The 140,291-nt window shown below is 42.6% G+C and overlaps 1 protein-coding gene across 1 annotated transcript; it reads left to right on the top strand.

Annotated features, from left to right (window-relative positions):
* The first annotated feature begins 33,812 nt into the window (after positions 1 to 33,812).
* LOC131237210 (probable nucleoredoxin 2) lies at positions 33,813 to 104,166 on the top strand. Its single transcript, XM_058234887.1, has 3 exons — positions 33,813 to 34,109; positions 76,676 to 77,167; positions 103,285 to 104,166. The coding sequence occupies exons 1-3, from the start codon at positions 33,957 to 33,959 to the stop codon at positions 103,906 to 103,908; spliced, it is 1,269 nt and encodes a 422-aa protein (XP_058090870.1). The 5' UTR covers positions 33,813 to 33,956; the 3' UTR covers positions 103,909 to 104,166.
* Positions 104,167 to 140,291: the final 36,125 nt, after the last annotated feature.

The raw sequence follows: 140,291 nt of genomic DNA on the forward strand, positions 1-140,291 counted from the left end.
AGATGATGCTATTGATACAGCAGCAGTAGATTCAGCAGTAGCAGCACCAGTAGCAGTTTCTGTCTTCCATGGCTGGCATCTTTGCTCAGTCAGTGGGGGTGACTCCACCTGCTTCACCTATGCACCCATTCGGGAGCGCTAGTGCGAGCGGCACATTTGAGCGATTACAGCGCTTATGACCTCCCACATTTGCGGGTTCTCATAAATCCGAGGAGGCCGAATACTAGATTGATCGCATCTCTAAGATGCTGAGACTACTGTACTGTTTAAAGGTTGAGCAGGTCGAGCTTGCCTCCTTAATGTTTGAGAAGGAGGCCAGTTTATGGTGGGACAGTGTTCTTCGCACTGTTGAGGAAGGATATGAGTGGTCGTGGCAGGCGTTTGAGGCACGCTTCCACGAGAAGTATTTCCCAGTTACGTACCGACATGAGAAGGAGAGTGAGTTCCTTCGCCTCTGCCAGGGAGGGATGTCAGTGATAGAGTATGAGAACCGGTTCACTGAGCTAGATCGCTATGCTCCCTTGATTCTGAGCGATCAACCAATGAGGATGCGGCATTTTTCTGAGGGATTGAGGTCTGAGATCCGATCGAAGATGTGCTGTGCTAGCATTTCTTCCTATGCGGAGTTGGTGAGCATGTCCTTGCGAGCAGAGCAGGACGGGGACAGGTTGTCCCGTATGCGAGCACCTATGGTTCCTAGGCCGCGACCTAACTTTCAGAGTGTACCTTTTCTCAGCAAGAGGCTGTGGGCAGATTCTCTTCCGAGGCGTTCAGCGCCGCCCGCTCAGCTGGTGCGAGCTGATTTTCGTTATTCGTACTATGGGAAGATGGGGCATTTAGATCGTTCTTGCTTTTCACGTATGTGGGACAGTGGTTTTACTCCACCGCAAAGGATCAGTCGTCCGATGCCTCAGGTTATATCACCTCCACCTCTTCGTTCAGCGCCAGCTCATCCATCCTTCAGACCTTCTGTACCTAGCTTCAGGCCACCTCAACGGCCCATGGTTCCTCCGCCGAATCATTAGCAGCAGGTTCGAGTTCATGCGCTCTCAGCTGAAGCGCTTATGTCTGACTTGGTGCCGAGATCCTTCGAGGTTACAGCGCACATTGAAGGTAGTCCCGTTTCTATGTTAGTGGATACAGGGTCCACTACCTCTCTTATATCATATGCGACAGTTAGGCGTCTGAGTTTGAGCATTGTTTCTATGAAAAGAGTGACGCTCACTACCGCTAAGGGGATCTCCTCTGCTATGAACAAGCGTTGTATGGATCGTTTGGTTGATATAGGAAGTGGATCGATTCGTGTTGGGTTTTTTGTCGCACCTCTTTTTCATTACAATGTTAATGTGGGTATGGATTGGCTCACGAGGATGCGAGCAGAGATTGATTGTGAAGCAAGGTCGGTGACAATCCATGGACCTGAGGGTGAGACAGTTACTTTCCCAGTTCAGGTCAGTTACCCTTTTCATCTTGATTATTATACTTCTCTGTTAGAGAGTATGGTTGAATCGACGTTTGAAAGCACGCCTGTAGTTCGAGAGTTTGAAGATGTGTTTGAGTCGATTCCTAGATTACCTCCTCAGCACGAGATTGATTTTACTATCAATCGCATGCCTGGTGCGGCGCTCATTTCTTTGCCCACATATCGTATGCCTCCAAGTGAAATGGAGGAATTGAGGAAGTAGATAGATGGTTTGTTGAATTTAGGCTTTATTCGGCCTAGTGTGTCTCCTTGGGGAGTACCTATCTTGTTTATAAAGAAGAAAGATGGTTCCTTGCGATTATGTATTGATTATCGCAGGTTGAATCTGGTGACTGTAAAGAATAAGTACCCTTTGCCTAGGATTAACGATCTGTTTGATCAGTTGAAGGGGGCACGGTACTTTTTGAAGGTTGATCTGTAGTCAAGGTATCACCAGTTGTGCGTCAAGAATGAGGACATATAGAAGACCGCTTTCAGGACTAGCTTTGGTCACTATGAGTTCCTTGTGATATCGTTCGGTCTTACGAATGCATCGACCGTGTTCATGGATCTGATGAATAGGGTGTTTCGGCCATTCTTGTTCCGATTCGTCATTGTCTTTATCGATGACATTTTGATTTATTCTGCGAGTCGAGAAGAGCACGAGGAGCACTTAAGAGCGGTCTTCGATACTCTTAGGAAGAATCAGCTTTTTGCGCAGTTCAAGAAATGTGATTTCTGGAAAGAGAAAGTCAAGTTCCTGGGACATGTGGTGTCTAAGGAAGGGATAGCTGTCGATCTTGCTAAGGTAGCTGCAGTTCAGGACTGGAAGCAGCCTGGTTCAGTTACTGAGGTGAGGAACTTTCTGGGTCTAGCAGGCTATTATCGACACTTCATACGAGACTTCTCGAAGATAGCCAGATCGTTGTCGTAGTTGACACGGAAAGATTTACAGTTTGCTTGGAATGAGAAGGCGGAGGTAGCTTTTCAAGAGCTGAAGGAGAAGTTGACGTTTGCCCCTGTGTTAGTATTGCCAGATCAAAGGGTTAAGTATATGATATATACTAACGCCTCTCGCGTTGGCCTGGGTTGTGTCCTTATGCAGAAGGACAGGGTGATTGCTTATGCTTCGAGACAATTCAGGAAACACGAAGAGAAATACCCTACACACGACCTGGAATTGGCAGCTGTCATTTTTGCATTAAAGCTCTGGAGACATTACCTCTACGGAAAGGAGTTTGAGCTCTTTTACGACCACAAGAGCCTTAAGTATATTTTCACGCAGCGTGACTTGAATACGAGGCAGCGCCGATGGATGGAAACATTGAAAGACTTTAAGTTCGATGTTTCTTACCATCCGGGCAAGGTGAACCTTGTGGCAGATGCGTTGATTCGCAAGAAGGCTATAGAGTTTGCGGCTTCGTTAATGATAGCAGAATGAGACATGTTGGAGTTTGTGCGAGACTTTGAGCAGAAGCTTACAATGGAAGAACCATATGAGGTTATCACACACATTCGTGTACAGCCCCTCATTGACAAGAAGATCGTTGCAGCTCAGGCAGATGATGAGCTTTTGGTGAAGATGAGAAAGCGGGCTGGTACAGATGAGAAGTCCGAGTGGAGTGTTGGTTCTAATGGGGGCCTACATTTTCGTGGCCGATTATGTGTCCCAGACATTCCTGACTTGAGACGGGAGGTTCTCGAGTCAGCCCATACTTCTAAGCTTGCGATGCATCCAGGTAGCACGAAGATGTATCAAGATATGAGAAGATCTTATTGGTGGGACAACATAAAGGTTCACATTGCTGAATTTGTATCTCGTTGTCTCACGTGCCAGCAGGTCAAGGCAGAGCATCGCCGACCTCCTGGGTTGCTTCAGCACATGCCCATAGCAGAATAGAAGTGGGACTTTATCTCTATGGACTTTATTTCTGGGTTGTCGAGATCGAAGAAGGGACATGACTCTATTTGGGTGATCGTCGAACGATTGACGAAGTCGGCTCATTTCTTACCCATCAGAGTCACAAACTCTGCAGACGAGTTGGCTAGATTATATATCAAGGAGATTGTATGTCTGCATGGAGTTCCCTTGGAGATTGTGTCTGACAGAGAGATGCATTTCACATCTATCTTCTGGACTCGTATCCAGGAAGCGATGGGTGTGAAATTGAAGTTTAGCACCGTGTTTTATCCGCAAACAGATGGGCAGACGGAACATGTGAATCAGGTCCTAGAAGACATGTTGCGAGCTTGTGTTTTGGATTTCAAGGACAGTTGGGATGATTGTCTTTCTTATACAGAGTTCGCATATAATAACAGTTTCCAGGCAAGTATTGGCATGGCACCCTATGAGGCGTTGTATGGTCGCTCGTGCAGAGCACCACATTGCTGGGCAGAACTTGGCGAGCGTAGTTTGATTGGCCCGGAGTTGGTGCAGGCGACTTCAGAGACGTCGACTTCTGACAGCCCAGAGTAGGCAGAAGAGTCACGCTGATACGAGGCGGAGACCGCTTGAGTTTGAGGTTGGAGACCATGTATTTCTTAAGGTTTCCCCTATGAAGGGAGTTCTGCGGTTCGGTAATAAGGGAAAGCTTACGCCCAGATTTATTGGTCCATTTCAAATTCTGGATCGAGTGGGAGCGGTAGCATACCGCCTTGCTTTGCCCACACCTCTTGAAGGGTGTGTATAACGTATTTCATGTTTCTATGTTGAAGAAGTACGTTCCTGATCCTTCGCATATTATCAGTTAGGAGCAGGTGCAGTTGAGCGAGGATGTCACATATGTACTGCGACCGACACGTATTCTAAACAGGAAGGAGCAGGTGTTGCGTAGCAAGGTCATCCCTCTTGTGAAAGTTCTATGGACGCATCATAGTGAAGAAGAAGCTACTTGGGAAACTGAAGCTGAGGTCAGAAACAGCTACCCTCAGATCCTTGAGGAATATGAGAAGGTATGAATTTTGAGGATGAAATTTTTCTTTGAGGGGGGTAGATTGTAATGACCCGAAAAATTTTATGCCAAGACCTGAGTACTACCTCTATTTTTCCTTAGAAGTTATTTGTGGGTTATTTAGCGCTTAACTCGATTGCTTGTGAAATTAGCATCAATCACTTTAAATTTGATCTGCATGACTCAAAACCTGTAGAATAGTTAGCGTTATGTTACTCTGAAATATGGGATTCATCGCTAAATCAGTTGCTCTTGGAAATTTTTAGAAGCTTTGGATCAGACCTGGACCGCGCGTCGAAAGTCCGATAGCGATGATTTTAGGCTGTTTTGGTCACCATGTTGGACTTGGCCATCACCTTAAAAATCTAGTTCAGATGATGTTCTGGGTCGATTTGATTGAGTCAAGAGTGAAGAGTGTGAGAATGGTGAGAAATTAAATGTGATTTTATGAAATCTGAGTCGTGTCGCTTGCGCGATGATTTTAAGCAATCTGACCGTTAGATTCTGACCCAATTTCACCCTCGGATCAGGGAAGATGACCCAGGTAGGTCATAGTGCTTGTGGTCCTGATCGAGTTTCGGTGACCGTTGAATTGAGTGTGGTCCGCCACGGTTGATCCGTAAAGCCGATCGGTACGAAAACTCAGTCTAACCTAGATCCATGGTCAGTGAGCTTAAGTCCGACCGCATGTGGAAATGGGCCCACCGGAAGTGTTCCGTTGGATCGAGAGAGGCCTGTTTTGGTTATAACCTAAGTATACCTTGGCCCTGGGGCTATTTTCATCAATGTTAGGCCTATATATAGACCTTAAAACCCTAACTCTCTTTTCCATACGAATTTTCCTAACCCTATCTAAGAAAGAGAGGGGAAAAGAGAGAGAGAGTGAGAGAGAAGTTGGTGAATAATCTTAGATTCTTTCTTGTTATTCTTCATCCTTAAGCCATCACTTTTGAATCGTTATTCCGGTGATTCTAAGTTCATCCTTGGGTAAGTTAACCTAACCCTAATCTGTTGTAGAGCTTAGAATGGTTTATGTGTGTTGTATCTCATTTCTATTCTTGCCTTAGGTTGTCTAGTTGCCGTTGACGAAGACATATCGTTTGAATCGGCTTGGTGTTCTTTTCTGGTTTAAGGTGCGGACTTTAATTGTATAGGTTATGGTTTTCAAGGCTTTCAATGCCAGTGAATGGTTTATTCTTGTTATGGATGAAATTTCACATGCCAAATGCTATGTTTATTTTGCATTCCTGCTATGTATGTGTTATATTGAGATTTGTGTATTTTATGTGTATGTAGGAAGTACAGTATACATATAAAATATGAATATGTACTTGCCATGATTAACTGTCGTGTGCTTATGCTAATCGTATGTGTGACAACTCCTTGGTAAAAGGAATTGTCTAAACGCGTGTATTTCAACATGCGTCATGTATGTTGAACTATGTATTCTAAGTGTTTGTAGGAATGTCTGAATGATCTAAAGTGTAATATACTATCCTATTTACGGGCATTGAGAAGCGATTCTCAACTCTCTTCTTGGTGTGTATGATTTCCTACATGCAGGTCACATCCTTTGTTGTTTAACTTCAAGCATTACTTATATGTAAATCCATGTTGAGTTGATATTCTGCAAATGCTCATATACAACATGATTTAAATTATTGTTCCATTACTGTTCTAAATTCTATATGAATATCTGTTGTAGTAGAATGTGTTTGGGACTATGAAATAGTCCAAGAAATCGGTAATCGGCCTTGAGTTCGTGGCTGAGGTTGCTTTCACCACGTAGGACGTGATTTGACGAACCCGAGTCGTATTAGAGTTGTCGGCAGTGGTTTGGCCACACGGAGTGTTTGCGCATCTATATCGTTCAACCCAACGTGCGCTCGTGCTAGTCAAGTTCGTCAAGTAACCCGATTGTCTGATGTATGTTCACCATGTATGGACACTATTGTATGAATCTAGGGTACCAAACTTACCGATGAAATCCTGTTAACTGTTGTACTTGGATCCTTTAAGACTCATGAGCCGGACATGGTGGTATGGGACACCGTGGTCGAGCTGTCGGCCTACGCTGGGGTGACGAGCCTCCCCGTAGTGACCAGTGAGCAACCAGACTCGTGAACCGATTATGGTGGTGTGGGACACTATATTCGTACTGTCGGCCTACATTGATTGGTGATGAGCCCTTTGTAGTGACCTCGAGCATACCTAGATACTGCATTGAGGTGACGAGCCTTATTGTAGTAACGAAGGTATGATAGGCGTGCATTGATTGGTGACGAGCCCTTTGCAGTGACCTAAAACCATATGATCGTATGAGATTGTCTAGAACTGACGACCCTAGAATGGATCACTATTTGGAGATTGACATGAGGAAGGTACCTTAGCTTCCCAATCCTACTGTATGAAAATGACTAATAACAACTTGGTAATCATGTTCATGCACCGCATTGCATGTGCCTGGAAGAGGTGGAGCACTTGAGGTGATGCCATGCATAACGTAAGATGAAGACGCTAATGGTGTATAAGCAAGGGTACGCATCATTCTACATACATCCTTGCACTAATAAGAGTACTTAGGACATGTTTGATTGTTCTGCTTTATTATTACTGCTTGATTGAATTGATAACATGTTAACCTTTGCTATATTGTTCTACTGAGTTGATCACTCACTCCCACGTTCTGGGGCGGTGTTAAACACCCACTAGACTTGATGTGACCCCTGAGGCAAAGCAGGAGTTCGAGGATGGTGAGGCTGCATTTTCTTTCATGCAGTTTTCGGGCGGGTTCTAGTGAGCCATGTCCTGATGTGCAGGGATTCTGGATTTTCTTCTGGGAATAGATAATGTCATTTAATACTTGTAATATTTTGATAGCAACACTTGTAAGATGACCTGGTATGTATACTGACTTCAGGGATTTACACATGTACACATATGTTTCTATAAGTCTTCCGCTTGCGTTTCTCGCTTATTCCTGAATTATGTTTGCAGTTTGGCTTAATCTATTTCATGTTTTATGTACTCATACAGACAACATACATCCATCATTAATATGTTGCATAAGTGATGTTTTGAAACTCGGGAGCTGAGTTATGCTTGACCCCCGAATTTCAGGGCGTTACACATGTGCACCATGGTGGTTCCACCGTCCATGGTGGACGGTGTGAATAAAACAAATACATCACTGTGGGTCTCATGTGGGGCCCACCATAATGCTTATATGCCATCCATTCTGTCCATAAGGTCATGCAGACCTAGATGAAGAGTAAAAACAAATTTCAGCTTGATCCAAAACTTCTGTGGACCCAAAAAAAAGGGTTTCAATGGTAGAGTTCAATTCACACTGTTTCCTATAATGTGGGCCACCTGAGTCTTGGATGGACCTGAATTTTAGAGGGTGGCCCACTACCCTGAGGGCCCACTATATGAATGGTTTGGATGACAAATAAACATCAAGGTGGGACCCACGACTAGGGCCGTGGGTGCTGTCCGCCAGCTCGTCCCTGTGCGCATTGCCTTGACTATATACATATATATATATATATATATATATATATATATATATATATATATATATATATATATATATATATTAAATTTCAAGCCTTTTTTTGTGGTTTTCACAGGTGGGGTCCACATCTAGAGAATCTACTCCGTCCAATGGCCCTCCATGGCTCCAAACAAGCAAAACAAGCCCAATATTAGGCTTATTTCGGCGTATAAAAATATTAGGGAAGGTTTCAATGGTGAAAACCACCATTTGCTACGGTATGGCCCGCCAGGACCTTGAGTTGACACCATTTTTCGGTTCAACGCCTAAAATGAGGTTGGGAAAGGAATGGACCGGGTGGATTGAAGACATACATCAAGGTGGGGCCAAAATAAGTGGGCCACCCCCATTGGCTTGGAACCAAGCTAATATTTATGTTTTCCATGCACGTCCAGCATCCCTGGACGCTGGACGGTCTGGGCCTCACACGCACAAGGTGGGCCCTGTTTAGGTGGGCCACCAAAGGGTAGGTGGTGTGGGTGCAATACATATAAGGTGGGCTCCACTTGAAGATGGTTTGGATAAAATACATGTTTCAGGGTGAGGTCCATCCAAGTGGGCCATACAACCCTGTTATGATCACATAAAAAAATGAAATAGAGAGGGAAAGAGAGAGAGAGAGAGTGGGACACGCGTAATGGAGGGACCCCGGCACTATGGGCCCTCCCTTGCACTAAATCATACATCAAGTGGGTCCCATTACACATGAGCCCATTAAATCAAAATCCAACGGTGGAGATCCCTTCTCCACTAAATTAGACGGTCTAGATGACCCTAAGTATGCAAGGAAAATAAACATCATGATGGGGTTCATAGAGAATGGCCCCATCATGGAATGATCATGATGATCCAAGTGGGCCATCGGCCACATCTTAGGGTTCATAGTGAGATCCAAACCATTGATCGGTTGGCCTCACTTGGCCCATCTTAAAAACATTAAAACTACCCTATCAAAGCACCCACCGCTTGATCTTTTTGCTCCCTTGGCTTCCTTAGCTCCTTGTGCTTTTCTTTGATGGAGGAAGATGAGAAATGGATGGCTAGGATGGGGGATCTACGGATGGAAAGGTGGGCCTCACACATGCATTTTTCTCTCTATGGGAGGGCTTAGACGTGTGGAGTTCTTCCTTGCTTACTTGGGAAGTGAGTTGAGAAAAGAGAGAGAGAGTTGTAAAGAGAGATGGGTGATGTGTGATGGAGTGATGGATGGGAAGAGAGGGATGGGTGAGTAAGGCTTCTTTTGACTTTTGTGGTTGCTTGGTGTCAGAAAGGCATTGGTGAGTAAGAGACTTTTTGACTTTGGGGTTGCTTGGGGATGGGTGAAAGGTGATGTGTACTTGACATGTACTTGACATGATGGGATGGATTGATTGAGATGACATCTCATAGAGATTCTCTCTCAATTCGCACGCGCGGCTTTTTTCTCTACCGAACGCTGGTCCACATCTCCTAACCAGGGTATCGCCTCGGCGCGCGAGTCGCGGCATCGAAACCGCGGTGACGGCGCAGTCGTTATGGTAAAGGTCTTGGGTTGAGTCGACTCGGATTGACGGCATGTGAATCAGAGTCGCGCGCAAATACCGGTTAAGGGTTGAAGGTTACTAGAATTCGACCCGGAAGACCGCGGAAGTCTATGGAACAGTATGGTCTAGGATACGGGGCTTACACCTGTAATCTATGAGAGATCCCAGATCATATTGAATTTCCATAATAGTCGAAGAGAGCCCCTGTACGGTGGAACTCTCTTTCCCTATAAGTATGGGGGGCATATTTCACCAGAGGAGGTACGTTCACCAAAAAACCCTAATCACCACGTTGATCCCTTTTCTAAAGATCCTTCTTAGACCATGAGCCTAACTTAGGCATCGGAGAATCCATTGAACGAACCAGGGCCTCCTTTGTCTCTCCCCTCTACTTGTGCAGGTTTAAAGGAAAGACGCATAGAAGGTCTGCTAGAAAACTGCATCAACAGTTTGCGCCGTCTATAGGAACGAGGACATTTAAGTCGTTCTAGTTCTACCAGTGAACGTCTGATATTCAAGAGTGGCGAAAGGAAAGAAGAAAGCCCAATCTCCCCCCGTAGCTATCCCGATCGCGACTCTGCCCACTTCCATCGTATAAGCCCCGAATCCCGTTAAACATCCTAAGTGGCAGGAGAGTCATCGTGGCTCCCTACAATGCCAGGCTACTTCGGGTTTGAGCTGACGTGGTCAGCAGAAGCACGGCAGAGGCGGTCGGCGAGATGCTCTCGAAAGAGAGGTCGAAGATATTAGGGCCGACCTAGGCTATCTGAAGTAGATGATGGAGAATATGCAGCCTTCATATGCACGTCATCCCAATCGACAGGGAGAAGAATAGTCGAGCCATATCTAACCATGCGTCAATCCCCCTCAACCCTCCGTCGTGCAAGTCCCGTCACAATCGAACCGGCAATCTGCCCCTACCGAGCCCGTTCCATCTCACGTATTGGGAACAGCACCGCTGCCTGCTCCGACCTGTGACATGATATAGATCGACGGCGATGCAGCAGAGCTCCGGTTGAAGCCACCACCGACAGTGAGGATCCTTGGAGGAACGAGTTACAGCGCCTACAGCGACAAATTGCCGATATGAAACAGAGCTACCAAGGTATTGTGATCGCTCCTAAAGAAATAGAATCTCCATTCATAGTCGATATTATGTGGGCACGGTTGCCGAATAGGTTTCGAATGCCTCAAATAACCCCTTACACAGGGACCACTGACCCAACGGAGTACATGGAGTCATTCCGAACATACATGGAGCTCCATGATGCCACTGATGTAGTTATGTGCCGAGCCTTTTCGTTAACCTTGACCGACGCATCGCAGCTTTGGTTTAAGCAGCAGAAATCGAGATCCATCTGATCTTTCGCCGAGCTTAATGAGGCCTTCATCACCAACTTTATTGAAGGAAAGAAAAGATTAAAGGCGCCCGCCCACCTGATGAACATAGTCCAGAGAGAAAGTGAGCTCTTAAAGGACTATATCAAGCATTTTAACCTGGAGTCACTTCAAGTGAGGAAACACTCAAACGAGACCGCACTGAATGCCATCATGATCGGGGTGAGGGACAAACCATTCCTCTTTTCATTGGACAAAAACCCCCTGCCACACTAGCCGAGTTCCTGAACCGATCACAGAATTACGCTAACGACGAAGAGTCTCGGATCCTGCAAGAAGCAGTCTACAACAAAGGATCCGCAACTAAGGAGCATATGAAAAAAGAGCCAGACTCGACCAATACGAGTAAAAAATAGAAAGAGGATTGGTCTCGCGATGATTGTAGGTCAAACAAACATCCTAACAGCAAGTTCACCACTTACACCCCACTAAACAAACCTCAAGAGCATGTACTAATGGAGATAAAGGATGAGCGTTATATCCAGTCATCGAATAAGCTACGAAGTAATCCTGACCGAAGGAGTAAGAACAAGTATTGCCATTTTCATCACGATCATGGGCACAATACGAGCGATTGTTATCACCTCAAATAGGAGATTGAGAGGCTCATCTGGGAAGGCCACCTCGGTCAGCATATAGATCAAAGGGGAAACCGAGCCCTGGCGATCGAGGAACAACCGATCGATAACCAGCCAATTGGAGAAATCCGAACGATCTTTGGGGGCCACAAGGGCGAGGGTGACTCAAACAATGCTCGAAAGGTTTACATAAGAAGCATCAGACGCCCAGAAGCAGAAATGATGATCCTCGCCCGACCCTTCAAAGAAAGATAGAGGGATATAGCATAATTTTCACCGATGAGGACGCCCGAGGCCTTCACCACCCTCACAACAGCGTATTGGTGGTCACACTTACCATAGGTAATCAGTAAGTTTTCTGAATTTTGGTCAACACAGGGTCATCGGCAGATGTACTCTTCCTCTCGGCCTTCGATAAGATGGGAGTTGGTCGAAATTCCCTTCATTCTGTCAAAACTCCCCTCATCGGATTCTCCGGGGGTAAAGTTATGCTAGAGGGAGCTATTCAGCTCCCACTCACAGCCGGTGACTACCCAAATCATATCACTGTGATGGTCGACTTCCTTGTGGTCGACTAACCATCTGTCTACAACGTCATCTTAGGTCGACCGTCGTTGTACCTCCTCCGAGCAGTATTGTCAACCTACCACCTTGCTATGAAGTTCTCGACCGAGCATGGTGTAGGATTCGTTAAGGGCGATCAATAGGAGGATCGGCAGTGCTACGCTACAGCCTTGAGGGTTCCCCATGAAGCAATGACGATTGAATCTCTGGACCCATGGGAAGAATCCCAAGTGCGTGGTCGACCCATGGAAGACCTGTTCTAATCCTTCTGGACAAGTCTGACCCTTCCAAAGCAGTACAGATCGGATCGTCCCTGATACCTCCAATGCGTGACAGGTTGGTAGCTCTCCTTCGACGCTTCGCCAACATTTTTGCATGGTCCCATGAGGACATGCCTGGCATAGACCCCGCTATCATGATGCATCGACTGAACATCGATCCATCCTACCGTCCGATTCGACAGAAGCAAGGCACTCTCGGCCCAGAAAGATACGCAATAATCGGAGAAGAGGTCAGCAAGCTCCTTAAGGCCAAGTTCATCGAAGAAATATACTACCCATAGTGGGTGGCCAACGTCATGTTGGTAAAGAAAGCCAATGGCAAGTGACGCGTCTGTGTAAACACACCGACCTAAACAAAGCCTACCCAAAGGACAGCTTTCCTCTTTCTAGGATTGACCAATTGGTCAACAGCACCGCGAGGCACGAGTTACTTAGTTTTATGGATGCGTATTTGGAATATAACCAGATTGTAATGCACCCAACAGATAAATCTAAATTGCCTTTGTCACAGACAAAGGCCTTTATTGTTACTGAATGATGCCTTTTGGTTTAAAAAATACAAGCGCGACCTACCAGAGGTTGGTCAACAAGATGTTCGTGTAACAGATAGGTCAGACTATGGAGGTCTATATCGATGATATGCTCATCAAGAGCGTAAAAGCCATCGAGCATGTGGCCGACCTAAAGGAGATGTTCCTTATCCTCCAAAAATATCATATGAAACTAAACCCGAGCACATGCGCCTTCGGCATAGGCTCGGGGTAGTTCCTCAGATTCTTGATCAGCCAGCGAGGAATAGAGGCCAATCCTGAGAAGATAAAGGCCCTTCTCGACATGTAATCTTCGAGGATGATCAAAGACATTCAGAGATTAACTGGAAGAGTGGCTGCCCTCAATCATTTTGTATCCAGAGCCACTAATAAGTGCTTCCCTTTCTCCAAACAATTAAAGGGAATGCAAATTATTGAATGGACTGAAGAGTGCAAGGCCACCTTCTAAAAGCTCAAGAAATACCTAGGATCGCCCCCTTACTCTCCAAACCTGAGCCTGGGGAAACACTACTACTTTATCTAGTCATGTCCGATGTAGCAGTAAGCTCGGCATTAGTAAGGGAAAGCGAGGGAAGGCAATTACCAGTCTATTACGTTAGTAAAGCATTAATTCCAGTTGAGACGAGGATACAACCCTGGAAAAATTGGCCCTAGCCTTGGTTACATATTCTCGGCAACTGCGGCCATATTTCTACGCACATTCGATTAAGGTCTTGACTGATCATCCACTTCGCCAAGTCTTGCAAAAACCCGAAGCTTCAGGCCGACTAACTAAATGGGCGATCGAGTTAAGTGAGTTTGATATCAAGTACCAGCCATGCACGGTGATAAAAGGCCAAGCAGTAGCCAACTTCATCATCGAACTAATGCATTCACCAAATCAAGGATCGACTAAAAGCCGACCCTTGGTCGACCTAAATGAACCTGAACTTCTCCCTGACCAATCTGCCGCAGAATCTGCAGAAACCTAAGTGTTTCCTAACCCTCCACTCTAGACACTTTACATCGACGGATCATCCAACTTCAAGGCAAGCGGGGTTAGGTTAGTCCTGGAGACCCCTAACCACACATGCATGCAGTATGCCTTGAGATTTGAATTCTAAACCTTAAATAATACAGCGGAATATGAAGCCTTGATCGTCGCCTTAAGTTAACAATGAACATGAGGGCTCAGAACCTTAGGGTTTACAGTGACTCACAATTGATCGTCAACCAAATAGCTGACATCTACCAGGCTAAGAAAGATCGCCTGAAAGACTATCTCCAGCAAGCCAAAGAACTGATCGGGACCTTCCAGAAGTGTAACGTTGCCCTAATCCCACGAGCAGAAAATACTAAGGCCGACATAATGACGAAGCTCACTATGGAAGACAAGGATGTGATTCCAAGGTCTATCCCGATCGAGTTCCTGGCTAAACCGAGTATCCAAGATGCTGACCCTAATCCTATTTTTCGGTCAGCTCGGAACCAATGTGGATGGATCTGATCATCTGATACCTCGAGAATGGCGAACTCCCTGAAGATTGGTCAGAACCGCGACGAATGAAGGTCAAGGTAACCCGATACACCATACTTAACAGTTTACTCTACAAAAAAGGGTTCTACCTCCCCTGTCTAAGGTGCGTCTAACCAAAAGAGGCAGAGTACATCCTAAAGGAAATCCACGAAAGAATTTGTGGAAATCACTTAGGAGGGTTTTCTCTGGCACATAAAGTCAGCTGGCAGGGATATTACTAGCTAACCATCCAACAGGACACCCGAAAGCTCGTCCAAACATTTGACAAATGCCAGAGATTCGCAAGCGTCCCTCGACAACCCCAAAGGAGCTCACACCAATGGCCGGGCCCTGGCCCGTTGCCCAATGGGGGATTGACATCATTAGTCCTCTCCCTATGGCCAAGGTCAGATTAAGTTCACCGTTGTCGTGGTCGACTACTTCACTAAGTGGGTAGAAGTCGATCCATTAGCGAAGATCACCGAGCAAAAAGTCACAAATTTCTTTTGGAGAAATATCATATGCCGCTTCAGAATTCCTCACACTATCGTCTATGACAATTGTAAGTAGTTCAACAATAAACAATACCAGGGGATGTGCAAGAACCTCAGGATTCACAACGTCTATTCATCACCTCGACACCCTCAGGCAAACGGGCAAGTAGAGGTGGTCAACAAAGTCATCAAACATCATCTTCGGATAAAGCTCGAGAAGACTAAGGGAGCCTGGGCCGAGGAACTTCCCGAGGTTCTGTGGGCTTACCGAACCACAGCTCGGACCGCCACCAGAGAAACCCCATTTTCTCTTGCATACAGGGCTGAAGCGGTCGCCCCCGTAGAGATCTGATTACCGTCGACTCGGATAAGTTTGTTCGATGAACCAGCTAACGACGAGCTCATGTCCCTTAGCCTTGACCTCCTCGAAGAACAGAGGGAGCTGGCTCGACTTCAGACCATTATTCGCCAACAGTAAGTGTCACGGTTCTATAACACTTGTGTCAAGATCAGGATGTTCTAGGTCGGGGACTTAGTTCTTCAAAAAGTGTTTCAAAATACCAAAGATAAGGGAGCAGGAGCCCTAAGTTCGACATGGGAAGGACCTTATGTGGTGTCGCATACAAGCTGACACGGATCATATCGATTAGAGGAGCTTAATGGCCAGTTACTCCGCACCCTTGGAACACCGAGCATCTGAAGATCTATTATTCATAAGAAGATTGAAATGATATTTGTTCTCCCTTGTATTAATAAAAAAAATAAATGATAAGAACTCATCAGATCTATTGTAACATCCCAAAAATCAGGGGTCGAGCAAAGCTCAACTCCCGAGATCCAACACATCACTTATGCAACATATATAATGATATTTAAATATTGTCCATATTAGTGCATTAAATATGAGTGGAATTATACCAAATCAGCTTATCATACTCCAGATTTAATGTACTTAAGCAAGTGGAAGACTAAGATAAATATATAGAGTACATACGTGTTTCATAACCTCCAGAGTATGAATGTGCTACCGAGCTGAATATATACAAAATTTGTTTCAAAATATACAAAATGACAAAATGTGAATGTATGATTAATCCAAATAATCCCTATAATCCTGGCGACACAGCTCTAGGTCTACCCAGACCCACCTGAGAGCTGAACGTAGGATAACTGCTCTTCCTCGTCTAAGAAATCTGGCTCCGTCGCGTAAGCCTCATCAAAACCTGCATCTAAATTAGAGTCTGTTTGGTGTTTTAAAACACCGTCCCAAAGTGGTAGTGAGTGATCAACTCAGTGGTACTAAAAGGCAAAGGTTAACATGTTATCAATTCAATCAAGCAGTAATGATAAAACAATACAGCAATCACTTCCTAATTACTCTTGTTAATGTAAGAATGATATGCAGTAATGATGCATGCCCTCGCCTGCACTCCCTCAGTGACTTCATCTAATGATCGCGCATGGTAAACTTCCTAAACGTGCACTTCCTCGCCAAAGCATATGCAATGTGGTGCATAGTCATATTAGCTAAGTAATTGATTAGGCTTATTCATACAGTAGATTTGGGAAACTAAGGTACCTCCCTTTATATCATTAACCCAAGCAGGGATCTATCCAGGGTCGTCAATCCTAGTTAATCACATACGATAGGCAAGTTATAGGGCATCACCCCTAATGAAAACAATGGATAGGTAAATTCAAGTGTTTATACTCGAGGTCACTACGGAAGGCTCGTCACCTTAATATAGGCCGACAGCTCGAATACGGTGTCCCATACACCACCATATTTGGCTCACGAGTTTGGGTTGCTCACTGGTCAGTACGGGGAGGCTGTCACCCTAGCGTAGGCCGACAGCTCGACCACGATGTCCCAGACACTACCATGCCCGGCTCATGAGTCTTAGCAGATCTTAGTACCATGGTTGAAACAGGTTTTACATTGGTAAGTGGTACTTCAGATTCAAGCAGTAGTGTCCATACATGGTAAACACACAATAGGCCAATTGGGTTATTTGACAAGTACGATTGGTACAAGCACATGCTGAATTAATCGACATGGAGTGCATAGCACTCCACATGCCTAACCACTGTCGACAATCACCGTATGGTTTGGATTCATCGAACGTATCCAATGTGGCGAAACTAGTTCGGCCATTCAATCGGGAACTGTTACCGATTGCCTGGACTATGTAGTAGTTCCAATCATACTCAAATGCAATACATAGTCACATATGTTAATCATAGTAGCATTTAACAAATAATTTAAACATAATACTCATTTAAGCATTTTATTAAACACCTTGAACAAGTTGTTATACATATGCATTTCATTCATAAATCACGTAATAGTAATTTACATTACATGAAAGAAATTATAGATATGGATAAGGTAATTGAGAATCCTATCTCATCACCCTTAATAAAAGTGATTCATCAAACAATTTCTCATACAGGCATTTTATCAAACACTTAGACTACACATTACTACATACATGAACTAAAATAGTTATAGCATATATTATGGCAAATCCTTTCACAAAGGAGTTATCATTCATACAACAAACATGTATTCTAAATTAATAGTCATAGTAAGCACAAATCATAATTTCAATTTCATTTAAACATTTCAACAAATACATGGAATGCATTATATATTCACATAGTTCACACACATGTATAATTTATCAAATACATCGTAACTAAGATTGTATGGCAGTAATCAAGTCAGACATAAATCATTGCTGACATTGAAAGCCTTGAAAACTATAACTTAAGCATTTATAATCCATAACTTTCAGCGGATAACTCTCTTCGAATTCGGTTCGAATCCTACGCTCCCGTCTACAGAACAATAGTTACCTAAATCATGAAATAGGTTAGCTATTTTGTCGATTCCTCTATTTAGATTCTTAAAACAAGATTAAGGTTAGGATTTCTTACCCAAATCGAAGTTGGAATGGCTCTTGTGGCGATGGTGGGGAGACGATTCAGTACGTGGTTTAGTGGGAGTGAATCCCACCAACGATCTCCCGAACTCTCACTCTACTCACTCTTTTCTCCTCTTTTCTCTCTTCTCTCACCTAGGGTTTGACAAATTCGTATGGAATGAGAGAGGGGTGGTTTAAGGGCCTTATATAGGCTCAAAAGTGATGTAAATGGCCCCAGGGCCATGGTGTACTTAGGTTATAGACAAAGGGTGCCTGTTTTTTACAAACAAGGCCCTTAGGAAGGTCCATTTCTCACCTAAGTCATGAAGCAAGTTCCCTAACAATGGATCTACGGTAGGACTGTGTTTATGGTGCGATCTAACAAACTGATCGGCTGTGAAGGACCCGTATCAGATCAACGGTCGTCGTCCCTCGATTAGGGCCACAAGTATACCGATTGGTGTAAGGAAATTTTCCTGATCAATGGGTGTAGTCGGGTCAAAAACTGACGGTCTGAAGTCTTCAATTTTGCCTGCAAGCGAATGGTCCAATTCACTTAAGTTTGGGTCCATTTTCTAAAGATATTCGCATTTCTCACACACTTTGCTCAATGCTCAAGTTATGTGTTTCTGGATACTATTTGAGCTCGATTCCCGCGATGGTTGTCAAGCCCAATATGAAGATCGTAACCCTATAGTTTCGCGGTCATCGGACTTTTGACACGCGGTCCAGATCCAATATGGAGTTTCAATGTGCTCCCGAGAGCAATTGGGTTTTGGGATTTCCCCAAGGTTTTCAAGTAATGTTGAGCTAGTGATTTTAATGGTTTTAGGTCTTGCAGTTTGTATATATAGTGGTTCTACCGATTAATTTAGTTTAATACTTAATTAATTTTCATATAATTTCCACAGTATACGGTCTTTAAGGATTTCTGCCTGAGGTGGTACTTGAGTTTTTGTACGGATTTTTCTGAAACGTTACATCTATATTCGATCAATATCTGATCTACACTCTACCTATATTTGAGTAAAGTCTGTCCCAAGACCGACCAAGGATCGGCCGGCAATACCAACCTTAGCATGCTCCAGATCGGTGCCCAAGTGGTAATTCGGCATTAACTCAATAATGACAGCAAAATTTGAAAATGCTATTCTACTAGGTTAGCTCAAACACATGGAAGTTGACATGTAAAAGTTAAAGGAACACTTTTCATTGATAAAGACCCAAGGGCCTGTTTACATCGGCTTTACATCGGCCTTTCATTGGTTTTACATCGACTACAAAATCGAAGGCTGTACATTAGAGGATGACCAAAAGCTTAAAGAGGAAGAAGATGCTCGATGTACTTGAAGCTCGGCCTCCCAGTATGCTGGAAGTGCCTGAAGCTAAAAATCTCTTCAAAATTAACTTCAAGACTCAGCCGCCACTTTAGAGGCCGTCTGGGAAGCCACTTCAGTAGCTGCCTTAGGAGCCCCTTCATCACCCGACCTATCGGAGCCCGACTCGGACTCGTCAAAGGCTAAGAGATCAAGCTCAGGGAAGTTCTCCCTCATCACCCTCACGCATTTAGCGTAACCTTGGCGAAAGAGAGTATCCCTTTTATCAAAGAATGCTTGGGACGATTGGAAGTCCTTCACAGCATCCCTTCGTGCAATGGCGAGGGAAGCCTTGGTATCTGTCTTCAGCCGATCTAGCTTGGCGTTGTTGTCGACGAGCTGCACGCAGAAATTGTCATACACTACTTTAGACTCTTGCAATCGCGAGGCCATCCCAGCTTTCCCGGCAGAAACCACTTCGAGAGCAAGCTTCTTTGCCTTTAGCCCAGCCTCCGCAGTCGATGCTCAAGCTTCTGCCTCCTCCGCCTGCCTATAAGCCTGAGCAAGCTCGGCACGGGCCTTCAATGTGCATGGAGTGAACTACGATAAGAAAAGGAAAATTAGAGCAAGTTATCTGAAGACAAAGAAGGCGAGGAATAACATCGGCCGAAGCTCTTATCTCGAGGAGCATGGTCGTCATGCTAGCTAACATCTGATCCATGGAGGACTCGAACAAGCCGATGAATTCTTCTTCGTCGCCTTGACGATCCGCCCATGGGAGGATGTCCTCCACTGTCCGATGGAAGCTCCCCTTTTCCTCTTTGGCCTCTTCCCTTCTCGAGGGCTGCACCTCGAAAGGGGGCTCGGCTGACTCCTGTGGCTCGAAGGGAGCCGCATCTGCACCCTCGTCCACAACCTCTATGACGGTCGGGCAAGAGGGAGCGACTCTCCCCTTGCTCTTGGAGGATGTCTTCTGCTTCTTCTTCTTCGAAGCATGAGTGTCATCCCAAAGAGGAGCTCACACCTTAGAAGGGGGCCGAAGGATAAGCCGAGCCTCAGACATCTCTGCATCAGAGTAAAATGCAACATGTCAGGAATGTCTACTCGACTTAGAAGCCAGAAGTCTAATAACTCAGCTGAAGGCCTTACCAAAAGTCGTACCTGTCAGAGCTATATCCAAGCCTGACCGAAGAAGACACTCTGGTTGGAGGAGCACCCTCTAAGATCTCCTCTCCCGGCTCAAGGCCCGTAAGTCCCTGATCCGAGCTAAGGACCCACTATTGAGCAAGGACTGGCTCTTCAAGACGACTAAAAATATAAAAGAAAAATATAAGATCAGCAAACAGTATGAGCCGACCAACGAAGGATGACCCATTATTGAAATACGAACATGGTGTAGAAAAATCTTGGGGAATGAGGGAATGTGTCGACTCTGGGTCGATCGTCTCCCAACTTCAGGAGACCTAGAAGCACTTGTCCCTCCAGTGCTTGTTGGAAGACGGAGAGTCAGTTATCATGGGACCGTCGGTGTTCCGCCACGCGGAGAAGTAATACCAACCAGGCTAGAGGGTGTTCGGTCTCACCTAATATAAGTGAAAGAACTCATCCACCGACAGCTCGGGCTGCTCTTGCTCAGCCCATAGAACTACACAGCCGAACAAGTTCCTCCACCCGTTTGGAGTTGGCTACCCCGGGGCCAAGCTGAGGCAAGCTAGAAGACGCCGAACGATCCCCTTGAGAGAAAATCGCAGGCCACACTGAAGGGCAACCTAGAAGATCGCCACTGCTCCCTCAGGAGGTCAATCCGGAAGGTCCTCTGCCGAGGGAAGTCCGAAGGTTACAGACTCGGGAATGTGGTAACTGAGCCTGATCTGGACCAAACCATCAGCGGTCAGAGTCGAGGGCACAGGCCCCTTTCAGGTCCTCCTCGCCCGCTCCATCATCATCATTGGGAGGATTATCTACCTCAACAACTCAATCAATTGTCGAAGGTGCACTGGGCTCTGGCACGCCAGAGGCCCTCTCTTATCTGGATGATAAGTCCAATGCCCTAGCGGCAGATGCCCCGGCAGCAGGCACTGGTCTCCGCGCTGGAGACCTCTCCTCCTCTCTCCTAGAGGACGAATAGTGAAAAGCGACATCCGCCATTACTACCAGTGGCGAAGCGATTGCTCGGCCCACTTTCGCCACCAGAAACCCCCTTCCACGAGCTCCTAAACCCAGACATTGAAATCAAATGGAAAGAGAAAAGAAATGGAGCTCATCAGAGACAAGAATGGCAAGATGGTAGTGGATTGCGGCAGAAACGATTGCTGGAGTGTGTTTGGGGAAGAATGAGAAGGGAAAGAAGACGAATATGGTAAAGGGAAGAGCCCTAATACGCCAGGGCTCTCCTTATATAACCGCGCCATGTGGCGACGGTTTAATGGCACATCAATTCCACACCGTACGGACATCCCATCATCTACCCTGTTGTGCCACTTATAACAACTAGAAGCGCCACTTGGCCGAAAAATCATTCGTAGCGCCACGTGTTGCTACCTTATTGGCTAGTCATCGAAATGACGGCTCAACGTCCACGTGACCTCAAGCTACGCGGCGACACGTAATGAGCGATGCCTCGACTACCGTGTTGGCCACCACACCTTGCATTAATGACTATGCAGCCCAACCTGGTCCACACATAACCCGACCAAATGATGGTTAAGCTTACTTTCTAAGCCCTGTTCAAAAAGCAAGGGGGGTTCACTATTAGGGGAAAATATGTAAGTCTGAAAGTCGTCTTATGAAACAGACCAATTCTTTTAAATCGGCCTGGACCCATTATGGTCCGAGCCTGTTAAGACTCCCAAACGCAAGAGTAGACTGACCTCCCAAAAAGGGTAACACCGACATGAGCACCCTAAAAGCCCCAAAGAGGCTGAGAGACTGGTCTAATTCATGGGTCGGCGAAGGGTCGATTATGGATCGACTATAGCTCGGCCATAGATTAGTCATAGACCGACCATAGCTCGGTTATGGACTGATCAATGGTCAACTATAGACCGGCTGCAGGACGATCACAGTCCGAACATAGCTCGATTATAGATCGGCTATAGATCGGTCGAAGATCAGATATAAGACGATCATAGACCGGCCACAGCCCAGTCACAGATTTGTCGTTGTTCAGAATAATTCCTTCGGCAAGGTCAGAGCTCCTTGAAAACTAAGAAGCAAGGAGTACGAAGCCGTCTGGAGCAGCTCCCTCCCTGGATCCGACCTAAAGTCGAGCCATCATCTGAAGGATTCTTACGAATTCTGAAGATCTCTCCTAAGATCTTGAGAGATAAGATCAAATCCCAATAATCTCGAGATCTTGTAATCTCGGAGGGATCCTAGATCATATTGAATTTCCATGATAGTAGGAGAGAGCCCCCGTACGATAGAACTCTCCCTTCCCTATAAATATGGGGGGCATATTTCACCAGAGGAGGTACGTTCACCAAAAACCTTAATCACCACGTCAATCCCTTTTCTGGAGATCCTTCTTAGACCACAAGCCTGACTTAGGGATCGAAGAGTCCCCTAAACGAACCAGGGCCTCCTTTGTCTCTCCCCTCTGCTTGTGTAGATTCAAAGAAAAGATGCATAGAATGTCTGCCGAAAAACTGCATCAACAGTAACCAAACTACAAATTCATAGATTTTGGATCAATTACCATACTAACAGCAAGGAAGGTCGGCATAGCAATCAATTATAGATGAAAAAAAGTGTACCTAGCTGCATGTGGTGTCCACTGTGGTTTATATATGATATCCACTCTATTCGATAGGTCCGCCCCATCATGAAAATAGAGTGGTCCCAAAATCATATCAATTTAATCATCATGTGGGTCAACTGATAGTAATATATGGATAACTAACTCAAATTTTGGCATAAATCCTATTTTCATTATGGAAAACTATTCTGTGGAAGCCCAACACCCTCAACTAATTCCATCTACAACTAGTTGTATGTTATGCTACTTAATTTTTTGGAAGTCTTTTTAGGGATTTGGAATTGCTCCAAATCCATGATTTTATACAGTTGTGAATTTGAAAGTCCTTAGATTTGGTAAATTCATCATTAAAGAAAGAAAAAAAAAAAAAAACATAGATTTGAAATTCATGAATTACACAAATACTTGCTCTAAATTCGATGACCCCAGATGACCTATCAGTAAACTGTTGTTAACTGTAGTGTACTGGAATAGAGGACTCTGGTGATCTGTGGTGTGTAGGCTTTTAAGGTCACGTGGAAGAATGTTTAAAAAGGAGGCCGGCTATAAAGAGCGTGACTTCACTTGGAACCAGCGATGTGGGGCTCACCTCTGTGTATGAATTTGCGTATCCACAGGGTCCATCTGTTTTCCTATCTTATTATAGGCCATGGTCTCAAAATTTAAGTAGATAAAAATTTTAGGTGGACCACACTACAAGAAACAGCAGTTATTGACCATTAAAAACATTTGGACTACAAAAGTTTTAGATTAAGTTAATATTTGTTTTTTTTTTTCTTTCCTTTCATCCAATTTGAGTGACATTTTAGGGTGGACCCTAGAAAGTTTTTAATAGTGAGTGTTCAATGACAATAATTTTCTTATAATTTAGTCGACCTCAAAATTTGTATATATTTCATTTTTTGGACCAAGACCTAAAATAAAATTGCAAAACAAATAAACAAGGTCGTTATAAAATGCATATGTTGGGGTGGCTCTATGGTCAATATCTCACCCACATCGCTGGTTTGCATTGAAGTCACTGCTCGGCTATAAATAAACTTTGGACCTGTTTATTAACACGGAATTTTTGCACTTAATGCAGAATTGGGAATATATTCTGTGTTTAGTGGTGTTTGTTAATGCGTTGTTAATGCGGAAGAAAGAAAGTGCTAAGTAGTTTTTCACTGAATTCTTTCTGTGATAGGAGTCTGGCTTAATGGTAAATGCGGAATGCGCTCCATGAATTTTTCATTAAACAAAAAATTTTGCTTCCAAAATTACCCCTTTTTAAGTTACTACGACAATTTTTTCTCTTTAAATTGTTTGCGCAGTACAAAATCAACTTTTAACATGTGAAACTTCTTTATGCCCCACCATGATTTATGTGTTTGATCCACATAGTCCATCAACTTTTTGAAATCATTCTAGAGCACGAGCCCAAAAAAAGAAGTACATGTAAAACTCAAGTGGACCACACCATAGAAACCAACGAAAATTGAATAAAATTATTGTTGAAACTTTCCTAAAATCCAATGTAATGTTTATTTCTCATATAACCTCTTCATAAGGTCACACGTACCTTGATGAAAAATGAAAATTCCAAATTTCAACATGATCAAGGCCTTCTATGGCCTTGAGAAATTTTCAATGGTAGCCGCCCAATTTTCACTATTTCCTGCAATGTCGCCCACTTAAGCCTTATATCTACCTCATTTTTTATTTTATGCCACCAAATGAAATGAAAAAGCGGATAGACCATGTGGATAAATCATATACATCATCGTAGGCCCTACAAAGTCACTAACACGACCCACCTAGAATTCATTGGTAGAAAATTCCTTAGGAAGCCTTATGTTTTCTTGTGGTGTGACCCACCTGAGATTTATATCCCTCTTAATTTTGGTGTGAAACTCTAAATTGATATGTAAAAAATGGATGAACAAAATGGATGAAACACATACATCATGGTGGGGCCCATGGAGCACACACTAGTCGGTTTCCATCAATCCTCGGGAAGCAAATGGGTTGGTGTACCACACACCAGCTATATAGGACGCGGATTGCGTCCTCCCCCGCTCGGACAGTAATCTGTTCGACAGGGCTATGTGGGGCCACCATGATGGAAGCATTTTATCCACGCCGTTCATCATTTTGTTCAGATCATTTTAAGATATTATCCATAAAATTAGCCAGGTCTAAGGCTTAAGTGAACCACAAAGTGGGAATTGAATGTCCATCATTAAAAATTTCTTATGAGCTAGAGAAGTTTCGGATCAAGCTAATATTTGTGTTTTAACTTCATCCACGTTCTACATGACCTTATGAATAGGTTGTATGGTAAAAAAAAAAAAAACATCACCATGGCTGTGAGAAAGGTTTCAACAGTGGATGTCATTATCACTACAGCTTCCTTTGGTGTGGTCCACTAGAGATGTGGACCTGCCTAATTTTTAAGATTAAAAATTAAAATGATCTAAGAAAAGTAATGAATGGCGTGGATAACACACTTACATCACGGTGGGCCCCACAGAGCCCTACCCGGACGAATTACCATCTAAGCGGGGGTAGGATGCAATCCGCGTCCAGCTATATAGCTGGTGCAGATACATGTCGTGCGAAGACGCAACACCAATGCTCCTCGGGCTCCGAGTTGTATGAACGGTTCAAAGGAGATCAAAGTTACATGGCCCTACAATGATGTATTTATTATATCCACACTGTTCATCAAAATTTTGAGATTATTTTATAGCATTAGCCAAAAAATGAATCATATCCACTTGATCCAAAACTTCTATGACCCCCGAAAGGGTTTAAATGGTAGATGTTTAATGTCACACCTCAAACTCGAAAAATGGGCTCACCAAATTTCTAATTGCCGAATCCAGTGCTGACAGCCTCTATAGTGTCTCATTCTCAGCTTCTGGCACTCATATGCCAGATTCCGATCCTGGAATCCTACAAGGAGGATTTTCAGTATGATTTTTTTGTAAAGGAGCATAACTAAGTCATAAAACAACATCACCACATATCCACTATATCAAAACTTTAAGTATAATGTGGAAAGGAAAATACAAGGTGATCAAAAGGCTCCAAAATGATCTGATGTGCGCTCCTGCCTCGGCACTGCTGCGATCCAATGCCACCTGCACGCAAGGGTCGTGTATAAGCTTACAAAAGCTTAGAGGGTGGTGTAAGTATGTGCACAAGGCAAGTGCTAAGTATGCAGTATCAGAGTAATGCGGAAGTATGCTGGTAAGTCCATGAATACTATTAGTCGTACCAAGGCTATGTGATGCAAGACATGAATATTATCGGCCATACCAAGGCTATGCAATGCAAGGCTTACATAGTCAAATGTCATATGTGAGATGCAATGCAAGCATGCTAGTCCTCATCAAGTACATATATCAGTACAGTTCTCATCTGGGATATCACCGGGGTCTAGTACACTTCACATTGACTATCGCCTCCTTAGCCGTACAGCCCAGTGAGTGAAAGAGACCACACTATTCGCCCGACCAGTAGTCTGTCAATACCTACCCGGCTCGTTGATAGCGGACTCATTTGCGAGCTGGTCAAACTCAGCTTAGCTTACAACCCCCTCACTCAGGCGGATAAGGCCACACCCCCTTTCAATCGACCACGACACAGTGAGAAATGCGGCCTACTGGTATTCGGCACTCTGGTGCTCTTGTATCCACTCGGTTTAGATGTTGGAGTATCTCCTGGTACCAAAAAAGTTCTAGGACTTTCACCCAAGGACATCCTAAGTGCCCACAGTGCTAAAACCAAGTATTTTCGATATCTAATACAGTCATCCATGATGTGCCTGTGGAGGCCACGGCCCTGATTTCGCTAGGACGTACAATGGTCATGTCACATATATGCGAAATGCATAAGTCATACTATCCAGTCATGCAATAATCCTACGCGTACCATACACTCATGTGGGTAACTCCTATCAGTGACTCCCATAAATAATCTGCTCAATGACATATAATATGATCAGTCACTCCTCATATCATGCATGCATATGTTGCGAATGGGTATGAATCATGGAATTATACCAAGCATATTATATGGTGATGAACTATCCTCACAACAAAGATGGGCCTAAACGGCCTACACACAACAAGTAGGGGCCTATCAATAGGCCCTAAGGAGAGTTACAATGTAGACATTTAACCAACATTGTACTTACAATGTGGGCGTTAAACCATCATTGCTCCCACGGCATAGCCCGCCATAAATATCATTACATAAACTATGGTAGAATCACACATTGCAATGGACTTGTGTACATCCCATTGGGCCTCAACCCATGGGCCTTAGATACATCAAATGGGCCGTATCATATGGGCCTCACATATGTCGAGGTGGGCCTCAACGGACGGGCCACAAATACATTAATATGGGCCTCATCACATGGGCCTTATATATATCAAGGTGGGCCTCAATGGACGGGCCATAAATACATCAAGATGGGTCTCATAAGGCAGTCCATGATTAGGCAAAATAGATGAACAGTGGGTCAAAAAAATACATCATGGTCGGTCCCATGTGCTATGGCAGATGGCGTGGATGAAACATACATCATGAGGGGTCCACAGCCGCTGGACAGTGTGGATATGTACCACATAAATCAAGGCAAGCCCCTCAGGCATTGGTAACGTCACTACAACAGCCATATAGCTAGAGTGAGGTCCACCAACCATCACACCTCCCACACGCGGGGACAGTGTGGGTAAAACACTTACATTAGTGGGTCCCATGTGGGGCCCACCATAACGTTTATTTCCCATCCATCTGATGATAAGGTCACACAGACCAAAAAAAAAGAATAAAATAAAATTTCATTTTTCTACAAAACCTCTGGAGCCAAGGGAGTTTCAATGGCAGGCGCTCAATTCCCACTACTTTTTGCTGTGTGGTCCACTATCAGGCAAATCTGCCTCATTTTATCTCAAGCCTTAAGGCAGCTTGCCAACTGGATGGATGGTTTGGATGTAACACAGACATCAAGGGTGGGGTCCACTGGCCATCTAGCGAAAGGACAGCTGGCCAAAGGCTGGACGGCATAGATAAAACGCATGCATCATGGTTGGGACCAACGGTCCCTGCTCGTCCGTCCACAGCACAGCAGGACGCTGTTGTGTGTCCTCTAGACATTAGCAACAGCACCTGCTGCATCTTGTTTTATTTTTATTTTTTAAAATAATTTTTCCGCAGTTTTTCTCAGGTGGGGCCCTCGTCAGGGGGATCCACTCCACCTATTGAATTCTATGGCTCAAGACAGACCAATCAAGCCCAATATTCAACATGTTTCGGTGTGTAGAAACATTAAAGTGGGCCATAGCGGATTTAAACGGTAAAAATTACCATTTTCTATGTTATGGCCTGCCAGGTAATCAGATTGGCTTCATTTTTCAACCCAATGCCTAAAATGAGTTGAGGAATGGAATGGATGGCGTGGAAAAGGTTCATACATCAAGGTGGGGCTTGTATGAGTGGCCCACCCAAAAGCCTTAAAAACCAAACTGCTATATCCTTTTTTTTTTACTATGAGTAGACCTCACTGTCTGTTCACACTTCACAGTGCACGTCCAGCGTCCAGGGACGCTGGACGGACGGCGTGATCAAGGTGGGTCCCTCATGGACGTGGCCTACTTAATTGGATCAACCTGATACTTGTGTTTTCCATCACCAAAGGGTAGGGTCCACATGGCTTGGACAGTGTAGATCCAACACGTCCATCAAGTGGGTCCCACAAAGGCGGACAACATGGATACATTGCATACATCATGGGGCCAACAATCAAGGGAAGAGAGAGAGAGAGAGAGAGAGAGAGAGAGAGAGAGATGTGATGATGAGGGCTCCTCTACTATGAGCCCTCCCTTTCCATGCATTTCAATTATACATCAAGTAGGTCTCATTACATGTGGGACCCCCAATTAAAAATCAATGGTAGAGATTCCTTCTCCACCAAAATGGAAGGTCTAGATGACCCCTTTCAAACTAGAAAGTAAATATCATGATGGGGTCCATGGAAAATGACCCTATCATAAAAATGATCATGAGAATCAAGGTGGTCATCGGCCACATCTAGGGTCCAAAGTGAGATCCATACCATCAATCGGTAGGCCCCACTTGGTCCATCATCAAAATAATGAAATCTAGGCCTACAGAAACACTCACCGTTCAATCTTCTTGGTCCGATGGAACGTCAATCTTCTTGTGTCTCACTTTGATGGAAGGTAATGAGAATTGAAGGGCTAAGATGATGGATCTTGGGGTAGGAAGTGGGTCATACACAACACACTTTCTCTCTTAGAATTGCTTAGACGTCCACTCTTTTTTTGTTGCTTGGAAATTGTGAAGAGAGAGAGAGAGAGGGAGGGTGGTTGTAAGAGAGAGGTGATGGTTGTGAGTGATGGATTGATGGGGAGTGAGTGATAGGTAATGGGCATGTACTTGACATGTATGGGTATGTAAGAGAGAGAGAGGGAGAGAGTTGACTTTGGGATTGCTCTTGTACTTAACATGAGGTGATTGATTGATTGATTAATAAGACATGTTGTAGAGATTCTCTTGGGATTGCAAACGCACGGTGTTTTCCTCGAACTAAACACAGGCCCACATCTCCTGGCCTGGGTATCGGATCGGTGTGTAAGACGCGGTGTCGGAACGGCAGCGACGGTGCTGTCGCAATGGTATAAGTCTCAGATTGAGCTGATTCAAATATATGAGATCCGACTTAGGGTCACGTGTAAATGTTGATTATAGGTCGCGAATTGTCGAAATTCGACAGAAATGATCACGGAAGTTTATGGAATGGTACGGACTAGGATACGGGCCTTACATTTAATCCCCCATTGCTTTTTGCAGTGTGGTCCACTTTATCTTTGGATCTGTCTTATTTTTCGGCTCAAGACTTACGACAAGCTCAAAAAATTTATGGACGGTTTGTATATAACAAATACCTCATGATGAGACCCACAAAACTTGGTGACGTCAATACATCAGCTATAACTGGTGTGTGGTACAATAGTCAATCCGCTTCCCAATCTCGTCTACTAAAGGCTTGCTGTGCTGAAAACCTATCTAAGGCCCACCCTGACATTTGTGAGAAATTCACCCTGTCCATCCCTTTTGTGAACTCATTTTAGGACATTAGGCCAAAAATGAACCGTATCCAATATTCAAGTTGCCCTAAAAGATGATGATTGAACGTACACAGTTAAAATATTCGTGGGACCACAGAAGTTTTGAATTAGATTAATATTTGTGTTTTCAGTTCATCCCAACAAGAATAACGTTATTAACGGTATGGATGGCATGTAAACATCACCGTTAACCCCAGGGAGGTTTCAACAGTAGAAATTTCCATACCCACATCTTCCTTTAGTGGGGCCCACTTGAGTCCTGGATCCTAGTCACTTTTGGTCTAAAATCCTAAAATGGGCTGATAAAACGTAATGGACTGGGTGAATTTCTCACAGATATCATGTTGAGCCCCAGCTAGGTTTCGCAGGCACTTCATGCGAAATGCCTTCAAAGGAAATCCACGTCCATCCAGGAAGCGGGATTGGCTGGTGTATGACGAATTGCATGGTAACTAAACTTTGTAAGGTCCACCATGATTTATGTATCCGATCCGCTCCTTCCATCAATTTTACCAGATAATTTTAGGTCCTGAGCACAAAAATAAAGTTTATAGAATGTTCGAATGGACCACACCCACAATAAACAGTTGAATTGAACGTCTATAGTTGAAAATTTCTTGGGGGCCATGGAAGTTTTGGAGCAAGCTTATATTTGTGTTTTTCCTTCATCCATGTCGGTAAGATATAATGAACAGGTTGGATAACAAATAAACATCAATGTGAGGCTTAGAAAGGTTTCAACGGTGGAAATCATTATCCCCACTGTTTCCTGTGGCATGATCCACTTAATCTTTGGATATGCTTCAATTTTGGACTCAACCCCATAATTTTGATGGGAAAATAGATGTACGGTGTAGATAGACCACATACATTCAAGGTGGGCCCAACTAAGTTTAATCAATATGTAATCTAATTTCCATTACCACGCAACAACTATATAGCTGGTGTAGGTATGTGTCGTGCGAAGACTGGCGTTGATGCTTCTTGAGCTCTGAGTTGTACGAATGGTTCAATGGAGATCAACTGGAAATTTGCATCTAGGTGTAGTACCAATTCACATTTATTTTTTTTTATAAAACACAACAGGCTTCTCATTCACTTCTCCATTGCATCATTAATTATTTCTTAAGTTTCTTTATAGAATATTAGAAATATTTCTCTTCGATAGGTATTATAGATTCTCTATTTTTGAAGATTGACTTGATTTTCTTAATTTTTTTGTCTTTTCTATCTATTTTGATCTAGTTATTTAAGTATTTAATTTATTTGAATTAAATAGAATAATTTTATTTTTATTTAATAAAAAATAATTTCTTTATAATGTAAAACATTTTCAACCCGGAGATAGGGGCAAATGTATCATATTAATGTATTTCAGACATTTCGGATGTTTGTTAATTAACAGGTTGTTTCAAATTCTGTAATTAATTCTCAGACTTCAGCCATAATTACTAAACAAGTTTTCAATATCAGATTCAGCCTTCAGAGTTCAGATTCAACAAAAGGGGCCTTAGTTTGGATTTAGAGAAATCCTAGTGGAGGTGCATTCTAGCCACGTGCCAACTCATTTCATATCTATAAAAGGGCATCTATTCAAGTGATTATTCTATTGAGAAACGCGGTTATTATAGAAAGGGATTAGTGCTATTGAATTGTGAATTCTGGCCACTTGATCACTGCGTTGAGGGATCCAACGGTTGGATCACTGAAAAGAACTCAAATCCAACTAAATAAAATCTCGAATTCTCCTGTTGCAATACGTCGAATGTATTTCAGCGAATCTCAGCTTCAGAGACGTCACTCCCGTTTTCTCATACCTTGCCTTTTGAGATATACCTTCGAAATTTCGGTTGCTCTCCAGACGATAAAATGGCGAGAAACCGTCGGCAAGAGAGTAGCTATAAATCATACAACTACTTTAAGAAAGAGTAATGCTCCGGTGTATGCGAACCTCCCCATGCACCTACTTACATTTGGGCTCCTTGCCATTTACTTGACATATCTGGACCGTCCATTAGCTCCGGCCCACTTCTCATAGACGAGATTGTAAAAAGAATACAGATCGGATGATCGAAACAGTCCATCCAGTCGCATGTCAAAATGGACAGACAAGATCAATTTTACAAGAGAAGACCGATCACGTATGTTAGGACCATCTGATTGCTGTATTTTCTGTGAAGTTGCTGAACAACTACGCGCATGGGAAGTTTCGCATAAAACTATCTCTGTCGTTAGGTTTGGTAAGCCCTCACACATGTAAGAACCCTCCCCCCAGCTAAATGCAAGAACACGTACCAAAATGTCGCACGTGTGTGATATCCAAGATTTGCATCCGGTTAGCCACACTTGCTGGATCTCCTACGTGTGGACCACAGAAGAATGCGTTCTTTGCGGCGGTGTAGGTGGAAAATCCTCAAACACAACACATAAGATGTAACAGTGTGGCCCACTTGACGCAAAGGTAAGAATGTCCCACACGTTTTATTGGCACGTGCTCTTTCGTGTAGAAGGGGGAGAATCTACACGTGTCTAGGCTTAGAAAGAAACCTTACGTTGTCTTTATTTCCCCTTCTTCCGAGTCCTAATAATAACATTTCAGTTGATGTGATTGGCTGAGTTCTACAAACTACCTCATTACAGTCAAGAAATTATCCATACAGCGGTTGTATCAAGATTTATGGTACATCCACTTGTATATCGCCAATATGTGATAGATGTAAAATATCCAATCCGATAAAAAGATACGACCACATCATAAATAATATCTAATCGTAAAATCATACCTATCCATATATCGACCAGGAGAAAATGTCAAAATCAATTAACAGCCATTGGTATGACTTATGTAGAGTTGGGGCCCCACGCAGGGAGTGTCAGCCTAATTTTCGTTGTACTTGATAATAATTCTGCGGCCCACCTCTTGATCGGATTGTATATTCTATGTATATTGGCGAGAAAATAATGGCTGTATCATAACTTAAAATACAGCCGCATTATCAGGTTCTTTCCAGTTATACAGGGCACCGGTCTTGTAGTCCGCGGGCTACGCTAGTGAATTCGTAGCCCACTACTAGGTCATGCGTACAGATGATCGTTACCGTTGAAAAGGTATTTCCGAAAGTGAGTGACCCGTTGCCAAAGTATGAGCTGTCAAGCGAAAATCCTATCCATTGATTAAGTAGAGATAAAATCAGAAGAGGGCCGTCCATGTTCTATAACTGATGGTTGATCTTACTTACACTAAACCCCATGTTCCAGATGGCCGGCAAATGATTTAACTTCAGTGGTCCGAGAGTACCTGGGTCACATCCAACCGGTTGGACGGTTAATTTGTGGTCCAACCAACGGATATTTTTTATTCTATCATGTTTGTGCGAAAATCTAACCCTTGCAAAGATTGGAGACGGTATGCGGGCAATCCTGTATAAAAATAGCCAAATCCACTGATTAGGTGGACTACATCAATACTAATTTACCAACGGTTATTCATTGTTTTCTAGTGTGGCCGATATGATGTGTAATAGGATGATTTGTTTTTATTTTTATTTTTGCTTATGAGATCCTCGTGGTGGGACCAACACAATGAATGGGTTGGATTTCTCCAACACAGGTAAGGTTGATCTTATAGATTGCTGGACTGTAACTCTCATTCCACTGGTTTGGATGTTAGCATCCGTAATTTTTATATAGGCAAAACCGAATAAAGAGGCTTGAATCCCCGACTTATTTGCCGTAGGTTTTTGATGCGTATGCGGACTTCTGAACAGGAGAGGGAGAGAGAGAGAGAGAGACAGAGGGGTCATGTGAGGTCATGTCATGTGAGCATGTCATGTACATGGGCATCCATGTATGGTTACATGCATGGTGTCGGAAGGGAACATGGAATATAAGCATGAGAAGAGGTTGAAGTGGTTGGTCTTGTATACAGAGAGAGAGAGAGAGAGAGAGGGTGTTAGAAATGAGAGAGGAGGTAGCACAGTTGCCAATGAAGAAGAAGGGAGGAGATTTATGGGTTTTTAATGGTGGATCTGCTAAAGCTCCTAACCCCAAATTCTATTCTCTATTGACTTCTAGAGATAGAGATTTCCTTCTCTCCCCCACTGGAAACCAGGTTCTTCTTCTTTCTCTCTCTCTCTCTCTCAATGAATAGATGCTATAAGCATGTAACATGCGCCGGAGAGTTTCATGCACTCTCTTTGCATGGATTAAACAGACCAAGTATAGAGTTGCATGATTTGTCTCTATTTTAGCCGGAGAGATCGAGTTCGTTTTGTCTCTCTCGCGACTCAGGATGCAGAGTGCGTCGCCGCCGACTAGGGCCCACATAATGAGATGAGCCCGTGATTTTTTAACCGTCCATATTATCTTTGATAGTATAAATAACTTCCTTTTTATATTCAAGCTTGATAGATGATCCTATCCTTTGAGGAAAATTTCCTGAGGTGGGTCTAACTGATAGATTTCACAACAGGAACGGATCCGATCATCGGAAAACTCAAGAATGTTGGCCCCAGCGGCGGCGACACATGCTGGATCCTGAATCGCGACAGGCAAAACGAACTCGACTGATCGTTCTGCTTAGTATACAGCCACATCTTTCCCGCCAATGTATAACTTCTGTAGGACACCCGAGCCGTACAAAAGGTGGGCCGCATCGTGAAGATCCCCTGCCGTAAAAATCATGCGTGTCCTCACCATATGGCCCACATCATCAAAATAAATAGACGCAATCCGCGTTCGAAGCGGATGGGATGGGGACGGACGCGGATTTCCTGCACTTGGAACTTAGGTGGGACCCACTGCTGATGTTTATGAGAAATCCTACCCGTCCATATGTTTTGTGAGTTTATTTTAGGACATGATGCCACAAACATCATCAAAATAAATAGACGGTATCGATTGCATGCCACTACGAACCCAAACAGTTACAATTGTGGATACGATTCATTTTTGTATCATGCCGAAATGATCTCAAAAGATGATGGAAGGGGAGGATTTCTCATCAAAGTGGGCGAGGTGAAGGCTTCGACAGAAATCCGCGTCCCGTTGGCGGAATTGCTTTGAGGGCTCAGATTGATACAATACTTATGTGACCCTAAACAATTTTCAGTGGTAGTCATTTAATCCCCACTGCTTTCTATGGTGTGGATCAGTTGATATTTGGATGTTACTCATTTTTGAGTTGATGTCATATTAAGATATCTACAAACGGACAGACGGTTTGGATACATATACATTATGGTGGGCGCACAGAACATGGTAACGTGAACATAATAGGGTAGTCGGCGGTGTGTTTCACACCACGCAAGTCGCTTCCAAGAAATCCTATAAACATATAAATAGCTTGGTAATATTGCTTGTGAGAATACTCTTATTATTATTTTTATTAATTTTCTTCTTCTTGTTTTGATTAGCCATTGTCAGTCCACATCATCAAAATAAATAGACGGCCAACGTTACAATTGTGGTCCATCTAACGGGTGAACTGATCTAATTTTTGAGATTGATCCTAGTCATGGAGGAATCCACCTCCTGCACGTCTCAGATGTCCTGCACGTGCGACGCGTTTGCTAGAAGGCGGGGTTGCATACTACGGGTGATAAATTCTCGTCTCTTGAAAATAGTGGCTCCGCTTAAGGTATCGTCCTTCCCGGCGTATTTTAAGAGGTTTCTTGGATTAAATTCCTATAGGAGGAAAACTTTTATACTCTGACGGTGTGTATCTAACGGGTGAACTGATCTAATTTTTGAGATTGATCCTAGTCATGGAGGAATCCACCTCCTGCACGTCTCAGATGTCCTGCACGTGCGACGCGTTTGCTAGAAGGCGGGGTTGCATACTACGGGTGATAAATTCTCGTCTCTGACGGTGTGTGATAGAAGATACACAGGCACTATGAAATTACCTGCTTCATCCTCTTTTTATTAAACCGTTCAAATTATGGTACCAATGCAGATCGATCATGAACATTAAAATTAGGCACAAGTGAATATCCCACCGTCGGATTGGTGGACGTCCTGTTAGACCGTTGAAATGAAAAATCCAACGGTCCTATTCTCCGTAACAGGTGCACAATTTGTGAGTCCCTAGTCCCTACCTTGCCAAGCGTGAGTGTATACGCACCGATACGCTGCATTTACTTGTTAGGAGCTGATATTCATTCGGTGCACTGTGTTGTGTTTTACTTACCGTGCGCCCGCGCGGAAGTTGGATTGTTTGGCATGTCAGTACGCTGATGCTGACTGTTCATTTGGTGGACCCATGGCGGATATGCTATGGGAAAATCACTTGAACCATATCATTTTCAGTCATCTAGTCATTGGAAACATTGCGTTGGACGAGCACTGTTGCAAATGTAGGCCCTTAGATATCAAATCGGTTAGATGGTTTACGCCGTCTCTCACCTTCAGTATCATGAACAGTTAAGATCACCGGTCTGATACCACGTTGCATTTATTTTTGGAAGCGGTTATATAGCTGCTGTAGGTACGTGTCATGCGAAGACGAGCACTGACGCCCCGAGTTGTACGAACGCTTCAAAGGAGATCAAAGTTACATGATCCCACAGTGATGTATTTAGTATACCGTTCATCTATTTTTAGAAATCATTTTAGAGTATTATCCCAAAAAATAATTTTAAAAAAAATTGAATCGTATCCAAAGATCATCCGGATCATACCATAAATAGCAGCAGCAATAATGATTTTCAACGGTAAATAATTTATAGGCCATAACGTTTATTTTACATCCAATCTATTCATGTGGTCATAAATACCTGAATGAAGAGGAAAAACAAATTTCATATTGATCCAAAACTTCCTGACCTCAAAGGGAGTTTCAATGGTAGACGTTCAATCCCCCATTGGTTTTTGAAGTGCAGTCCGCTTGATATCTGTCTTATTTTTGGGCTCACTTGATAGTTAGATCTGTCTTATTTTTGGTCTCAATGGGCGAACGGATGGACAGTTTGGATATAACACATACTTAGTGATCGGACCCACAGAACTTGCTCATACAGCAGCTATGTAGCTGGTGTGAGTTACACCAGCCAAACCGCTTCCTTTATCAGCACTGTAGATGAGTCCGTACAAAACGTGGATTGTCCGTCCCTCTATTTCTTTCCCTCCGGTGAGAGCACGTAAGAGCTAGCATGGTGCCCGGTGCACCGAATATTTTGCGCAGCAACACATGCGACATCGTATCTATATACGGGGTGAAACCCACTGCATAGATGGTCTGACCGTAAACAATTGAATAATTAAGCATGCCAGGCGTAGAGTATGGACGGTCATGAAAAGCTTGCAATCTTTTACACCGTTCGTTATTTTCATAGTAATGTGCTGGCCTGGTTTTGTTCCTATTCACTACCTGGTGGGCCCTACGTGATATCCTACTTATAAGTCCTAGCAAATGATGGTGCGTGCGGAGAGGATCGTGGAGCCAGCAGTTGGCACGTGTAATGGCTCACGTGTGCTCGTTCCAATGCTCCTTTCAAGGGAGCCCGACTGAATTCCAGAGCGCTGGCCACCAATTTCAAGGTAGGAAGATTTTTCATATCGTTTTTAGGATGTGTGTGGTTCCTGCCATCGACAGACATAGGCGGACGCGGATTAGCGACTGAACTTGCTGCTGAAGTGATGTCACCAGGTTGTGGGCTCTGGACGCCGATTAGATACTGACAGGTTAAGAGTAGCAAGTCGGCTACTGAAGTGACGTCACAAAGTTCTATGGGCCCATTATGTGACGTCACAAAGTTCTATGGGCCCATTATGATGTATGTGTTATATCCACACCGTCCATCCATTTTTAGATATCATTTTAGGGAATGAATCAAATAATGAGGCAAAACAATCTGTAGTGGACCCCACCAAAGAAAACAGTGGGGAGAGTGATCCCACCGTTGAAACATCCTAAAGACCATCATAATGTTTATTTGAAATCCAACCTATTCAAAGGTTAAAAAAGACATGAAAGAAGGAAAAACACAAATATCATCTTGATCTAGAACTTTTGTAGCCTTTAGAAGTTTTTAATGGTGGGCGTCACTGGCCCACAGTCTTTTGTGTTGGGTCCATTGGAGCTTTGGATTTAACCCGTTCTTTGGATATTGCCTTAAAATGATCTCTCCAAATGGATGTAAGGTGTGGATACAAAACATACATCATGGTGTGGCCCACGGAACTTGCTGATGTCACTTCAGTAGCTAGTCTCGCTACTCAACCTGTGAGTAGCTTATCCCACCCCGTGGGCTCTACCCTGATGTATTTGTTATATCCACACCGGCCATGAGATCATTTTATGGCGTTATCCAAAGAATTATATAGATCCAAAGCTCAAGTGGACCCACCACATAAAATAGTGGGGATTGAACGCTTACCATTAAAAACTCAATAGGAGGACACAAGTTTTTTTTTTTATCAATTTGATATTCGTGTTTTCTCTTCTTCCATGTCTGTGTTAACTTATGAACAGGTTGGATCTGAAATAAACATCATGATAGGCCCTAGGAAGATTTCAACGGTGGTGTCATTGTCCCACTGTTTTTTGTGGTGGGGTCCACTTGATCTTTGGGTCTACCTTATTCTTTGGCTCATGCTTATATCTCCAAATGGATGGATAGTGTGGATATTACAAATACATCATGGTTATGCCCACAGAACTCGGAGACGTTACTTTAGCAGGGAGTCTGGCTACTAACTGGTTCAGTAGCTAATCTGCAGCCAACATTGGCAAATTAGTGTACGCGTAGTTATTCGATGCTCTTTAGGGCCTGTTTGGCCGGACGGATCCCATGGGATTAGGAGGGATGGGATGGATTTTAAGGTAATGATGGTGGTGTCAGTGGATTGGTTTTAAGATCCATGGGATTGCTATATCCTGGGACAAGTTCACCGAGTCTGTTTGGCACGCCCGACATATCCCAGGATTTTACCTTCCAATCCGTCCAACCAAACACGCCCCAGGCACAATTGAACGAGATTGGGCAGGATGGGATGGATTTTAAGGTAACGATGGTGATGTCAGTGGATTGGTTTAAGGTCCATGGGTTTGCTATATCCCGGGACAAGTCCATCAGGTCTGTTTGGCTCGTTTGGCATATCCCGGGATTTTACCATATCATCCCTCCTAATCCCTCTTAATCCGCCCAGCCAAACAGGCCCTTAGAGTGTGATGGTTGACATGCATTCACTTGGTACGTTTGAACTTCGGATTTCCGTACACCGTCTAAAAATCTCCTTGGAATGGTTCTCACGGGAACTTCGTGGGAGTTTTTTGTGCCGTGCACATAAATCCGGACGACTAGATGAGTCACCTCATAAAACCTAGTTGTATTTATGGTGGGCCATATATATATATATATGGCCAATTCGAGTATCAAGCAAAAAAGAGGAAGAGGAATGCTCACCCCAGTTCTCATGAGAAAATTTTGAAAACTCATCTCCTATTATATGAGCCCAAAATTTGAATCATTTATGTGATGATGGACCCCATGAAACCGTTTTGTCCAACTTTTACTCTGAGCCAAAACTTTGATGGGCCATGACGGAAGGAAATAGTTTCCTCACTTGATTTGCCTCTCTTTTGCCATGGCCCACCAAAGTTTTGGATCAAGAAAAAGATTGGGCCCCGGTGGTTTCATGGGATGTTGCATCATGTGGACCGTTCAAATTTTAGGCTCATATCACCGGATATGAGTTCTCAAAAAGTTGTCACAAGAATTCATGAGCATTCCTCTCTCTCTCTCTCTCTCTCTCTCTCTCTCTCTCTATATATATATATATATGTTTTTAGTGTACGTTTGATTGTTGAATCCACTTGGTCAATCATTCCTCCTCGTGGATTCAGAACCCCCTGGATTTGAAATCCTCCTATTGTGTTTGGCACCCTGCATTCAGAATCCCCTGAAAAGTAGGTATGCATAGTATATTTACAAAGATTTGAATTTAATTACTAAAAGTAATTATAGTGATGCAATTGATGATCTAATTGTTTTGGTATATCATCAGTGGGCCATGTGCCCAATAGATTAATAGTCTAATGACACACATGTTACACATACAACTCTTGGAAGGATTTTAGATATAATCCAAGCTTTCACCTAGGATTTCTAACCTCCTCTTTGAGGGGATTTGAAACCCCGCATTTACTTTATGGTGTCAAACATACCAGGGGACTTAAAATCCCCTCAAACCCCCCCCCACCCCCCCCCCCCCCCCCAATCCATGGTGCCAAATGACCCATAAAAGTCCACGAATCGGCCAATTAAAAAAATCAAATTGATGTATGTTTCTGTTTATGATCCATGTATATGAGGGCATCATGCCTTTAGTTTGAATTTCTTTTATGTCATGTATCCGAGAGCGGATTAGGTGAGACCCCATACTCACCCAAGACGGTGCGGCCCTTACTTTTATGCCCACCTTGATTTATGTATTATGTATCCACATCATCCATCCTTTAAAAAAAAAAAAAAAAATTTATAGATCATTTTGGGGGCATTATCCTAAAAAATGAAGGAGATCTAATTATCAAGTGGACCATACCATAATAAACGGTGGTGATTGACCGTTAATGGGTCACAAAAGTTTTGGATCAAGCTAATATTTGTTTTTTCCCTTCATCCAGGCTTATGTGACCTTATAAACAAATTGGATGGCAAATAAGCACTACAGAAACATTAAGGTGTGCCCTAAGAAGTTTTTAATGGTAGGGCGTTCAATCACATTATTTCCTATGATATGGTCCACTTGATAATTGGATATGCTTCATTTTTTGGTATAATGCCATAAAATGATCTGAAAAGAAATGGATGGATAGAGTGGATACGGAATATATATATATATATATATATATCAAAGTGGGCCTCACAGTAAGGGCCGGACCATCTTGGGTGACTCCGAGTCTCACCTAATCTGCTCCCCATGTATTTAGCGTGTGAGTTGTAGTTGTAGTATAAGGTTTTCTTAATCTTCTACGATTCTCATGTCTACGTGTGTACGAGTTAACTTCTTTCACACGTGGTGTGGCACATTTGTGCACAATTCATGTTGTTCATCATGTGGGGGCGACCTTGTACATGCTAGGGCATTCAAAATCAGGTGTCGCATGCCAGTGTACCATCAAGTGGCCGATTTAAACCTCTGGATTGCATCTTGATATGAAAAGCGGCTAAGTGGATTGTTTAGAAAAACACAGATAAATACAGTGAACAAGAACATATAAACACATAAAACATAAACCTATAGACAATAATATTGCTGCAATAAGTTCTGGCGAAGACATGGTAAGGAGGGAAGCTAATGCGGACATAAATAAACAGAGCGAGGAAATGACGTGGTAAAAATAATGTCAGTGATAAGTAAAAATCTAGAAAACTTATAAGAAAACAAGTACTTAATGCGAGAACAAAACTTAAAGCATACACGTTTACTTAAAAGCATAATAGACTAGAATTTATTACTTAAATAACTCTCACAAATATTTACAATAATTTCATTTCTCATAGCACTCTTAACTCTACACAACTTTTTTCAACTCTTGTGAAAACTTATGAAAACTTATATGAACTTGTGAAATACAACTTAGCACACTGGTATTTATAGACAGCAGAGTCCCGTTGTGGCGGATCTGGAATGAGTTTTCAATCTACAAAACTTGGAATTGATGATCGTCGGTGCTTCTTTTTACAGCTGGAAGAACACGCGTGTGATAAAGAATGGATAGAGCGGGACACCTTAAATACTGACAGTCTGTAAGAGGGACACGTTGCTGGACACTTATGTCCTAGCTACAGAAGATAGTAATAACTGGAGGGACACCTTAGCTTGGTGAAGAACACGTAATGTCTTTAAGAGGACACATTGCTACAAGATTTACAAAGAGCTTTTATGAAGAGACTATTCTGCACTATTAGGAATAGTGGTTGTCAGGATGCTTTTATGACATGCATTCATGGTTCTGGAGGTTTTGCTAGAGAAGTCTTGCAACGTGGCTTGACAACTCATCACTAGTCTGACTCTGAGCTAGATGACTCACTGGATGATGGGGCCAAGAGAATCTCCATGTTCCTTTCGATGTAGGTGACAAAGTGGTCCAAGCAAAGACCATTGTTAGCTATAGTGATTGGATTTAGCCAGATGGAATTGGGAATATCAGCAGCTTGAACATTGTTGAGTTCACACATCTGGCGTTTGAACAGATAAAATATACCATCATAAGAATGTCAATGGTTTGCTAGATTGAAACTGCGGTAGCCACGGATCACCACGTGATCATAAGCGAAGAGAACATAATAGTACGAGTCATTTGCAAGGGAAGAGACAAGATCCCTAGGGTTCTTGAATGTGATCTCAATGAACTCACTGTGATGGTGGAGCTGTGAGTGCTAGACATGGAGCGGATGGAACAGCTCAAGGAACTTACAAAGATTCTTATTGGTCTTAGTCAGCTAGTTGGCACCAGAAAATTCATTCCAATTGATTCGGGTAAGGTATGCATGGAGCGAGGCCATAGGGAAGATGAACATAATAGTCCAGCTCTATACAAGATAGTACAGGAAACAAAATGCTTCATTGGGCAGGTAATGGAGATCTCTGAAGGATATGGGGATTAGATATGGGTAGTGAGGATGAGGGATATGGCGGAAAACATGGGCATTTCTGAAGAGGTGGATTTCAAGGAAGGTTTTGAGGTTATGGGTAGGCCTATTTGCAATATACATGGAACGGATTTTATCTTGGAGTTTTGGAGGAAGGGATAAAGTTCTTTCAAGGGAAAAAACACATGGAATGGAGAGTTCATGAATGGCTGGAGAGGCTGTGGTTTTTGGAGGAGGTTTGCAAGGGAGGCGAGACAGGAAATCAGTGAGGATGTTATCTTTTCCTTTGATCTTTTTTACGGTGAAGCTCAATCGGGGAAACCAATTTGACTAACGTAATAACTGAGGTTCAGGGATCATCTTTAACTTAAAATCAAGCATTCTTGGAAATTCAGAGAGATCCATCTCGACCAAAAAGTAGTGGCCAAGAAGATGGAACTGGAACTTCGAGATGCTATCTTTAACTGCTAGAATTTCCTTGTAGGTAGAGTGGTAGTGTTGTTCTGAAGGCTTGAACTGACCACTACGATACGCACAAACATGTCTAGTACCATTAATGTCTTGGAGAAGAACAACACCCCATTGGGTGTCACTGACATCTATCTGGAGAATGCGTTCACCATGTGTACTTGAAATTTACAATGGAGGAAGATGATGAATAATCTTCTTGAGAGCACGAACTGCAGCTGTATGGGAATCATCCCAAGGAAGGGCTGCTTTCTTCAGTAAGGCAGTGAGAACATCACGATACGTGCACACATACGGGATGAAATCAGAGACATAATTGATAATGCCAACGAATTGCTGGATTTGCTTTACAGACGTGAGAACATCTGGGAACTGGAGGAGATGTTCAGCAATATGTGGCTGAGGAGAGTATTTTTCACTTCTGATTTTCATACCAAGAAAGTCAATGTTGGCTTAGGCCAACTGCATTTTTCGTTCAGAAAACATGATGCCGTATTCGACGCAAATAGCATGAAATTGCTGGAAGAGATCATTGTGACTTTTCTCATTAGGAGAGTAAAGAAGATCATCGATTTAGACCAAACAGTGGTCAAGGATGGGTTGAAAGATTCGTACCATCGCTTTTTGAAAAAGTGGCGGAGCGGTTTTCAATCCAAAAGGCATGATTGCCCAATGATAATGTGCATTTGGGACGGTAAAAGCAGTTTTGTGCTGATCAGCTGGGTTGATACCCAGTTGTCAGAATCCTACCTTTAGATCAAATTTTGAGAACAGATGGGCATCTATCAAATGTTGTAATAAAGAAGCACGATTTAACAATGGAAACTTGTCATCCTGAAGATATTTGTTTAATGGTTTGTAGTTGATGACAAGGCGAAGTTTCCCGCGAACGTGCTCAGCATGCTTGTTCACGTAAAATGCTTCGCAGGCTCATGGTGAATCTGTGGGTTCAATAAGTCCTTTATCCAGGAGGCTAGCAAGTTCATCATTTGCAAGTCTCAGATGGTCTGGATTCATTCCTGTATGACATTCCTGTATGACTTGCTTTCATGGAAGTGACTGCAACTTGCTGTTTGAATGAGAGGTTCCCAAAGAATTTTGGTCTGATCCAAAGGGGAGAAGGGTGTTTTTTGACAAACTTGGAATGGGTTGTAGCATAACATTGCTTAACCAGAAGGTTTTTGATATTGAGAATGGGTTGTGTTAGATGGAGGTTTAGAATCTGAGATCATGGGAAGAAAAAAGATTTTGTACTGGAGGCCATTGGGTAACCATTGAAGACCTGAGATTTTGTGGAGGATATCAAACCCAAGGATGAGATCTTTACCAGATAGGGAAGAACCAAGGAAGGAATGGAAAATAGTTTGGTTAGGGAAAAATTTAGGGAGGATGAGAAATTTTATCAATATGAAAAACTTTTCCGTTGGCTGTTTTGAAGAATTGAGAGTGAAGACCAAGAGGATTCAGGGAGAATGGATGGGTTTAGAATGCAGATGGTTGCACCAGTATCAGCTAGGGCAATAACATGGATTGGAGAAGAGCAGTGTCGGGGGTGAAGTTCAACTTGGACTAATGGAGTTGGACTGATGGACATTACGGATGAGAGGACAACGTCAGAAATGTTGTCAACTTCACCGAGAGAGTTGTGATCATCTTCATCAAAGGAGTCTTCAATAGAATCAGGGAAATGATCTACATGATTGGCAATATCATCATTAGAATGACGAATCACTAAGACAGCTGACGGGTCATTGTCGTCACAAAGAGAATAGAGAGGCTCGAGGTCATCATCTTTGTGGGGAAGAAGCGTAAATGCTTTTTCAATCGACTTGACATATTTTGAGCGATGACGCTTGGGACACTGTTTAGAAAAATGTCTTTTCTTATTGCAGATATAACACCGATCAGTGGACTTGTGGCGGAAAGGTTTCTTCTTGAGAAATTGTCATACACGCTTTTTCTTAAACTTTTTGCTTGGGTGTGCATCACCATCATTGAAATAGCACTTCTTGTGAAAATTATGTTTCTTTTTATTCAAAGTACAATCATAAGACTTCTCATACCAGAACAGCAAGAGAAGAGTTTTTATAGATGAAAGTCTGCTCATTTGAGAAAGCTGATTTGGATAGACATTATGGCAAGATGTCCAAACGATTCTACATCATTGGTGGGAAAAACGATGTGAATCTCAAACAAGTGTATCTCAATTCCCTTCCAGATCCTCTTGGTGATGAGACCACCAAGCTCCTTGAACAGAGAAATCTTCCTCTCCAAGCTGCTACCTTAGGCCAAATACACCAGTCGTCACTCCAAGCAATCCAGAAATTATGCAACCAGCATAAATTCCTGAAGCATGCAGAAAAGATGAATACCCGTCTAGCCGTCCTGGTTCCGCATGTGAGAAGCCCTATCTCTCCATCAAGTGCAAAGACAAGAAGTCTTGTGACCGTACTTTCAAGAAAAAGAAACATTATTTTTACAAGAAGCGTTATTTCAACGATGGTGATGCACGCCCATGCAAAAAGTTCAAGAAAAAGCGTGTAGGGCGATTTCTCAAGAAGAAACCTTTCCGCCGCAAGTCCACTAATCGGTGTTATATCTGCAATAAGAACAAGCACTTTTCTAAACAGTGTCCCAAGCGCCATTGCTCAAAATATGCCAAGTCGATTGAAAAGGCATTTGAGCTTCTTCCCCACAAAGACGATGACCTCAAGCCTCTCTGATGTAGAGCGGGTCGCGGACAGTTTCATGGCCAAGATGGATCAGAAAAGGCCCGGTCGACGACAGAAGTGATCCGGACCATCGGACCTTAGATCGGGCGTATCTCGCAATCCGGAATGAGTTAGCTGACGTAAAATATATGATTTTGGGGTAGAACGAGCTACTTTAGCCAACCAACCCCGCTATGCCGGGTTGCGCAGCCTGGAATTGACGGTCGTTTCCCTGTTTTAATTTCGTTTTTACTATAAATAGTAAGTTTTAGTTTGATTATAACTCTTCATCCGTTGGGCTTTAGGAGTTGCGCCCAACGTGAAAAGAGCTTAGAATAATTAGGGGAACGGTTTGGTGAAGCCAAATAGGACACTTACTATTTTTGGCCGAAAACCTTGCGCACTAGTAGACATCACGACCATCTATAAATAGTAAGTTTACTATTTATAGTAAGTCGCGGATTCTAGGAGTTTGAGTTGTAGTTTGATTATGATTTCTTTCCCATTGCTTGATACCCTTATTTAAAGGGTTGTAAACTCGTTTTTAAGCATTCATCAATCAATTTCGAATTTATTAGAATTTATTTCTATTTTCTGCTTTCTTTCCTCGTGGATTCGAGAAGTCTCTGTGAGGAGTCCAGAGAAGTTCCGTGGATTCGGAATAGTTACCCTCTTGAGGAAGACGGTGCTCGACCTCACGTCCTCCCCTGCGTCACTCTCTATGCTCTTTGTGACGACGATGACCCGTCAGCTGTCTTGGTGATTCGTCATTCTAATGATGATATTGCCAATCATGTAGATCATTTCTCTGATTTTACTAAAGACTCCTCTGATGAAGATGATCACAGCTCTCCCGATGAAGTTGACAGCATTTCTGATGCTGTCCTCCTCTCATTCGTCATGTCCATCAGTTCAACTCTATTAGTCCAAGTTGAACTTCACCCCCAGAACTCTTCTTCAATCCCTGTTATTGCCCTAGCTGATACTGGTGCACCCATCTTCATTCTAAACCCATCCATTCTCCTTGAATCCTCTTGGTCTTCACACTCTCAATTCTTTAAAGCAGCCAACGGAAAGGTCTTTCATGTTGATAAAATTTCTCATCCTCTCTCCCTAAAGCTTTTCCCTAACCTAACCATTACCCATTCCTTCCTTGGCTCTTCCCTATTTGGTAAAGATCTCATCCTTGGGTTTGATATCCTTCACAAAATCTCAGGTCTTCAATGGTTACCCAATGGCCTCCATTACAAATCTTTTTTCCTCTCATGGTCCTAGATTCCAAACCTCCATCTGACACAACCTATTCTCAATATTAAAAACCTTTTAGTTGAGCAATGTTGTGCTGCAACGCATTCCAAGTTTGCCAAAAAACACCCTTCTCCTCTTTGGACCAGATCAGAATTCTTTGTGAACCTCCCATTCAAACAGCAAGTTGCAGTCACTCTCATGAAAGCAAGCCATCCAGAAATGAATTCAGACTATCTGAAACTTGCAAATGATGAACTTGCTAGCCTCCTAGCTGAAAGACTTATTGAACCCACAGATTCACTATGGGCCTGCGAAGCATTTTACGTGAACAAGCATGCTGAGCAAGTTCGCGGGAAACTACGCCTTGTCATCAATTACAAACCATTAAACAAATATATTACAAGTTTCTATTGCCAAATCGTGCTTCTTTATTTCAACATTTGACAGATGCCCATCTATTCTCAAAATTTGATCTAAAGGCAAAATTCTGGCAACTAGGTATCAACCCAGCTGATCGGCACAAAACTGCTTTCATTGTCCCAAATGCACATTATCAATGGACAGTCATGCCTTTTGGATTGAAAACCGCTCTATCACTTTTTCAAAAAACGATGGTACGGATCTTTCAACCCATCCTTGACCACTGTTTGGTCTACATCGATGATTTTCTTCTCTACTCCTAATGAGAAAAGTCACAATGATCTGCTCCAGCAATTTCATGCTATCTGCGTTGAATACAGCATCATGCTCTCTGAACGAAAAATGCAGTTGGCCCAAGCCAACATTGACTTTCATGGTATGGAAATTAGAAGTGGAAAATACTCTTCTTAGTCACATATTGCTGAACATCTCCTCCAGTTCCCAGATGTCCTCACATTTACATAGCAAATCTAGCAATTCGTCGGCATTGTCAATTATGTCTCTGATTTCATCCCGCATGTGTGCACATCGTGATGTTCTCACTACCTTGCTGAAGAAAGCTGCCCCTCCTTGGGATGATTCCCATACAGCTGCTGTTCGTGCTCTCAAGAAGATTATTCATCATCTTCCTCCATTGCAAATTCCAAGTACACATGGTAAACGCATTCTCCAGATAGATGCCAGTGACACCCCATGGGGTGTTGTTCCTCTCCAAGACATTAATGGCACTGGACATGTTTGTGGGTATCGTAGTGGTAGGTTTGAAGCTTTCAGAACAACACACTACCACTCTACCTACAAGGAAATTCTGGCAGTTAAATATGACATCTTGAAGTTCCAGTTCCATCTTCTTGGCCACCACTTTTTGGTCGAGATGGATCTCTCTGCATTGCCAAGAATGCTTGATTTTAAGCAAAAGATGATTCCTGAACCTCAGTTACTACGTTGGTCAAATTGGTTTTCCCGATGGAGCTTCACGGTAAAAAAGATCAAAGTAAAGGATAACATTCTTACTGATTTCCTGTCTCGCCTCCCTTGCAAACCTTCTCTAGAAACCATAGCCTCTCCAGCCATCCATGAACTCTTCATTCCATGTGTTTTTTCTCTTGAAAGAATTTTATCCCTTCCTCCAGAACTCCAAGATAAAATTCGTTCCATGTATATTGCAAATAGGCCTACCCATAATCTCAAAACCTTCCTTGAAATCCACCTCTTCAGAAATGTCCCTGTTTTCCGCCATATCCCTCATCCTTACTGCTCATATCTTACCCCCATATCCTTCAGAGATCTCTATTACCTGCCCAATGAAGCTTTTTGTTTCCTGTACTATCTTGTACAAAGCTGAACTATTATGTTCATCTTCCCTGTGGCCTCGCTCCATTCATACCTGAATCAATTGGAATGAATTTTCTAGTGCCAACCAACTGACTGAGACCAACAAGAATCTTTGCAAGTTCTTTGAGCTGTTCCATCCGCTCCATGTCTAGCACTCACAGCTCCACCGTCATAGTGAGTTCGTTGAGATCACATTCAAGAACCCCAGGGATCTTCTCTTCCCTTGCAGATGACTCATACTATTATGTTCCCTTCGCTTATGATCGTGTGGTGATCCGTGGCCACCGCAGTTTCAATCTAGCAAATCATTGGCGTTCTTATGATGGTATATTTCATATGTTCAAATGCCAGATGTGTGAACTCAACAATGTCCAAGCTACTGATATTCCCAATTTGATCTGGTTAAATCCAATCACTACAGCTAATAGTGATCTTTGCTTGGACCACTTTGTCACCTACATCGAAAGGAACATGGAGATTCTCCTTGCCCCATCATCCAGTGAGTCATCTGACTCAGACTTAGACTAGTGATGAGTTGTCAAGCCACGTTGCAAGACTTCTCGAGGAAAACCTCCAGAACCATGAATGCATATCATAAAAGCATCCTGACAACCACTATTCCTAATAGTGTAGAATAGTCTTTTCATAAAAGCTCTTTGTAAATACTTGCAGCAACTTGTCCTCCTAAGGACATGTGTTCTTCACCAAGCTAAGGTGTCCCTCCAGTTATTACTACCTCCTGTAGGCAGGACATACGTGTCCAACAACATGTCCCTCTTACAGACTGTCAGTATGCAAGGTGTCCCGCTCTATCCATTCTCCATCACACGCATGTTCTTCCAGCTGTAAAAAGAAGCACCGACGATCATCAATTCCAAGATGCTAAAGTTTTCCAGATTGAAGATTCATTCCAGATCCGCCACAACGGGACTCTGCTGTCTATAAAATACCAGTGTGCTAAGTTGTATTTCACTGGTTCATTTAAGTTTTCATAAGTTTTCACAAGAGTTGAAAAAAGTTGTGTAGAGTTAAGAGTACTATGAGAAATGAAGTTATTGTAAATATTTGTGGGAGTTATTGAAGTAATAAATTCTAGTCTATTATGCTTTTAAGAAAACGTGTATGTTTTAAGTTTCGTCCTCACATTAAGTACTTGTTTTCTTATAAGTTTTCTAGATTTTTACTTATCACTGACATTATTTTTATCACGCCATTTCCTCGCTCTATTTATTTACGTCCGCATCAGCTTCCCTCCTTACCATGTCTTCGCCAGACCTTATTGCAGCAATATTAGTGTCTATAGGTTTATGTTTTATGTGTTTATATGTTCTTGTTAATTGTATTTATTTGTGTTTTTCTAAACGATCTTAATGTCCTTTTGTCAATATTTCAGTTGTTGGACAACCCCTGCTAGAGTACTCATGCTACAGTTATCATGCTACAGTACTAGTGCTGCAGTAACCTTGCTACAATAATCACGCTACAATACCACGGCTACAGTAACATTGCTACAGTAACACGCTGTCTTTTTACATATTACGATTCTGATTTCTGGGTTTTCTAAGGTTTTTGGTACTATTTTAGGGTTTAGTGTTTGGTTAGCCCATGTGTTTGCTCGTGTTTTTATTTGGTCGAGTCAGCAAGGAAGTCTGGATCAGTTATTAGGACAGGTGATGAGTTTAGAAGGAAGTCTTCAGAAGGTCATGTAGTGCTAAAATGGTTGTAGCAACTGTTAGAACGTGGGAAGAAACTAGATGGTCAATTTAAGGCTATAAATGACGAGGGAATTTAGTAGAAGAAATCGTCTTATACCAACCAAACCAGAACAAACCAGATCTATCTTTCAATTATCATTCTTTTACATTATTTAGTGTAATCCGTATATTTATTAGTCATTTATATTCTATAGGGTAATATTTACCTTTACCTACTATTTTAACTTATGTTGTGGTTCAATTTCAAATTTGGCTACGTGATTAGTGCAGGCGTGCCAAAATTGAACGTGGGGTTCAATTCAAACTGAACAACTACAACCCCAAGTGCCAAGATAGGCAAATATGTTGGAAATCAACCACATAGGACCGAGTTCTAATAAGATCGGTCGCCTATTTAGCCACTTGCACAGTGTTGCTTAAGATGATTAGGCGATAGTCAGAGGGAGGGGTTTGTCCTCTGAAAATGGGTCACACCTCTGCCTTACGTACGAAAGGATTTCTTCTCCTCAATACAGACAAAACAAAAAGGAAATTCTTACAATCGGTGCGAAGAACAACTGTAGAGCGCATCTTTTTGCTTGATACTCAAACTGAATCCAGCGTATGAGCGTAGACTCGGATTACAGTTAAAGTTAACGACTACTTTGATTAACGCTACAAATTATAAGAAATGTAAATAACAGATAAAAAGTAATGATTACACTAAGGAACTTAAATGACTAATAAAGATAAGGATTACACTAAGGAACACAAATGCCTAATAAAGATAAGGATTACACTAAAGAATGTAAATGACTGATAATTGAAAGATTTGGTTTAGTTTGATTTGGTTGATATGAGACGATTTCTTCTACTAACTTCCTTTGCTGTTTATAGCCTTGGCCATCTGGATACTTTCCATGTTTTGACGGTTGTTATAACCATTTCAATATTACTGACCTTTTAGATGCTTCCCAGATTCTAACAGTTGTTGTAACTGTTTTAGCACTACATGACCTTTGGAGAGTTCCTTGCCACCTATCCTAGTACCCGCTCTATGCCTCCTTGTTGATTAGACCACATTCCACTTGGTCAGTCGGTCAACCTCATAGATGACTCTCGTCCACTTGGTTTTCTTTTAAATTCTTTTCAGTTGCTTCCTATCCTGTCATCCTGTCAATTGTGATTCCGTAAAAGGCACTCCAAGCATCATTGAAGATATTTAGCATATTATATCTTTCTCTTACTATAACACGTGTCCTTACCAATTGGGTTTCCAAAGAATGGTTAGAAATAGGGTACAACATTGCCCCTACATCACTTCGCATTTGGTAAAATGTGAATGTGATGTTAATTCATTGTTTAGCTCAATAAATGTGATTGCTCGGCCAGTGTAAAAACATCAATTTCGGCCATCTTGATCGGAAAACATCATAGTCGGCCGACTTGGATGTACTTGGTCATCTTGGTCAAAAAACAACAAATTTGGCCCTCTTGGTTAAGGGACAACAAATTCGACGAATTCAGCCGTCTTGGTCGAGAGACAACAAATTTAATGAATTCAGCCGTCTTGGTTGAGAGACAACAAATTTGACCTTTTTGGTCAAACTCAGCCTTTAAAAAATGACAAAATCAGTCGTCATGGTCGAACTCGACCATCTTGATTGAAAAATAGCAAAATCGGTCATCCCGGTCGAACTTGGCCATATTGATCAAGAGACAACAAATTAGGCCATCTTGGTTGAACTCGATCGTCTTAATTGAAAAATGACAAAATCGGTCGTGACAATGGAGATTGTCGGCAAATCCATTCCGAATAGGGCTTATGTTTGACCGAGTTAGTAATACTGCCACGAACTTGGCCCGTTACTTCCTGAATCATTTGAATAATTTGGTCACAATTCAAATGACATGATTCAGCCATTGGAGGTGGTTCAAGGCCTACTTGGTTTTGTCTTCCATTAAATGGTGGATTCCCAAGGAAGGGTTGTCTTCCATTAGACGGTGGATTCCCAAGGAAGGGCTGCCCCACATGTGTATCCTGGTTTCCTTCTTATGGATAAAATTCCTGGCCTTCCGCTATGGTCACGTAGCCTAGCCATCATTATCTCAAAAAGATCTGTCAAGCATCTTGCATTCTTATTACTTTCATACTGGCCCATGTTATCAGTCCCATTGGGCATGCCAAGAGATGTTGTTATTTCAATCTCGATCATGTGATTAGTGCGGGCATGCCAAAATTGAATGTGCGGCTCAATTCAAACTGAATAACTATAACCCCAAGCGCCAAGATAGGCAGATACGTTGAAAATGGACCATATATAACTAAGTTCTAATAAGATCGGTCGCCTATTCAGCCACTTGCATAGTGTTGCTTAAGATGATCAGCTGATAGTCAAAGGGCGGGGGTCGTCCTCTGAAAATTGGTCACACCTCTACCTGATGTACGAAAGGACTTCTTCTACTCAAAATACAGATAAAACAAAAAAGAAATTCTTACAAAAAAGAAATTCTTACAGTCAGCCATAGAGAACAACTGCAGAACACCTCTCTTTGCTTGATACTCGAACTAAATTCAGCGTATGAGTGTAGACTTAAATTACAGCTAAAGTTAATAGCTAGTTTGATTAGTAATACCGATTACACCAAGGAATGTAAATAGCAGGTGAAGGTAAATATTACAATGAGGAATATAAATGACTGATAAAGACAAGGATTACACTAAGGAATGTAAATGACTAATAATTAAAAGATAGGTTTGATTTGGTTTGGTTGATATGTGACGATTCTTCTGTTGAATTCCTTTGTTATTTATAGCCTGACCATCTAGATTCTTCCCACGTTCTGACGGTTGTGTTAACCATTTTAGCACTACACAACCTTCTGGAGACTCCCTTCTAAACTCACCACCTGTCATAGTAATTGATCTAGGCTTCCTTGCTGACTCGACCACATTCCACTTAGCCGCTTGGTCGACCTCCCATATGACTCTTAATTGCTTGGTTTGCTTTTGAATTTCTTTCAACTGCTCCCCGTCTTTTCATCATCTCAGTTATGATTCCATAAAAAGCACTCTAAGCATCCTTGAAGATCTTTAGCATGTTATATTTTTCTTTTGCTATAATGTCCTTTCCAATTGGGTTTCCCAAAAATAATCAGAAATAGGGTATAACATTGCCCCCACATCGCTTCGCCTTTAGTAAAAGATAAATGCGATGTTAATTAATTGTTTGATGCAATAAATGTGATTGCTCTGCCGTGTAAAACCATTAATTTTGGCAAATCTTGGTCGAACTTGACCATCTTGATTGGAAAACATCAAAGTCGTCCGACTTGGTCGAAGTTGGCCTTCTTGGTCGAAAAACAACAAATTCGATCATCTTGGTCTAATTTGGCCATCATGATTGAGAAACAGCAAATTCGTTCATTCTGGTCAAACTTGGCCATCTTGATTAAAAATTGGCAAATTTGGTCATACTAGTCGAACCCGGCTCTCTTGTTCGAGAAATGACATATTCGGCCCTCTTGGTCAAACTTAACCATTTTGATTTATTTATTTTTTTTAAAAGGGTAAATTCGGTCGTCCTGGTCGAACTTGACCATCTTGATCGAGAAACGACAAATTCAGCCATCATGGTTGAACTTGGTCATCATGATTGAATAACGACAAATTTGGCCGTCCCTTTCAAACTCGGCTGAGAGAACAAATTCAGTCATCTTGGTCAAACTCACCCATCCTAGTCGAAAAACTGCAAAATTGGTCGTGGCAATGGAAATTGTCAGTTAATCCATTCTGAATAGGGCTTATAGTTTACCGAGGTAGTAATATAGCCGCGAACTTGGCCTGTTACTTCCTGAACCATTTGAATAATTTGGTCACGATTCAAACGACGCGATTTAGTCAAAGGAGGTGGTTTAGGGCCTATCTGGTTTTTGTCTTCCATGTACGGTGGATTCCTTTTTCAGAGATAAAATTATTGACCTCTCGCTCTGATTGCTTGAACTTGGCAGACAATGGAGCGTTTTGTATCTCCTTAATTGGAGCTGGATGAATATTTTGTTATGGGAAAGGTAATTACAATGCTGGCGGTGTTGACACTAGATTTCCGACATAACTACTATCAACACTTGGCTGAGGCACATTTTTCTTCAGCACTATAGAAGTTCTTTTAGAAAACATCATATTTAGGTTTCCCACCTGGCTGGCCATCCATCTGTTGAAGGTATCAGCCTGAATTTGTGAATGTTTGGCCTAAGCTCGCAACTGCTCTGCCATATGTTGATTCGCCATTTGCATATCACGTAGCCCAACCATCATTATCTCAAAAACATTTGCCAACCATCTTGCATTCTTATTACTTTCATACTGGCTCATGTTATCAGTCTCACCAGGCATGCCAAACTTATGTTGTGGTTCAATTTCAAAATTGGTCTTGTGATTAGTGAGGGCGTGCAAGAATTGAATGCACGGCTCAATTCAAACAGAACAACTACGACCCCAAGTGCCAAGATAGTCAGAGGGTGGGATTTGTCCTCTGAAAATGGGTCACACTTTTGCCTTCCATATGAAAGGACTTCTTCTCCTTAATAAAAATAAAACAAAAAGAAAATTTTTACAGTTAGTCACAAAGAAGAACAACTATAGAACGCCTCTCTTTGCTTGATACTCTAACTGAATCCAGCGTATGAGCGTAGACTTGGATTACATCTAAAGTTAACTACTTTGATTATCAATATAAATTACACCAAGTAATGTAAATAGCAGATAAAGGTAAAGATTACACTAAGGAATGTAAATGACTAATAAATATAAGGATTACACTAAGGAATCTAAATGACTAATTGAAAGATAGATTTGGTTTGGTTTGGTTTGGTTGGTATGTGATGATTTCTTCTACTGACTTCCTTTGTTATTTATAGCCTTAATCTAACCATTTAGATACTTCCCACGTTTTGACGGTTATTATAACCATTTCAACATTATTGACCTTCTGGATACTTCCCACGTTCTGACGGTTGCTATCCCTGTTTCAACACCACATTACCTTCTGGAGACTTCCTTACCACCTGTCCTACTAACCACTCCATGCCTCATTGCTGATCGACCCCATTCCACTCGGCTGCTTGATCGACCTCCTAGATTACTCTCGACCGATTGGTTTGCTTTTGAATTCCTTTCAACTGCTCTCTTTTTTGTTGTTGATGTCTCAAATTTGTAAACAACAAGGTCTGTTGATGTCATCGACAGATGCTCGATGTCATCGAAAAAATCTGAAGAATCCATGGTTTATCGCTGGAACATTTTGGTGTTTTCTCGATGCCATCGAAGGTGTTCAATGCCATCAACAGATCGTTGATGCCATTGAAGTCCCATCGAAGGCGCCATCGAGCACGAGCGCAGAATTGTATAAGTGCGGGATTTGTTTCCCATTCCGATCGTGATACATTGTTATGCTATATATATAGCGGGTGTAATTGAGATTTAGGTAGCAAGAGAGGTGTTCTAGATTTTCTAAATTTGTTCCTAAGGTTTTCAAGGGCATAGCTTGGCTTGTAAGGAAGATTCGAGGCTTGTTCAAATCGGTAATCTCTATGCTTTCAAGGGCATAGCCTAGCTTGTAGGAAGATTCAAGGCTTGATGATTTGTTGTATATTCACACCATCCATCCATTTTCCCAGACGTGGTCCCAAACATTATGCAGATCCAAATCTTAGGAAGACCACACCATAGGAAATGGTGGTGATTGAACGCCCATCATTAAAATATTTCCTAGGGCCCACCGCAAACCGTTATGTTTATTTACCATCCAACCCCTTGATAAGGTCAAACTGACTTCGAGGAAGGGAAAATACAAAGATCAGCTTGATCCAAAACTTTTGGAGCCTATAAAAAGCTTTTAAAAGTCAGTCAATTCACTTTTTCCAGTGGTGTAGTCCATCAGATATTTGGATCTGCTCAAGTTCTGAGATAACTCTTAAAATGAGCAGAAAAAAAAAAAAAAAAACCCAAAGGTGGGTGGTGTGGATATACAACACATTCATCAAGGTGGGCCCACACGGTAAGGCTAACACCCACTAAGGTGTTACTCGGGTAACACATTGTCCTCTCCCCTCTAATTGATGTTGTGGCTCAGTATTGCCTTGTTGGATGGTCAGATGATCACAACCGTCCATGTTTTGCAGTCCATGTTTTGCATGCTATATGCCATGCGTACCACTATAAGAAATCTACTGGCCATCATTGTATCTCGGTGAATGTAGAACACTGCAGGATTTTCAATGGCTACCATGCAAATCCAAAAATCAGAGAACGGGATTATCTTTTTATGGTAGCTTCGATGAGATGATCGGTTCCAATCACCCGACCATCTCTGCATGCGGGCCTCGTATGACGATGCATGCTGACGGATGTAACCTGCGCAGAGTACCCAAGTCAAGCAAACTAGCTCGTTGACTCGAATTAACGAAAATGCCATGCAATGCCCTTGGGGCAATGGGGTCCACAGAGCAGGGGATCGGCTTGCCGTTCACGTGTACAAGCTCACAGGCGTTTTGATGCACGATACGGAATTGCTCTGTAACTAGGAGGTTCTGCTACATACACTTGGCATATAACTCGATCTAGACCATTAAAATACACTGCATTCGCCAGGTACTCCAAATCCGATTTGATTAGACAAAGTGATTGGATTTGCATATCCTTCAATATACCAGGCTGATTGGACAAAGTTGAAGCCCACCCTTGATTTGCACAAATGATGCCTACATTATTTTTTATTTTATTTTATTTTTTTATTATTATTTTTTTAAAGGTGAGCCTGGATTCAATATACACTATATCGTGGTGTCCCTTCTCAAAATTTTCCTATGGCGTGGTTCACTTGAGATTTGGAGAGGCCTGATTTTTGGGCCTTGAAGCTAAACATGAGGTGAAACATATTATGGACGGGTTGGATGTCATGAATAAATCGTGTGGGCCTACGAAAGCACGGTACCAAAGAAGTTTTATAACATGTACAATGAGTCCTGCCAATCTGGGGGGTTTATATAAGGGAAGTCATGGATGACACGTGCACATAAGAAACCTGTGTGAGCAATTGATGGTGATGGATATTTGGTACAAAATCTTGTGTGCATATGATTCAAAATGGCCATTCATCAAAGCTTCCATAAATGAAACAATAAAAAAAATGCAATAAAAGGGACAATCCTAGCCATCTAGAAAACGCTCCATCGGATTTTTGCGATTTTTGTTCTTGTAAGGATTGCCTGGTCAATGTGATTTTTGGCATGGATGTTTGCCTGAATGCATCTGAAGTCTCTGCACCAATTTCTATGTGATACATTAGTATTTTACCTTTGAATTTGGGGTCGTATTTAGTAATCCAAACCATTTATATGATGGTCATTACCTAGTTTAAGGGTAGCAAAGGAGTAAAAGCGTCTAGATTGGAAAATTTCAATGTTCCGATTCTCTCGGCCATTGAAATGGTCCATCCAAGTTGGTCACAAGTTTTGTATAGATGAGTCTTAACAAGTTCTTTTTTAGTTTTGTTGAGCCTTGTGAGATCTTCCCAAGTTTTGTATGAGTCGAGTATAGATATCTAAAGATACTTCCGTAGTAGTAATATTATGTGATGGTAACAATTTGGGCCGTTACCCATTAAATGGGTAGCAATGTCATTGTTGAGGTCAAAATCTGGACCACCCTCCATTCAATGCTGCGAGCCTCGAACGGACCCTGGTCCTACACAGAAAGGTGAGCAAAGGAGACCCTGGCTTAAACAAGGGACCCTCCGATGCCTAAGTCAGGCTAGGGAATTGGGGTCTAAGTCGCATAATGTAGAGAGAGGGTGCAAGATCTTGCGTACTTGTTGCTATGGGGTCTCCTGGTATTTATACTTGTGGATAGAGAAGACCGCGTTCGTTAATCTCGGCACGATTTACTCAATCATGTGGATATTGTAATCGTGGAGATATTATCCGCAATCTTTGGGTCGTGTAGCGTATCGTGTCTTAAGGGCACATATCCCTGGGCAAGATCTTCGGTCACGTTCGTATTTAGGTTAGTCTCCCGGCTCAGCACTCGGAGTGTCCTCACCCGGGCTCGGCCTCATCCTATCTAGACCCGAGGCCGAGTATTAGTATTCGGAGTCAGTCGAATAATTTGCCTCGGACTTGGATGTATGCATAGCTCGGCTGTTTCGCCAACGCGAATTATTGAACTTGGATCATAGCTCGGAGTCATGATTCGCCGGTAGCGGACTTAGCTACACTGAACCTTCATAGCCTCCCGAGGTCTTCCCTCTGATCTTTGAGCTCTGTAATCAGCTTGACTTGTCGGATCAGATTTTCCTGTAACAGAAGCCCCCTACTCTCTTGGTCCAAGCTCGGACTTAGAAACTAAATGCCTGGAAAATGAAATGACGCCTCCATATCTCTGCTCATGATGTGGATTGAGATGATCGGAGTGCAATTACTGCAATGTCTGTACTTCGGGTTATGCGTGCTTGTGCGGCGGCCGCAGCCCTTCGGACTTCGACCTCTGGACGAAGGACGCATGGCGATGGTTATGATTCGCAATCGGTGGAGCGAAGGAGACGGTGCCACATGTCCATGGGGAGGCGAGAGGCTGCCTGCACCATAAATAGCATTTAATGTTGAGATGACTCCACCCTCGGAACGCGGACTCAGACGTATCGTCTTTCTCCGCATGTCCCTTGGTGTTAGTGCTGAGCCACCTCAGCTTCGAGGACAGTTGCTCGCAATGATGACGCTGAGTAATGGGGGGGTATATAAACCCCTCCCGTTCTCATTTATACACTTCTTTTGCACCTTTCGCTCTCTCGCTTTCCATTTCCCTTGCTTTTTCCTTTCAAATCGCCCTCTGCCGGAAGAAGGATTTTCGTCATCGGATAAAGAGATTTCGACGATTGGAAAAGGGATTCTACTGGGAGGAAGCCGCCGGAGCTGGGAAATTTTCTGCAGGAGGAAATCGCCTGCAGTGCTATGAATCTTCCATCACTTAAGACTTTTTCTTTACATAATGACAAGCAATTCTGATGAAGTAGAAGAGGTCTGAGGAGCTAGTTCTGACTCTGAACCAGAGACCACCGCTTCAGGGCCTAGAGACTCCGAAGGCCCTTTTGAGGCCATACGACTTGGCATCTCGGCCTAAGGAATCGCGGGTCGGAGAGCCAAAGGCCTTGGCAAGAGGCCGAAGAGGGCTCTCAGAGATCCCGCAGGGCGGTCGAAGGCAGGTGACGCAGGGGAGGACGTGAGGTCGAGCACCGTCTTCCTCAAGAGGATAACTATTCCGAATCCACGGAACTTCTCTGGACTCCTCACAGAGACTTCTCGAATCCACGAGGAAAGCAGAAAATAGAAATAAATTCTAATAAATTCGAAATTGATTGATGAATTATTAAAAACGAGTTCACAACCCTTTAAATAAGGGTATCAAGCAATGGGAAAGAAATCATAATCAAACTACAACTCAAACTCCTAGAATCCGCGGCTTACTATAAATAGTAAACTTACTATTTATAGACGGTCGTGATGTCTACTAGTGCGCAAGGTTTTCGGCCAAAAATAGTAAGTGTCCTATTTGGCTTCACCAAACCGTTCCCCTAATTATTCTAAGCTCTTTTCACGTTGGGCGCAACTCCTAAAGCCCAACGGATGAAGAGTTATAATCAAACTAAAACTTACTATTTATAGTAAAAACGAAATTAAAACAGGGAAACGACCGTCCATCCAGAGGGGGCTGCGCAACCCGGCATAGCGGGGTTGGTTGGCTAAAGTAGCTCGTTCTACCCCAAAATCATATATTTTACGTCAGCTAACTCATTCCGGATTGCGAGATACGCCCGATCTAAGGTCCGATGGTCCGAATCACTTCTGTCGTCGACCGGGCCTTTTCTGATCCATCTTGGCCATGAAACTGTCCGCGACCCGCTCTACGTCAGTCCCCTCCACTTTAAAAGAACTCGTCCTCGAGTTCTCATCCTACGCTGGTTCATGATGCTCGGTCAGGTCCGCGACGTTGAAAGTCCGTGAGATTGCCATGTCATCTGGAAGATCAACAACATAAGCGTTGTCATTGATCTTTCGGATGATTGGTACCGGTCCAATCTTTTTATTCTTCAACTTGTTGTACGTTCCGGTCGGAAATCGTTCTTTGCGCAGATGGACCATTACTTGGTCACCCACCTCGAACACTTTTTGTCGTCGATGCTTGTCGGCTTGCTCCTTGTATTTTTCGTTCGAGGCATGTAGCTTGGTTTGTACTTCAGCATGAATGCCCATGATCTTATCAGCCATATGTTCCGCTGCAATGCTCATGCCTGGGAGCTTGGGCAGAGGGACCAAGTCTAGTGTGTGGCGAGGGACTCGTCCATAAATAACCTGGAACGGGGATTTCCCTGTCGAGCGGTTCACCATGTTGTTGAATGCAAACTCCGCTTGAGACAAAGCCAAATCCCACTGCTTCGGTCTTTCTCCTGAAATACATCGAAGGAGGTTTCCCAACGTGCGATTCACAACCTCAGTTTGATCGTCAGTCTGTGGGTGGTAGGCGCTGCTGAACTGAAGTCGTGTATCGAATCAAGTCCACAAAGTCCGCCAAAAGTGGCTTATGAACTTCGTGTCACGGTCAGAAGTAATAGTCTTGGGAACCCCGTGTAGCCGCATAATTTCTCTGAAGAATAGATTCGCCACGTGTGTTGCATCGAGAGTCTTCTTGCATGGAATAAAGTGCGCCATCTTGGAGAAACGATCTACTATCATGAACACCGAATCCATGCCGCGTTGTGTTCGTGGGAGACCAAGCACGAAGTCCATAGATAAATCCTCCCAAGGGCCGTTAGGTACGGGTAATGGAGTATAAAGGCCTGTATTATGAGATTGCCCCTTAGAGGTCTGACAAATATAACAACGTTGGACTGCCTTTCCCACATCACGTACCAATTGCGGCCAGTAATACCGTTCTTCCACAAGAGCTCGCGTCTTGTCTCGCCCAAGGTGTCCACTGAGGCCACCTCCATGTAGCTCTTGGATTATCTGTTCCCTTAGCGAACTGTTTGGGATGCACAGTCGATTTCCCTTGAAAAGGAACCTGTCTTGCATATGTAAGTCGCCGGGGTGACCTTCTTGGCATCTAACCCATGCGTCCTTGAAGTCGTCGTCATCGGCATATATGTCTTTGAGGCGCTTGAACCCGACAACCTCATTGCTCATAGTGACTAACAAAGTTGCACGGCGACTCAACGCATCAGCTACTTTGTTCTGTTGCCCTGACTTATGTTTTAGTACGAATGTAAATTCCTGCAAAAACGAGATCCATCTAGCATGCACACGGTTAATGTTAGCTTGACTATTAATGAATTTAAGTGCTTGATGGTCCGTGTAAAGTATGAATTCCCTTTGAATCAAATAATGTCGCCAGTGCCGCAGTGCCTGGACCACCGCGTATAACTCGATCTCATATGTAGACCACTTCTTATGTGCATTGCTAAGTTTCTCACTGTAGAAGGCTATCGGCCTACCTTCTTGAGACAAAACTCCCCCATTTCTGACATATGAGGCATCACATTCGACTTCAAATAGTTTGTCGAAGTTGGGAAGTACAAGAACCGGGGTCGTGGATAATCTGCTCTTGATTTCGGCAAAGCTCCTGTCAGTCCACTGAAACTGCCCTTTCTTCATGCAATCTGTGATTGGTGACACAATGGTACTGAAATTTTTCACGAACCGACGATAGAATGTTGCCAGTCCATGAAAACTTCGCACTTCGTGAATATTTGTAGGAACCGGCCATTCTCTAATTGCCTTCACCTTTTCCTCATCCACCCGAATGCCCGTGGATGTGACGACAAAACCCAGAAACAATAGGCTATCAGTCATGAAGCTGCACTTTTTTAAATTGAGATACAGTTTATTTTTAGTGAGCACTTGAATGACCTTCTTGAGGTGTTCCATATGGGTGGTTTCGTCTTGACTGTATATCAAAATATCATCGAAGTAAACCACAGCGAACCGCCCAATGAAAGGTTTCAGAACTTGGTTCATTAATCTCATAAATGTGCTAGGCGCATTCGAAAGCCCGAAGGGCATGACCATCCATTCGTATAATCCTTCCTTGGTCTTAAAGGCTGTTTTTCACTCATCACCCGACCGTATTCGAATCTGATGGTAGCCGCTCCTTAGGTCCAATTTAGAGAATATTTTTGCACCCTCTAGCATGTCCAGCATATCGTCCAACCGTGGTATAGGGAACCTGTATTTTATGGTGATTTTGTTGATGGCTCGGCTGTCGACACACATGCGCCAACTCCCATCTTTCTTTGGAGTTAATAGAGCTGGTACAGCACATGGACTCATACTCTCTCGAATAAGACCCTTACGGATCAACTCCTCTACTTGTCCCTGCAGAATCTCGCACTCATTCGGACTCATTCGATAATGGGGACGATTCGGTAAACTGGACCCAGGGACAAAGTCGATATGGTGTTGGATATCCCGCATGGGGGGTAACCCATCAGGAAGGTCATCGGGCCAGATTTCTTTGAATTCATGTAGCAGGGGCCTTAGTATTTCAGGGATGTTGGTAGGCTCGAGTTCTTCCCCTTTTACAATTAATGCATAAGTCTGTCCTGTTTCCTTTGATTCTTCCACGAAGTCCCGTATGGTTAAGAGAAAACGGCCCTCCACTTTAGAAGTTTCAGGTGGTCCCTCTGGATCCATAGGGGCCAATATGGTCTTCCGGCCGTCCTTGACGAAGATATATATATTATCTCGCCCTTTATGAGTGGCATCACGGTCAGATTGTCAGGGCCGACCGAGTAGCATGTGACATGCTTCCATGTCGACCACATCGCATACTACTTCATCCTTATAATGTTTGCCAATTGAAAAAGATATGGTGCACCGTTCAGTTACCTTTGTTTCGCTGACCTTCTTGATCCAACCGATTGTATATGGAGAGGGATGACGCTCCATTTTCAATTGCAATTTTTCCACCATGACCTTGGAGACGATGTTCTCGCTGCTCCCACTATCAATGATTACGTCACAAACCTTTCGATTCACCGTATACCTAGTGCGGAAGATGTTATGCCGCTGTGGATGCACTTCTTTTCTTAGCGCATATAATAGTCGCCTCACGAGAAGCGACTCGCCGTGATCTTGCTGAATCCAACCTGAATCATCTGCCTTGTCCTCGGTGGTATGCTCCGGTTCTTCAATATCTGGATCTTCATAAGCGTTATCAGCACTACCATCATTGATGGCGAGGTTTGCCACTTTTCGCTGGGGACAAGTATTTGATAGGTGGCCCGGTTGGCCACAACGATAGCAGTTATCGGGCCTTGGCCGAGCATAGGGGTTCGGGATTCTACTTGGACCAGCAGCAGTCGATATGCCCCTTTGGGGTCTAGCTTGCCCACTTCCCTAATCTCGATTCTCAAACGTATGAGGTTGAGTGCGTGCTCCTACGGGCTCCTTCCCTTAGGCTGTGCAGTTCCCGCCTGCCGTAATAATCCTTGCGATAGGATAGGTCCGTGTGTTAGGGCGTTCAAGCACTTCTGCACGAGTAGCCAACTTGATCGCATCATTCATCGTCGAGACACTGGACCGATCCTGGATAGCCATACGCAATCCACCGTTGAATCGGGCGACTTGCTGCGATCGGTCTCGACCAAATCGTTACGCGCCACCAGGCGATAAAATTCTTCTGCGTATTCTCTCATCGACCGACTACCCTGTCGACAATTTTGGTATTGTTGGAATAATACTTGATCGTAATCGCCAGGGAGGAATCGTGCACGTAACAACTAATCCGTTGCCAGTGCGGATTGGTGCTTTCGTGGTTCGCGCGAGTTGCTTGTTCCCACCAAGTGAAGCTCCTCCTTTCAACTTGTAGGCCACAAGCTTGACCTTCCTTGCATGGATGTCCATATAGTCGAAAAATCGCTAAACTAGAAAGTCAATCGAGGAAATCCTCAATATGTAGTTGGCCATTGAAGGCTATGAATGTCAGCCCATCTTTCTGAATGTCCTGGAAGCACTCGATCTCGCCGCGTCGATATAGGGGGTGTTGGAAGAGTATGTCGTCGATTTCCTCCTCACTAGAGCCCCCTTCCTCAGGAATGACCCTTGGATGCACTGTCGGTACTATCCTGCGATCAGGGCGATTAATTGAGGGTGGAGGATTGCTACCAGGAACACGAAGTTGCCTTAGGTTTTCCGCCAAGAGATCCGATATGCGGTCGATGGAAGCCTGCAGCCCTTGCATGGCTTGCTGATTCTCTCGTTGCGCTACTTCGAAAGCTGCCGCCGTTAAAGGTAAATTCCCTGGAGCACCGCCATAGATAGGGCCCACCAAGATGTTTGTGATAAATCCCTGTGTCCATCTGTTTTGCGACGCAGGGGAGGACGTGAGGTCGAGCACCGTCTTCCTCAAGAGGATAACTATTCCGAATCCACGGAACTTCTCTGGACTCTTCACAGAGACTTCTCGAATCCACGAGGAAAGAAAGCAGAAAATAGAAATAAATTCTAATAAATTTGAAATTAATTGATGAATTATTAAAAACGAGTTCACAACCCTTTAAATAAGGGTATCAAGCAATGGGAAAGAAATCATAATCAAACTACAACTCAAACTCCTAGAATCCACGACTTACTATAAATAGCAAACTTACTATTTATAGACGGTCGTGATGTCTACTAGTGCGCAAGGTTTTCGGCCAAAAATAGTAAGTGTCTTATTTGGCTTCACCAAACCGTTCCCCTAATTATTCTAAGCTCTTTTCACGTTGGGCGCAACTCCTAAAGCCCAACGGATGAAGAGTTATAATCAAACTAAAACTTACTATTTATAGTAAAAACGAAATTAAAACAGGGAAACGACCGTCAATCAAGGGGTTTTTCGCAATTCCGGGCTGCGCAACCCGGCGTAGCGGGGTTGGTTGGCTAAAGTAGCTCGTTCTACCCCAAAATCATATATTTTACGTCAGCTAACTCATTCCGGATTGCGAGATACGCCCGATCTAAGGTCCGATGGTCCGGATCACTTCTGTCGGCGACCGGGCCTTTTCTGATCCATCTTGGCCATGAAACTGTCCGCAACCCGCTCTACATCAGCAGGCCCGGCGGGAGGCAAGCCGAAGCCCTTGGTCCCTGGGGGCTCGATCCTGGTTGAGTCCCAGATGGCCCAACTCCGCGAAGACTATCAGATTCCCAACTCAGTGCGCATCAAAGCCCCTGCCCCCACGGACCAAGCAGGCCTTCCTGTCGAGGGGGAGATCATCTTCACCAGTGCCCTCCAATGCGGGCTTCAATTCCTAATCCATCCATTCATGCGGGAGCTGACTTCACGGCTAGGAGTGGCGCCGGGCCAGCTGGTCTCGAACGCCTGAAGGACTCTTGTCTCCACCTTTATTCTCTGGCATCGGGTGAAGAGCCAGAGGCTGATGCCGGAAGAGTTCTTCTTTTTGTACATGGCCAAGTACGACAGGTCGGAGCCGACCTAGTACTACTTCTCAACTAGGCCTCCATGCATCCCGGGTCTGGTAACCCAGCTTCCTTCTTCCAACAAGGACTAGAAAGGGAAGTGGTTCTGGGCCTCGGGGGAATGGGAAGCCCTTGCCTTCGAGTTAGACGGACTGCGGGTTCGGGTCCCCACCAAGTTTGCCAACCCAGGTCGGGCACTTCTTTTCATCGCACTGTATGCTTGATTTGTCCTTCTGTGTTTTAACTTGAGCTCTATCTCTGCTTGTAGTTGAGCCGAAAGGGGCCCCAAACCTCTCCTCTCCAACAGCAGCAGGTTGCCCGAGCCAGATTGCTCGCTGAGGACCAACGCGTCTGGTTCGAACTCATCAACGGGGAGAACCTGGTGTCGTCTGGTTTCTGTAGACTCCAGCCCACTCTTTGCTTTGGGTAAGCGGGGTAAGGGTCCTTAGAGATTGTTTGCTGACATTCAGTAGATTTTACTTTCGCTGATTTCCTTCTTTTTTGGGCAGGAGTGGAGACAGGTGGCTCGAAGAGGAGGTGGCCGGTTGTACCGCGCCCTCTGATGACGTTATCCTCTCATTCAAGCCGAGGACAAAAGTGACGCCAAAGAAGAGAGACTTCCGAGGCTGAGCCTGTTCTGGCTGCAGCCACGACCTTCTCTGCTCCCAGGGCTGAACCTTTTCCGGCTACAGCCATGACCTTCTCAATCGAAGCCGTGCCTGCCACCGCGCCAGCTGAGGCCGCACCTGCCACAGTCCCGACCCCTGCTCTTGGAGTCCGAGCTCCTAAGGCCCCCGTCGGAGTCAAGCCTATCACCATCTCGACGCCAACTCCAGATGAACAAGCTCCCGAGGTTCCACCCTCGGTCCTTGCAGGTCCCCCTGGGGTAGGGAGAGAGGTGGTCGGGGAGACTCCTGATACACTGCCACTCCCAAGGCGGCTGCTCAAGCTTCTATGGCTAGTGGGGTCGGAGGAGCTTCCGAGCCCTTTCCTTCAGAGACTCGGCTTCCTGGTTATCACATGGCTTTGCTAAACCATTGGGCGACCAAGCATGTGCCAGAGTCGAAGATAGCCGACACGCTCTCACGAAGCCACGTCAAGTTCATGAACGATTACGCAGCGGTCTATTACCAGTTGCTACCGATGATGGTGGAAGTGAAGGAGAGGTTGAAGGAGATGGATCGGCTCGAGGCGAAGAAGGCCGAGCTTGAGGCGGAGAAGGCTGACCTCAGAAGGCTTCTGGAGGCTTCAGCTACTGAACGGGAGGAGCTGAAGAGGGCTATAGATGAGGGCCGAGCGAGGGAGCTGGTGCTCCAGGGTGAGGTCAACCAACTCTAAGCTCGCTTGGATGTGGCCGACCCTGAAGTCGTGCGCCTGCGGGAGGCCGTCGTGTGCCTGGAGGCTTCTGTCGAGCAAGCGGAGGGGGACATCGTGCAGCTGGCGGAAGACCTTAGAGCAACGCAAAGTCACCGATGGGTTAGCTCAGCAGCAGACCATTCTTGAGGCCACGGCTGCTGCGGAGTAGGAAAGGCTGCAAAGGGAGTTTGAGACTCAAGCGGTCTCTCAAGCTGCTGCGGCAGTGGCATCGTACAAGGAGTCGTCGGAAAGGGCTTGAGAGTTAGACAAACTGTATTTCTTCGGCTATAGCACCGGTTTTGACACTTGCCTTGTTGAGGTCCGAAAGCTCTCCACCCGAGAATCGACCTTGACATTCTTGCTGCGGATGAGGCCGAGGACGCTGAGCCTGCCGTAGTCGAGGAGCCCGAGAATGCCCCCTATCGTCGAAGCCACTCCTGATGCTCAACCCCCCAGTTTGGTGGCTGGTCCTTTTGCTTGGAGGGATTGAGATAACCCTTTTTTTAAAAGAAAAATCTTACATGGGATTCTTATGGATTATAATTTTTTAGGTTGATGATGAATTTTTTAACCCTCGGTCGAGGGCATAATTTTATGTGTTGATTGCTGCGTGATGAATTATTGATATTGAGGACCGACCCCTTTAGGGATCAACCCCCCACGAATGGCGCGCGACCTTTAGTCGTTTTTGCAGACCTTTTGACATATGATGGGCCGATCCCTTAAGGGATCGGTTCACCTATGGGTTTTTTCTGTGCACATGAGAGGACCCCTTTGTAGATTTTCGTGGATTAACGAGTCGACCCCTTCTTTAAGGGATCGGTCCGTTGAGCTCGCCTCCGCTTATGAGAGGCAACTCTTTTCGTTTGTAGATAAGACCGCACAAGTGGACCATGTAGAAAGACTTTTATTAAGAGCCTTAAAAGGCTAGTGGCTCCGAGCTATACATTTATTGGAAGTCCCCAATGGCCAATAGATTCTCATGGATAGTAGATCTTCAGGTGCTCAGCATTCTAGAGGTGGGGGAGTTGACACCCTTCGAGATCTTCCAAGTGGTAGGAGCCCGGCTTGGTTGACCTGACCACGCGATAAGGCTCTTCCTAGTTTGGTCCGAGTGTCCCAGCCCCCATCTCTACTGTATTCTGGAAGACGCGGTGGAGGACCAGGTCCTTTAACTGGAACCGCCTCGTTTTGACCCTGGAATTATAGAACCACGCTACCTGCTGATGCCGAGCGGCGACTCGGAGTCTAGTGACGTCTCTGGCTTCCTCGAGCAGGTCAAGGTTTGCTGCAATCTGCTCGGCGTTCTGATCCTCCTGGCAGTTTCTCACTAGAGCTGTCGGGAGGCCGATCTCGACTGGGACAATCGCCTCTGAGCCGTAAGATAGTGAAAATAGGGTCTCCCCAATAGACGACTGAGTCGTAGTCCTATAGGCCCAAAGGACGAATGAAAGCTCCTCTGCCCAGTTGCCTTTCGCTTTTTCTAACTTAGTCTTAAGATGGTGCTTGATGACCTTGTTTACAGCTTCAACCTGTCCATTGCACCGCGGGTGCCGAGGCGAAGAGTATGCATTTGAGATGCCGAGCCCCTTGCATATGCCTCAGAATCTGTCATTATCAAATTGCTTTCCGTTGTCAGAGACGATGGTGTGCGGGGTTCCGAATCGACAGATGATATTCTTCCAGACGAAGTCGATCACCTTCTGTTTTGTAATCTTTGCCACTAGTTCGGCCTCGGCCCACTTGGTGAAATAGTCGACCGCTACGATAGCGAACTTAACCTGTCCTTTCCCAGTGGGCAGAGGTCCAATGATGTCGAATCCCCACTGAGCAAACGGCCATGGTCCGCTCATAGGGGTCATCTCCTCCGCAGGTTGCCTCGGCATGGCAGCAAACCTCTGACACTTATCACATCTTTGGACGTAGTTTTTGGAGTCTTCCCGAATGGTCGGCTAGAAGTACCCCTGACGAAGTATCTTTAGAGCTAAGGCGCGACCGTCGAAGTGGTTTCCGCAGATTTCCTCGTAAATTTCTCAAATCACGTAGTCTGCTTCAACGGGTCTGAGGCACCTGAGGTAGGGCTGTGAATGCTTTGCCTCTTCTTGTATAGGACTCCATCCAAAACTATGTATCGTGCAGCTCTGATCTTCAGGTGTTGGGCCTCTAGCCTGTCTTAGGGGACTTCACTAGATGTGACATAGTTGTAGATTCGGTCCATCCAACTCGGACTAATTTCCACCGGATTGACCATCTCTTGATCAACCATGTTGATGCTCGGATTATCCAGAAATTCTACAGGGATGATCCTAGGAATCTTCCCTTCCCTAGCCGAGGCCAACCTTGCGAGGGTGTCGGCCCAAGAATTTTCCGTCCTCAGAACCTGATTGATGATGCAGCTCCAAAACTTCTCTATCAACTTCCTGGCCTCGGCCAGATAAGCCACCATCCTGGTTTCCTTCGCCTCGTACTCGGTGGGCATATGGTTTACAACAAGTTGAGAATCGCATTGCACCTCGAGAGACTAGACCCCCAGACTAGCTGCTAGTCCGAGTCCAGCCAACAAGGCCTCGTACTCTGCTTCATTGTCAGAGGCTTTGAAGCCAAGCCTGATAGCATACTAGATGGAGGTCGAATCGGGCGTGACCAAGACGATCCCACCCCTGCGCGCTTAGAGTTTGACGACCCGTCCACATAAAGGATCCGCCTACGCTCCCCGTCTGACGTTGCGTCCTGGATAAGCGGGGGATCTGGAGAGGTCGCGGAGACTGCCTCCGTGTTCGCGTCTGCTATTTTTGTATCCTGAGTGGTGAACTTTGCTATGAAATCGGCCATAGCCTGGCCCTTGATTGCAGTTATCGGCCGATACTAGATGTCGAACTCCCCGAGTTCTATCGCCCACTTGGTCAATCGAACTAACACCTCGGGCTTTTAAAGGACTTGCCTAAGGGGGAAGTCGGTCAAGACCATAATAGTGTGTGCCTGGAAATATGGACGCAGCCTCCGTGCCGAGAAGACTAAGCTGAGCGCCAACTTCTCCATATTTGGGTACCTGGTCTCAGCGGGTACCATCGCCTTGCTTACATAGTAGACGGGGTGCTGCTTGCCCCCAACATCTCTCATAAGTACAGAACTGACGGCTCAGACAAAGACGGCCAGATATAGGAATAGGGGCTCACCCTCTTTCGACTTGGAAAGCAGGGGAGGCGAGCCCAAGTACTGTTTTAGCTGTTGGAATGCTTGTTCGCACTCCGAGGTCCACTCGGCCTTCTTATGACCCTTCAGCTGTTGGAAGAAGGGAAGGCATTTGTTAGTGGCTTGGGATATAAATCGATCGAGTGCTGCTATCCGTCCGGTGAGGCATTAGATTTCCTTTGTCGTCCGGGGCGAGCTCATGTCAAGGAGTGCCTTGATCTTCTCGGGATTCGCCTCAATGCCCCTCTAGCTGACTTGAAACCCAAGGAATTTGCTTAAGTCGACTCCGAAGGCGCACTTGGAGGGATTTAACTTCATGCGGTACTCCTGAAGGATCGAGAAGGTCTCTCCGAGGTCCGCAATATGGTCGGATGCTCTGATGCTCTTCACCAGCACGTCGTCGACATAGACTTCCATGGTTCGACCAATCTGCTTGGCAAACATTTGGTTCACCAGCCTCTGATATGTTGCTCCAACATTCTTTAGGCCAAAGGGCATGACCCGGTAATAGTAGAGACCTTTATCTGTCACAAAGGTTGTCTTCTGCCTGTCTGGAAGGTGCATCGCAATCTGATTATACCTGGAGTAGGCGTCCAGGAAGGGGAGCTGCTCGTGTCCAGCTGTGCTGTCCACTAATTTTCGATCCGAGGCAGGGGGAAGCTGTCCTTGGCGCAAGTCTTGTTCAGGTCCGAGTAGTCTACACAAACCCACCACTTCCCGTTAGCTTTCTTCACAAGGACCACGTTTGTGATCCAGTCTGGATAATGCACTTCCTCGATGAATCTGACACTGAGGAGCTTCGACACTTCATCTGCTATAGCCGAGTGCCTTTCGATGTCAAACGCTCTCCTCTTCTGCTTTACTAGCCTGTGATCCAGGTCCACGTTAAGCCTGTGGACCATAACATCGGGGGAGATGCCCGGCATGTCTTCATGTGACCATGCGAAGACATCCTTATACTGCTGTAAGAAAGTCATCATCTGAGACCTCTGCTCAGAATTTAGTGACGATCCATGCTGAATAGTTTTGCTCAGGTCGGCTTCCTCGAGCAGGATGGTCACTAAGTCCTCCGTGGAGGAGTCTTTTGTATGAGCTTTGGGGTCGAGGACGTTCACAGTGAGGGCCTGCTTCACCGAACCCTTACTGCCACAGAATAACATCGAGCCTCGCACTGATCACCTCGGAGGTATCTGACTCCCCCCTCTGCAGGGAACTTCATCATGAGATGATAGGTGGACACGACTGCCCTCATCGCGTTAAGGGAAGGTCGGCCCAGTATCACATTGGGCACCGACGACACATTTACGACAAAGAAGTCTACTAGAAGTGTGACTTGATGCTACCCTTCCCCCGCCGTCATGGGGAGGGAGATGGCTCCCTCAGAGATCACCTTATCTCCGACAAAGCCGTTTAGGGGGGTCTTCACAGGTCGGAGGCGTGACTTGTCGATCCCCCATTCTCTCAAACGCCTCGGAGTAGATGATGTCGGCCGAGCTTTCGGTATTGACCAGGATACGATAGACCTTGTGGTTAGCTATAGTCATAGCCACCACAAGGGCATCATCATGCTGATGCTGGATTCTGCGTGCATCGTCTTCTGTGAAGGTCAGGCTGCAGGGGTTTACTCGAAGCTCTTTCCTCAGCTTTTCAGCCATGTGGACGTAATGCTCGGGATCTGAGCTCCGAGAATAGGCTTTGCGAGCCCTATTCGAGTCACCCCCTCCAAACGAACCGCCACAGATCGTACGGATTTCTACAGGCTCCTTCGCAGTCTTGCTCGGTTGCTCTTCTCTCCGAGTCAACTTCTCTTCCTTGGTGTATCGTCGCAGATGACCCTTAGGGATGAGGGTCTCGATTTCGTCCTTGAGATCTATGCAGTCGCTCGTATCATGACAGTGGTCACGATGGAATTGGCAGTACTTGTGCTTGTCTTGCTGATCTGCCTCGGCCTTTATGCAAATTGGCCAGTTCAGGAGTTTTTGGGCCCTGATATCTAGCAGGATCTGCTCCGGGGATGTGTTGAGGGGAGCATAGGAGCGGAACTTGCTTTTGGGCCTCCTGCTTGGTCGGCGATCGCGAGAGGCACGATCGTCTGGCTTCTTGCTGGATGACTGTAGCTCTTCGTTCCTTGGTCTCTTCTCCTTGGACGACTACTCGGCTACTTGGAAATTCTTGCGGGAGTTAGAGAACTCCTTGGCATTGGTGTATTTTTCGAGCTCGGCTGATGAGCTCGGCCAAAGTAGTTGGCGGATTCTTCCCAATTGAGAAGATGAACTTTCCTTCTCTGAGTTCGCTGGATATAGCAGAAAGTGTCATCTTGTCGTCGTAGTCGTCCACTAACAGCGCCTCTTCATTGAAACAGGCGATGAAGTCTTTCAATGACTCCTTGTTCCCTTGTTTGAGGGTAAACAGATGGGTAGTCGGCTTCCGACTCTTCTTACCAGAGATGAACTGGGTAAGAAACAATCTGTTGAGCTCTGCGAAGGAGCCGATTGACTTTGGCTTAAGTTGTCGATACCAACTCCGAGCAGACCCAGAGAGGGTTATCGAGAAGGCTCTGCACATCATTGCGTCCGTGGCCGACTAGATCTGCATCCACGAATGGTAGGACTCCACGTGTTCTGACGGGTCTTCAGACCCGGAGTATTGGATGACTGGAGGCATCTTGAACCTTTGTGGCATCACCTCGTCCATGATTTCTGAGGTGAAGGAAGGCTCGGTCTCTTTCATCATCGCTTGGACTGCGGCTGGGACATACACAGACTGCTGATTTTTCTGAAATGTCTTGAACTGGTTGCGGAGTTCCTTAAGTTGAGCTTGCTAAGGATTCTAATTTTCAGCTACCGTCTCTTGGGGGGCTCCGTCACCTCGGGCACTCTGCCCTGTCTTCTCCTCTCCAGCCGATGACGGAGGTCAGTGGGGCCAGAGCCGAAGTTGCGGACACATAAGATAGCTCCGCATCCCGAGCAGGTTTCAGGACTCGGGCAGACCGGTTCTGGGACACTGCATTGTGCGTAGGGTGGGGAGCTCGCGTGGACTGTGCCTGGGACCCCCTGACCCGTGAACCGACTTGCTGTGGTCGTTCCTCAGGTGCCGGGGTGGCTTCCACCATGTTAAGAGGCGGCTGCTGGTTTTGTTGCGCCCTCATTCGGCTGATTTTGTCCTTCAGCATCTGGACTTCGTTTTGTAACACCTTATACTTTCCTCCTCGGCTCCGAGTCCGTTGGGATGGCCCTATAGGAACTGATTCGGTATGTAGCAGCGAAGAAGATTGATGTTGTCCGCTAGGTTTGGGCTCCACCGCTGTCACCTTTTTCTCTCCTCTTGTCATTTTTGATAAAACTTTCTGGCTTTTTGTTTGATTTCCCACAGACGGCGCCAAAAAATGTTGAGGTCAAAATCTGGACCACCCTCTACTCAATGCTGCAAGCCTCGAATGGACCCTGGTCCTACACAGAAAGGTGAGCAAAGGAGACCCTGGCTTAAACAGGGGACCCTCCGATGCCTAAGGCTAGAGAATCTAGGTCTAAGTCGCATAACGTAGAGAGGGTGCAAGATCTTGCGTACCTGTTGCAATGTGTTCCCCTGGTATTTATACCTGTGGGTAGAGAGGATCGTGTCCGTTAATCTCGGCACGATTTACTCAATCATGCGGATATTGTAATCGTGGAGATATTATCCGCAATCTTTGGGTCGTGTAGCGTATCGTGTCTTAAGGGCACATATCCCTGGGCAAGATCTTCGGTCACGTTCGTATTTAGGTTAGTCTCCCGGCTCAGCACTCGGAGTGTCCTCACCCGGGCTCGGCCTCATCCTATCTAGACCCGAGGCCGAGTATTAGTATTCGGAGTTAGTCGAATAATTTGCCTCGGACTTGGATGTATGTATAGCTCGGCTGTTTCGCCAATGCGAATTATTGAACAAGGTCTTCCCTCTGATCTTTGAGCTCTGTAATCAGCTTGACTTGTCGGATCATATTTCCCTGTAACAGTCATAGTGCCCGTTTTGAAAAAAAAGGACTAACTGTCAACGTAATCGTTTTAACTTTTTAGTTTCTCTCTCTCTCTCTCTCTCTCTCTCTCTCTCTCTCTTCCTTCTATTCTTGCAATTGTTCGCCATTTCTCTTTTCATATATTTTTGTCTTTGATTCTTTAGACTATTTTTAATCAATTTTATCTAGATTTGTGCAAATTTTGAATATTAAATCACAAGATTTAAGCTGTTTTTGAAGAATTGTGGACCTGGGGCCCCCCTTTTTTTTCTTTGGGGGGTGGGTGGTGAATTATTTTTTTTTTTCCTTGTTACAAATTTATTGGTTTAACATCATTTTATTACTAAATCGACCAAGTTTTGTTAGATTTGTATTCTATTTGGCCATGTTTGTATAAATTTTCTTTTTTGCTTTTTATATTTGTACAAGTTCTTATATAATTTTTAGTAATTTCAAATTATTTGGAGGGTAGATTATTTAAATACACGTATAGAGTTTAGATCTATACATCATGTACGAAATTAACGTTTTTCATCCATCTCCATTTCTATTTTTTGGTAATTCGGGTCATTTTTGGAATGAGTAGTATCATTTTTATTATTTATTTTTTCTTCAAATTTCTTGAGGGGAATGATGTGAAATGCTTAGGGATATGGTTTAGTGGGATGAATCCCATGGATTGCATGAATTTTGGCCCATTTTAGGATCATTCAGGTGGTCCCAAATCAACCTGAAGCTATTAATCCATGATTTATTTATATTTTAAATCATGGATAATATTTAGAAAATTAAATATAAGAATTTTGAAATCAATTTAAGCCTCTCAGGTTAATAAAATCATTAGGCAGCTTGAGACAACGTTCTTACCAAAGAATGGTTTGTTATACCATCATAAACGTGTTTAAAATTAGAAGAGTACATATTCTGAATCTTCTCATTTTTTGAAAAAAAAAAAATTATTATTTTAGATTTACAAAAAAAAATAATAATAAATAAATCTACAATACCATAATGGCCATTATGGGCTGCAAGGTAACGGTTGAATGGCCTACTGTTACACTGACATTTAACATTACTGAATGCCTTGAGTTTTGTTTGCATCTTAATTGAGCCAATATCAAATTGATTTTTTCTTGAGTCATGAGGAAAAATATGTGTGACAAGAGTTGTCACTGAGTTTTTAAACTATGCTCTATATTTAGTTTAGTCCCACCCATTGGAAATCCTTTTGTACGTGTCACCTGCCTTATAGTCTCCCTACCCTGTACTCTTGGTGGTAGTCAAAATTCAAGATAAGGATTGTTAGTCACCTAAAAACATGGGTCCAACAAGGCCCAATTGACTGTCTTCCAAAGTAGAAGGCCTAGATGCTTACCTTAATATTTCACAACAGCATCAATTTGTATGTTAACTTTCACATACATTGATTTTATTTTCTACCAATTTGTCAAATCAATAGGATATCCTACCATGGAAAATGGTGGGCCTTATCATGAAGATCGCATGAAACAAAAATTGGAGCAATTAGTTCATTTGATGGGATGTACACATACGTTTAGTTAGACCATTAGCCGTCCATTTTTATTATTGATGTCAACTGCTTGATGAGTGGACCACCCTCATTTTTTACCCAGGCTATCTTTATGGTGCCACCCACCTTTTGGGTGGCTTTAGATGATACCCAAAATTGGTTAGTGTGAGGAGAAAAAATCGTATGTTAAAGTTTGCATATGGCATTGTATATGAACTTTTTTATTGTTGAGAACGTTTAAATATTGGCTCTTATGGTGGGACGTAAAAATGGTGGTAGGAACACAGGCTGCTTGGCACATAATGGTTACATCTGAGACCCTTTTAACTCATTTGTAATTTAGGGTTTAGGGTGTGCTTGGTTGCTCCAGGTATCTTGGAATTTCAAGATATTTCATGAAACTAGTCTGATTTGATTCTGATTTGATTTAAAATGTAATGAAATTTCATGATATTTGATTCAAACAAGTTCACCCTTATTTATTTCTTTTATTTTGATTGATTAACGTTTGTCTTGAATCTTATCATCTACCTGCAAAACAAAATATAATCAAATTCCAAACATTTGGTCCCAATTTTCATCATCCAAACTTATATTCTTCTTTGTCGATTGCTTGCAGGTGAAAGTAAGTGAATTAGAAGGCAAGGTAGTGGGCATTTACTTCTCGGCCAATTGGTACCCGCCATGTCTGAACTTCACGCCTGTCCTTTCAGGCATTTATAGTCAATTGAAGGAACGTGGGGCCCAATTTGAGATTGTCTTCGTGTCATCAGACGAAGACTATGATGCATTCAATAGCTATCGTGCATCCATGCCGTGGCTAACCATTCCATTTTCTGACTTGGAGTCGAAGAGGGCCTTGAATAATCGGTTCGATATTGAAGGCATACCATCATTGGTTGTTCTTCAACCCGATGGCAATGATGACATGGCGCTGCGTGATGGGGTCGAGCTTGTTTATAGATATGGGGTTCGAGCTTTCCCATTTACTGAGGAGAGGTTGGATGAGTTGCAAAGGGAAGAGAGAGAAAAGCATGAGAGACAAACCATAACCAACTTGCTGTCAAACACTGCTAGGGACTACCTCCTCGCTCACCCGTCACCCAAACAGGTGCGTTTGTTGATTTTTTATTTATTTATTTTCCACGAGTAAAATAAGCTTCTTACTTAGATGAAAATGGAGAAGTTGATATATGTATGAAATGAGTATGATGCCATTATTTTCTTAATTAACGACATTTTAGTCTTGCCAGGTGCCAATCTGATTGGATTAAACTGTGCAATGCTAACATTGACCAAAAGAAAGGTCAAAAATGACATGTAGGAGTTGTTTAACAGCTTGGAATTGTAATCGATTTTTTGGGGCAAATTTCCATCTATGAGGGCTTAAAATGTGAAAAAATCCTAGTTGGAATTCCATTGTAGTTGGGGTTTAAAACGCGGGTAATTTGCCCCACTTTTTCAGCAAATCCCATTACTTACCTAAATAATGGCATTATAGTCTTGCTATGCACCTATCAGATTGGATTAATCCGTGCAATGCTAACATTGACCAAAAGAAAGGTGAAAATGACATTTAGAGGTTGTTTAACACCTTGGAATTGTAATTGAATTTTCCATGTTTGGCGGTTTAAAATGTGAGAATTGAATCCTAGTTGAAATTCCATTTTCCATTCTAACAAAAGGCCCATTTTGAATATTGGGCAACGTGGCTTGTAAATTCCAAGCTTACCAATTCCATCGCAATGGTAATATTTTTAAATTGGTTACCAATTCCAAGCCCATTTCCCAGAGCAATAAACCCTAAACCCAGTGTACTGTAGCAGAAGTACCATAGTGAAATTGCTTGGGGTACCTGAAACTGATGAAACCTAGACTACTATTTTTTCATGAAACAACAAAGTAATAAACCACAGAGCATGATTATAAAATAGATGGTAAATCCTACACGGGCTATAACACATGACGGACACATTTATACGAGGGAAGTTGATGAGGACGTAAATGGATAGTGCGGTGACAAGGAGCGTAAAAGATTATATCTTTTATAAGACAAAATCGCGAAACACGAAACCCTGATAATCTTTGAATGTGAACTCTGAATTTAAACAACTTTTATTTCTTATAAACATTACAACAAACTCAAACTCAAACAAAGGGAAACTCAAACATAGACTCTTTTCAAACTCAGGTAGACTCTGCATATTACAAGAGTAGTGAGGGGTGTTTATAGATGGTTATGTTGCTTGCTTCTTTCAAAACTGCGGACTTTAATCGATCTTCAGGCATTGGAAATCTTATCATCTGGGGCTTGATGTGACATTTGCCAGGCTACCTGTTGGGACACCTGATATGAAGGGTAAATGGTCTAGTTACAACTGTTCATTTGCCAGGCCACCTGCTGGGACACCTGGTATGAAGGGTAAGTGGTCCAGTTACAACTAGTTTATATATATATATATATATATATATATATATATATATATATATATATATATATATATATATATATATATTTTAACACACCCACACACTCATGCCCGAGTTGGATTTCACCACCTATGGATACTCGAACCCCTGACCAGGTGTTGAAACTGCTGAGAGTCCACCACTGGAGCAAGAGTAGGGATCCAGCGGAGCTGTTATGGTGTAGTTACAACTGTTATATTGGGTGCGTCGGTAGCAATTACCGTTACTGATGTGATGTTGACTGATAGTGACATATCAGTACGATGTTGACTGATGGTGACATATCATCCAGCGTATCATCCAACTCGCTCTTCTTTCTTCAATTGTCTGATGAACTATCGCTTTCGCAAGAGTAGCATGTCATCAGAGCATCTATGTTTTGTTCAATGTGGTCAAAGAAGTGGTTAAGACAGATTGCCATTCATTTCCGCGATAGGATTTTTCCATACAGATGCAGGGATATCCTCAACTTGGACATTGTTCATGTCGCACATTTCTCTTTTGAAAAGATGGAATATGCCCGTGTAAACATGCCAAAAGAGGGTCATATTAAAAGTTCTCCATTACCGGATTACTACTCGATCTGGAACGAAAGGGATATAGTAGGTATCACCGCCATCCAGTTGGATGAGATCCCTTGGATTTCTAAAGCTGATTTTCACATATACATTCCAATGATCTGAGAGCAGTGATTGCCCCACATGAAATTGCTGGAACCATTCCAAAAATTGAACCACATTTTTGTTTGATTGAGTAAGCCGGTGAAGGTCATTTTCTCGTTCCCATTGGATTCGACAAATGTAGGCAACAAGTTTTGCCTAGTCAAAGATGAACATGACAGTCCATCTTTCAATGAGATATCACAAGAAACAAAGAGCTTCATTTGGACAGTAATACAAATCTCGAAAGAACATGGGAGTGAGGTATGGGTAATGAGGATTGGGTATATGGAGGAAGACAAGACCATTTCTGAATAAATGTATATCAAGGAATGTCCTAAGATTATGAGATGGTCGGTTAGCGAAATAGATTTCGGAAATATGGTTCTTGATTTTTTGGGGAAGTTCTTCAATTCTTTCTAAGGGGAAGATATTTGGGATGGAGATTCCATGGGCCAGTATGAGATGAAGGGTTTTTTATGTTGATTGAGGGAAAAGGTGAGAGGAAATCAGCCAAAATATTATCTTTACCTTTGATTTTGTTTACTGTGAAGCTCCATTGTGTGAACCAGTTGTGCCATCGTAACAGTTATGGTTGAGGAATGGGTTTTTGTTTGAATTCAAGCATGCGCGGGAATGCTGACATGTTCATTTCCACCTGAAAATGGTGTCAAACCAAATGGAATTGGAATTTGGAGATTCCATTCTTGACTGTGAGGATTTCTTTGTAGGTAGAGTGGTAATGTTGTTCAGAGGGCTTGAAAGTTTCACTTCAATACCCACATATCTGTTGGACGCCGTTGAGTTCTTGGATGAGAATTGCTTCTCATTGTGTATCACTGACATCAGTTTAAAGGATTCAAATTGCATTGGTGTTGGGGATTTGGAGTCCAGGAAGAGAAGGAATAATTTGCTTGAGTGCTCTGACTGCTTCAGTATGACTATCATTCCATGGCGCCACATTTTTCTTGAGCAAGGAGGTGAGGAGATTGCGATACTTGCTTACATGTGGAATAAAGTCGGAGACATAGTTGACAATGCCCACAAACTGTTGTAATTGTTTTGTTGTAGTTAGGACATCTGGGAACTGCAGAAGGTGGTCAGCAATATGCGGCTATGGTAAGTAGCGACCATCCTTGATTTCCATGCCGAGGAAATCAATATTTGTGTCAAATGCATCTTTCTTTCAGAGAGCATGATGCCATTTTTCACGCAAATTGCATGGAACTGCTGGAGGAGTTCACTGTGAGTCTTTTCATCTGGTGAATACAATAGGAGATCATCAATGTAAACTAAACAATGATGGAGGATGGGTTGAAATATCCGGACCATTGCTTTTTGAAAAAGTGACGGGGCGGTTTTCAATCCAAACGGCATGACTGTCCACTGATAGTGTGCATTTGGAATAGTAAAGATTGTCTTGTAACGATTTTCTGGGCTGATACCCAATTGTCAGAAACTGGCTTTGAGATCAAACTTGGAGAAAAAGTGTGCATCTGCCAAGTGTTGAAACAAAGAAGCACGGTATGGTAGCGGGAACTTTTCATCCTGGAGGTATTTATTCAACGGTTTATAGTTGATGACGAGCTGAAACTTTCCTCGCACTTGTTCGGAGTTCTTGTTAACATAGAAAGTTTCACAAGCCCATGGAGAGTCAGTGGGTTCAATGAGGCCTTCACTGAGAAGGCCAACAAGTTCATGTGCGAGCTTCAAATGATCGAGATTCATCCCTTGGTAACTTGCTTTTGTTGGAGTGAGCGCCACTTGTTGATTGAATGGAAGGTTGACATAAAATTCAAGGCGTGTCCACAAAGGAGTAGGATGCTTCTTGGCAAACTTAGAGTGAGAGTTTGCACAACATTATTTACTAAGGAGGGCTTTGATGTCTGCAATGGGTTGTGCCAAATGGAAATTTGGGATGTGGGACCATGGCAAGAAGGTGGAGTTGTACTTAAGGCCACTGGGTAACCACTGAAGACCTTTGATTTTATGGAGAATGTCAAAACCAAGGATCAAATCTTTTCCAGACAATGAGGAGCTAAGGAATGAATGGGAGATTGTGAGATCAGGAAAGATTTTTATGGATAATGGGGGTGTGATTTTGTTAACATGGAAAACTTTTCCATGGGTTGCTTGGAAGTACAGGGAATGGGAATGCCAAGAATCTTCGGGTAGTATTAATGGATTGAGGATGGAGATGGCTGCGCCTGTATCTGCAAGGGCAATGACTGGAATTGGGGGAGAGGTTGGATGGGAAAAAAGTTCAATTTGGATCAAGGGATTGAGACTGATAGAAATGGAAGGAAAGGATATGGCTTCGAAAATGCTGCCAACTTCAAGTAGTTCTTACTGCTCATATTCTGATTCAGATGAACAATCAGAATGAGTTGTTGATTCTCCTTTGGAATCATACCCAATAGCCATGACAGCCGATGGGTCATATTCATCACAGAGTGAAAAGACGGATTCAAGATCATCATCTTTCTGTGGAAGAAGGGAGAATGCTTGTTCAATCATCTTTGCATAAGTTGAGTGTCAAATATTGCATATTCTCCCCTATTTATATCTTGGTTTTATGAACATGATAATGCTTAAAGGTATATTTTATACATGTTTGTGTTGCAAGGTGAATCTGAGAGCTTGGTTTGAAAAGAATGCTTAAAGCATGGATTTAATGCTTAAGAATCACCAAGGCAAAGGAAGGATCTTAGGAGATCAAGAATGAAGAATTCACATGCCTAGGATCTAAGGAAACCACGTACAAAAGCTGAAGAAATGACTTGAAATACTTCAGAATCTGTAGCAGAAAACGGACAAGTTCGGTTCGACTGTACCCTTGTTCGGTCTACCGAAATCGCACAAAACAGTCCAGCAGCCAACGATGAAATTCAGAAGCTAATTCGTCCAACCGATGGACAAATAAGTCTGACCGAAACCCAGTTCGGTGCGACCGAAAGGAGGACTCGATGCGACCGAAAGTGCACAAAAAGCTCCAGTGAAGAACGATGAACTTTGGAGTTAATTTGGTTCGACCGAGGCTTAATTCGGTCCAACCCACAACTTAAGTATGGATCAATTGAACCCATCTCGAACTGACCGAAATCGGGCAACTGGTAAAACAGAATCCTTTCCAAATTCGGACTCAACTTCGGTTTGACCAATGGGTAATGCAGTTGCGTAAATTAAGATGCTTTCGCAATCGGATTGCAGAAATTTCAAGTCAGTGTGTAAGGTGAAGCTTCACAAGTATAAATAGGAGTCCGTAGGACGTTCCTAGGTATCTTCTAGGGTTTAAGGAGTGGAGCAAAAGGGCGAAGAGCCGCCGCCAAGAGTTTTTCTTCGTCTTCCTTAGTTTTTTTTATGCTTTCTTTAAGAGATTTTGGTTTAATCATGTTTATGGTTAACTAAACCTCTTAGCTAGGGCTAAGAGGTGAAGCTTGTAGCGTGATTGAGATGTTTACTTTACTTTGATTTTTTTTTATGTTGAACTTCGTTGATTTCTAGTTGATTTTAAGGAATATTTTCAGTTTTCTATAGTTTGTTGTGACTCGAATTACAACGTCGACTCAATCCAAATATGAAAGAAGTGGTTAAAGGAGAGGAACTTAAATTGTTGGATGTCGGTATCATATACTCTATATCCGACGATCAATGGGTGAGTCCAACTCAGGTGGTTCCTAAGAAATCTGGAATCACCATAGTAACCAATGCCGACAATGAACTCATGCCAACTAGAGTTACTACTGGTTGGAGAATGTGCATTTATTATATAAAATTGAATACCGTCACGAGGAAGGACCACTTCCCCTTACCCTTCATTGACCAAATCTTGGAAATGTTAGCTGGTTATTCCTATTACTGCTTCCTTGATGAATATTTGGGCTACAATCAAATGTAAATAGCCCTTAAAGATCAAGAGAAGACAATGTTCGCATGTCCATATGGCACCTTTGCTTACCGAAAGATGCCATTTGGACTATGTAATGCCCCTGTTACATTTCAGCGATGCATGTTGAGTATTTTTTCTGACATGGTAGGGGAATATCTAGAGGTCTTCATGGACGACTTCTCTGTTTTTGGTCTATCCTTCAACGAGTGCTTGAAAAATCTTAAATGTGTGTTGAAGCGATGTGAGGAGAAGAATTTGGTTTCGAACTAGGAGAAATGTCATTTCATGGTTCCCAAGGGAATTGTTCTTGGACATATAATTTCATCCAAGGGAATTGAGGTGGACAAGGCCAAAATCGATCTTATCTCTAACTACCACCTCCCAAAAGCATACGTGACGTGCGATCATTCTTAGGACACTGGATTCTACAGACGATTCATAAAGGACTTTAGTTAGTCACCTCTCTCGTCCTTTATGCAATTTACTTCAAAAGGATGTACTATACGTGTGTACCGAGCAATACCAGGAACATGCCTTTTGAGATCATGTGCGATGCATCCGACTATGCTATTGGGGCAGTGTTAGGCCAGAGAAAAGAGAAGAAGCCCTACGTTATTCATTATGTAAGTAGAACTCTAAACTCTACCCAGATGAACTACTCTACTATGGAGAAGGAACTCTTAGCCATAGTATTTGCTCTGGACAAATTTAGGTCCTATTTGATCGGATCCAAAATCATCATCTACACTGATCTTGCGGCACTAAAGTACCTTCTTTCCAAGAATGATGCTAAGCCCTGCTTGATAAGATGGATCCTCCTACTCCAGGAATTTGATTTAGAAATAAAAGACAAAGGGTGTAGAGAACGTAGTGGCTGACCATCTTTCACGGCTTGATCTCCCCGATCCGCTTGAGATGACACCTATAAACAACATGTTCCCTGGTGAACAATTGGTCAAACTCTCTCAATTACCATGGTTTGCTGATATTGCAAATTATCTTGCTACAGGTTTCACGTCGACACATTGGACTGCGCAAGATAAAAGAAAATTCTTCACCAAGGTATGTAAGTTCTTTTAGGACGACCCATATTTGTTTAAATACTGCCCAGACCAAATTCTAAGGAGATGCATGCCAGACAATGAACACCAAAGTGTCATCTCCTTCTGTCATTCACAGACTTGTGGTGGTTACTTTTCTGCTAAAAAGACCACGGCAAAAATCTTGTAGTGTGGCTTTTATTGGCCCACTATGTTCAAGGTGAGTTCTGCAACGCTTGTGAGCATTGTCAAAAATTGGGAGCGTTGTCCTGTCGAAATATGATGCCGCTAAATCCAATTCCGATGATTGAAGCTTCAATTGCTGGGGCATCGATTTTATGGGGCCATTCCCCCAATCCTTTGGGAATTTGTACATTTTGCTAGTAGTAGATTATGTCACTACTTGGGTCGAAGCGATCCCATGCCGGAACAATGACCATCGAACGGTCATTCGATTCTGGAAAGAAAATATCCTTTCCCGGTTCAGAATGCCGCGGGCCATCATTAGTGATGGAGGTTCATACTTCTGTAATAGGCCATTTGAGAACTTAATTAAGAAATATGGCATCTCTCATAAAGTGAATACTCCATACCACCCGCAGACAAGTGGGCAAGCTGAGATTTCCAACAGGTAGATTAAACATATTTTGAAGAAAATGGTTAACCCTGATCTCAAGGATTAGTCAATCCGTTTGACTGATGCTTTATGGGCATACCGTACAGCTTTTAAGACCCCCATTGGAATGTCTCCCTTTAGACTCGTCTATGGGAAGGCTTATCACTTGCCTGTAGAGTTGGAACATAGAGCTTACTAGCTATCAAAAATCTAAACTTCAACTTGGATAATGCTAGCTTGCTGCGCAAACTTTAGTTGAATGAACTCGAGAAAATCCGGAATGATGCATATGAGAACTCAAGAATTTACAAGGATGGGATGAAGGTGTTCCATGATAGGAACATCCTTTGGAAATCATTCTTAACCAGTTAAAAACTCCTCTTGTACAATTCTCGTTTACACCTTTTTCCAGGTAAACTCAGATCTCTTTGGACTAGCCCTTTCACTATTACTAATGTCTATCCTCATGGAACCGTCGAGATAAAAGACCCAACAAATGGCAATGTTTTCAAAGTAAATGGACATCGTTTGAAGCCATTTGTTGAAAATTTTGATTCAGAGGATATGTCCATACCTCTGACCAATCCTGTATATTAGGATTAATCTCCTAGTCTGATGGAGGTGTAGTTAAGTTTATTGCTTTCATAAGATTTGGGACGAGGATAGTTTGCATTCAATTGTTTAGTAGTTGTGCTAACCCATCTTCGCATTGAGAATTTTGGAAGAGCTACAATTCATCTTCTTAGGGACTACCATTCCTTCACATATCCATTATTTTCATAGTCTCATTTGTATTGCATGCTTATATCTTGTACATTGAGGACAATGTAGATTTTAGGTTGGGGGTGTGGATTAGGTAGACTAATCAATATTTTCTTAGTCTTGGAGCAAAAATTTTGAAAATTTTCAATTTCTCAAATTAAAAACCTGTTTGGAAGGCGATAGTTTGTGCACTTAAGAATGTTCTGAGTATGATAAGATTGAGATTGAACTTTGAATTATTGGAGTTTGATCAACCAAGTAAAATGTCACCTACGTTGTTGCACTCAATTGATTATAAGAGGAAGTTTGAATATCATGTTGATCTAAATCACAAGACACATTCAATCTACTTTCTATGAATTATACTAGAATTTTTTACTGTTAGTGTGTCTATCATAGATAGATGTTGAGAATTCAATCTGGAGAATTTTATCCACCTTAAAAGATGAAAAGAACCAGTTAAAAAAATAGTGAGATCGATAAAAAGGTTATGTATGATGAAAAGATAGGAAAAAGTTTGAAAAAGAATGAAAAATTCTGAAAAGAATAAATAAAAAAAAAAAGTGACTGCCGATATAAAATTAACAACTAGAAAAAGAAGGAGAAGGGGATAAATTTGGAATCAACACTTGAGTTTTTAATCAATCTTGAGGTGATGAGTATGGCTGACATTATGAAATAATAATATTTCTGTGGAAAATAAGTTGGAATTCACTGAGCACGTTAGAAAAACTTGATATATGAACTTGTGCTCTTGAATGTGAGCAAAGAACCTATTTGATTGATTGCTCGCTTGATTCGGCTCTAGGTTTTCAATTTTTCACTCTCGCTTCTTGGGATTATACTCATTCATACTCATTTGCACAAAATATTGTCTTCTGAAGGAAGTTTTGAACTTTGAGAATGGAAGATTATTTCATGCATGTTTTGCTCGGGACTAGCAAAATGCTGGTTGGGGAGTGTGTTGTGTGTCAAATATTGCATATTCTCCCCTATTTATATCTTGGTTTTATGAACAGGATAATGCTTAAAGGTATATTTTATACATGTTTGTGTTGCAAGGTGAATCTGAGAGCTTAGTTTGAAAAGAATGCTTAAAGCATGAATTTAATGCTTAAGAATCACCAAGGCAAATGAGGGATCTTAGGAGACCAAGAATGGAGATTTCACATGCCTAGGATCCAAGGAAACCACGTACAAAAGCTGAAGAAAGGACTTGAAAGACTTAAGATTTTGTAGCAAAAAACAGACAAGTTCGGTCCGACCGAAATCGCACAAAACAGTCCAACAACCAACGATGAAATTCAGAAGCTAATTTGGTCCAACCGATGGACAATTCGGTGCGACCGAAAGTGCATAAAAAGCTCCAACGAAGAATAATGAATTTTGGAGTTAATTCGGTTCGACCGAGGATTAATTTGGTCCGACAGACAACTTAAGTTCGTTCCGACCGAACCCATCTCAGTCCGATCGAAATTGGGCAACTGCTGAAACAGAATCATTTCCAAATTTGGTCTCGACTTCGGTTCGACCGATGCGTAATGCAGCTGCGTAAATTAAGATGCTTTCACAATCAGATTGTGGAAATTTCAAGTCAGTGCGTAAGGTGGAGCTTCACAAGTATAAATAGGAGTCCCTAGGACGTTCCTAGGTATCTTCTGGGGTTTTAGGAGTGGAGAGCGGCCGCCAAGAGTTTTTCTTCCTCTTCCTTGGTTGTTTTTATGCTTTCTTTACGAGATTTTGGTTTAATCATGTCTATGGTTAACTAAACCTCTTAGCTAGAGCTAAGAGGTGAAGCTTGTAGCGTGATTGGGATGTTTACTTTGCTTTGAGTATTGTTTATGTTGAACTTCGTTGAGATTTAGTTGATTTTTTTAATTTTTTCAGTTTTCTATGGTTTGTTATGACTCGAATTATAATAGATGCTGCGATAGCTTTGAATATCTTCTTTTCCTATTTGAGATTGTGAGATTGGTAAATCATGTTGTTTGCCATCGTCTCCTAGGCATGGTTAGGTGACAGAATCCCTTCCAATCTTCACAATTCTCCTCCATTGAGGTTGGATCAATGAGAAGTTCAAAGATTTGGTCATCTCTTTTTCTAACTAGATAAGATAACACTCTGATTTAAGTTGGATCTCTTGAATTAAGTAAGGTAGCATCTTAATAGCTACAAGTGGATCCTAGACACCCTAGTTCCCACCTTTAAATTCATCAGTTTCAATTACACTATTCACAATTACTCTCTCTATTATTGCAGATTTAGATTTAGATCTTCTTCTTCTAGTTTTAGTTATTTTCAGAAACGTACAAGTTTAGTCCCTGTAGATTCGATCTCAGTCTCATCGAGATTATTACTACATCGCGACCGTACACTTGGGGTTGTGAACAACATACTTTAGCCGGTGTCGCTTGGGGCATTGCTTGGAAAATTGCCCTTTCTTGTTACAAATGTAGCAGCGATTGGATGTTTTGCGACGGAATGATTTCTTCCTGAGAAACTTCCACTTGCTCTTCTTCTTGTATCTTCGTCATGGATGATATGAGTCATTATTTGAGTAGCGTTTTTTCTGGAAATGATGTTTTTTCTGTGAGGAACAATCACAGTTGTTCTTATCCTTGCATTTAATTGAGAGAGATGGCTTTTCATAAGCTGGACCGAGGCGAGTATTCATCTTTTCTGCTCACTTCAAGAACTTGCGCTAATTGCAAAGTTTTTGTACTGTAAGGAGTGACAACTGATGAATTTGTCCTAACGTAACTGTCTGCATGTTGAGATTTCTCAATTCAATAAGCTTGGTTGTTTCATCGCCTAGTGGATCAGGCAAAGAGTTGAGATAGACCTTGCCACAAATAACATAAATCTCTTCGTCCTTTTTGCATAGTGTCTATCTAGATTAGCTTTATCGAATGAGCAGACTTTCATTTGAAGATATTCTTCTCTGTTCGTGTTTTTATAAGATGCAACTTCATCGATGAGTCCGAGTTACATATATCCCACAAAGGCCTCAACGGTGGCTTGTAGTGCCTGAAATTTTCTATATTCACCGAGTGTTGTCCACCATTCGCGTAACGTGCCTCTGAATCTAGCAACGACCTTTTCACATGTTCGCCTAATTGTTGCATCTAGATTTTGCATATCTGCTTTCATCCATGCATATATGTTCATTAGGCATGTTTGCCATTCATGTAGAGGGATATCATCCAAGGTTAAGAGTTTTTTTGTTGTCGGTCATTTCTGGGATGACCATTCTCTGACCATTATGAGGTGGAGCTCGATCTTCATCAATATCACTGGCCGCTTCATCCACCAGTGGTCCGGGTGGTGGAGGTCGAGGCTGAGGTGCTCCTGGTGCACCTTGTGTCTGTTGCATGAAGAGTTCCGGGATTTCAAGATTGGCCTTGTCAGAGATTTCAAAAGGGATTGTTGAGGATGGTAGCAGTGCTTGTGCTTTTAGGAAGGACGTAATGAGATTCGGGGAATCTGAGGGTAGGTAATCTGCCATAGGAATGGATGATGCCATGAGGTCAAAAGTGAATGAATGTTCCTCATCAAGGCATTGCTTGCCTTTGGAGGAAGAAGGAATTGATGGGAATGGAGCCGGCTTTGAAGTATCTGATGGCGAGTAAGAATTATGGGGGCGAAAAGTTTGTTTAGGCATTTAAGCTATGGTTTGTGTGGGAGGAGTAAGCTTTGGGAGCTGGGAATGCAAGGAGGAAGATCCCCACGAAACACATGGAGAGGGACTCCATGGTAGATGTTGAAGGATGACCTACCTTGGCGGAGGGAATGTTTCGCCTGGGAAAGCATATTTCGGAGGCTGCTGCAAACGAAGTGTGCTGAGCTGGTCCTGCAGGAATTCTCTCTTTTTCTTTCTTCTATAGGAGAGCCGTATCATGAACTACTGTTGCAAGTACATACAGTTCCTATCCAATTATAGAGATTCGCGCTTCAAAGAGTGGAAGCCTGTTGCTGAATTGATTTTGTAAGCTGTCGTTGATTATGCAAAATCTTTCGAAGAGCTCAATTTTGCTGAGTTGCATTCTCAGCTTGCCAATTTAATGCCGCTTCTACTACGGAGACTCGTCTTAGAGTGCTGTAAGAATTAAGAACAGGAGGGTCTATAATTTTCCAGACATGTCTTATTCTGTCTATTGGTTATTCAAAATCTTTTGGATTAAGGAACTATGGTTCCTCAGAAGGCTCTTACAAACATACCATAGGACTGAGTAAGATGGAGAAAGGCCTTTGAGTTATGGACTGGGAACATTTGAGGTGAGACAGGGCCTTCTGGTAGTATAACATAAGAGTATTTTTTGGTGGTGAGGATTCTTTTGGAATGTATTTTTGTGGCTTGCATGGTGGGGGAATGTTTGACAAAGGCTTCTTTTTTGGGTAGAGGACATAGTAGTCGAATTTACCTGAAGGTTCGCTGAGGAGTCCTACCTTAGGATCTCCTTCTTCATACCTTCTTTTGAGTTGCGATTGGAATGACTTCTTTTTTGGTTCTTTGTCAGGAAATAGACAATCATCACATAAACACACATCCTAGTAGATGTGTAGATTGTTGCGTCAACACCATGCAGTGTAATGCACACTGCCTGGGTCTGGACCTGTCGGTGCAGGCTCAGTGGCATACTGGCCATTAATGAGTAGTCCAGATAACGAACGAGCGTCGGAGAAACAGTTTACCTCCGGAAGAGGTGTTGTAAAGACCGGTGTGGCTAGAGAAGTGGTTTTGAACCGTGTTTTAACAGTCTTATTTTTTTCACACAAAAGATGGTAGGTCATTTGTTATGACCTGGCTTGCTTCTTACTGTCGTTCATAGTTGGTGACCCAGCCTGCTGGGATTATCTCTTTGAGTTGTTTCGTAGTGAGCTGTCGTGGAACAAATGTACATTTTGGCACTTGATTTTGATCAACGGAAATTAGCAGGGCATCCTGATGAGATTTGACCCCAAGCAGTGGCAGATCAATTGAGTGATTTTAGACCCAAAATGCTACTTGGTAATGGAGAGTAGCTGCAATAGCACCATCAACTTGTTCAGTTCCAAATGTACATTTGTTCCACGGCAGTTCACTACGGAACAACTCATAGAGATACTCCCAGCTAGCTAGGTCACCAACTATGTACGACTGCGAGAAGCAAGCCAGGTCATCACAAATGACCTACCATCTTTTATGCGGAAAAAAGATAAGACTGTTGAAACACGGTTCGAAACCACTTCTTGAGCCACACCAGTCTTTACAACACCTCTTTCAGATGTAAACTGCTTATTCGACTCTCGTACGACATCTGGGCAACTCATTGATGGCAAGTATGTCACTGAGCTTGCACCGACAAGTCCAAATCCAGGCGGTGTGCGATACACTGCATGAAGTCAACGCAACAATCTACACATCTTGCTAGGATGTGTGTTCATGTGATGATTGTCTCTTTCTTGACGAAGAACAAAAAAGAAGTCATTCCAATCCCAAGCTCAAAAGAATGTATGAAGAAGGAGATCCTGAGGTAGGACTCCTCGGCGAACCTTCGGGTAAATTCTACTACTATGTCCTCTACCCAAAAAAGAAGCCTTTGCCAAACATTCCCCCACCATGTAAGCCACAAAATACATTCCAAAAGAATTCTCACCACCAAGAAATACTCTTATTCCATACTACCAGAAGGCACTGTCTCACCTTAAATGTTCGCAGTGCATAACTCAAAGGCCTTCCCCCATCTTACTCAGTCCTATGGTATATGCATACGAGCCTTCTGAGGAATCACAGTTCCCTGATGCAGAAGATTTTGAATACCCAATAGACAGAACAAGACATGTCTGGAAAATTAAAGACCCTCTCGGTCTTGATTCCGACAGCACTCCAAAACAAGTCTCCGCAGTAGAAGCGGCATTAAATTGGCAAGCTGAGAATGCAACCCAGCAAAATCGAGCTCTTCAAAAGATTTTGCATAATCAACGACAGCTTGCAGAATCAATTCAGTAACAAACTCCTGTTATTCCACTCCTTGAAACGCAAATCTCTGCAATTGAAAATGAACTGTATGAACTTGAAGCAACAGTTCGTGATATGGTTCTCCTCCAGAAGAAAGAAAAAGAGAGGAAATTCCTGTAGGACCAGCTTCGCACACTTCGTCTGCAGTAGCCTCCGATACATGCTTTCCTAGGCGAAACATTCCCTCCGCCAAGGCAGGTCATCCCTTAACATCTACCATGGAGTCCCTCTCCAGGTGTTTCGTGGGGAGCTTCCTCTTCCTTGCATTCCCAACTCCCAAAGCTTACTCCTCTCGCACAAACCACAACTTCAATGCCTGAACAAACTTTCCGCCCCCATAATTCTCACCCACCATCAGATACTTCAAAGTCGGCTCCATTCCCATCAATTCCTTCTTCCTCCAAAGGCAAACAATGCCTTGATAAGCACCATCCATTCACTTTCCATTCCCATCAATTCCTTCATCCTCCAAGGGCAAACAATGCCTTGATAAGCACCATCCATTCACTTTTGACCTCATGGCATCATCCATTCCTATGACAGATTACTTACCCTTAGAATCCCCAAATCCCATTGCGTCCTTCCCAAAAGCACAAGCATTGCTACTACCCTCAACAACCTCTTTCAAAATCTCCGACAAAGCCAATCTTGAAATGCCAGAGCTCTTCATGCAAGAAGCACAAGGTGCACTAGGAGCACCTCAGCCTCAACATCCACCACTTGGACCATAGGTGGATGAAGCGGCCAGTGATATTGACGAAGATCGAGCTCCACCTCATAATGTTCTGAGAATGGTCATTCCAGAAATGACCGACAACAAAAAACTCTTCACCTTGGCTGATATCCCTCCACATGAATGACAAACACGCCTGATGGACATATACACATGGATGAAAGCAGAAATGCAGAATCCGGATGCAATAGTTAGGCAAACATGTGAAAAGGTCGTTGCCAGATTCAGTGGCACGTTATGCGAATGGTGGACAACACTTGACGAATACAAACAATTGCAGGTACTACAAGTAGCCACGGTCGAGGCCTTTGTGGGATATATGTACCTCGAATTCATCGGTGAAGTTACATCTTATACAAACACGGCCAGAGAAGAATATCTTCAAATGAAAGGCTGCTCATTCGATAAAGCTGATCTAGATAGACACTATGCAAAAATGACGAAGAGATTTTATGTTATTGGTGACAAGGATGAGATTAATATCGAACAGGTCTATCTTAACTCTTTCCTGATCCACTAGGCGATGAAACAACCAAGCTTATCGAATTGAGAAATCTCAACATGTAGACAGTTACGTTAGGACAAATTCATCAGATGTCTCTCCTTACAGTACAGAAACTTTGCAATCAGCATAAGTTCTTGAAGCAAGTAGAAAAGATAAATACTCACCTCGGTCCAGCTTGTGAAAAGCCATATCTCTCCATTAAATGCAAGGACAAGAACAACTGCAATTATTCCTCAAAGAAAAAACATCATTTCCAGAAAAAAGCGCTATCCAAAGGATGACTCGTATTATCCACGACGAAGATACAAGAAGAAGCGCAAGTGGAAGTTTCTCAGGAAGAAACCATTCCTTCGCAAAACGTCCGATCGTTGCTACATTTGTAACAAGAAAGGGCAATTTTCCAAGCAATGCCCCAAGCGACACCGGCCAAAGTATGCAAAGATGATTGAACGGGCATTCTCCCTTCTTCCATAGAAAGATGATGATATTTAATCCGTCTTTTCACTTGGTGACGAATATGACCCATCACCTACCATGGCTATTGGGTATGATTCCGAAGGAGAATCAACAACTCGTTCTTATTGTTCATCTGAATCAGAATATGAGCAGCAAAAACTATCTGAAGTTGGCGGCATTTTCAAAGCCGTATCCTTTCCCTCCATCACTTCTGTCAATCCCACTCCCTTAATCCAAGTTGAACTTTTTCCCCATCCAACCTCTCTCCCAATTCCAGTCATTGCCTTTACAGATACAGGTGCAGCCATCTCCATCCTCAATCCATCAATACTACCCGAAGATTCTTGGCATCCCCTTTCCCAGCACTTTCGAGCAGCCAATGGAAAAGTTTTCCTTGTTAACAAAATCACACACCCGTTATCCATAAAAATATTTCCCAATCTCACAATCTCCCATTCATTCCTTGGCTCCTCATTGTCTGGAAAAGATTTGATCCTTGGTTTTGACATTCTCCATAAAATCAAGGATCTTCAGTGGTTACCCAGTGGCCTTGAGTACAACTCCACCTTCTTGCCATGGTCCCACATCCCAAATCTCCATTTGGCACAACCCATTGCAAACATCAAAGCCCTCCTTACTGAACAATGTCGTGCAAACTCTCACTCTGAGTTTGCCAAGAAACATCCTTCTCCTTTGTGGACACGCCCTAAATTTTATGTCAACCTTCCATTCAATCAACAAGTGGCGCTCATTCCAACAAAAGCAAGTCACCAAGGGATGAATCGCGATCATTTGAAGCTCGCACAAGAACTTGTTGGCCTTCTCAGTGAAGGCCTCATTGAGTCCACTGACTCTCCATGGGCTTGTGAAGCTTTCTATATTAACAAGCACTCCAAACAAGTGCGAGGAAAGCTTCGGCTTGTCATCAACTATAAACCGTTGAATAAATACCTCCAGGATGATAAGTTCCCGCTACCATACCATGCTTCTTTGTTTTAACACTTGGCAGATGCACACATTTTCTCCAAGTTTGATCTCAAAGCCAGTTTTTGACAACTGGGTATCAGCCCAGATAATCGTTACAAGACGGCCTTTACTGTTCCAAATGCACACTACCAGTGGACAGTCATGCCGTTTGGATTGAAAACCGCTCCATCACTTGTTCAAAAAGCGATGGTACAGATATTTCAACCCATCCTCCATCATTGTTTAGTTTACATTGATGATCTCCTGTTGCATTCACCAAATGAAAAGACTCAGAGTAAACTCCTCCAACAGTTCCATGTAATTTGTGTGGAAAATGGCATCATGCTCTCCGAAAGAAAGATGCATTTGGCACAAACAAATATTGATTTCCTCGGTATGGAAATCAGGGATGGTCACTACTTACCATAAACGCATATTGCTGACCACCTTCTGTAGTTCCCAGATGTCCTAACTACAACAAAACAAATACAATAGTTTGTGGGCATTGTCAATTATGTCTCCAACTTCATTCTGCATATAAGTATTGCGGTCTCCTCACCTCCTTGCTCAAGAAAAATGCGGCACCATGGAATGATAGTCATACTGAAGTAGTTAGAGCACTCAAGCAAATTATTCCTTCTCTTCCTGGACTCCAAATCCCTAGCGCCAATGCAATTCGAATACTTCAAACTGATGCCAGTGATACACAATGGGGAGCAGTTCTCATCCAAGAACTCAACGATGTCCAACAGATATGTGGGTATCGAAGTGGAACTTTCAAGCCCTCTGAATAACATTACCACTCTAACTACAAAGAAATCCTTGCAGTCAAGAACGAAATCTCCAAATTCCAATTCCATTTGGTTGGACACCATTTTCAGGTGGAAATGGACATGTCGGCATTCCCGCGCATTCTTGAATTCAAACAAAAAACCATTCCTCATCCACAATTGTTGCGATGGCACCACTGATTCACACAATAGAGTTTCACAGTAAACAAAATCAAAGGTAAAGATAATATTTTGGTCGATTTCCTTTTTTGCCTTTTCCCTCAATCACCATAAAAAACCCTTCATCCCATACTGGCCCATGGAATCTCCATCCCAAATATCTTCCCGTAAGAAAGAATTGAAGAACTTCCCCAAGAAATCAAAGATCATATTTCTGAAATCTATTTCGCTAACCGACCATCTCATAATCTGAGGACATTCCTTGATATATATTTATTCAGAAATGGTCTCGTCTTCCTCCATATACCCAATCCTCATTACCTGTACCTCACTCCCATGTTCTTCCGAGATTTGTATTACTGTCCAAATGAAGCTCTTTGTTTCTTGTGGTATCTCATTGAAATATGGATTGTCATGTTCATCTTTGACCAGGCAAAACTTGTTGCCTACCTTTGTCGAATCCAATGGGAACGAGAAAATGGCCTTCACTGGCTTACTCAATCAAACAAAAATGTGGTTCGATTTTTGGAATGGTTCCAGCCACTTCATGTGTGGCAATCACTGCTCTTGGATCATCGGAATATATATGTGGAAATTAGCTTCAGAAATCCAAGGGATCTCATCCAACTGGACGGCGGTGATACCTACTATATCCCTTTCGTTCTAGATCGAGTAGTAATCCGGCAATGGAGAACTTTTAATATGGCCCTCTTTTTGCATGTTTACACGGGCATATTCCATCTTTTCAAAAGAGAAATGTGTGACATGAACAATGTCCAAGTTGAGGATATCCTTGCATCTGTATGGGAAAATCCTATCGCGAAAATGAATGGCGATCTCAGTCTTAACCATTTCTCTGACTACACTGAACGGAACATGGATGCTCTGATGACACGCTACTCTAGCGAAAGCAATAGTTTGTCAGACAATTGAAGCAAGAAGAGCGAGTTGGATGATACGCTGGATGATATGTCACCATCAGTTAACATTGCACTAATATGTCACTATTAGTCAACATCACATCAGCAACGGTAATTGCTACTGATGAACCCAATATAACAGTTGTAACTGGACCACTTACCCTTCATACTAGGTGTCCTAGCAGGTGGTCTGGCAAATGAACAGCTGTGACTGGACCACTTATCCTTCATACTAGGTGTCCCAACAGGTGGCCTGATAAATTTCACATCAAGCCCCAGATGATTAGATTTCCAGTGTTTGAAGATCGATTAAAGTCCGTAGTTCTGAAAGAAGCAAGCAGCATAACCATCTATAAATACCCATCGCTACTCTTGTAATAGGCAGAGTCTGCCTGAGTTTGAAAAGATTCTTTGTTTGAGTTTCCCTTTGTTTGAGTTTGAGTTTGTTGTAATGTTTATAAGAAATAAAAGTTGTTTTAAATTTAGAGTTCGCATTCAAAGATTATCATGGTTTCATGTTTCGTGATTTCGTCTTATAAAAGATATAATCTTTTACGCTCCTTGTCTGCGCATTATCCATTTACATTCATATCAACTTCCCTTGTACAAATGTGTCAGTCATGTGTTATAGCCTATGTAGGATTTACCATCTGTTTTATAATCATGCTTTGTGGTTTATTACTTCGTTGTTTCACGAAAAAATAGTAGTCGAGGTTTCATCAGTTTCAAGTATCCCAAGCAATTTTTCTACGGCACTTCTAATACAACAACTTTGCTACAACACCGGGTTTACGGTTTAGGGTTTATGAATCTAAACACATTTGTTAGATTCCAGCATCTCCCAGAATCAAATTCTAAAATCAAACATGACTAAAATTTTCAGGGAATCCAATTCTTGAAATTGAATTATGAAGTAATTCCAAATCTAACCTATCAAACTATCTGTAAGGGGTTCTTTGACATGTTGAAACATGGGCATGGTTTTATTGTGAATTGCATTTGAATTTTTCATTTTGATACCTATGTAACGCTCTGGTATGTCAATGATGGAGGAAATTCCATCGTCACTTGGTTATACATGTACAACACCGTCACTTAGTCATACATGTACAACACTGTGAATCCACAATCCAATCATTCTTTTAGTATTCTTTTCAAGGGTGCATGATATGGGATTCAATAATAGGGGTTTCTTTAGCTTGTGGAAAGGGGAAAATGAAAAAGGAAATTCATTATTGTTTTTACATTTACTTTTCTGCCCTCTGTTAAAGTGATTCACTTTCTATAAACATAGAATTTGTTGGGAATCATTGCAAAATTTGGATTCCTATTAGAAAATTGAGAATGTGAGTCATAAAATTTAGGTTGGCTAAGTGCGTGGTTATCTCGTCCTCTAGAAATATTACGCTATTGTGAGCTTGTGCAGGTTGTCTACATTTTTTGCTACTAAAATGCCCAAATGGCATTACTATTATTGGATTTAGTGAATTCTGTTGACTTTCCTTTCTCAACTATCCCCTGAGTCGCATATTTTTTGGTTCTTCAGTGAATCATTGCTAAAATTCCCTTTGCAATGATGATTTATAGACCTCTCGTTGCTTTAAGTCTAATTGTACCCGCTACCTTGTTACAAGTTTGGGAGGAAAAGAAAAAACGCATCCAAAGTTTACACAATGATCAACATGGTGTGTTTTTTTTTGGGGGGATGTGAGAAGCTATGATGCCAATGTTGTGTAATTGCATATAATAAAATCAAGAAACATTAACTATGTTGATTTTCTCATCATTGTTACATCTAAACTTGGCAAAAGTTGCTGAAGGAAAGCAAATCGTGGAAGGGAGGGAGAACTGTAGTTCTAAAACTTGCTGAGCTGACCCGAAACTCAGCTTAGTCAACTTGGCAACATTTTGAGCTGAGTTCCTGGGAAAATCAGAATGGGACCTGAATTAATTGAGTTGAGACGGCTTGTGGTGACTCCACCAGAGGCACTCAGTGAGTCAGAGTGTAAACATTAATAAAGTTTGAGTGAGAGGAGAGTGAAACCGTCAACTTTTACTATGAATGAGATGCACTTAACCAGTGTGCCATCTAATCACTTGATAACCATTTTTCTATTTTTATATTATTTACAGAAATTCTATCTATTCTAACTATTATAATTATTGCTAATATTTTAAATTATAATTATTATAGATTGAATCATGTTGGGTTGAGTCTTCGAGTCCACCCAACTTGGCTGAACATTGAGTCAAATTGAAATTTCAGGTTTCTGAACTATGGTTCGAATAGATGTAGGCATCGAAACAACTTCGAAAATGAATGGTACCAAGTAGGAATGATGAAGAATTCATCGAAGAAGGGCCTTCCCCTGGTTGATCCAGACGAACTAGGTGAATGAAATGGAGTAGGTCCGAGTGAACCAAAAAGGAAATGACGAATAAATGACAATTCCCTCTTATTCTTTTAATAAAAGACATGCTTTAAATTTGTATATTCGAAAGCTGAAACATACCATAGGCATGGAGGCCTTTTATGAGGTTCCCTTTAAAGTACAAGGGTGTGTAACACAGTCTAATCCCTGTGTACAGTAGCCACGCACAGGCATCTTGCTGCATGCTGTCAATACACAATAGATGGGCTCGGCGAGACGGATTGTGGGTGGGCACGACATGGACAGAGTGTGATGCAAAAACAAAGTCGCAAAGGTGGACCGGTGCAACAACAGAGCTAAAGTGTTGGCATTTTGGGCCCATGCTTGAACTCCAGCACCTATGTGGAGAAACAATCACACGTGATAAAAGGAGGCAGTTATGACTAGTTGTGGCAGGAGCACTATTATATGAGTTGACACTCAAGCATTGAGCCTGGCTGGCACACTTATTAACTAAGGACCAACGACACACAGTGGTAGTTATAACTGCTTGTAACTTCTTGTTACCATATTCATCTCCTCTTAGAGATAACCCCAACGCATTGTAGGATGGCCACTGGCTATCAAACCATGCGGAAGACATCTTCCTTAGTGAGAAATCACAAGGTTGCGTTGCCACTTGCGAAGGTTGTTTTGCATGTGTGTATGCTTTCAAGTTCCCTTTATTTCATAGCCTTTGTTTTGTTGTTTGGTTGTAACGCTGGTTGAAATACTTGAGCCAATTCACAGAGTAGCGTTCATTCTTTATTCTGCCTTTAACAATTTTGGTATCAAAGATCCTTTGCGAACATGGATCAACTCTAGATGATGGCTGCCAGGAGTGTAACAAAACAATTAGGAGAATGATTGACTTGGCTCGTGGAACAAATCATAGCTTTGGCGGCCACTGCAACAAGCATAGCTTCAACTTCAGCTACTTTGGATGAATTGAGGGTACATGAGGCACATCTATTTGTTCTAGGAGAGACTAAAGTTGTTGGAAGAGTCCCTAGGTTTCGAGGCTTCCCATTTCAAGCAATGCTTGGGTGATCAAGCCGATGGCTTAGCCATTGTGAACTATGTTATTCTTGGGTCTTCTATTGCTGGTGAAACACGCAAGGCGAAAGTACCCAAACCAACTCTATATGGCAGTATGCACAACGCCAAGCAGTTGGAGAAACTTTCTTTGGGATGTGGAGTAGTACTTCAATGCTGCTCATGCTCCAGAGAGCAAGATGGTCACCATCATAAGCATGTAATTGTCTGCCTGATGCAAAGTTATGGTGGCAGAATCGCTAGGGGCAACTGGCCCAAATGTAAGCATCCAATACGCGGGGCCAAACCAGCTAGACTAGTCTAGGGGCAGAGCTATTCAAGAACTGTGACCCATCTTAATTTAAGGAAGCATCCATCCTACAGATCTTAGAGGTCCCCGAGCCAATCGTGAAATCAGAGGGCAGAATTTGAAGTTACTAAGCCAAGCTCCGCACCGGCCAAGAAAGAAGATGGTGGCCCGCCCATTGTCACTGATCTAAAAGACGTGAATCTTTGCTCTCAAGAAGAGCTTCGCCAGGCATACATCGAAGCAAACATTTTGTTCTTTGAGGTTGACAAGTATGTTGATTTTCTGAAGGTATTGAGAGGTGCCTTTTCCTAGACGCACTCTGAAATGTCAAGCATGGACCTCAAGGTGGCCATCGATAGGCTCAATATTTCAAATGATAAGAAGCCTTTCCCTTTTGATTTAGATCTCGATCGAGAATTCTCCTTCTCCCATTCAAAATTCCTTACCATAGCGACCAACGCATCCATAGAAGAACCCTCACCGTTCTTCTTCTTTCTCAACTGCTTCGCATGAAGGGTTGAGATGAAAGTTTTGACGTCTGTGGTCTCCCTACCGCAACGCTTAGTGTTTACGAGATTCTCATAAGACGGTGGAAGAGAATTCAACAGAATTAGGGCTTGATCTTCCTATTTGATCTTCACTTCCGCATTCGTTGGTTTGGAAAGCAATTCACTTAATGTGCTAGTGTGTTCATTGATATCAGATTCGTCTGTCATTTTAAGATTGTAGAACAGTTTCTTAAGATACCAATGAATGCTCATGGACTTCTTTATGTACAAACTATCAAGTTTCATCCATACCCCTGCGGCAGTCTTTTGATCCAAGACATTATAGAGAACATTATCCACTAGATACAATTGGATCAAGGTAGTAGCTCTCTCATCAAGTTCATCCCACTATTTATCGCTTATAGACACATGACGATTCGCCTTGCCAAAGAGAGTGTGTTACAATCCTTGTTGAACTAAAAGGGCCCCTCATCTTCACCTTTCATAGTTCAAAGTTATTTCTACTGGTGAACTTCTTCGTTTCATACTTCACGTTTGATCCCTTAGACGATATGTTTCAGATTAGAACTCAAAACCCAACGTTATCTCTGATACCACTTGTTGGGGATAACGTGAAAGCAAACTTGAATTCAATCAAACATGCGAAAGACAAACGCAATCAAAACATGCACAAGTATACATGAATGTTACATGGAAAATCCTCATAGTAAAAAACCACGGCACAAAGCGACATCAAATCCACTATGAAACGCGATTTACAAGAAATGGATGCACTTACATTGATGAGAACCCATTCGAATCTCCTCAAAACCCTAGCTTTTCCTCTTTAGAACCCTTAGTGATGCCTTAGAATACTTTAATCCTGATTACATCCAATATATATAGCGTTACAATCGAAATAGGAAAGAAATCACGCACTTATGCAGAACAGCGCGTGTCATCGATCTATGCATCGATCAAGCCGGCATGTTCAATCAAGCAAACATGCGCAAAATTTGTCTAGAGAGTTAATTGGGTTTTTTGGAATTCTGTCGATCGATCGAGCCTGTCCAAAAGTGTCTAGAGACCAATCTACATAAGTCGAAGTTCACTCGATTGATCGACCAGGGTGGTTGATTGATCAAACCCATGTTCCATTTATAGATTGAAGACATCTCACAATAGGCTGAACATGGGCGAAGACTCATGGAGGTCCAGTTTGGGGACAAAAGTCATGCTCAAATCGACTCCCTAATTCTGCAAGAAATTCAGTAAGAAACATGCACGTTAAGGCTTAATTCGGCTTAATTCAAATATATGATGGGTCATCTAAAATCACTAGAAGGGTGGGAAAGCCGGCATACGTATTGAACTACTAGAACGGTTCAAGATACATCCAATATTCCATTGTACTATCTGAAGATAGTAGCTGGGCCGTACCCAAGTGGGCGCCACCAATGATACGGAAACAATTCGAGCATGAGGGTTGAAGCCATTCTAGACAAAAGGGTTGAAGGGCAAAGAAAAAAGAATCGGTGGATGTACCATTGTTGAAGTGGGCGGGTGCTCCAGACAACGAGGTTAGTTGGGAGAAAGATGGGACAACAAGGTTAGTTGGGAGAAAGATGGGACACCTGAGGCTCCAAAATTCCTTGTTTGTAAATGGATAGTTAAAGAACGTTAGTAAGTTGCTTGTTTGTAATCCTTATGTTTGTGGCACACCCAAGGCTCCAAAATTCCTCATTTTTGGCTAGAGTATATATTTCAATGGGCTTATTACATCATTATGTTAAATATCACTTATGTACGCTAATTTTGGAATATTAAAGCTGATTTGGGACATCACATATGTTCTTGTGAATATATTGAAAATTTCCAATGCATTCCAATTCATCTCACTTACTCCCATCCAAACAGAATATTTGGATTTCTAATGCATTTCATTTACTCCCTTTGAAACACAATCGGTAAGCCATTTACTCCCAATTCATTTACCTATCCATTTACAAGCTCCCAAACAAGGCCTCATGAAAATGAGTGAATTGGAATTGTCTTTCTTAGTATTCGTTTGAAGGAGCAGGATCCTATTCGCAATATATGTCACTTCCAAGTTTACAATTTAGTCATTTCCACTTAATTGAAAATCATCCAATACAGTCCAATAGGCATGGGTGCATTTGGTTGTATTTGGTGCAACCAAATGCACCCTACAGAAAGTAACTGTTTCAAATATTTACTGCATGCTGAATATTTTTTAGTTAATTATTACATACTGAGTCGAGTAAAAGACTCATTCGAGTTGCTCGTATCCGAGTCGACCCAAACCCGGCTGTAGTAGGATTTGAGCTAGAGTTTTCAGTTATTGGAAATTACCTTCAGGCAGTCTAATTATTTAAATTCAGTGTGGTACATTCTGCACGTACATTTACACTAGATAATGCAAGAAGCATTTTGCCAATTTTACCCTCAACGAGGGGTGTAAACTACATGGGATGTGTGGCCATTTTAACCTAGGGTACTTTGTCATTTCAATTCTTTCACTTTCATGTAAGCAGCTTGCTTGTACCATCTCTTCCTCATTGCATCTGGGCCCACATGGATATAATCATCAATGAGCCCGTGCAACAATGGCTGTGGTGCCCACCGTGGTAACTGTGACATCTACTCCGTACATCTCTATTGCACTGCCCCATATTAGAAAGTCAGCACAAAAGCAAGGCAGATCTGAACTTGAGCGGGCCACAAAACTGGAAAAAACTAGGATGGGTTGCCCATCATTGAAATCAGTTTAGCATCCTCCCTCTCTGTAGCCCACACCTGCATGCAGCCACACTCTCCATCTCTCCTTTTTTCTCCTTCCACTCCTCTCCGCACATGCCATCCCCCTAGTTTCTTTGTTTTCCTAGACTTCGTTCACTAAGTTGAGGTCCTAAGTTCATACATGGCCCATTGTTTGATTTCGTAGGCAGTCGCCCATTGGCTCTGCAATCTCATCATATTTACAGTTTGGATGTGGTGCAGGTGACGGTTGCTTCATTGGTGGGCAAAACTGTCGGGCTCTACTTCTCAGCACAGTGGTGCCTGCCATGCCTCAGATTCACCCCAAAGCTGACATCAATCTACCAAAAGATCAAGCAAATGTTAGCAGAAGAGAAAGATGAGGACTTGGAAATAGTACTAGTCTCCAGTGACCGTGACGAAGCTGCATTCGAATCCTACTTTGCCACAATGCCATGGCTGGCTGTGCCATTTGGGGACCCTACAATCAAGGACCTAACCAAGTACTTCGACATACAAGGGATCCCGTGCTTGGTGATCGTGGGTCCAGACGGGAAGACACTCACCCAGCAGGGGAGGAAGCTCATGAACTTGCACTCGGAAAGAGCATATCCCTTCACTCAAGCCCAGCTGAAGTCACTGCAGAAGCAAATGGATGAGGAAGCGAAGAACTTCCCTAGGTTTGAGTACCATGCGGGCCACAGCCACGCACTCACATTGGTTTCGGAGGGCTCTGGGGGTGGGCCGTTCATTTGTTGTGCGTGCGATGAACAAGGGTCTGGGTGGGCATACCAGTGCATAGAGTGTGGGTATGAGGTGCACCCAAAGTGCGTAAAGGCAGTGAACAGAGGAAATGCCCCGGGCTGACTTGGGTGGTTTATATGTGGCTTTGATTGTTCCTGATCTTTGGGTTAGTGTAGCTGATGGGGCAAGTGCATGTGTATTTGTTTATGTGGGCCTTTTGTACAATTGGTTGAAATGGGTGTTTGTTATGTGACACTCGAAAATGTCGCATTCATGTTATATATATCGATGCAAGTGTATCTGACTTTTGGGTCCTACTGTAATCAAATGATAATACAAAAGCCCATGTGATGATTGGGTGAAAGAACATGTTTGCAGGAAGTGTTTTTAAGTTGCATGCAGTTTTATGATTCTTGATAGATGGTTCTAAGGTGATTCAAACCATTGATCTGATGGGGGCCATAGTGTGGATGGACCATGGTCCTATGGTTCCCCTAGGTTCCTGGATGTTGATCACTACAGTATTCTTATTCTTTTCATTATAACCATCTTTTTGGTGGTTACTAATCATGGAGTTAGACCCCATCCAACTGGGAAATTGTTGGGGCATGGTCCATACATGATGAGCATTGCTAGATCGTTTTTGCGGATAACTACACCATGGGTCAATCTTGAGATGGTAAGATGACCCTCGTGGGTGAGGGTTAGAGAGATTATTCTCGAGTCACGTGCTAATGCGACACATGTGACTAATGCGACACGTGCGAGATCCTGGATTACCTATTAAAATCAAGCTGGTTTCATCATTAGTCTGGGCCACGTGTCACCATTTTTCATATAGCCGATTTTTATGTGTCACCCACCTGTTGAGTGGACCATTGGGACAGGGCATCTTTATAGTGGACCATCCGGCCTTTGGTCCAGGCCATGTTTATAGCGGGGCTGAACGAAGCTCTTTCTAAGCCCAGCGCGCATTGTTTGACAAAGGCCCAACCGTCCCTGGAACCCATTACGGGCCAAAATAGTCCAGCCCAAGCCTGAACCCCGTAGAGATCTTTCTTCCCTCACCTAGAAATCTTCACTGGTAGAGAAAGAGAGCTCCTGGTTTCCCTCCCTCATAGGGCTTCTTTGTAATCAATATCTTGGTGCTCTTTAGATTGTGACTTTATGACTATTGTATATAATCCAAACCTCTCTCGCTAAAAAAATGGACTTAAATTTTAAGCCCGAGCCTGGACCTTGGGCCCAATACTCCAACCCCAAGTCTGGCCCAACAAGGCCAACCCCAATTGACATCCCCTACATGCAAATTGCCATGGAGAGTGTGAATAGCGTAGGCATTTATTATGTTCTTGTCACGCCCCAAACTCAGAAATCGAGCTCACAAAATTCCCGATTGCCGAATCCGGTGCTGACAGCCTCCGTAGTACCCTATTCTAGGCTTCCAACATCCATACGCCAGATTCCGATCCTGGTATTCTACAAAAAGGATTTATATTATTATATATATATATATATATATATATATATATATATATATTTTTTTTTTTTTATGTACATTTGTTTCATAACAAGCATAACCACAAGTTTACCCAAATCATAAAGACAACATCATCATTACATATCTACTAATATAAACAGTTGAATATAATGCCGAAAAGGAAATACATATATGTCGATAATCAAAGCTCCAGAAGACCGCTGCACGTTCCAAGCTCAATGCTGCTGTAACCTAACATCACCTGCATGCATCTATCGTACATAAGCTTATAGAAAGCTTAGAGGGTGGTGTAAGTGTGTGCACAAGGTAAGTGCCAAGTATTCAGTACGATGTCATAATTATACAGTATCGGAAATACTAGCAAGTCCATAAATCATACAATATCAAAGTACGCAATACAAATCAACTATGCAAATGAGGAGTCATAGAGTGTTAAATATCACATGCCGAGGATATAATGCAATATGCAAATCCTGTTAAGTCCGTTTATGCCATATAAGTACAGAAACATAACAACCAAAAATGTCATATAGCTGATGTAATGCAATATGCGATGCGAATTAAATGACCAAGCTGGAGTGTGAGGTCGGGATGATAGTATAGTATTGCAGACTATGGGGTCCATTAGAAAGAACTTCTATCCAAACCAGTCCCATACCTAAATTTGGATAGCCAGACTCAATGTGGTAGACTCCTGATCTCAGGTTAGTCACGCCCCTAACCGAAATCCTGGCCATTGCGAAGGTACACATATCAAATTATTTGCGCACCACCAGCCCGAGTAGATAGTGAATGAATGAATGAATGATTAAGATGCTGAGTATACAACTCCTACTCAATAAGTCCACATATCAACACCGTACAATCTCTAGGATCATCACCGGGTTCTAGTACACTTTACATGCAATTGCCACCCACTGGACGCGCAACCATGCAAGTGGAAGAGACCTCACTATTTGTCTAACCAGTAGTCAGTCAATATCTACCCGACATGTCGATAGCGGACCCATTCACGAGCTGGTCAAACTCAGCCTAGATATGCCAACTACCCTCGGGCAGGTAAGGCCACCACCCCATCCTAACCGACCACGACACAGTAGAAAATGTGGCCTCCTAGTATTCGGCACTTGGGCGCTCATGTATCCACTCGGTCTCAACGTTGGGGCGTCCTCTGGTATCAAGAGGGTTTAGGGATTTTCACCCAAGGCCATATATGATAGCCCGATGCTAGTAACAGATTTTCGGTGTCCCATCTGGTTATCCACGACATAATTGTGGAAGTTATGACCCTGATGTCACTAAGGATACAGTAATCACAACACATAATGCAAGATGCATGAATCATATAATCCAGTCATGCATCAATCTTACGCAACCGTGCGTTGATGTGAGACAATCTCCGCCTATCAGAGAGTCTCATAACAACCTGCCCAATGACAAATGCAATGTTCAACCACATCTCATAACAAACATATAGATGATGTGTATGGGCATGTATCATAATGCTATGCTGTCACATACTCATAATCGGTATCGCTAATCGGCCTGACAAAGGGTATAAGGGAAGGTCACAATGAGGATATTTAACCATCATTACCCATCAATGTAGACGTTTAACCAACATTGCTCTCAATAGAGCCAAACATACAGTAGGCCCATCACCTCACACAAGGGCCTAATATACATCACACTGGGCCATAAATAAATCACGTAGGGCCTCCTCAATGGCCATAATTACATCACAACAGACCCCATACAATCTCAATGGGCTACCTACAATCACAATGGGCCACATACAAGTCTCAATGGGCCTTACACAAGGGTCTCATACATCAAGCAGGCCGCATCGCATGGGCCTTATACCTCACATTAGGCCTCGTCATATAGGCATCATATACAACACATCGGGCCACATCAAATGGGCCTAAAATACATCATTATGGGCCGCCCACATGGGCTTAATACACATCACTATGGTCTGCATCACATTGGCCTAACACACACCACTATGGGCCGCTCACATGGTCCTAACACTCATCACTATGGGCCACATCACACGGGCCTCGAACATGGGTTGCATAAACATCACATTGGGCCTCACTCATGGCCATATAAACATCACATCAGGCCTAATAGGCCTCACACAAAAGGCCAATGTACATCATAATGGGCCTCATAGCAGGTGGGCCCCATACAGCCAGCAGGTGGGCCTGCACCTCCAAATGGGTCCCACCAGATGAATATGGACGACATGGATGTAAATTGCACAGCAGGTGGGCCACTTTAGACGGTCAGCCCAGCTTCATGCTGGACCCGATGGGTGTACAGACAGGTGGATGACCTGGATATACAAAACATACATACAAGGTGGGCCACACGTGCAATCAAGGTAGGGCCCACCGTAACGTTATTCTCCATCCAATCTAATCATAAGGTCACAAAGACCGAGATTAAGTGGAAAAACAAATTTCATATTGATCCAAAACTTCCGCACTCCCAAAAAGGGGGTTTCAATGGTAGACGTTCAATCCCTCACTGGTTGCAGTGTGGTCCACCTTATAGACAGCGTGGATATAGAATAATGCATTAAGGGTGGGTCCCACCAGCAGAAACAGATGGACGGCGGGATACAAAACATACAACATGGTGCGTCCCACGCACACCGTCCAGGGATGCACGATGTGGATATAAAACATATACATTACAGTGGGGGCCACACCATCTAGACAAATGGCAGAGTGGATATACAATTCATACACCAAGGTGGGTCCCATTCCACATGTACAACACCTGTGGGATGGCCCCACATGAGCTGAAAATAGATGGACGGTGTGTGTGAAACACATACATCATGAAGTGGGTCCCACCATCCAGCCATCTGGGCCACACACATATCATCACATCATAAAAGAAAGAAAATAAAGAGAGGAGGGAGAGAGATAGAAAGAGACAGTGGAGATGAGAGGGACCCCGCCACTATGGGTCCCTCTAAATACAATGCATACATCAGGTGGGTCCCATTACAAGTGGGCCCTCAATCCAAAAAAAAAAAGATGATGAACACCCACCGTTAGATCTCATCTTCCTTCCTCCGCCTATAGGTTATGGAGCTTTAAGGGAACAATTCCAATGGTTGAGATGGACTTTGGATGGTGGAGATGGGAGGTAGGAAGGTGGACCACACTAACTTCTCTCATGGAAGCTTGGACATTGGGTTGCTTGGAGAATGAGAGAGAGAGATGAGAGAGAGACGTTGTAAGAGAGAGAGAGAGATGGGTGAGTGATGGGTGTACTTGGTTGTAAGAGAAAGTTGACTTTGGGTTGGTGGTTGTACTTGGGGATGGGTGTTGTACTTTGACTAATGATGTGATTGATGAGATTGATTTGATTAAAGATTTTCTTAGGTTTTGCAATTGCGCGACGTTTTTCTCGAACTGAACGCGGGCCTACATCTCCTGGCCCGGGTATCGCAATGACGTGCGAGACGCGGTGTTGGAACCGCGGCGAGGGTGCCATTGCAAGGGTACAAGTCTCAAGTTGAGCCGACTCCGATATGTAGGACTCAACTTAGGATCGCGCGCAAATGTCGGATATAGGTCGAGGGTTGCCGGAATTCAACTGGGAGGACCGTGGAAGCCTAAGGAATGGTATGGTCTAGGATACGGACCTTACAACTCTCCCCTCTTAATAAAAATTTCATCCTTGAAATTTACAGAACAGATAAGAGAAGAGGAAACATCATCAAGTATATATGTCAAGGCACAATCAATCTTCAAAAGGATGAAGATAGCGCTCTCTAATCTCAACCTTGCCCTCCCAAGACGCATCTTCAATACTATGGTAAGCCTACTGAACCTTGAATTCCTGTCAGAAACGATCAAAACTAGAATACTATGCAGCCTCACAATCTTAGTGGTAGGGGGCTATGTCAGAAAGTTTCTAAGTTATTTGAATTCGGGGACCTAATTATTCTAAGTCCTCAACAATCATAGAGTGTAGAGTAGCTATCAGCAGATATGTGATGTTATCTTTAGGTATTCCTAAGTTATGCTCTAATACCATCTTCTGTCATGCCCCAAACTAAAAAAGCGGGCTTACAAAATTTTCGATTGCCGAATCCGATGCTGACAGCCTCCGTAGTACCCCATTCTTAGCTTCCAATGTCCATACACCAAATTCCGATCCTGAGATCCTACAACGAGGATTTTTATTATTTTTGTTTACGTATATTTGTTTCATAACAAGCATAACCACAAGTTTACCCAAATCACAAAGACAACATCATCATCACATATCCACTAATATAAACAGTTGAATACAATGCTGAAAGGGAAATACATATATATCGATAATCAAAGCTCCAGAAGACCACTGCATGCTCTAAGCTCAATTTTGTTGCAACTTAACATCACCTGCATGCATCTATCGTGCATAAGCTTATAGAAAGCTTAGAGGGTGGTGTAAGTGTGTGCACAAGGTAAGTGCCAAGTATTCAATACGATGTCATAATCATATAATATCGAAAATACTAGCAAGTCCATGAATCATACAATATCAGAGTACGCAATATAGATCAACTATACAAATGAGGAGTCATAGAGAGCCAAATATTAGATGTCGAGGATACAATGCAATATGCAAATCCTGCTAAGTCTGTCTAGGCCATATAAGTATAGAAACATAACAACTCAAAATGTCATATGCCTGCGGATGTAATGTAATATGCGATACGAATGAAATGACCAAGTTGGAGTGTGAGGTCAGGATGATAGTACGTAATATCGCAAACTCTGAGGTCCATCACAAGAGACTTATATCCAAACCAATCCCATACCTAAATTTGGATAGCCAGACTTAATGTGGTAGACTCCTATTCTCAGGTTAGTCGCGCGCCTAACCGAAATCCTGCCCATTGTGAAGGTACACATATCAAATTAGTTGTGCACCACCAACCCGAGTGGATAGTGAATGAATGAATGAATAAGTAAGATGCTGAGTATACAACTCCTGCTCAATAAGTCCACATATCAACACCGTACATCTCTGGGATCATCACCGGGGTCTAGTACACTCTACATGCAATCACTGCCCACTGGACGTGCAACCATGCAAGTGGAAAAGACCTCACTATCCGCATGGTCAGTAGTCAGCCAATATCTACCCGGCACGTCGATAGTGGACACATTCACGAGCTGGTCAAACTCAGCCTAGATATGCCCACTACCCTTGGGCGAGTAAGGCCACCACCCCTTCCCAACCGACCATGACACAGTGGGAGACGGTCTCCTGGTATTTGGCACTCGGGCGCTCATATATCCACTTGGTCTCGACGTTGGGGTGTCCTCTAGTACCAAGAGGGTTTAGAGATTTTCACACAGGGTCATCTATGGTGGCCTGATGCTAGTAACAGATTTTCGGTGTCCCATCTGGTCATCCATGACATGACTGTGGAGGCTACGGCCCTGATGTCGATAGGGCGTACAATAATCACAACACAATACAATATGCATAAATCATACAATCTAGTCATGCATCAATCCTGCACATACTCTGTGCTCATGTGAGACAATCTCCCCTATCAAGGAGTCTCATAACAACCTGCCAATGATAAATGCAATGGTCAACCACATCTCATAACAAACATACAGATGATGTGTATGGGCATGTATCATGATACTATGTTGTCACATACTCATAATCGGTATCGCTAATGTAACGCCCTGAAATTCGGGGGTCGAGCATAACTTAGCTCCTGAGTTTCAAAACATCACTAAGCAACATATTTAATTATGGATGTATGTTGACTGTATTAGTGCATAAAACATGGAATAGATTAAGCCAAAACACAGATATAATTTAGGGATAAGTGAAGAAAGTAAGCGGAAGACTTATAGAAATATATGTGAACAAGTGTAAATCCCTGAAGTACATATACAAACCAGGTCATATGAAAGTGTTACTTATCAAAATTACAAGTATCGAGTTACATCATTTAAATCCCAAAAATAATCCCAGAGTCCCGCGCATCAGACCAAGGCTCGCTAGAACCCGTCTGAAAACTGCATATAAGAGAAAGCGGCCTCATCATCATCCATCTCCCGCTCTGCCTCAGAAGTCGCATCCACATCTGCAACATCAGAACCTAAGATAGAGTCTGGTGGGTGTTTAACACAGCCCCAGAACGTGGGAGTGAGTGATCAACTCAGTGGAACAATAAGGCACTGGTTAACATGTTATCAGTTCAATCAAACAGTAATGATAAAGCAGAACAATTAAACAAGTCCTAAGTACTCTTGTTAATGCAAGGATGTATGCAGAATGATGCGTGCCCTCACGCGTACACCCTCAGCGTCTTCATCTTACGTTACGCATGACACCACCTCAAAGTGCGCCACATCTACAAAGCACATGCAAATGCGGTGCATGAATATGATTACTAAGTTGTTATTAGTCCTTTTCATACAGCAGGATTGGGAAGCTAAGATACCTTCCTCATATCACCATCCAAACGGTGATCCATTCTAGGGTCGTCGGTCCTAGATATCTCATACGATCATATAGTTTCAGGTTGTAGCAAAGAGCTCGTCACCAATCAGTGCACGCCTATCATACCTTCGTTACTACACCAAGGCTCGTCGCCTCAATGCGGTATCCAGGCATGCTCGAGGTCACTACAAAGGGCTCGTCCCCAATCAATGTAGGCCGACAGCACGAATATAGTGTCCCATACCACCATAATCGGCTCACGAGTTTAGTTGCTCACTGGTCACTACGGGGAGGCTCGTCACCCCAGCGGAGGCCGACAGCTTGACCACAGTGTCCCATACCACCATGTCCGGCTCATGAGTCTTAGCGGATCAAGGTACCATGGTTAATAGGATTTCATTGGTAAGTTCGGTACCCTAGATTCAAGCAGTAGTGTCCATACATGGTGAACATACATCGGACAATTGGGTTACTTGACGAACTCGACTAGCACGAGCGCACGTTGGGTTGAACGACATAGAGTGCGCAAACACTCCGCGTGGCCAAACCACTGCCGACAACTCTAATACGACTCGGGTTCGTCTAATACGTCCTACGTGACGAAAGCAATCTCAGCCACAACCTTAAGGTAGATTACCGATTTCCTGGACTAATGCATAGTCCCACACACATTATACTACAACAGATAATCGTATGGAATGTAAAACAGTAAAGGAACAACAACTCAAATCATGGTACATAAGCACTTGAAGAATATCAACTTAACATAAATGTAAGCATAAGTAATGCTTGCACTTAAACAACAAGGAATGTAACTTGAAAGAAGGAAATCATACACACTAGTGGGAGAGTTGAGAATCGCTTCTCAACGCCCATACTAGGTTCAGATATCACACTTTAGATCATTCAGACATTTCTACAAACACTTAGAATACATAAAACAACATACATGACGTATGTTGAAAAACACACATTTGGACAATTCCTTTTGCCAAGGAGTTGTCGCACATACATCTAGCATACATACATGACAAATAATCATGGCAATCACATGTTCATATTTTATACGCATACGGTACTTTATACATACACATAGAATACACAAATCTCAATATAACGCATGCATATCAGGAACGCAACATGAACACAACATTTGGCATGTGAAATCTCATCCATAACAAGAATAAATCATTAACTAGCATTGAAAGCCTTGAAAACCATAACCTATACACTTAAAGTCCGCACCTTAAGCCAGAAAAGAACACCGAACTGATTTCAGACGAGTTGTCTTCGTCAACGGCGATAGAATACCCTAAAGCAAGAATAGGAATGAGATACAACAACACCAAGACTATTCTAAGCTCTAACACAGATTAGGGTTAGGTTAACTTACCCAAGGATGAACTCGATTCAAAGTGAAGGTTCAAGGATGAAGAAGAACAGGAAAGAATCCAAGATGATTCACCAACTTCTCTCTCACTTTCTCTCTCTTTTCCACTCTCTTTCTAAGCTAGGGTTAGAGAAAATTCGTATGGAAAAGAGAGTTAGGGTTTAAGGACTATAAATAGGCCTCAAATTGATGAAAATAACCCCAGGGCCAAGGTATACTTAGGGTATAACCAAAACCTGCCTCTTACGATCCAACGAAGCACTTCTGGTGGGCCTATCACCACGAAAGGTCGGACTTAAGCTCACTGACCATGGATCTAGGTCAAGCTGAGTTTTCGTACCGACCGGCTCTTCAGATCAGCCGTGGCGCACCACACCCAATTCAACAGTCACAGAATCTCAATCAGGTCCACAAGCACAAGGATATACCTGGGCCACCTTCCCTGATCAGAGGGTGAAATTGTGTCAGAATCCAACGATCAGATAGCTTAAAATCATCGCACAAGCGACATGACTCAGATTTCATAAAAGCTTAATAAATTTTCAACCGTTCTCACACTTTTCGCTCTGAACTCAATCAAATCGACCCAGAACATCATCTGGACTTGATTTTCGAGGTGATGGTCAAGCCCAACATGGTGACTGCAACAGCCTAAGATCATCGCTATCGGACTTCCGACGCGCGGTCCAGGTCCGATCCAAAACTTCCAAAAATTCTCCAGAACAACTGGATTTAGCGATGGATCCCAGATTTCAGAGTAACATAGCGCTAACTAATCTACAAGTTTTGAGCCATGCAGATACAATTTAAAGTGATTGATGCAGATTTCACAAGCAATCGAGTATAGCGCTAATTACCCCAAAAGTAACTACTTAAGGAAAGATTAGCACAAAATTTCCAAGGTCATTACAGCTAACCTGCATCGATAATTAGCTTGACAAAGGGCCTAAGGGAAGGTCACAATGAGGACATTTAACCATCATTGCCCATCAATGTGTACATTTAACCAACATTGCCCCCAATAGAGCCAAACATATAGTGGGCCCATAGCCTCACATAAGGGCCTAATATACATCACACTGGGCCATAAATATATCACATTGGGCCTCCTCAATGGCCACAATCACATCGCAACGGGCCCCATACAATCTCAATAGGCCACCTACAATCTCAATAGGCCACATACAATCACAATGGGCCACGTACAAGTCTCAATGGGCCTTACACAAGGGTCTCATACATCAAGCAGGCCACATTGCATGGGCCTTTATACATCACATCAGGCCTTGTCATATGGGCCTCATATACAACACATCAGGCCACATCACTTGGGCTTCAAATACGTCACTATGGGCTGCTCACACGAGCCTAATACACATCACTATGCACCACATCACATGGGACTAACACATACCACTATGGGCCGCTCACATGGGCCCAACACACACCACTATGGGCCGCTCACATAGGCCTAACACACACCACTATGGGCCGCTCACATGGTCCTAACACTCATATCTATGGGCCACATCACATGGGCCTCGAACACGGGCTGTATAAATATCACATTGGGCCTCACTCATGGCCATATAAACATCACATCAGGCCTTATAGGCCTCACACAAAGGGCCAATCTACGTCATAATGGGCCTCATAGCAGGTGGGCCCGCACCTCCCAAATAGGCCCCACTAGATGAATATGGACAACATGGATGTAAATTGCACAGCAGGTTGGGCCACTTTGGATGGTCAGCCCAGCTGCATGCTGGACCTAATGGGTGCATAGACAGGTGGGCGGCCTGGATATACAAAACATACATATAAGGTGGGCCATACTTGCAATCAAGGTAGGGCCCACCATAACGTTATTCTCCATCCAATCTGATCATAAGGTCACAAAGACCGGGATTAAGTGGAAAAACAAATTTCATACTGATTCAAAACTTCTGCACTCCCAAAAAGGGGGTTTCAATGGTAGACGTTCAATCCCTCACTGGTTGCAGTGTGGTCCACCTGATAGACAGCGTGGATATAGAATAAATGCATTAGGGGTGGGTCCCACCAATAGAAATGGATGGATGGCGGGATACAAAACATACAACATGGTGCGTCCCACGCACACCTTCCAGGGACGGACGATGTGGATATAAAACATATACATTATAGTGGAGGCCACACCATCTGGACAGATGGCAGAGTGGATATATAATTCATACACCAAGGTGGGTCCCATTCCACACGTACAACACGTGTGGGATGGCCCCACATGAGCTGAAAATAGATGGACGATGTGTGTGAAACACATACATCATGGAGTGGGTCCCATCATCCAGCCATCTAGACAGTGTGGATAAGACCCATACATCACCATGTGGCATTAACCGTCCAGACAGCTGGACGGTGTGGATGTAAGGTGAATACATCACGGTGGGCTCCATCCAAACGGACGGATGGCGTGGATGGAATCCACGCATCAGGTGGGTCCCACAAGATTAGGTGAGGTCCTCAGCAGCTATATCGCTAGTGTGGGATGCACCAGCCAATCCGACTTCAATCTAGGTGGGTCCCACGTGGGGCCCACCATAATATAATATTAAATTATATATATATATATAGAAAAGGGGCTCCAGTCCAACGTCCAGCATCCAAGCCTGGACGGACAGCTTGGATGCAAAACATGTGCATCACATGTGGGTCCCATGTGGGTGGACCACACGTGCCAGAACAAGATGATATTTGTTTTTCCCTCGTCCAGGCCTCACCATCTGGATGGTCTGGATGAGGCACGTCCATTAGGTGGGGTCCAAACAGGTGGACGGAGTAAATAAAATGAATAGATCATGGTGGGTCCACACGGACCAAGCTGTTGCTTCCCTCTATCCTGGCTGGCCCAAAAATGGGCAGCAAGGCGGGCCCCATTCGCTAGAGTCCCAAAAAAATCTGGACAATCCAGATTGTTGATCATGTCAGTTGGGCCACACACACATCTTCACATCATAAAAGAAAATAAAGAGAGAAGGAGGGACATATATAGAAAGAGATGGTGGAGATGGGAGGGACCCTGCCACTATGGGTCCCTCTAAATACAATGCATACATCAGGTGGGTCCCATTACAAGTGGGCCCTAAATCCAAAAAAAAAGGATGATGAACACCCACCATTAGATCTCATCTTCCTTCTTCCGCCTATAGGTTATGGAGCTTTAAGGGAACAATTCCAACGTTTGAGATAGACTTTGGATGGTGGAGATGGGAGGTAGGAAGGTGGGCCACACTAGCTTCTCTCATGGAAGCTTGGATGCTGGGTTGCTTGGAGAATGAGAGAGAGATGAGAGAGAGGTTGTAAGAGAGGGAGAGGGAGAGAGAGAGAGAGAGAGAGAGAGAGAGAGAGAGAGAGATGGTTGAGTGATGAGTGTACTTGGTTGTAAGAGAAAGTTGACTTTGGAGAGGGTGGTTGTATTTGGGGATAGGTGTTATACTTTGACTAGTGATGTGATTGATAAGATTGATTTGATTAAAGATTCTCTTGAGTTTTGCAATTGCGCAGCGTTTTCCTCAAACTGAACGCAGGCCCACATCTCCTGGCCCGGGTATCGCATCGGCGCGCAAGACGCGGCGTCGGAACCACGGCGACGGTGCTATCGCAAGTGTATAAGTCTCTAGTCAAGCCAACTCTGATATGCAAGACTCAACTTAGGATTGCGGGCAAATGTCGGATACAGCTCGAGGGTTGCCGAAATTCGACCGGGAGGACCGAGGAAGCCTACGGAATGGTACGGTCTAGGATACGTGCCTTACAGTTCTTGTTTACATGTAGCTTAGCGCAGTCGATGTTGCTCAATAAGATGCCGCCACATGTCAGCACTCAGTTATGAACAATGGTAGGCAAATCACACTCGTGCCTCGAAAAATCTCTGATCTACATCTTTTGGTGACACAGCTTGTAAAAAGCGGAATGGCTAAAAGTTGTATGCACGTTGGTGGTCGGCCAAAAAAAGAGGAACACTGTATGAAGGACATGTGACTATTGCATATGACCTTAATGTATGCAAGAAGCTTCTTAAAGCCCCGTTGATGCCAGATATCTCGCAATCCAGGATACGCACAATGAGGCCGTCTCATACAATCATGTCAAAAAGAGAACTTCCTAAAGATGATCAATGCTTTCTCGGAGGCTACAAAAGGTTAGAAGAAGAATCCATATGAAATTAGAAGAAAATCAAATTAGAATGGCATAAAGAATCTGAATCCTGCTAGGACACGACCAGCTCACATTTGATCAACAAGGAAACCTTAGCACGACCACCACCCCTCCAAGCCTATAAAAGTAGCATTCGACGAAGAGCTTTAGGCCCTCGCCTCACACTATTAATCAATCTCCACAATGCAATGCTGCTTATCTTAGTTTTTAGCTCCATAGCTTAGATATTCCACTTCTGTCCAGCCACACTGCTGCAAGTCTGGAATCCATAGTTTAACTTAGATCCGTTACTCTCTAGCATCATTATTGTAGTATGCCTTAGGAGTACATTAAATATCAACGACCTCCGTTGTCAGATCCTACCAATCACCGAGTTCTTACTTGACTAATCACACTCGTTCTTCACTGATTGCATTGCTCATCTTTACTGGTTAATGAAATCAGTGATTCACCTTTAATTTTTTATCTTAATCATTCGCCATCACATTACCAAGAAACCTGAAAATGCTATCACCATTGAAAGAAAACTCCTTAGTGCAAGGCAAAAATATTCAATTTTGAAGGACTAACCCTCCCCTTCTAAATCATCCGATCATTGTAACATCGGTGGTTGAAGATTTAGATCAACATTCACAACTCTAATCCTAATCTATCTAGTTCAGCGCTTGGGGTTACAAGCGTTTAATCGATTCGAGTTAAGTTATATTTGGCACGCTGAACACTATTCCTAATTTGCACACATTTGACCGAATTCAAGTTGTTCGTAATACGTGTGGCTACACATCCGAATTGATAAAAAAAATATTTTTTGGTATAAATGGTAGGATGCGATGTGCTATTTAGGCAAGTAATCCCCCTTAGGTTGTTGAAGAACTAAAAAATGAGGAATAACAAGTCGAACCTGTTGACATGGACACAAGATCCTCTTCTCGACCAAATGCTTACCCTAAGAGAAGTTACGAATCACATCCTCGACATGTAAGGAAACTTACAACGGATTATAGAAGGCAACAAGGCTCATACAAAAGCCTTGTCAAACCGATCGAAGGTTTCTTTGGGAGACTTTCAACATCGACGAACCTTCAACCTACTAACAATTCCCTGGTGGAGATAGAAATAAAATGATAGACTAAATCCTCCATAAGGGTCAACTGAACTGAACCTTATGGCCGTCCTGTACCACCTACAGTGGTTGTAAGGAAAAATGGCCAATAGGAATTCACAAATCCACAGAATATCTATATACTTAGGAGACTATTTCATGCAGGCACCAATTAGCACAGGGGGAACTGCCGATGCCACATAATTACTACCTTAGAGCTAAATACACAGGGGACAGCCTCGTACGGTACCGATGACACAACATGGCTACCAGAGGGTTGAGATACCAAAAAGGCAACCTCCTATCCCTTATCCCTTGGTGGTCAACAACCAGGCACTGTAAAGGCAATATCCTATATAGCTACAATGCTCTCTCGACCGTGATGATGTCATTGAACTCATATAGGAACATGGCACCCACCCCAATAGCTTACGAGTTGCCCGATTGATTTATCAGAAGCTATATCCTGACTGGGATGATCAATATTTTGAACTACCTAGTGGGGTTTAGGTCCTAAGTTCACTATCTTCTTTGGGGAAGGTGAGCCAAACATTATGGAGCATATTGGTCAGTTCACCATGTAGTGTGGTGAAGTTTTGACTCATGATTTTATAAAACTCAAGTTGTTCGGTAACTCCTTAACAGGAGTGTGCTTTACTTGGTACATAAATCTCCCATCTAATTCCATCTATACTTGGCTCGAGATGGAAGAAAGATTGCAAATGCAAGTTCACAGAACTAAGCCAGAAGTTTCCATGACTAATTTATCTAGGCTCCGACAGTTGCTTAGGAAATCGGTTGAGCGATTTATTACCCGGTTCAAGAGCAAAAAGAACTGTTACTCTGTGATCTTATCTAAGACTAAATTTTCCAAACTCACCCTCGACGGCATGGACTTCAAGATTTGCAAGAAGTTCGAGGGCATGTTCTTTAGAAACTTATTTAAGCTATCGGCTACAACCATGGTTATGAGTGGATTCTCCAAGATAAGAATTAGGGCACATACTACCACGACCCTAATTATGAGTTAGTTGTCATGGAGGTGATGGCTAAATAGTCGTATGAATGTCCGACCTTAAAACAAATAGTGGTTCAAACCTCGTTGAGGTAAACTCTTGAAAGAATACTTTTGAGTTCCCAAAGCAATTATTTTATGACATCTCCAAGGTCGATGAGATTTTTGACTTCCTCTTAGAGGTGAAATTTATTAGGAGAATATTGTAAACAACAGTTCTAAAAATCATTCAATAAAAAACTGTATCATTTTAAAGAATATTATTGACGAAAATATTGACAAAAGTCTTCTCAAGTTTCCTGACAAGGAGGCCATGAGGATCGACTTCTCCTTTTCTTAAAATGGTCGACACCATCGTTCATGTTGAAATGAAGATGATCGATCATTCTACAAAGAAGTAGGTGGTGGCGACACCCCAACCAACATAGTATCTAATACCGCCACTAAAATGACAAATGACTATTCTTCCTAGTATTGAATAGACCACACAAGAAGAACATACCTAGCTAGGCAATAAGGAGAAGGCTCCTTTAGTTGAGTCACCTCAACAACAAATACTCTGTGATCGTTACTCAAAACACGTGCGCAGATATCCCAAATGATTGATCATGATAGGCACTCTATCAGCACAACCATCGCAACTCCCCTATGACAATTCCAATCCCCTTGTTGAACAACCATTATTGCACCTAGCTAGAAACCTTATAGTTCACAAGGATCGTATGAATAAAAGGAATCAAGCCAAAACCACGAGACAACATGTGTCGGGAGGACGGAGCCTCAATTGATGTAGGCCTAAGTCCTTAGAATCATGACCCAAGGATTCGAGAACAACCTTGACAGCCCCGAGAAGGCAAATCATAGACGAGAGCTATGATCATCAAGGTGCACAAATGCTTGAAAGGCACAGGATGGTCAAGCCGGCTAAGGCCAGGCCAAATCAATGGACCCCATAGTTCATCGAAAGTTCCTACAAGCATCCCAGGGTCTAACCAAGACCCAGAAAAGGAGGCTCCAGAGATAAAGAACTATGGCTAGAGCATTTTTTTTATTTATCATTGAATGTGTAATCCGAAAGAGGTGCGATTGATTACTTAATGACTAGGACCTTGCATTGTAGGTGCCTAGGAAGAAGACATAGTCTCTCGATAAGGTGCCTATGGAAGAAGACCTAGGAGATGATCACTTCACCTCTAAAATTATTTATGACCAATCAATCTTTTCAAGGGTCTCCTTGTGCTAAGGACTTCCTAGCAAATACTGGGAGTCAAACTAGAGCACTTGAAACCAATAAGGGTGAAAAGATAATGACCATCAAATTCAGGATGTTATCACTGACTCTTAACTAGAACATGGTGTTCTTCTTGCCTAAGATATTCCAAGAAAAGTCCGACCAACCAGATTGCATGGCTAACGTGGAAGAGGAGGATGAAACTCAGTGCATGCTAAGATATCTTCACCAGTCAATGGCCAAGGCAACATAGTTGAGTTGTCGATTACCATCGAAGAAGGGGATGGGGCTGAGATGGTCGCCATCACAAAGGCTTTGTATATTATGACAAAACACTTAAAACCACTATATATAACTACAAATATGGACGGTAGTCCAGTCACATGGGTGATGGTCATTAATGGAGTGGTCTTCAACATAATGCCCATGTCAATGGTCCGAAAGCTGAATAAGACGCCAAACGATCTAATGCCGGCCGAAGCTACAGTCTCTATCTTCATAGGCGAGATTACCAATATGAAGGGAGTATTGCCTATTGAGCTATTGGTCGGGAGCTGGAAGGTTGTCTCCACATTCTTTGTGATGAAGCAAACGACTATTTATAATGCTCTTGTTGGACAAGATTGGATTCACATGAATCAATGTATTCCCTTATCCCTCCACCAGTTATTGATTCTTTAGAATGAGAACAAAGTTAAGATAGTATGTAAACAATTGCTCATTTTTAGCCGATCCTAATCTTTACAATGGATAAATTGGGCGGCTAAGATTTATCGACCAAGTCAAATATTGTTAGTGCCATAGTTTGTCAATTAGCATGAGTTGTGAGTCATAAAGTCTGGAGAGCCCAAAAGAAGATTCAAGACTGAAGACTCGAAGATCGAAGGTGCCTAAACCACTAAAATGGTAGAGTATCGGGACCTCTTAAAAAGTGTATACACATCTTACAAAATGTGACTTTATATGTAAGACCCGTGTCCTAATCCGTACCATTCCGTTAGCTTCCGCGGTCCTTCCGGTCAAATTCCGGCAACCTTCGCACCGTATTCGGTGTTTGCACACGATCCTAAGCCAGGTCCTTCACACCGACGTCGGCTCGATCCGAAACTTATGTCTTGGTGATCGCGTCGTCGCCGCGGTTCCAACGCCATGACTTGCGCACCAAACCGATACCCAGGTAAGAAGATGCCGATCAGCGTTTATTCCGAAGAAACACCGCGCGTTGCAGATTTCGAGGGAATCTCTACAATTAGTCCCATCAATCAACCATTAAAGCATCCCATACCTCAAGTACAACAACCCATCTCCATCTTTTTCAAAAGTCTATCATCTTTCCACCTCACCATTCCTCTTTTTCTCATTTTCAACCACAACCATCTCTCTTCTCCACCAATTTCAAACTAAACCATACCTCTCATCACTCCACCCATCCCTCCACCCATTATTTCTATCTCTCCCTCTCATTCTCTAGCAATTTTTCCAAATCCCATGGGAAATTTCACTCATCCAACTCTCTCTCTCAACTTCAAGTGTGACCCACCCTCTCATCTCCAATCTCAACCATTCATCTTTCATCAACCTCCATTAAAAGTGAAGGTAAGGAGCTAAGGAGTCCAAGGGAGCAAGAAGAAGAAAGATAAGGTGGGTGATTGGCCATTATTTTAAATTTTAGGGCCCACTTGTTGGTGGGACCCATTTGGATGTATGTGATTTATTCAAGAGGGCCCATAGTGGCGGGGTTCCTCTATCTCACCGCATATCTCTCTTTCTATCTCTCTCTCTCTTCCTTTGTGATGGTGTGGATCCCACCAATATGTGTTACATCTACCCGTCCATCTACATTAGACGGTGCGGCCCATCTTATTGTAGGTGATGATCCACACCATCCACCGTTTAGGTGGGCCAAATGCTTTATATATGTAAATATATGTTATATTTTATATAATATATATAATATATATAATATAATATGTATTATATATATAATATAATATAATATATATATATATATATTATATGTATAAGTATTGGTGGGCCACATCTGCGTGGGACCCACCACATTAATGTATTCATGCATATCGTCCAGCGTCCCTGGACGCTGGACGCTGGCGAACGGTGAAGTGTAAACTGACGTGGGCTGTGCTAACGGGCTAGCCAAGAGAAGGAGTGGTGGGCCACTCATGCAGGCCTCACCTTGATGTACACGTATAATCTAAGCCGTCTATTCCGTTACCCATTTCATTTCAGCCGTTGGACCAAAAATTTGGACTAATCTGATAATCAAGCGGGCCATACAAAAGGAAATAGCGGTATTGCCATTAAAATCCCTCCCTAATGCTCCTGTATGTCTGAAATATCCCAATATTGGACTCTATGGGCTTGTATCAAGCCACAGGGACTCATGGCTGGAGTGGATCTTGCTAATACCGGGCCCATCTACTAAAATCCGTAGGAAAACAATAAAAATCAAAAAAAAAAAAAGGAAAGCAGCAGTGCCGCTGCTACTGCTGCCAGCGCTCGTGCAGGCGCTGCCTGCGCTGGCCATCGACGGGCGGACGGGCTGGGGGCTCATGGCCCAGCTGTGGGCCCCATCTTGATGCGTTTCAACGATCAACACCGTGCGTTTGATGAGTACCCTCAGTCCACGTGTCCACCTCAAAAATCAGCCTTATACGGAACGCAGGTGGGCCATACCATCTAAAATCATGTGAAGACATGCCTAAAACATATAAAATCGTTGGTGGGGCCTACCTGAGTTTTGGATGCAAATGAAACTTGATTTGGACCCTTAAAACTGTGAGACACACATAATGGATGGGCTGGATTTGTGAACCACATTTCGATGGGCCCCACGTCCACCCTCATTCGGGTGGCCCTATAAAAAGGTTAGACGTCAAATGTATTTTGGTGGGCTCCCTGCCCGCGCGACCCGGTCAGCAGGTCAGATGAAATATAAACATTGGGGTGGGCCCCTCCCTGGCTGCACGGCCCTGTGAATAGGTAGTATGGAAAATAAATATTACAGCGGGCCCTATCCAAGCCCACGTGACTTTTGAATAGATTGGATGATAATAAATATTTTGGTGGGCCCTACCCTGGTCCATACGACCTTATGATCAGTGGTTGGGAAATAAACATTATATTGGGCCTAAGGCAGGGTGGAAAACAAGCATTATGGTGGGCCCCGCTTATGTATGTATTGTAAACCACACCCTCCATTAGTGTGGGCTCTATCATGATGCATGTGTTTCATCCAACAGTCCAACCGTTTGGAGATAAATTAAGGCCCACTGTGGAGGCCCATATTCATGCATTGGTGGTCCTTGTCAAGGCCCACCTTGATTTGTATTAGGGCCCATATCCTGAGGCCCACTGTGATGTATGCAAGGCCCGTGTGACTAGGCCCATGTTGATGCAATTTTGGCCCATCATTAAGGCCCACCTTGATATGGATCTGTGAGACCCATGTATGAGACCATTTGATGTAATAGAGGCCCATGAGTCGAGGCCCAATAAGATGTACAAAAGGCCCATTGAAATGTGTGATTCGTGTAAGGCCATTCCTTGGGAGCGATGTTTGGTTTGACGTCCACATTGATAATGTTGGTTAAATGTCCGCATTATAGCTCTCCCTAAGGCCCTCTGATAGGCCCAAACTTGTGGTAAGTAGACCGTCTAGGCCCATCTCCATTATACCTAGAACCCATCTCGTATTACATGTTTAGTATAGATGCATGATTCATGATCATTCGCACCATATGTATGCCTGATGTGAGGAGTGACCGATCATAGCATATACCTTTGGATAGACTGTTTATAGGCTCCCTGATAGGTGGAGTTGCCTCATATAAGTGCATGGTATATACAGAACTGTTGCATGACTGATAGTGTGACTCATGCACTTGCATTTGGTGATCGTAGTTACTGTAGGCCCTAGCGACATCAGGGCCATAGCCTCCATAGACACATCATGGATGGCTGAGTTGGATACCGGAAATATTTGGTTCTAGCATACGGGCGCCATAGACGTCCCTGGGTGAAAATCCCTAAACCCGATGGTACCAGAGGATGACTCCAATGTCGAGACCGAGTGGATATATGAGCGCACGAGGGCCGAATACCAGGAGGCCGCGTCTCCCACTGTGTCGTGGTCGGTTGGAAAGGAGTGTGGCCTTACTCGCCCGAGGGTAGGGGGCAATACTAGGCTGAGTTTGACCAGCTCGCGAATGGGTCCGCTATCGACGCTGAAAGAAAGTATTGGCAGACTATTGGTCGGGCGGATAGTGAGGTTTCTTACGCTTACTTGGATGCGGCTAGGAGAGCGACAGTGCCATTTGGAGTGTATTGAACTCGGTGATTATCCGAATGAGAACTGTACTGATACATGATGAGGATTGACATGCTTGAGTTGCATCTCGCATCGCATGGCTGTGTTATGGCCGATAGCATTCATATCTTGCACCGCATAGCCTTGGTACGGCTGATTGCATTCATGTGCTCATCACCATGATTCCGCATCACTCTGACCTTGCATTTTGAGCACGTTTATATTGCGCACACACTTACACCACCCTCTAAGCTTTCCATAAGCTTATGCACGATTGATGCGTGCAGGTGACGCCAGGACGCAGTCGCAGCCATAGTCTCGCTGTAGTTGGAGCGTGCAGCCGAGCTTCTGGAGTTTTGTTTCTTTTATTACATTGTATTTTCCCCTTTCAGCCGCATGTACTAAAAAGTTTTTGATCATAGTGGATTTTGTGGTGGTGTTCTTGTGCTTATTGTTTGTGGGTTATGCTTTTGTTATGCTCATTATGAATCAGACTAATGATTTGAAACCCTCCTTGTAGTATCCCAGGATCGGAACCTGGTGAATGGGTGCCGGGATCCGAGAATGGGGTTCTACGGAGGCTGTCGGCGCCGGATTCGGCGATCGGGAATTTTGTGAGCCTGGTTTCCGAGTTTGGGGCGTGACATTATATCTAGCCAAACCCCATAAGAAACATCTATTTGTAAGTGTTTGTATTCAAAGCACGCATGTAGTTGTAAAATTTCATAGACAAAATGTTGATTAGATCTTCAGTACACTTCAGTCCTCTATGACACTTCATAAATAATGGATCAACGTCACAAGACTAGAAGATTCGGTATGGTTACAAGTGAAAGATATGAAAGATCATTGTGTATGCCAACCATCAAGTACAATGACCCTAGAAAGGACCTTAGGTTAGAGTTTTTAAATAAGGCCTTGTAGGCTTAAATGTATAAAATTTACTATGTAAATTATCTGATGTTTGGCTAGCCCAACCTTTGGTTCGACCAGCTGAATTTGGTTTGGCTAACTCAACCTCAGCCTCAACCAAGTTTACAGTAACAAGAAACAGAAAAAATCTATTGGAAGTTCGGCCAGTCCAACTCTGGGTTTGGCCAGTTGAACTTGGCTTAGGCCAGCTTAAAGGTGTCTCAGGTCAAGTTTCCAACAATAAAAAATTTTGGATTTTAAGGGATTCGACCAGCCAAACTCTGCATTCAACAAGCCAAAAAACTAATTCGGTTGGTCGTATTTTCGATCGGGCCAGCCGAATTTTTTATTATCTTATCTCGCAAAATCCGATAATCGTTGGAACAATATCATTGAAATCCGGCCAGCTGAAACTATTCTTAGGCTAACTAAAGTTCCAAATCCTTTGACTATAAATAGGGACATTCTCTAGTTATTTTCAATACGAAAAAAATGTGAAAATCATTCCCAAGCAAAGAGACAAACTCAGGTCCTTCCAAAGCTAATTGTGTGGTAATTCTTATTTTATTTTAGCTTATTCAATTTCATTTCTCAAGTTAGTTTTAAAAGCATTTATAGAGTAATCTATACTTTACTTGAGATTAGAGAATTGAATCCGCAGCTGTTAAGGTTTTTATTCTTTGAGAAACATTAGATCCCTACACTGCTTCATCATCATCCCAGAAAGAAGATCGTTGCGTTGATCGAAGCCTCAACTTCATCAAGTATCTTTAAATCGACGTTTCATCATTTGAAAATAAGTATTACTACAATTTTATTATTTTATTTGGGTTTGTTGAAATATCTCAAAAATCTCATTAGATTGATTGATGGTTAGCCCGTGAAAATCACTAAGGGGTTTTTATTGTGGTAAGCCCATGAAAATCACAAGAACTGTAAGAGGTTGTTAAGGAGAACCTGTGAAGATCTTGAAATAGTGGAAAGTTAAAATTATGATGGTAGTAATTTTGGGAGTGGAGTAAGTGTGTGTTAAACACCAAACCACTATAACTCTTTATGTATTTGTGGTGATTGATTTATTTTATTGTTTGCCTTTATTATTTTGAAAGATTGATTTCAAGGACGTCGTGATATAAGGTTGTCTTGCCTAAAGTTTAAGGTGAAGGTTATTCTACGAATTAATTGGAATCAAGGTTTCAATACTTTGTACGATTGAGAATATTATTTTTGTAATTTTTTTTATAAGAAATTGATTTAGTCCTATTCACCCCCTCTCTAGGACATTGATAGCTCATCTTTCATGTGGTATCAAAGCGAGGTTGCTTTTTTTTTGTTTTTTTTTTTTTTGGGAGAGAGAGAGAGAGAGAGAGAGAGAGATTTACCTCCTAGAACTAGATCCAGAGCGATAAGATGTTAAATTTTGAGATTTTATCCATTTTGAGGTCACCTCCATTTGATGACTCAAACTATTCTAATTGGAAAGCCACGATGAGGATTTTTCCTTAAATCCATCAATGAAACTGTGTGGCAAGCCACTGTGACTCAATGGATCCCTCCTATGATGGAAGTAGTAGCTAATGATAGAACCAGGTCCATGAGAGAAATTGCTTATAATTTATGGACGACTTCTTAGAAAAATGAAAGTAGTGCAAATGCTAAAGCCTTAAATGCTATAACTTGTGCTATATCACTAAATGAATTCAAAAGAATCATTTCCTGTGATACGAAAAAACAAGCTTGGGATATACTTGAAATGACACATGAAGAAACTAACATTGTCAAAAAGTTTAAGATCAAAATCCTCACAACAAAATTCGAGAAAATTCGTATGAAAGAAAATGAGTTATTTATAGACTTTTATACAAAATTAAATGACATAATTAATTCTATGTGGGGTCTTGGTTAAAGCATCCCTGAAAACAATGTTTGTGCAAAAATAATGCGATCACTTCGTAAAAGGTTTAATTCCAAAATTATTACTATATAGGAATTAAGGGATACCGATATTATGAAGGTTGAGGAGTTGGTTGGATCTTTTCAAACTTATGAGTTAAATTTCAAAGCTCCTAAGATCAAGTCCATTGCCCTCAAATCCTCTAAATCTAAATCAAAGGTTTTAAATGTAAATTCAGATGATGAAGAAAATGAGGATGATATGGCGATATTGGCAAATAAATTTTATAAAAATTTCAAAAATAAGAAAATAAATAATTTTAAAAATTTGTTTGATAAACGAAAAACAAAATCAAATTATTGGAAATCAAAATCTAAAGACACTCAATGCTTCAATTGTTCTGAATTTGGGTATCTCGCTTTAAAATGTCCTAAGAAGGATAAATCAAAAAGAAGAAGTATGATTGTTATTTGGGATGAATCATCATAATATGAAACTAATTCAAAAACTGACGGATCATATCATGAAACCGTAGAAGAAAATAATACCTTCATGATTATAGCCAGAATCACTTCTTCAGATGATTGTGAAACATCTGATTATGAAACTCCTAGAAGTGATTGTGAAAATGAAGACGATCTTCAAAAAGCATACGATGCCCTATACAGAGAAAGTTGCAAAATTGTGGCTAAATTGAAAATTCAAAAGAAAAAATGTAATGAATTACAATTAGAGCTTGAAAACGGTGTTTTGAAAAAAAAACTAACTTTTCTAATTGTTTTGAAAAATTAAAATTAGATTTAAGTTTGAAATTTTCTGAATTGCAAAATCATAAATTTGAAAATGAGAAATTGAAAATTGAAAATTTTTCATTTCGGAGTTTAAAAGATACTTGAAAATATACCCAAGGAAACCAAAAACTTGGAAAACTGCTAACTTCATCTCGCCAGAGTGGTGACAAATCTGGACTTGTCTATATTCGAGATAGTAATACAAAATTAAAGAAATCCGCTCCTACCTTTGAAAAAGAGAATCTTCGAATTCTAAAGCAAAAACTCTAAATTAATTAAAATATAAAAAAAATAACCTCAAAAAACAAAATCCTTTTAAGAAGCCTCTAATGTAAAAACATGTGCCAACAACCACATATATCAAATAAGAGATAATAAAAACCATCCTCTTGCTGATAAAATTGTAGACTTGCTCAAAGAGTTGTTAAAATTCAATTATGGTAAGAATGAAATAAATAGAAATAGGAGAAATCCTAACTCCCAAAATCATCGAAAGGTAAGAGCCCTTGCTAAGCCTAGAACTGTCATGAAATGGGTTTCAAAGATTAAGTGTCTTATTATCCATACAACTTTTAAAGCAAGTAACTATTCAAGATGGTACCTATATAGTGGATGTTCTAGACATATGACAGGTGATAAAGTCATTCTTTCAAAGATAAACAAAATCGATGGTAGCTCAGTTACATTTGGAGATGGTGGCAATGGAAAGATCATAGATAAAGGTAATGTATAACTTCCCAACTTACCTATCTTCGAAAATGTATTATATATTGAAGGTTTAAAATATAATCTTCTAAGCATATCTTAAAACTGTGTTGACATCTACATGTTTTTTGAACCTGACTGTGATGTATGTGTTATATCCACGCCATCCATCCTTTTTTCAAGATCATTTTGTAGCATGGGCCCAAAAATGAGATAGATCTAGAGCTTACAGGGACCACACCGGAAAGCAATGTAGATAGTGATGTCCAACATTGAAACTTTCTTACAGCCCATCGTGATGTTTGTCTGCCATCCAACCTGTTCATGAGGTCACGTGGAACTGGATGAAGGGAAAACTCAAATATGATATTGATCCAAAACTTTCGTGGCCCCTAACAAGTTGTTAATGGCAGTGTTCAATCCCCATTGCTTTCTATGGTGAGGTCCATTTGAGCTTTGGATCTACTTTAATTTTGGGCCCATGCCCTAATATGATATTGGAAAATGGATAGATGGTTTGGATATATATCATACATCATGATGGGACCCACAAAACTTGTTGATGTAGATCCCACATATTCCTTGGATTCGCAGAGGGCCGGGTAGGCTCCAAACATGGTATGTTTTGAATTTCATATGGATTTGGAAAGTCGGGCGAGTTTTGAGAGATAATTCTCATAACTCTTTCCAATATAAGGCTCATTTTCTAAAGCCTGCAAAGTTAATTTTAATCCCATCTCACACTCCTTTCAAACATGCCATCCCAAATTTCAAAGTGGGATTTGTAATACAATCCCATCTAATACCGTTTAATGCCATTGTACAAATAAGCCCTAAGTATCTACCAAAGAGCATTCAATGCACAACCCAATTAGTGCAGGAAAACAGAAAATTCTTGTTTGTGGCAACTTGCAAGCACAAGATCTAGATTCAACTGGGATTTGATTTAGAACCCAAATTAAGGTTCACCCCCAAACATGGTTTAGGCATGAAAGAGTTCGTTCAAACAGGCCCAAAGTGCTGTTAGAAAAATGTCACTGAAAGCTTTTAAAAGTATGACCAAAATCCCTGTATTCACTGTAACTTATGAAGAAGGCCAAACAATGAAGAAATTTGAAAAATCTGTTTGTATTGCTAGCTGAGTCTAGAACAAGTCACAACCGTTAGTTGAACTCATCCAATCATGATCCGTCATCTTCTATGCAAGATCTCTGTGATAAGCATAAAATAATAAGGTGGGCCAGACGAAATTTGAAGACTGAATTGCAAGGATGTATTTCGGGGATGGTACACAAGTGGACCGTACCGGTGGAATATTCCATTGATCTCCAAACCATCCATTTTATGAGCCCATTTTAGGACTTAAGACCAAAAGTGAGCAGGATCCAAGGCTCAAGTGGGCCTAAAACGTGCGGATTGAATGTCCACAGTTGAAATATTCGTGGGGCCAGAAAAGTTTTGAATTAGGCTAATATTTGTGTTTTCAGTTCATCCCAGTAGGTATGACGTTATTAATGGCATGCATGACATGTAAATATCGCTGTCGACCCCATAGAGCTTTCAATGGTAGGAATTTCCCTACTCAACGTTTTCCTTTAGTGCGGCCCACTTCAGTCTTGGATCCTGCTTACTTTTGGTCTCGAGTCCTAAAATGGGCTCATAAAACCGATGGACAGGGTGGATTTCTCACAAACATCACGGTAGGCCCAACCTAGGTTTCCACGGCAGGAACTTCCTGTTAAAGGGCTTTTGTAGGAAATCCGTGTCCGTTTGACATGGTTGCTAGACAAAGGTCAAGCTTGATTAACGGATGAGATTAAGCGGGAAAGGCAGAGCGTAGTGTTTCTCTCCTTTTATATGCTTCATTCTTTGTAGTTTTCTTTTTCCAAGTCACACATGGGTAGGATTTGGTTGCTAAAGGTCATGCGGTTGTACAATAATTTTCACTGGTCAGCTAAAAATGTAGAATGGACAAAGCCTGATGTACCACTCCAAGTGAGGTCCATCTGCTAGGGCTTGGACTGGTCTACAAGCTCACGGTCGTACAATGATTTTCACGTATGGTCAGCAGACGGAAGCTGTGGATTGGACAATACAAGGGGACTCATAAGCACTTTCGGTATTACAATCACACAACTAAGTTCAAACTCAAATAAACTGAATTTTACGTGGAAAAACTCTTATGGGATAAAACTACGGTACAAAGCAACAATAATGTATTACGAAAGAAAAAATTACAAGAGATAGATATTACCAATTTGAACAAGCCTCGAATATTTCTTGTACGCCAAGCTATGCCCTTGAAATTCTTAGGAACAAATTTAGAAAACCTAGAACACCTCTCTTGATACCCAAATCCCGATTACACCCATTATATATAATATAAAATCGTATCACAATCGAAATAGGAAACAAATCCCGCACTTACATAATTCTGTGTGCGCGCTCGATGTCACCTTTGATGGGACTTCATTGGCATCAACGATTTGTCGATGGCATCGAACACCTTCGATGGAATTGTTCGATGGCATCAAGAAAACACTAAAATGTTTTAACGGTAAAAAATGAATTTTCTGAATTTTTCCGATGGGATCGTGCATTTGTCGATAGCATCGACATCTGCTTGATGGGATTGATAAACCCTGTTGTTTAGAAAGTTGAGACATCAATAACATAAAACTTCCATTTGATAATCAAATAGGTTGAGTTGGTCCATAGTGACAAATCTCATTCTCTCCTATTTGTTGGCCCAAAATCTCTGGGGTGATTTTCAATTAAGGCTTTTCCCCGATATCACTGGAGAAATATAATAAGTTCCTCAAGGTGTTTATTATATTTTGAGTTTATATCACGATAAGTGTTCTTTAAAATAGCAAATATCTCAAAAATCACATGATAATATTGTGATGATATCATAAAGTGTATTTTTGACCACGTGTAAAATAAAGTCATATCGGTGCCACACTTAAGCCTTCGTGGAATAATAGGACCCAGATCCAATCCACCCATCAGAATGGCACCACTATATCGACTCCCTAACCCAAGAATGAGGTTCATCCACTAGTGAACGGGACCACAATTTGCAAAATAAATGTACGGCCATGAAAAACTTGGCTCAATTTTTCTAATCCATCCACTCATTTCTAAAATATTGGGGGCCGCATGCTGATTCGACCAGCTTTTATTTTTGGGAAAACATGTAGAAGGTTGGACCGACTTGTGTATGCATCATATCTCACACACGTGCAGTTAGCAAAGCACATATAAAATAAGGCCCACCTAAAACGAGTTGACCCATGTTGTCGGCTGATTCTACATGGTTGCCCATAAAATGTGTCCTAGAATACATTGGATCCATTGATTGGACGGACTGTTTAATTGTCGCGATGCAACCGAGACCACAACTTATTATTGGCCAAGTGCAGGGAATCATTTTCTCAGTTTGATAAGGTGCAAGAAATTATCTTCCTCCACATAAAATAAGAAATTAATGGACGATATCATCTCAAGGGTTACATCATATCATTAGATTCACATGGTTCATATGAAAAAGTTGTGGCCAAAATTTTAACATCAGCTGCCAACCTACGCAACCCTCAGATGCAAAGTTTGCTCATAAACGATGAAATTAATATGATGCAACCCTTATTTCAAAGGTTGCACGGTAAACTATTAAACAGACTGACATCATCTTAAACACCTATGTTTATGCATGTTATATATATATATATATATTCACTGGATTATCTCCTTGATGTTTAGCTTTAATTCCGCAATTTTATAGAAAAATTCTTCAGAAATTCTAATTTTACCAATTCTGAGAACCGAAATACCTAAATGTGCTTTTCAAGGAAAAGAATTACCAAAAATGCACCATTTATTTATTTATTTGTTTTTTCTTTCTTTCTTTCTTTTTCTTTTTTAATTAAAGAGTTGTAAACTCATTTTTTATCAATTAATAAAGTTATTTCAAATTTTCTAAAATTAATTTTTATTTTTCCTCTTGAATTCGAGGCATCTCTGTGAGGAGTCCAAAGAATCTCTATAGATTCGGAGTTGGTTATCATTGAGGAAGACGGTGCTCGACCTCTACACGTCTTTCCCTGCGTCAATGTTCCTCAAAGTGTTTATTATCTTTTGAGTTTATATGTACCATGTGGCCTGTTCACACACATGTTGTTAGCAAAGCACATATAAAATAAGGCCAGCCTAAAACGAATTGACCCATGTTGTTAGCTAATTCTACTGTTGGGGATTTATGTTGCGAAATCACACAAATCTAGATCTAGGATAGCAATCCAATGGCACCAAGCACACACAAGAGAACAAAAAGATTTAACATGGAAAACCCTTGCGGAAAAAAATCATGGCACAAAGCGACAAAAATCCACTATGAAATAGAAATTACAAAGAGAGAAGACTTACCCGATTCAAACAACCTCGAATCTCACTCTTACTACACCCTTTAGAAACTTTAAAACCCTTTTAGGAACCCTTGGAACACCTTTAGAAAGCCTTAGAATACATCTAAAAAAGCCCTAGGGACCCCTATTTATAGTTTGGGCAACTTCCCTTTCGCACCCTTGCGAAACCGCTTCAAATTTACGCAGTCCGCACCAAATCCACACAAGAATCTGTGTAACCTCGACTAGTCGAGCTAAGGCCTTGACTGGTCGAAGGACCCCCTCGACCGGTCGAGTGCTCCGAACACCCAAATAAGTAGCAGGCTGGACTTTGAGTCGAGTGGACCCTCGACCAGTCGAGTCAGCCTCTCGACCGGTCAAGTAGCCCCAAATATTGAAGACTTTTAAAAGTCTGATAACAATCTCTACCAAGTCTTTAATCTTCAATTGTGTATCTTGTTGCTCTCTTCTCTTATCTTTGCATCATAGCTTCTTATGCACACTCCGTCCTTCTTTTATGTCATCGCCAAGCCCAAAGAAGTTACACAAAACTTGAACTTATCTGCAGGAACGATCTAAGTGAGCATGTCTGCTGGATCAAAATCCACGTGCTCAACCACCTTTGTTTCTGTCTTCTCAAAAGGAAAGACATAGTCTTCTTACCATCTCACCGCTACCCAATATTGCTTACCGGAGTACTTGCTCACAATACTGATAGCCTATAAAATAACCGGTCTAATCCAGACCATGGCATACACTGCCAACCGCATTCGAATAGGCTCATAAGATATCCTGCTTTTCCTCATCTGTTTTGCGACATGTCCCGAGGAAAACTTGAGAAGAGACGCATAAGGAACGCTCTCCGGCTTTACATGGTCCATCACATCCTTGATCAATACCTACACACAAGGTATTCCCCCTGTGATTACCAAAGCTCATTCCTCCTTCAGTCTCAATGCCGAGAACCATCTTTGCAACCCCCCCGATCATTCATCCTAAATGTTCCACTTAACCGAGTCTTCAGTACATTGATTTCAGACATGTCATAATTGACGATTTACATGTCATCAATTCCTGACTCACCATGAAGAAATCAAACCACTGCCTAAGCGACAAGTCGAACCACGACCTTCTGCAAATTTTTCTCAGCCCCTTTAACTTCGAACCACTTTGGTTGCTTCATGTAGATTTGATCTTCTAATTTTCCTTACAGAAGTGTAGACTCCACATCCATCCTTTTAGCTCAAGATCACATTGGTCAACCAATGCCAATCACGGATCTAATAGATACCTACTATACCATTGGCGCGAATATCTCTGAGAAGCCTATCCCTTCTCTCTGAGCATAACCCTTTGCCACCAACCTCGCTCTATATCTATGTTGTATCCTCCTGAAGATCCACCTGCATCCAACCACTTCCCAGCCCACTAAAAGCTCCACCAGCTCCCATATGTCGATCTGGTACAACGGGTCCATCATATCGCCCATAGTCACCTTCCACTTCTCAACACTAGGCTCACCTAGAGCCATCAAAATAGAAGACGGATCCTCCTGCGATATTGGAGTCGTCCATGTACCTCGCCGATATCATGTGATCATGCCGTGTGATTCTTTTCACAAGTGGCTGCTCCACTTGCTGTGTATCCTTGTCCGCATGTCTCAGCCTTTCTACCCTGCCCACTCATGTAGCCATGCCCAATATGCCACATACGTGCAGAGATAGAATCTGCCATATCCACTGCAGCTCCACCTTTTGAAATGCTCCCAATCAACCTATACATGTTATCGAGTCGTTGTGTTTTCATGATTACCCGTGCCCCCTTAGATACCTTAAGAGCACCATCAATACCTATGAACTTGCAGCCCATTGTCTCAAGTACACCAAGAGAAATCAGATTCTTCTTCAAATCAGGAACATGCCTTACATCAGTCAGGGTACACTTCACCCCATCAAACATCTTAACACGCACCATACCAATAGCCACAACATTATAGGCAATGTCATTGTTCATAAATACTTATCCACCATCGCACTCCCTGTAGCTAGTGAACCAACTCCGATGATGAGTTATATGAAAAGACGCTCCTGTGTCTAGCATCTACTCGTCCTTACAATCATCGTATGGCCGCCTGATAGTAGATGCAGACAAAACATTACCATCACATCTACTCGATCCATCTGACGTGGCAGCATTGGCCTCCCTATATGAAGCTTCAGAATATTCTCTCTTCAATTTAGGATTTTCACAATCCTTCTTCACATGTCCTTCCTTCCCACAGTTCTAACACTTTATCTTTCATTTGCCCTTACCCTTGGATTTGGACCTAGAACCTTAAGAACCTGTACCTTTTTTAGAATTCCTACCCCTTGTAAGCAGTGCCTAAGAAGATATCCCCATATCGACATTAAGCTTTCTTATAACCTTCCCTTAAAGGGCCGAGATAACGGTGTACACTCAGGGTTTTATTCGTTAAGCACATTGTGTCCTTGAATGACTCATAAGACGTCGGAAGAGAATTCAATAACATACATGCTTGTTCTTCATCTTTCATCACTTCCTCCATATCTAGCAATTTGCAAACTAATCTATAAAGTTATTGATGTGAGCCTCCAAATCTCCACCCTTTGTCATCTTAAAGTTGTACCACTGCCGCTTCAAGTGTAGGCGATTTTCAGAGAATTTTTTCGCATAGACATCCTCTAACCTCGCCCATAACTTAGCGCAGCTTTCTCCCTCATGACGTTGTAGAGAACCCCATCTGTGAGATATAAATGGATCGATGATAAAGCCTTCTTATTAAGAGTATTTCAATCATCATCAGTCATAGTAGACTTTCGCTCCTCAAGAGCACCATCTTCACCTTGCTTGATTAAGGAACTCATCATCTTGATCTTCCATAACGTAAAATTATTTTTCCCTGAGTACTTCTCAATGCCATTACTACTAACCCCTCAGATTCAGATCTGTGCTCCAATGATTGCTCTGATACCACTTGTTGGGAATTTGTGCTAAGGAATCACATAGATCTAAATCTAGGATAGCAATTTAATGGCATCAAGCATACACAAGAGAACACGAAAATTTAACGTGGAAAACCCTTGCAAGAAAAAACTACAGCACAAAGCGACAGAAATTCACTTTGAAATAGAAATTACAAAGAGAGAAGACTTACCCGATTCGAATAACCGCAAATCTCACCCTTGCAAAACCCTTTAGAAACCTTAAAACCCTTTTAGGAACCCTTGGAACACCTTTAGAAGGTCTTAGAATATATCTAGAAAAGCCCTAGGGACCCCTATTTATATTTTAGGCAACTTCCTTTTCGCACCCTCGCGAAACCGCCTCAAATTTACGCAGTCCGCACTAAATCCGTGCAAGAATCTGAGTAACCTCGACTAGGCGAGGTGAGGCCTCGATTGGTCAAGAGACCCCCTCGACCGGTCGAGTGCCCCGGACACCCAAATAAGTAGCACACTAGACTTTGAGTCGAGTGGTGCTCGACCAGTCGAGACAGCCTCTCGACCGATTGAGCAGCCCCAAACATTAAAGACTTTTAAAAGTCTGACAACATCTACATGATCGGCCATAAAATGTTTCCTAGAATATATTGGATCCATTGATTGGAATGTCCAATTGTCCGGACGCAAAGGAGACCACTAAAACTCATTGTTGTCTAAGTGCATGGGATCATTTTCTTAGCTTAATAATGTCCATTAAATTCATCTTCATCTTACATAACATAGAATCCAATGGATAATATCAAGGGTTAGATCTTACCATTAGATTCACGGGGTTCATATGAAAAAGTTGTGGCCAAAACGTTAACATCAGCTGCCAACCTTATGTAATCGTAGACGCAAAGGTTGCTCAATAAATGCTGAAATGAACACGATACCCTCGTTTCAACGGTTGTACAGTAAACTATCAATGGCCTACCATCATCTTAAATATATACCCGTTATACGCATGGCCCCACCATTTTATATATGTAAAATCCACTCCGTCTGTCAGGTTCAATTTTACAGGGAAAAAAAAAACTTCAGAAATTCTAATTTTAGAGCATGTCTGTTTTTCCAATTACACAATGACTGGAAATGAACGATGATTATTTACTTTTGTATTTCCACGGTGACATTACCTACATTTGATTGCAATGATGAATTTACTATAATTATTTGTTTTACCCAACCATAATAGTAAAAATGAGAGTTTATAATATTAAGAATGTAATGAGCTTAACACTCATTTTATGAGTAATTCTTGAAACAAACACTGAGACAATAATGATGCATTATACTTGAAAACCAAACACACCTTACCAAATAATACTTCCAATTAAGGTATGTAGAGGTGTTTTTTAAGATAAAGGATTACCAAAAATGCTCGATTCATGTTTTTTTCTTTTTCTTTTTCTTTTTAAATAAGTGACAGTTAAAATTTGTGGAAGGAGGAGTTGGTATGTGCATGACATTCAACCTATCCAACAATGTTACTCTACTAAAAAAATGGGTGGGCTACACATACAGAACAATTTACTTGGTAGGCTACATGATTATTGGATTAGCCTAGTTAGTGGAGTATCCCATTTCTTTAGTGTGACCATGTGGAATGGGTTGGATGACATATATGTACTATGGTTGGCCCACACATCTACAACTAGCTGCAGCAAGGATATGGGTAAAATGGTCAAAATTTTGTAACTGTGGTAATGGATGGTGTTTCGTCATGCCGCGGAATTTATAAGAATTCTTTGAAAGAGAAGAGAGGCATACGTACAAAACAGAGGAGAGACTGTAATTGTCATATATAACTGATAGGATGCAGGTATGACATTCCTAGTATTCATATCAGAGTGATAGCTTTCAAACAACACTTAGATTCTTCGTGCGTCCCAACTTCAATGCAATTTGGAGCCCAAAACCTCGATCAGGGTTTAAAGGTAATTGCAAATTGGTGATACCAAAGTATGATACTAAGAACTGCAATTCAATTTGACTATGCACCCAAACGCACCCTAAACTTTAATTAACCACTCTAACAGAGGTCATAAACTTAAAACACTTTGAAGAAGAACCCTGCACCTATGTGAAAGCATATGAAGGGCTACAATGCAAGTTTGTTTGGTTTATGAGATTATTAACTCTTTCAAGTCAAATAGGAATATCTTTTTGGGGCCTATTTCGACACTTGTCAAAAGGTTTTTTTTTTGTGGACTCCATCAAAATCAATTGGCAAAAACCAATCCATTTCGTTTTTGTCGAATTGATGTTTAGTACCTAGTTTGTCAAGTTGGAGATGAGACCTGGGCAGCGTATACAAAAGTGTGTAAACTATAAAAACGAGTACTTTCACATAACTCTACCTAAGGAGATCTATTACAGGAATAGCTTCGGGTATGCTTGTCATGGATTTTACTGCCCAATAACTAATTTAGTCCGAGGCAAGGAATAACCAGTTGCACTAAAAAAAAAAAAAAATTTAAAAATGCAGTCAATACAGCCAAAATCACCCCAGTTGCATCCAAAGGGGCGCTTACGTCACCCTAATGGGTCATTTGGTTCCGTGGAAACTCATGAAATTCATCCAGGAAATGCATTTCACAAGTAGTGTTGCTCTTGCAATTGGATCCATAGAAATGACTGGAAACACTAATCTCTACACAGGACTTCCTTAAAAAACACTGTTGACATGCTTGATGGCAGACGTGCCTAGTGGTCAATGGCCTCCCTTTTTCAATCTATCTTCAGCCCCTTGAGGGATATATCACTAACAGAATAAGGACCGTTTTCACTCCATTTGTTGAGAGTAATCCGACCATGCAATAAATGCAGCCATTTGAGCCTATTGGTATTGGGTGCAATAACCTGAAAAATCCTATTCCCCAAGATCTTGTAGAACCCGACATATCTGGCAATTACCAGCCTCACAGCAATTAGCCCCAACGATCAGCAATTGCATCTTTCTGGATCATATTAAAAAGGCAATAAGTATACTTCTATCATGAGAATCGGTTGGTCATTTCCGTAGCAAGCATTTTCTCATAATGTTCTCTCCTTTTAAGAAGGCCCACATTCAGGATTGTTTTCCCTCTTCACAGTCCCATCGACTAAAGAATCCCATTCCATAGATTTCTTTCCTACCACTCTTCTGCAGCTCTCAAGGATAATTTGCATGATTGGTGCTCTCTACTTTTTTTTTAAAAAAAAAGAGTTCCATGGAACTTAGAATTCCCAAAGCGTATGACTCGGTGACACTCTTGATCAATCGCACTCTTTGATAAAGGACTAAATTTCCTTGAGGCCTAAAATTGGAAATGTGAGTTTTTTTTTTAATTTTTTATTTAAAAAAATAAAAATAAATAAAAAAATAAAAAAACCCTTTCGACAAGTAAAAGCTCTCTTTCCACCACTGTTACCTTTACAATACGAATTGTAACAGCTGTTAAGGCCGCCCTTGTTTCCAAGATATTCGTTGAAATGGAAGATTGAGAGGCAAGGTATTCCATATCGGTAACGATGGCTATAACGGTTACCACTGTTACCTTTA

This window comes from Magnolia sinica, chromosome 2, assembly GCF_029962835.1.
Source record: "Magnolia sinica isolate HGM2019 chromosome 2, MsV1, whole genome shotgun sequence".
Taxonomy (NCBI): domain Eukaryota; kingdom Viridiplantae; phylum Streptophyta; class Magnoliopsida; order Magnoliales; family Magnoliaceae; genus Magnolia; species Magnolia sinica.

Bases quoted from the DNA above. Each gene is read 5' to 3' on its own strand.
- LOC131237210 (XM_058234887.1), top strand. From the start codon at position 33,957: ATGAGAGAGGAGGTAGCACAGTTGCCAATGAAGAAGAAGGGAGGAGAT. The intron at 34,110-76,675 runs GTTCTTCTTCTT...GATTGCTTGCAG, and splicing joins TCTCCCCCACTGGAAACCAG to GTGAAAGTAAGTGAATTAGA. The intron at 77,168-103,284 runs GTGCGTTTGTTG...GATGTGGTGCAG, and splicing joins CTCACCCGTCACCCAAACAG to GTGACGGTTGCTTCATTGGT.